This window comes from Macaca nemestrina, chromosome 11 (assembly GCF_043159975.1).
Source record: "Macaca nemestrina isolate mMacNem1 chromosome 11, mMacNem.hap1, whole genome shotgun sequence".
Lineage (NCBI taxonomy): Eukaryota > Metazoa > Chordata > Mammalia > Primates > Cercopithecidae > Macaca > Macaca nemestrina.
This window is the reverse complement of record NC_092135.1, coordinates 119,876,866-120,021,044: the sequence shown is the minus strand read 5'-3', so window position 1 is coordinate 120,021,044 and position 144,179 is coordinate 119,876,866. Positions and strand designations below refer to the sequence as shown.

General features: G+C 38.6%; 1 long non-coding RNA gene across 2 annotated transcripts; it reads right to left on the bottom strand.

Annotated features, from left to right (window-relative positions):
- Positions 1–40,881: 40,881 nt before the first annotated feature.
- Positions 40,882–106,371, bottom strand: LOC105481293 (uncharacterized). Of its 2 annotated transcripts, XR_986881.3 has the most exons (5): positions 106,315–106,371; positions 106,121–106,226; positions 104,224–104,314; positions 76,225–76,285; positions 41,228–41,954 (listed from the first exon to the last, which is right to left on the bottom strand). It is a non-coding gene; the product is annotated as an uncharacterized lncRNA (long non-coding RNA). The 2 variants fall into 2 exon arrangements; XR_986879.2 differs by lacking the exon at positions 106,315–106,371 and having other exon boundaries at positions 40,882–41,954; positions 106,121–106,300.
- Between the last annotated feature and the right edge of the window lie 37,808 nt (positions 106,372–144,179).

Below are 144,179 nucleotides of genomic sequence, written 5' to 3'. Positions count from 1 at the left end.
TCAAATATCTTCATCCTATAAGCCATTTTGGCAGGACAAAACGCTCACAGATCATTTATCCAACAACTTTCACTTGTCACTACAAAAGAAAAGAATAAACAAATGGGCTCATTAATGGAAAATATGTTGCTTCTTTCATTCAGATGCTAATGAGAATGATCATAAACACATTGTTCATGCATTTTATACCAGAAAGCATAGATTCCAGTATCATAAAAGGATTGATAGCAATAATTTGCATCTATGTAATGTGCCAAGTTTATAAAACAGTTGCATTTTTAAAAGTCTTATTTGACCCTCAAGAAACAGAGTATTATTTTTTCTGTTAGATGAGAAAATTGAAGCTACGTTATGAGGGAGAGAGTCAGATGAAGAATCAATCCCTGGTTTCTGTTTCTTACTTTGGTTTGCTGTGCATTATGCCATATGCCACCATAGTCTTGTAGGAGAGTATTAAAATCACCATTGATTGAGTGGCCCCAACATTATTTTGGGACATTGGGATGGACACTTAATCTTTATACTAAAAATGTTCATTTGAGAAATAAGTACTAGGAAAGGATAGTATTAATTAATAATGGAAGGATTATTGTGATAATAAAGAGCCCCTAATATTTGGGTAGAACTGTATGGTTCACTGGTACTTATTTCATGGCATTCTTACAACAAAAATCTAGCTAGGCTCTAAGACGTTTGTGGTTGCAGATGTAGAAACCTGTTTTAAGAGGCGGAGAATCTGTGCCTTAAACAAATGGTATATGGCAGAGCTTGTGGCCCCCAGTGGTGTCAGAAACTACACAGTATGAAATTACTCTGCAGCTCTGCCATATACCATATCATTTGTGTAAGACACAGATTCAGATCTCCTGGCTTCAGGCCTAGTGCTGTTTACATAATTCCATATTATGTAGTTTCAGACACCATTGGTGGACACATTTTAGTTGTCTTCTGAAAGCTCAGGTTTTTTTTTTTAAACCAGTAATCACTTTTTGATAGAAGAAAGCGTGAGTGCATAAGAGGTAGGCAATATAAAATATCAGATAAAAATATGAGTTCTAGAGTGAGAAAAAATTCTACCTCTTGTTTACCTACTAGTGTTAGGATACTGGATGAGTGTTCACCAGTACCTCTCAGGACCCCTTGCAAGGAATCGCTAGGTACAATAGGAATCCTTTTTTTTTTTTCTTTTTGTTTGCTACCCAACTGCGATGGAATTAAGTTCTGCACCTAGCAATTGACTTACTCCTTCCCTTTCCAATAAAGCTGGTTTCTCATTTATGGAGTTGCCAAAGCAAAAGTCACAACCAGTTGTCAATTAAGCAAGTATTTATTTAAATATCTGAGAAACATTAATGCCAGAAATGATAAAAATCTCAGTTTGGGGTTTGCACCCTCTTTAGCCATTGTCTGTTGTGGTTACTCAGCATTAGTTCAGAACTTAACTTTCAGGGTGCAGCTGACAGAGGAGTCAGGACTGGACTATGATGGGTTGAATATAGCTCTATAGATCCTGATAACTCTTACCACTTCAACATTCTGGGTCTTTTTTGGTATTATATTTATATAATTGAAAGGCTCTCATTCAAAATGACACCTGAATTACTCACTGGTCAGTCAAAGTAGATGGCACTCTTGTTCCTCTTACCGTGTGGACAGCAGCAAGAGTCTGGGATTGGCTGCTTCATTTACAGTATTGGTTGGCATCATGATGAATAAGGTGAGAGGGAAGTTAAGATGTGTCCAAAAGGACAGAATGGGCTTAGAAGACTGTTACATGTCTTTTGTTTGTCACTTTCTAAGGTATTCCTCAATCTTTCTTGTCTGAAAGCCAAAAGCATTTTTATGTTCTAAACACCAATCCACTAGGGTGAAGGGCAGGAAGTTAGTGATGAAAAAGTCCTAGATTTATGTGGATGGATGTGTATGCACTTGTAATACATTTGAAATGCATCACTAGACTACTACGTACATTCACATGTTCACAGGGTATGTGAGAATTCAACAAGATGTCACCTTTAAGGCACTCAATACTACATCCCATTGGGAACTGCTTCTTGTCACAATAATGATAAAAATAAAAAGCATAATAATAAGAACCATTGCTCAGAAATTGGGTCCCATAGGGCCAAAGTAGGAAAATGAATGCCTTGGAATGGAATAAACAAAAGGAGGAGAAGGGGCATTGCTTTGTCTGCTTTGAATTCTGGCCCCAATTAGGTATGAGGTCTGGGTTGTCTCCTCGACTGCCACTGTTAGGCTTTCCGATTTAATGCTTGTGTGCTTTCACGGCCTCACATTATTATGGTGATCTCACACCATAATAATATCTCCTCCCACGAAATGCCAGGAGGATCTGTTGAATGAAAAAAGTGCAGTGAGGTCAGAGCTGTACAATTGGTCAGAGTAATACAAATTGTGGTTGCTGGCATTACGAAGACTGAATATTAGATGCTTTTTGGGAACAGGAATCAAAGGCATTATTAGACTTACCATTGACTTCCACAACCTTTTCAGCTGGAGCCTCAGTGTTTAGTATCAGTGGCCTGGAGATAAATAAGTATTTTGGTCCTGGGAACCAGTGGTCCTTCTCTAATGGACCATCAGTCCAGAGGAATGCTTGTCATTTGGGGTCTACAGTAAAGGTTAACTGGCAAATGCTTTTTAATAATTCTACAGAGAGAGATATGGCAATGGAAAATGTTCATGAATGCGTCTTCCGTCTCTCAAATAACTGTTTCCACCTCAACTCATTTGTCTTAGGTACAGTAGATCGCAAGATTTCTAGTAAACTAATTTGGGTGACAGCAAAATCCATTGTTCATAACTTTTTCCCTCAGGGAAAAATGCTTTTCAAATCACCATCTGCTTATCTGCCACTTTGTGTTTGCTACTCTTCAAATCCAACAGGAGGGTAGAGGGCTCAGAGCTAGGTAGGTGTTTGACAGCTGTCACGAACCAGCACATATGAAGGTGCTCTCCAATGCTTAGAGCCAACCTGGCCCCACTTGTTCAATGTGGATCACTTGCAATAATAGCACTACTCACCCTCTACCCAAGGTGTCCAAGAATATATATAACTCTAAAAGATTATCTTTCTTTCTAAAAATATAAGCATATTTAAGATGGAAACCCTTTTTTGCCTTCCTTTTCTTCTGAGTACAACTTTATAAGTAGGATGATTCCAGAACCGCCAAGGAAAACAAATCAATTTCTTCTGGTTTTTAAAAATGAACAAGAAATGCTGAGTGAGTCAAAGGCAATGAGGCGGTGTTCACTAAATGCACCAGCATCAGGAAGGAGGTCGAGTTAAGATTCTGTTTGACTGCTGGAGTTTACTAAAAAAATTTAAGTACCATTACTGGAGACAAAGTATTGTATGTGTGCATTAGCTCTTGGCTAGATAGTCAAAACTCGTGTCCATGGTATAATTTTTATATATAAATGGATGCACTACAAATCGATGCTCTTTAATCTCAGCTGTGCCCTGAATACTGCTGAGAAGCCCTGTTATTCATCTGACTTCCTATCATACACTCCCTGTGGGCTAGTATAAACCTTTGTAACTGACTGGCTCAACACTCTAGCTGATGGCTTCTTCCCCAGAGGCTCCCTTTATTTTCCTCTTCTTCCAAGCAAGACCCTTCCTGTATGGCTTTGCTTTCATTCATTTTCCTTGTATTGTCTTAGGACCTCAAATCTTCTCGTTCAGTCCTCCAGCATTATCTTTTGAGCTTAGCAAGGTACTTGCTCTTCTTTCCTTCTTTGTTGCAAGAATTTAGGCTGGCTAAAGTTCTCTGTTTTCTGAGCTCCATAGACTCCCATGCAAAGGCCTGAGATGGACTCAGGGCAGTCCTTAAAGCTCAAGCGGGACCACTGGGTTTGATGACCACCATCATAGGGTTTGATGACCACCATCATAGGGTTTGATAACCCCCACAGTAGGATTTGACTCTGCCTCTTGCAGGAACATTTCAGAGCCTATCTTATCCCTCGTTGCAGTCCACAATCATCTCTGCATCTTCAGTACTATCTACTTCATGGAATTCTCCTTTTCCACAATACCTACTGCCAAAATACTCAGATCTGATATTTCTTCCAGCTACTGACTGTCTCTCTGTTCTTTCACTGCTAAGCTTCTGAAACACATTTTTATATGGATTGCCTCTGCTTTATCATCCCCTTACACACTGGGAAAAAAAATTCCTTTGACTTTTGAGGAACTGCTTTTTTCTGTTTTTTTCTTCCTTTCTGCTGGATACTTCTCATGTGCTTCCTCCTTCTCCCAGTCCCTAGCAGGTATTCTATATGATTAAGCGTCAGGAAATCTTGGAGATTTATTTTATTTCTTTATTTCAATGAATATCCTTATGCTAGTAACCCCCAAATCTACATCCCTATCCAATCGTTTCTCCAGGGCTCCAATTACCTTTTCACAACTCTATTGATAACTTCCACCTGTATATCCATTAATACTCTGACCTCTTGTTTTTAAACTTTGCACATTATCCCCTCTTCAACTCTCTCTTCTCATCTTTTCTAATTCTGTTAATGACATAGTAACAGAATCACCATCAAAATCTTAGTGTTATCTTCCCTTCCTCCCTTTCTCTTGTGTTACCTGCAATTGATTACCATGCTCTCAGGAGCCCAACTCCCTCTTACTGCCTTCCCATTTCTCTTCCTTCTGTCTTAGGCCAGGCATCCCCTTCTCTTACCTGTGCCCTTGGAGTTCTCCTCACTGGTTTTCTGACTATGGGCATCTCTCCCTGTAACCTGTCTTCCACATTCCTCTTGGAATTTTCTTTCTTAGACTCGGCTATCATCTCACTACGTCATGTTTAAGAATGTTCTGTGCCCTTCTGCCTAAAGAGTCAAGTTCAAAACACATTTTATATCATTTAAAGTCTTCTACACCCTGACTCTGACCTTTTTCCTTCTGTTTCCTATAACTTCCCTTTACTCATCCTATGGTCAGTGTTCCTTCTCCTTGCCATTTCTTTCTGTTGACATCAGACCCATTATTTAAGGACTGGTTCAAGACTCAGTAGACACTCCTTGTAGAAAATCTTCTCTGGATACCCTATTAATAGCTTCTTTCTTCTCCTTCTAGCTTCTTTTGCTTGTCTTCTCTAGACCTTTCCTCTGCCTTTCGTTACTGTCCGGTGAGCAACTTGAGAGTCTAGGTTTAGCTGCTGGCACCTTGAGGAAGTACTCAATGCTTCATGGATTAAACCGAAGTTAGGGCTGATTGTGATGGAAACAAGAACCGGCTGTTTATATTTTGTAATCATTTTAAAAGATAAACATTTTCAAAGATCTTTATTCGGTAAAATCCAAATAAGGCAACTGATCAGTTTTCATGGGTTCTAATTTATTCAGTCAGACAGGTGTAAAATGGCTGTAGAAAAGCCGAGATGCAAATTAATTATCCATTTAACCTCTGACAAAAGAAGAAAATCTGACACTTTTTCAAGAATCTTCCTTTTCCTCTCTCAATCAGGGCAATAATGTAAAATTTAACTGATATGTTTCAAGGAAAGTGTCACATTCATGGCCCTTTGCTACATAGTCTCCTGCCTCAGCAGCTGAGCAGACTGTGGATAGGAGATAAAAGTGGGTAAATAGAGGAAAGCAGGTTTATATGTGATGCACCTGTGATCAAGGGAAAAGCGGCTTGTACTGGTGAGACTTACATGTGCGTTAACAGAAAGCAGGATAGCAGGGTTAATGATTGCCTATGAGAAGAATGAGTAAACAGAGATTAGGATTGTATTTTTGGAATCTATAATGCAAAATTAACCAACGTAGGATTATACTGTCTGATCCCAATTCCAAGAATTTCCTTGCTGAATTTCAGAATTTTCCATCTGATAGATTTATTACAGAGAAAACTATGAAGAGTTTTCTTTCCTGGGTTCTTGGCTTCTTTGCTAAGAGAGAAGGAAACTCAATGTAAAAACACTCATTTTAAGATTGGTTTAACAATATTTAGCGTCAAATATCATTTGTTTTCTATATGGCAATATTTCTCCGGGCATTTTTTGAAGAACTGATGGGAAGAGGAAAGTGTGATTGTCTCCCATATGGGTTTTTGAAACATTATGAAAACATGACTTAGATAACTTGAAAAACTTTAAACACTTTAAAAAGCTGAGAGTGGCTGGCTTCAAACTTAGCTTCTTGATAAATAATTTCTTAAATGAGTTTATTTAAGCCTAAATTAACTTTTAAAATGGTCATTTATTCAGCAGGAAAGCATCTGTAGCCTTTCTTTTTAAAAATGACCAATTATATATAAATCACCTACTTTTTATGGTACTAATTCAACACTTTTCAAAATGGAAGTTCTATCCTATTTTCCTACTGGCTACGCACCAGAAATCAGGATATTCGCAAGTGGCTTGAATTCAAATAACAAACTGAACTGTAGGCTGATGTAGACACTTAAGGGACAGGAAGCAGGGGGTGGAAGTCTGGCTTAGACTGTACCACAGATCACATGCACACTCCAGGTGCCGGCCTTCCACCACCATTACTAACAGGGTTTTCAGAAGAAACTAAAATAACAGGAACAAGTTACGAGAAAAATGGCCCAATACCCTAGGCCCACCCCCAAAGGGACTCTGGGTCTGAGAGATGGGGAGGTCAGCCCTGGTTGCCAGCTGTAATATCCTGTGAAAACATCATTCCATTGCTTCCTTTGCCTGCCCTACTTTGAAAGGAGTTATCTTCATTGGCTGCTTGCATTTCCCCACCACAACTTGGAATCAAGCTTGGGACTTCACCAATTTACTGACTGTATTCCAGAAAGGCCTGCCAGCCTCCAAACCAAGGTCTGTTTCCTCAGTTCTCATCCTGTGCTATCTCCTGGCCATATTTGACAATATTGAGTTAGTGGCTACATTTCTGTTCTAGCCTCCCTTGATGATAAAAAAGTAATCAGTTCTTGTTTGTATATTTTAAAAAATAAAAATCATGCTATTATATCCTAATATTTATAGTATATGTAAATACATATATAGGTCTGTTTACTTCATCTATGTCTATGAAGTGTCAGAGAACAGAATTAAACAAAAAGTATAGAAAATGGCTTACTTGCTTACCACTATTTTAAACACCTTGGTTTAAGTTCCTCCTCATAGCTTTTAAACACCTTGGTGTATAGACCTCTGACTGTTAAAAATAAAGTAAATATATACACATTTGGAATCACACATTGTTCCATGACTTATAACTTCAAAAATCTTTAAGATATTTAAGTATCTCCCTATGCTAACACATACCTGCTTACCTTGGGTGGGCGGGCTGATTTTTTGGCACTCGGATCCCCGTGCTCTACCTTTGTTCTTAGGGCCAGCCCCTGTAAACTACACTTCTTTTTCACAAGAGCTTACTTTTAGTCCGGTGGGAAGCAGTGGGAGAATGAAGGCTGGGAAGGTGGAACAGCCTGGGTATTTCTCTTTGTCTCTGTTTTGGTGGAAATCTCTGGCAGGACAGGCTACATAATTTCTGGGGTCCTGTGTAAAATGAAAATGAGGGTGTCGTTCAAAAATTATTTAAAATTTCAAGATGGTGACAGGAAAGCATTAAGCCAGCACAGTTCTGTGCTTGGGGCCCTTCCGAGTGGGAAGCTCGGTGCAGCTGCACAGATTTCACTCCAAGAAGACAGCTCTGGCCTCTGGCAGGGGCTCCATCTCTTCTGTGATTCTGATTCAGGCCCAATGGCCTTGTCACAGAGCTCTCTGGGTGACAGGAGAGGCTTGGACAGCCTCTCTCCAGTTGTCTTCAGCACTGTGGGCTGGTGAGGCTTCCTGCAGCGGTAAATCTGTGGGTTATCCTACTTTCCCTGTTTTCTCTTTCAGCTTTTCCAACATGTGTGTAACTAGCTCTCTGTTAAATTTCTCCTACCGAACTCCCTGTCTTGACCCTCACTGATTGCAACATTAGGGATGGCAAGAACCTGGTCCTCAGGCTGCTATTTCCTTTATCCTGCTGTTGTTGCATCCATTACTCATTGGTCAACAGTTTTGCTTCTTTGAGACTAAACTCAACCTCAGAATTCTTCTCAACACAGTGCTTAATTTCAGTTGAAACATGACACAAAATCTGTATGGCCTCTCTACTTTACCATCCTTTTAAACAACAGCATGTTTTCGACTGTAATTACAGTGTATTTTATTTAATCTCTAAATAATGACAATTAATATGTTTAAAATTTTTCACCAATTCAGTAATGAACAGTTTTGCATATGTGTCTTTATTTCTTCAAGTGTCTTAGGACAATGTCTTTGAAGTAGAATTGCTAGGTAAAAGAATATTCACATTGTATATTTTGATACATATTGCCCTCTCAGAATGGTTGTATGAATATTAGAATGTTTAAGTAGGAAATATGTCTATAGTATGCTAAGATTGATCTTTTTCACCTTCAAAATGATTAGGGTTTTATACATTTATTTCAACAAATTATTTCTGTAGTTCTTTGAAAATTGTCTTTAGGCCGGGTGCGGTGGCTCATGCCTGTAATCCCAGCACTTTGGGAGGCCAAGGCGGGTGGATCACGAGGTCAGGAGATCGAGACCATCCTGGCTAACACGGTGAAACCCCATCTCTACTAAAAATACAAAAAATTAGCCAGGCGTGGTGGTGGGTGCCTGTAGTCCCAGCTACTTGGGAGGCTGAGGAGGAGAATGGCGTGAACCTGGGAGGCTGAGCTTGCAGTGAGGCAAGATTGCGCCACTGCACTCCAGCCTGGGTGACAGAGTGAGGCCCCGTCTCAAAAAAAAAAAAAAAAAAAAAAAGAAAATTGTCTTTAGATCCTGTTTTAAAGGGACTTAAATGTCACCCTATTACAGTCAGTACAACTTATTTTTAAGCAAAAATAGTATTGCTAAGCTTAGTTGCCTACCCCGGTCTCTGGACTTGCTTTCAATGGACTTTTGATTATTTTTCAAAAATAAAACTCTATTTTCACGCATTGAAGCTTTCTTGTTTTTGAAGATAGTCAAAACAATAGCCTGCTGTCCCTGAAGGCTTGAATTGAAGAGCTGGAAACTCTTCTAAGAAATTGCTACAGCCTTATTTAATCTTATAGCTTCCCAAGGTAACCCCTGTGGGAGAGAAAATACCCACTGAGATGTGTAAAGTTAGTATATTTGTTTACAGCCTCAGTTGCTTTATATTATCTAGGTACCTCATCTTCATTAGCAGTAAGTTAACTCTACCTATAATTCCTTTAATTAAAAACTTTTGTCAAAGGGGCTGTAAAATATTTATTTAGCTTGATTTCATTGATAAAGCAAAAGATATATCTCATTTATAAGTACCTCATCTTTCACCTGAGATTGTTCTGACTGAAAACAATGTTGTTTTTTTAAGTAGGCAATAAATTTTGCGTCTTGATTTTAAAAGATAGCCCACCCTTCAAAGAGCTTTGGGTCATTTCATTTTGCATACTCTGTCCAAGGTAATTTCTAATTTGCTCTTTTCAGAAACAGCGTGGGGGAGGTGCTCTTATAATATTTAATGTTTTCTCATTCCTTTCTTACCAAGAATATCATGCAGCTCTCAAATCATCACAGAGCAAACAAAAACACTCTCTCTCCACCCCACTGGCTAAAATCTGTGGGTTTAAAGGCAATGTCTGGTTTTAGTAATGTGGAATTCTTTGTTAGCCTTAGAGGTGAGAGATCAATGACTTATTCTTGTAATCCCTTAACTCTTAAACAGTCTACCAGAAAGCTGGTTTCAAAAAATAAGACCAGGCTTTGCATTTAGATACAGACTCAAATGAGTCACTGGGAATGTATGTGCTCCTTTTGGTGCTGTGTTTTCATCCCTTCAGACCCATAAATTATACTGGTCTCAGCTCTTTAATTCCCTTTAGGGAGGACTGGGATAAAGAACATCAGCCCATTCTAAAAAATCCTGCTGTTTTTATGACACACAGAAATAGCTACAAGAAATACCTTAATCATTTTTACTTGCAGGGTCATGTAACATTTTTTTTCCCCCTCAAAAGTTAATGATCACAAGAGGCCCGCACACATACACACACAGATCGCTAGCCCTTGGGTCTATCTAAGTCACCTTTATGGCACAGCCCCAGAATAAAACTATACTTAATTCTCTGAATTTGCACTCTTGTTATACACTTTTCAATTTATAGGTTTCCATTTCATTTCCTCTGCAAGCCATGTTGTAGCTATAATATTTCAGTTCTTGAACAAGATATTTACTTAGCAGGTCAAGACTAATAATCCAGCTTAAATTTTCATTCATGGTGTGAAATTGATTGAGGCCTGTCTCCATTAATCAGAGATACTTGGGCTTCTCATTCTTGTATTTATACTTTTATGTATTCTTGTGCCTGGAATGACTTTCCTTCTGATAGATGCAAGAGGCAGATAAGGGGGAGGGTCCCCAGAGAAACTCCTGCCCATTGGGAGGACAGGGTGGAGCCACGGAAGTTCAAGCCTTTTGCAGGGGGAGGAGCCTGGCCCCTCCTGTTCCTGTGTAGTAACTTGGGATTCAATCTTGTGAGGTGGGGGCTTGTTAACAGGAATCCCTCTCGCTTTGTTGTGTTGTTTTTCCTTTTTCCTTTTCACCCATAACCCCTCACCCTTCAAAGTGTCTGCTAGCCTAATCTTTCCTGGTCGTGTGACAAGAACCTGGGTTTTCCTACAACACTTCTCCATTCCATCTAATGAAATTCTTTCTTCCATCAAAGCTCAGATCAAGTTCTGCTTCCTTCCATGAATCTCCTCCAATTTTTAAAATTATTAGCACTACACAATTCTCTTTATTCTCTGAACTCTTACGATATGGAATATAATGTTTTGAACTTTTTGGGGGTAATTGTTTTCTAAAAGAGACTGTATACCACTTACGGACCGTTGGCATGGCATATCTCCAGAAAGCCTTCTTCCCCACCTCTTCCTATCATGGGGTCAGGGTGAGAGTCAAACCGAGGTCCTCACATTGTCTCATTTTCTTTATTGGTAAATCAATCTTCATGGAAGAAACGATGTGAAAATACAGGGATTTTACTTAATCAATTCAAAGTGGGGTCTTGATGACAATAACTGTTTTGCTCATTTTTATTGTGTTGATGTCCAAACATCAAATATATAATATATAGTTCACGAATTTTGTGTGGATCGTGTTTACCACAGTCCTACTCTCTTTCGCTGTTTTCAGTTTTCAAACATTAAACAAATCACCTATTTGGAAATTTTATGTTTCTGTTTTTCTTTTTAGCCTTTTATTCTTTTCTGAGCTCCCTCTTTAATATTTTCCATTTCTGTCATTTTCTCACTTTGTTCTAATTTTCAAGAGTCTAATGGTTTAAAAAAAGAAAATGCATTTGTACTCAAAGCATACAATACTAGAAAATATTTTTATCAAAAATGTAAATTCAAGTAAATGTCAGTTTTTTTCCAATTAAAATGATTACCTTAAAAATTTATTCTCCAAATTATTTTAAAAATCTACTAAGATTAGAAGGGTAAAAGTTAGTAATAACATAAAAATCTAAATAAAATTATGTTATGTTAAATTATGTTAAAATGAATTTTAAAAATTTACTTAAAAATCATTGTCTTTTGTAAAAACATACTATGGACAATTTCAAATATACAAAAGTAAAGAGAACAGTATAATGACCTCCACATACCTGTTGTCTGGCTTCAATAATTGATCAACTCATGGCCCATCTTGTTTTGTCTGCTCCCTGCCCACCATTATTTTGAAGCAAATCCCATCTATCATATAATTCGATCTGCAAATATGTCACTACATGTCTCTAAATGGTAAATTTTTAACATAGTCATACTATCATTAATACACCTAAAATGTGTCAATAACTTTTTTAGAGATTAGGTCTGACTCTGTCGCCCAGGCTGGAGTGCAGTGGTTCAGTCATAGCACATTAAAGCCATGAACTCCTGGGCTCAAACAATCCTCTTGCCTCAGCCTCCCCAATAGGTAGGAATACAGGTGTATACCACAACACCTGGCTAATTTGTTATGTTTTATGAATCATTTATTTATTTGAGACAGAGTCTCACTCTGTCATGCAGGTTGGAGTGCAGTGGCTCGATTTCAGCCCACTGCGAACTCCACCTCCCAGGAGGTGAAGGCCTAAATCCCATTCCACAGGCAGGAAAAAATGGAATGAGTTGTCCCAGCTCCAGCAGCTAGACAGGAAGAATAGGGCTAATTTCCCCTTCCTCTGCTTTTTTTTTCTATTCAGGCCATGAACAGATTAAATGGTGCCCACACACACTGGGGTGGAGACTATTTTACTGAATCTACTGATTCAAATGCTAATCTCATTCAGAAACACCCTCACAGACACACCCAGAAACAATGTGTAATCTGGGCACCCTGTGACCTACTCAAATTGACACATACAATTAACCACCACAAAGTCCCTTATTGCAATTTGTTGGATCATCTAAATCTCTTTTAATCTTTAGATTTTTCTCTTTGCCCTTCTCTCTATCTCTTGCTTTTCCTTGCAATTTGTTTGTTAAAGGAACCACATTGTTTATCCTATAGAATTTTCTCCAGGCTGTTTGTTTATTACATCCCTATTGTGTTATTTGACATTTTAAATATTTAATTAAACTTTGTTTAATATCTTGCAAAATTGTAAGTATTTGCACGGTTAGCAGTCAAGATCAAATTAGTTGCCAATATCAACAATTGGTGTGTATGTATACATACCTGTTTAAGAGTAAAATAAATTGCTTAATATTGCAGAATTTTCCTCAGCCACTGTGTGTAACTTTTGCATTTACCCAGTGAATTCCCTAGTATTTCCCAGAACCACAATTGGAACCTGAAGAGAAGCAAGAAAAGAGTTGCTTGACCCTACTGGGAAACTATACTTTGTTATGCAAGAAGCTATTGTATTCATGCTGAGAGGAAGATTTCACAAGTTATTTGGTTTGTCTCTTACTTAAACTCCATCTCCATACCCCAAGTCCTCCTTGCATTCCAGGGCATTGTGTGTTTCTAATGCCATGAGCAGCGTAACACACAAAGCTTTACAACCTTCATGTCTGGTTTCCAAGACTGCTATGGTCTGAATGTGTCCCCCAGAAATCTGCATGTTGCAATCTTAACCCTCAAGGTGATTGTATTGTGGAGTGGGACTTTAGGGAAGTGGTTAGGTCATGAGGGTAGAACCTTTGATGGGATCAGTGACTTATAAAAGAGGCTTTAGAGAGTTCATTCACCCTTTCTACCATATGAAATTACAGTGAGAAGACAGCCATCTACGAGGAAGCAGACACTCACCAGACACCAAATCTTGGGGCCAGCATCTTGCTCTTGGACTTCCCAGCCTCCAGAACTGTGAAAAATAAATTTTTCTTAATTATAAGCCACTTACTTTATAGTATGTTTTTTATAGCAGCCCAAATGGACTAAGACAAGGACATTGGGTGACAAACGACAGAAGCATTTCCCTGGCACCTGAATGACATTGGTCATGAAAGCAGATATTAGGACTTATAGATTGTGCATTACTAGCACTCAGTGTTGGATTCCAAATAGACGAGCTCATGTGTGTGCCCATTTTATGTGTGTGTGGATGTGGATGTGTGTATTTGTGATATTTGATACCCATTAATGTGCAGGACCCAAGGCAGGGGCTTTCCTCCATACCTGGGTCTAGTAGTTCTGTCTCCTGGGGTGGGACAGTGTTTTACAAGCCTCAGTCATTTGAGTTACCACCTTCATAATTTTTACCATTGCTCCATACCGCTTGTTCTGTTAGCTACCGTATTAGTTTTCTAATGCTGTATATAACAAATTACTACAAACTTAGCTCAGCTTAGCTGAATTCTTTGCTCAGAGTCTCACAAAGCTGAAATCAAGGAGTCACGAGATGTCAGTGTCTCATCTGGAGGCAGTTCTCTTCTAAGCTCATTTACGTTGTTGGAAGAATTCAGTTTTTTGCAGTTGTAGGACTGAGGATTCTGCTTTCTTGCTGGTGACAGCAAGTTCCCCTAATCTACTATGACACTGTTTTACATGATATAATTTAATCATGGGGTGACTATTCCAGTATATTCAGTTTCTTCCCATACTCAACGGAGGACATTTATATACCAGGGAGTAGATATCTTTGGGGCTATTTGAGAATTCTGCCTACCACATTTATGTAACATGTTTCTTTAAATCAACTCACTTTTAAAACTTAAATACATTTGTGAAAAGTATATATCATGGATTTGATGTGCTAGGAGTGTGTGTGTGTGTGTTTATATATGTCTTTTTCTTTTATTTATTTATTTATTTATTTTTAGACAGAGTCTCGTTCTGGTGCCCTGGTGGGAGTGCAGTGGTGCCATCTTGAATCACTACAACCTCTGTCTCCCAGACTCAAGAGATTCTTATGCCTCAGCCTCCTGAGTAGCTAGGATTACAGGAATGCCCCACCATATCCAGCTAATTTATTGTGTTTTTAGCAGAGACAGCGTTTTGCCATGTTGGCCAGGCTGGTCTCAAACTCCTGGCCTCAAGTGATCTGCTCGCCTCAGACTTCCGAAGTTTTGGGATTACAGGCATGAGCCACCGTGCCTGGTCATGTATTTTTTTTTTTTAATAGACACGCACAGTAAAATAAATATATAATCAATAAGATAAAAAGTATTTATCAGCATATCTCCTAAAATTATCTTGCCTCCCCAGGACTAATGTACCACACTGGGAAACAGTGTTCCTGGGAATAACATTTAAAACAATTTGTTGAATGCCTGGTGATTAAAATAGCTATAGATTAGAGGTCTTTGTTTTCATTGAAATCAAATAGTTTATGTTTCTATGACTACATTAATTTTATTTCTCTCCAAAATTATACGAATGATATATGAGCATTCATCAGAGCAAGTCATTTTCTTAACTGTGGAAGAGACTATGACTTGGAGGTAACCTGGTGCCCATCAGTACTTGGAAGGTTCTGTCTTTTATGACTTTGAGATCAAAATGAAAGAGTCTGCTAAACCAGATATTTCTTTACATGTTTTCAGTATTTACTGTAGTGTCATTTATTTCAAAAAGGCATAAACCAGTTAAGTTCCACATTACCATAAAGAGGTAAAGATAACAAAGAAATATCCATTTATTCTTCCTGAAGAGAAAGTAAAACTTCAGTGATGATAGATGTATCTCTGAGGAGTTGACTAGTTTCTTATATAATCTCTGTGGCCCTGAAACACTTCTGACCACAAGGAATCTATTGATCTGATCATTTTCATACTCCAACTCCTAGTCCCAGCCTTAGCTTTGGATTCACATAAAATCAACAGATAAACTTGTTGGAAAGAAGCCACATCTCTCTGTTTAGACAGCTCTGTAGATTACTGTGGCTCACTTATCTGATTGCTGATTGGAGAACCTCTGATTTTTAAGTGTTTGCCTGTTTGTTTACCGTGATAAACCAGATGTTGACTACTGGAGGAAAAAAATCCTCCATCTCAAACTGACCTGTTACATTCTCTTTGGCTCTGAACATTTTTCCACCCAGACATAAGTCCTCTTGGCCATGTAGTCCCACTGTCCTACCAATTGGAGGTTCACCTTTGATTTAAGCCAGTAACTGCCTGTACGTTCAACAGAGATGATAGGAAGGAGGCCAGTGTCTCAGGCCTAAGGCATCTGAAGCTGTATTGGAGAGTTATCATCCCTCTGGTGGTCTCTTTCTTGCCAGTTGGTATAGTAATCCTTCCAATCCATAACAATCTCCACATTTTCTCAACTGGTAGAATGTATATTGCCTGAAATACTCTTTCAGGGATACTGGCCTTTCTTTATTAATTAATTCTAGTAATCAGTCCTTTTTATCGCATATGCACTTTGAGTTTCTGAATAAAGTGACCATTTCTTGCATTTTTTCTAGCTTCTTTCAATGTCCAGAACAAACAGATTATGAAATATTTGTTGAGTGAATAATTGTTCAGTTTCCTCAGTAGCCAGTAGATAGCTAAGGTTGAGAGGTATGGAAGGCTCATGGCACAGTACAATCTTTGGCTCAGGAATGTTACCAAATACTCAGCACTCTTTGTACCTAGAGGTACTTAGTACCAAGCATCCTACTGTTTTCCACACTGTGCTAGCTTTGCTCTTACCTCAGGCTGGATTCCCATGGGGTTCCAGGATGACTATAGCAGTTCCACACATCATACTCAGATATCAGAAAGCCAAGAGGAGAAAAGACCATTATTGATTATGTGCCTCCCAGCGACATCCCCTGTGTTGTTGACCAACATTTCATCAGGTACCCATGTCTAAAGCAAACCCTGGAGAGGGGAATAATGCTATTAATGTCATGGCTTCAATTAATTAGGCGACATGCCTGGAGCTGAGATGGGAGGACTGTCTCTTGAATTCTTCAGGGAAGGGATTGATTGGATTCTTGATAAAGGAAGTGGAAAAATACCAAAAGTGTCTGCCACAGCCATTTCATTAAATGAGAAAAGTTAAACAAAAAAGGAGGTAATTTGCTGAAGGTCACAAGGCTGATCAATGGGATCCAAATCTAGAGTGCACAATTGCCAGAATGAATCTTAAAGGTCATTTGGTTCCTCCTCCTCAGTTCACAATTTGGGAACCTGTGGGCCAAAATGTTTTATCACTTGCTCAATATCACAGAGATCTAGTTAGTAGCAGAGGCATGACAGAACTCAGTTCAGCTGCATCTCAGTCCTGTTCTCTTTCCATTACTGCATTGTGGTTCCATTCGTGTGAATTTATATCTAGCCTATGTGTAATTATGCAAATGAAAAGCTGCTAAAGCAGTGCCTAGCACATAGCAGGTTCTAATATTTATAAATAAGTGTTCCAATTAGTTCCAGGATGCTTCCTGTAGCTGCAGTCCTATGGTCTATACATTTTCCCAGTTTTATCCCCATTCTGTTATCATTTTGAGACTTTACGTAGATATGGACTAGGCAAAGGAAAAAGGAAACAGCATGTCTTGTATAGGGAAGCACTTTATAAAGATGATATTTAAGTAATACGACATTAATTATTATGCAAAGCAGAATGCAAATTCAATGGAAGGGAGCATGATGATGGTAGTTTTTCCTAAGTTTTCACTTATGTCAGCCTGGAAAAAGTTGAGGAGTGCTGTATTAAGCTAATAGTCTGCACAAGTTTTTTTAGGATAAAGATATAATTAGCTATTAACCCATCAAAGAGTTATTTATGAAAATAAATAAAACAGCAGCAAGTCACCTGTTTTCCATTAATAATGGAGGTTTAATCATCTTAGAAATATTTTGGTAGAATTATTGAATCTTCTACATTAAAATAAATGTATTCTATTCTCTTCTGATTTCGTTACCATCCATGAAGCCATTATTCTCTTGGCTTTTGTTCTCTAGGTTTACTATGGTTTCTATTCCTGTTAATACCTTTATCTGGCTATATTAATTTTCTAAAGTCAGTTGTTTTTGATTGAAGTGAGGCATACATACATATATGTATATACAAGGGCATACATTTTGTTATATAGCTCAATAAATTTTTAAAAAAGTGAACATATGTGTAACTGCCACCCAGACTATGATGTTTAGGTCACAGCAGCCCAACTAGTACCCTTCCCATTCAGTAGACCCTGGTCAAAATTCATCACCATTCTGATGTCTAACTCCATAGATTATTTTTGACTGTTTTTGAACTCTATATAAATGGAATCATGCGTAAGCGCTCTTTCCTGCCTTGTTCCTTTGCTCATGATTATGGGTGTAAGGTCTTTCCATATTGTTGTATGTTGTCACAATTTGTTTATTTGTGTTGGTTTTATGGTGTTCCATTCTATGGCAGACACAGAGATGCAAGGGTCAACCTGAAGAGTGGGCTGACAGCCCCTAGCTACAGTGTCTTTGGGATCCTCTGAAGCAGCAAGTTGTGGACTTACTGTTTGTGGGCAGCATCCAGCCAATGAGTGGGGTACTAAGGTCTGAGTATTTCTGCTCGATGTGGAACTCCTCCATGGACATATTTGCACTGGGGCTCCCCTTTGAACTGGCTGAGACATTGTCAGAGTCACATCATCGTCTGAGGCTCCTCCCTACCCAGTCCTCCTTTCTTCCCCCTCTCTTTCACAAAAGTCAGACCTGCTTTGCAGTTTGAAGGCTTACCCTGCCCTCCCCTGCCCCATTTATTTCACAGGCATTATTCTCAATAAGTCTCTCATACTCTTAGCTCTTTCCATCATTTGCTTACAAGAGGATATGAAAAGATACACATTATACAATTGTAACATAATTTATCTGTTCTACTTTTTTTTGTTGTTGTTTTGAGACAGGGTCTCATTCTGTTGCCCAGGTTGGAGTGCAGTGGAGCTATCACAGCCCACTGCAGCTTTGATCTCCTGGGCTCAAACTATTCTCCCACCTCAGCCTCCCAAGTAGCTGGGACTACAGGTGTGAGCCACCACACCTGGCTAAATAAAAAAAAAATTTTTTTTGTAAAGACGGAGTCTTCCTATGTTTCCCAGGTTGGTCTCAAACTCCTGGGCTCAAGGAATCCTCCTGCCTCAGGCTCTCAAAGTGTTGTGATTACAAGCTTGAGCCATCACGCCCTGTTCTACTGTTGATGAGCACTTTGATGATTTCCAGTCTTGGGGCACTCTGGAAAGTACTACAATAAACATTCTTGTACATGTATGTCGGTGCACATTAGTGTGCATATCAGTTGAACTAGTGTGAAATAGTTGGTCACAGGTTATGTGTATGTTAGCTTTAGTAGATCTTGTCAGAGTTTAACTAAATGATTTTACTGGTCTACATTATCACCAAGAGGATATGAAATTTCCAGTTGCTCCACATACTTTCTTACACTTGGTGTTGTCAGTTTTAACATTTTTAGCCATTTAGTTTCTCTGATGTCTAATAATACTGAACATGTTTTAATATGTTTATTGATCATTTGTCTATTCTTTTATGTGAAATGTCTATTTATATGTGACTATTTTTCTATTTATCTGTCTATATTTTGCTTATTGATTTGCAGGAGTTCTTTATGTATTCTGGCTATGAATCCAGAGTATCTTTCCCTACTCTGTATGATGCTTTAATACCCTCTTAATAATGATTTTGATATATAGATGTTCTTAATTTTAATACAGGATGATTTATCAGTTCTTATCTCCTTTTTTAGAGCTCGTTTGAATGTTTATGAAATCTATGTTTTTTCCCAAAGGCCATAACGATTATTGTCAATATTTTCTTCTAGAAAATTTTATTGCTGTAGTTTTCACATTTTAGGTTTACAATCTACCTGGAGTTGCTTTTTGTGTCTAATGTATTGGAGGGATTATGAATTATTTAAAAAAATATTTAGACATCCATTAAATTTAGTATTATTTATTAAGAAGACCATCCTTTCTACACTGTGCTGCACTGTCAACTTTGTCATAAATCATGTGGTCTTTTCCTTTACTTTCTATTTTGTTCCGTTAACCTATTTGTGTATCCTTGCCTTAATATATCATAAAGCTAAGTGCACCTTAATATGGTGCACTCTTAATTACTTAGCTTTATGATAATTTTAGCTATCTAGTGATTAATTTTTCTGTTTTTTTCCTTTTAATTCATGATTGTCTTGGCTATTCTAGTATTTTTATACATATTTTATAATCAGATTATTAAGTTAGACAAACATATTGTTGGAATTTTTAACAAGATTGATTGAACACATAGATCGATGTGGGAAAGCTGACATCTTACCATATTACCACTGAGTTCTCCGATTCGTGAGTATAGATGACCCTTCATTAATTTAGAGACTCTTTAAGTATCTCAATAATGTTTTGTGATTTCTATTTAGACTGTTCTCACAGAATATGTTTGATTTATTCCTATATAGCTATTTTTGATAGCATTATAAGTTTTATTTGTAAGTTTTCATTTTCTAGTTACTTGCTTCTGGTGTACAGAAATGAACTTAATTTTGATGTTGATCTTGTATGCAACAAGTTTACTAAAGATACATTAAGTTAATTGGATTCTTTATGATTTTTCTATATATATATTTATGTTATCTGCAAATAATAGACCTCTTACAGTTTTATTTCAGATCTCTACACTTCTCTTCTTTTTTATTGCGTTAGCGAAAACATTCATTACAATGTTGAATAAAAGTGGTAACTGCCGGCATTCTTGTTTCCTTCTTGATCTTGGAAATGACAAGGGGAGGGTTTAATGTTTTACTACAAGCTTTTGTTTTTTAGGTAAATATTCTTTTTTAGATTAAAAATATGTATATTTGTCATTTACTAAAAGTTTTTTTATTATGAATGTATATTAAATTTTATTAAACACTTTTCTGCATCTATTGAGAGGCTTTCTTTTTTATCTTGCTAATATAGTGAATTGATTTTTTTTTTTAATGTTAACTTATCCTCCTCTTCTTTCCCTGGAATAAATCCCACTTACTAATGATAAGTTATTCATATTATATTTTTGCTGTGTACGATTGATTAGTATTTGTTTAAAATTGCTGTGTCCAAATTTGCCTACGATTTTTCTTTGTCATGATGTCCTTACCAGGTTTTTGTATTAAGGTTATTCCTACTTCATAGAATAAATCGTAAGGTTTTGTATTTGTTGGTTTATTTATTTATTCATTTATTTATTTATTTAGAGACAGAGTCTTGGCTCTGTCACCCAGGCTGGAATGCAGTGGTACGATCTCTGCTCACTGCAATGTATGCCTCCTGGGTTTAAGCAATTCTTGTGTCTCAGCCTCCCAAGTAGCTGGAATTACAAGCATGCACCACCACACCTGGCTAATTTTTGTATTTTTAGCAGAGATGAGGTTTCACCATGTTGGCCAGGCTGGTCTCAAACTCCTGGTCTCAAGCAGTCTGCCTGCTTTGACTTCCCAAAGTTCTGGGATTACAGGTGTGAGCCACCATGCCTGCCTGGCCTTATTTGTTAATCTTTTTATATTCTCTGAAAGAGTTTGTTTAATATTTGTTCTTCAACTATGTAGAAGGTTTCACCAGTGAAGCCATCAAGGCCTGTAATATGCTTTATGTATAGAATTTACATTATAAAATCAGCTTCCTTAATCAATACGGGCTATTCAGATTTTTAATTTTTTTGTGTCAGTTTCATTAAGTAAACAAAAGTTTTCACTGCATATTTACACTTTGACATCTAAGACGTCAAATTTTTGGCATGAAGTAGGTAACAGTACCCTCTTTCTGTTTTTTAAATTTCTGCAGAAACTGTAGCAATGTTCCCTTTTGTGCCCTGGTGTTATTTGTGCCTTCTGTCTCTCTCTTTTTTTTTTTTCTTGTTCTATATTGCTAGTGATTTATCAGTTTTATTAACATTTTTGAAAGAACGCTCCTCTGTTTTGTTCTATTATATGTTTGCTTTCTATTTTATTGACTTCTGGTCTTATCCTCCTTCCCTTTATTTACTTTGAGAATCTATTATGTTCATGTTCTTTTTCTTGAGTAGGAACCTTAAATCATTGTTTTCACATACATGTAAGTTTATTACATGTGAATATTTCATATATTATGTATGTAGTATGTGTATGTATTTAAACTCATTTTCTAAGAATTGTTTTTCCTTCACCTACAAATTTACATAGGTTGTGTATCATTATTCACATTAAAATGTTTTCTAGTTTACATTTGATTTCTTCTTTGGCCCGTCGGTTATTTAAAAGCATATTTTAACATTTTCAAATAGTTTGGCAGTTCTTAAATTAGCTCTTTTATATTGCTTTCTAGCTTAATTATATTGGGCTAACAATTTTTTTCCTTGCTGTATATGTATCCAATAGATTGAAATATGTTGAGACTCACTCTAAGTCCTCTAATGTAGTCAGTTTGAGTAAATAATATATGTGCATTTGAAAATGTGTTTTCTACAGTTGCTTTTTACTGTCAAATTCTTAAGTGAGCTGGCTATATCTTTTATATGTCATTGCATTTTTATTTGTTAGTTCTCTCTTTTATCAGTTACTTTAAGAGTAACTTTTAGTTACTGAGTGAGGTATGTTTAAAACCTCTATTGTGGAAGACGGTATGGTGATTCCTCAAGGATCTAGAGCCAGAAATACCATTTGACCCAGCAATCCCATTACTGGGTATATACTCAAAGGAATACAGATTATTCTACAATGAAGACACATGCACACGTATGTTTATTGCAGCACTGTTTACAATAGCGAAGACATGGAACCAACCCAAATGCCCATCTTTGATAGACTGGATAAAGAAAATGTGGTACATATACACCATGGAATACTATGCAGCCATAAAAAGGAATGAGATCATGTCCTTTGCTGGGACATGGATGAAGCTGGAAGCCATTATCCTCAGCAAACTAATACAGGAACAGAAAACCAAACTCCACATGTTCTCACTCATAAGTGGGAGTCGTGGGAGTTGAACATTGAAAACACATGGACACAGAGAGGGGAACAACACACACCAGGGCCTGTTGGGGGGTGGGAGTGAGGGGAGGGAACTTAGAGGATGGGTCAATAGGTGCAGCAAACCACCATGGCACACATATACCTATGTAACAAACCTGCACGTTCTGCACGTGTATCCCGTTTTTTTAGGAAGAAAAAAAAAAACCTGGAAAACAAAAACAAAAACAAAAACAAACTAACAAAACCCCCCAACTATAACTGTGGATTTGCCTGTTTTCTTTATAATTCTATTAATTTGGGACTTCGGAGATAGTCTTTGTTTTTAGTTTCACTAGGTTTGGGACAACACACCTAGTTGTAGTTTCCTTTGTATTTAACCTACTTGGGGTTTGTAGAGATTTGTGAGTCTGCAGCTTGGTTAATATTTCTAAATACTGATTACACCCATTTTCTCTTTTCTCTTCTCTTGGGACTCCAACTACGTGTGTGCTAGATGTTTTCTCCTCAGTCTGTATGTCTCTTACATTCTTTTTGGTGTTCTCCATCAAATCTTTTTCTCTATCTAAAATTTAGATATTTTGTACTGAACTATCTTCCAGTTTATGAATTCTCTCCTCTGTTGTGTTTAATCTGCTATTAATAATAGCCCATTTACTGAGTTATTAATTTCATTAAAAATTAACCTAATTAAAAATTTCAGCTTTATTAATTTATTATAATTGACAATAAAAATTATATTCTATTTATGGTATATGAATAATGCTTTGATATATGTCTACATTGTGAAATGATTATATCAAGCTAATGAATATACCCTTCGTAGTTGCAGTTGTATATTTTAGTTCTAGACTTCACGTTTAATTTTTAAAGGCTTGGACTATTTATAGTTTTCCAGAGAGGATTTAATTAATTGGTTAATTAATTGACTGATTGTATTTCTTGCAGGAAGTTGGTTTATTTTCAGTTTTTCCTGAGTCCTTGGGTGCTGATATTCAGGAATTTCAACTATAAACCTGGAGTGTTAACCAGGGCCCCTTGTCCTTGGCAGGTCCTGAATGGCAATTTTTGTCTCATCAGCTCTGTAGGAGAGCTGAAAACTCTACTTAGCATTTAATCTCTTAGTGTCTACGTTTGGCTTAGTTTATTAGCCTCTTGCTTCACAAATCTTGGGATTTCTCAAATGCTGAAAGGCCAGTAGCTGCACACAGTGTTAGCCCCCCTTCCCTGAGATTGTCTTTCTTTTCTGTCTCTGCTGCCTAACTCCTAGTTACCTTGGTTGTTTATGCAAAACCTGAAATAGCTGCTGTATTATCTTATTTTGTTTTCTATCATATGCAGCTTTTACAGTTTTTCTTAAAGAGAGGTTTTATATGATAGAAGCTAGTTCTCCAGTTCTCCATCCATATGACCTTTATGGAACCAACACATAATTGTTTTTATTTGAATTGAATATTTTATTGACATGTAAAGTCTACAAAGTTGTTCGGACAGAAAAAAAAAAAAAAAAGAAACTTTAATGTGGTGAATGCATCCTTTTCTCCCAGGTAGAGAACATCTACTCGTTCATTTATTTATGTACTCATTCCACAACAAATATTTATTAAGCATCCTTAATATGTTTATATGAAATATGAAATATGCTAGACTCTGAGGATATACAAATAAATTTTGCTATGCTTATTGAATCTGAGGCGTATACAGCCTAATGGATTGCATGAGTGGAGAGATTAGAAAGTAGAAAGGTAACAGGTTTTACACTCAGATGAACCAGGGTTATTTATTAGTTGTGACCTTGAACGAGTTATTCAGATATTTCTGAGCTTTAGCTGGGGAAAGTATTGAGTGCTATAAAGATTAGACACAAAGTATGTAACATGCCTATCGCTGTGCCTGCAACATCATAAATAAATAATTTATATTTCCTGTTAGTCCAGGTGGAGAGACTTATAAAGTGCAAAGTCCCTGGGACTCTGTGGAGGATAAAGAAAGATTTTACAGTGGTTAAAATATAGAAAGGATATAGGAGATCACCAACTAAAGTAGTTGGTAATAGTAGGAGTAGTGTGTGTGAGTGAGTGTGTGTGTGCGTGTGTGTGTGTGAAAGGGAGAAAGAGGCATGTTTAGGAGTCAGGAAGAAGTCACTGATACCGAGGGAACTACACAACCATCTCTTTCTTTTATATCACAAATTGAGCATTTTTATGTGTCTGGCACAATTTCATGAGGATGCAATGGTGAATAAGATAGATATGTTAGATTGACCTACTTTTAGAAAGCTTACTGATGGTGAAAGATACAGACAAATAAGTAGGCAATTACAAATAGGATGGCGCTGTACATCTTCTTGAGTAGCGTCCATTAGTTATTGCACTTTTCTCTAAAGTGGGCCCTCCATTAGAAGCCTAATTTAACTGAAGCCAATAAGATTATGGCAGAAATTTGGGAGGGTCATTCAAGGACATTTTGTTTTCCACATATGGCCAGATCTGTGGCCTGCCATATTTTTCCATATGGCTAGGGAAGCAGAGAAAGCTAGCCCACAGACTGGCGGGAAGGAAGTAGGTATGCAGAAGTTAGCAAAAGTACGAGGGAGAGAGAATCCTATCAACTTTCAATTCCTGGTTCTAGTTCTTTCCTAAGGCCCAATTTCAATCCTGCCCCTTGCATTATGTAAGGTAACACCATATTGGTATATTGCTTACATTCCCTCATGCTGACTTTCATATCTTGCAACCAAAGAGTCTCAGCTAATAGTTGATGATGAATGCTAAGATGGGGAAGGTATACTTTGACAGAGTATCACATATGAAGGTCATATAAAGCCACTTAATTAGTAGGACAGGAAAGAATCTTGGAGGAGGAGTGAGGTCTAAGCTGAGATTGGAAGGATCAGCAGGAATTACCCAGGTAAGGGGAAGAAATACGATTCTCTGAGTAGAGGGAAAGGCATCTGTGAACTGGAGAGGAGAATGGGTGTGGAGAGTCACTGCACAAATTCTGTCTATTGTGGTAGAGTGCTGAGAGGCTGCAAAGGAGGGAGTAAGAAGATATCGAGTCGGAGAGGTAAATGACTTCAGATCATCCAGGGCTTAGTTTATAGGGATGAGTTTGATGTGGATCCTCAGCTCCTCGTAATTCCATGTGGAGAAACTACCCTAGAGTCACAGTGCAGGCATACTCCATCCCTTATTCACGTCTCCATGGGGACAATTGAGTTACCTGGTGGGTGAGTGGTAACTATTTTTCCACATATCTCAATCAGCTGGAGCTCTAGGTTAAGTTCTGGCATTTGGTCTCATTCCTTCCCTCTCTGCCTTCCTTTTTAACTTGCTTTTCAGAGAATATAGTTTGTGCCAATAGAATGATGGGTAACCATTTCTAAAATGGCTAATCAAAGGAGATTTAAATACTCTTATCATGGAGTGGGAAATCCAAATGGTAAACTGGTTAAGATTCTGATAAAGGATTCTGTAAGGCCTGTGAAAACATCTAGTATTGATTTATTCTAGATACCACTAGGTAAAATCTGAGAAGTGAGTTAAAAGTTAGCAGTAAAACACTTGGGTTTATTTAAGTAAAATATTCTCTCTGGTGTTTTTTACCCTGTTTATAAACAAGTTGAGTTACTTGGAGAAATGTGTTAAATAATTATGCAGTTACCAAATACTTCATTTTTATAATTGACACTTCTCTTAGGTTGGTATTAAAGAGTGTGACTTTTATTTTAGTAATTTTGCATGTGGGAAAAGCAGACTTGCGTGGTACGTTGCTATTTCTCCTAGGCTCTATAGCAGTACTCCTTCTGGAACAGAATTGCAGTGCCAGCGAGTGTTGGAGACTGTTTCCCCATTTCTTCCTTCTTTTCTAATAAGAGGGGTCATATTTCTCCAACAATTACAGACCTTTCTCTTTATACTGCTTAATCAGAGGCAGGATAAGACTGGATCTGGTGTGTTTCCTTTCTGTCCTATCTTAGAACTCTGCATTTTGACTAGACTCACACTCAGATGATCCATCAGTCACTCCAGATGGCTTTATAGCTTGTCCCAGGGTAATACCAGTTTATTTAGAGCAGCCATGTTCTCTCCAATCAACATCTAATATTAAGTGACAGCTAGCCTGAGAAGGATTTGGATGATAAATTAAACGGCAAAATCAGTGAAGACAGGGAATAAGGAATGTATGTAATAATCTACAGGCTCATGAGAGTGGTAAGATGTATATTCAGAGCATCCCAACCATGTGAGACTAGGAGCCTATGGAAACCTGTGCATTTTGGGGTGGTGGTGGTGGTGAACTGTGCATTTGGTAGAAGGTGGGATCTGGTTGCCTTTAACACTGGGATTACAGGTGCACGTCACTTTTTAAAGTACTTGCTAATAAATGCTGGGTTAAGTATTTTTCCTGGTTTATCTTATTTAATATAGGCAAACTTATGAGCTAGATGCTACCATTGGCTCCACTCATTGATGGTTCCACAGAATAACCAATGGTGGAGGAAGACTTGTGACTAATGATCTGTGTGATTCCATGGCCCATGACCTTAACCATGATGATGCACTTCCCTGTCCCTATAGGATGACTACTTTAATATGCCTTTTTCCTTTAGCAGCTTGACTTTACCCTTCCTATCTGATGATTTGGGCTAGATGAACATTGTTTACCTTGCAACTTTCTCAAATTCCAGTCTGGTTACACTTGATAATAATATCTTCTTATTTCCTAGTATTCTCATGATCTGGATACCAGTCCTGCCCATGTAACATCGTCAGGTATGAACAAACATGGTTTGGCATGAATTCCCAGAGAGCAAGCCAGCAGAGCGCCTCAACATTGCTCTCTGTGCTCCCTGCCCGGCTGTGACTCCTGACACTTCTCTTGCTTAATAAAACAGTGTTAACATTATCCACATTTGCTTTTGGCTTCCGCTACCAAGCAGCCTGGCACCAACTCCCAGCCACACCACAGCAGACTCTCCGCCGGGCTGTTCCTAACGTCAGCTCCTCCTGCCCCTTGTGACTTCTTCCCACACCCACACCAGGGTGAGGCTTTAACACTGTAACAGACTGAAGGCCCTTCAGAAGGGCCCAGTGGTGAGGGGAGTGAAGAGCAGCTGCAAGGAATGCGTGAACTATCAGTTCTTTGTCCCTTCCTCTAGTTACCATTTCAACATCTCGGCTGAAATGAAATTTGAAATGCAAAAAGTTTAAAGAACATTTCTCAAACCCACAGTTTTCCAGCAGCTTGAAAACCTCTTAAAACATTACCTTCAGTCTGCTGCTGGTGATGAGTGGATGTTGAGTACTTATGTGAACGATGTCATGCTGCTTAGTCATGAGCCGCCTTCCACATCTCCCGGGCTCACCCACAAGCGAGCATTCAAACCAATGAGGCTCGCTTTGGTTTCTGGGAAGAACACTCCAACTCTGAGAAAGCTGATACCTGTGGTGTCTCTGCTGAGGAATAATTCCCTAAATGCATAAGGGATGCTCATCTAAATAAGGAAGTGGAGACTTGCATTAGAGGGTGCAGGAATAAAGAGAGGTTTTATCCTGGAAACAAAGGGAAGGAGACCTCTTTCCACTCTCCCTCCTTTGGGGTAGGCTTTGAGGTTGATATCTTCGTTGTGACCTACCTTTGGCAACATCGTCATTTTTATTTAGGGTGAATGAAGCTGCTGTGAGGGCTTCAGTGGGAGTCCCATTGTCAATTCTGCATTAAAATAAAGTGTTACTGTAAGAAGCTCTGTCTGCTACACAGTTCTCAGAAGAGCTTTGTGCCTCTTCTGAGAGCTGCTTGCTTTTTCTTTCCATCTTCAGGAGGGGAAAAATGTTCCTAATGAACCAAACCTTTTTAATTGATTATAAAAACAGAGGAGAACATAGCAGTGGGAATTGTTGGCAAGGCTTTATAGCATGTGGCGAATCACTGCATATTCATTTGTCTCTCATTGGCCAAGATGAATCCTCTTTTGGTATTAAAGCAAATGTGCTGTGAAGTTGCAGAGGACAGGGTTTAACAACTTTTCCTGGCTGGAGGCCTGGGTAATTTTTTTTTTTGGTGGAGTGGTAGGAGGGCCAGGAAGCGGTGGGGGCAAGGAGCCGAGTGGGGAGCAGTGAAGTGAGGGAGTGTTTTAGGGAAGGCAGGAGCTGCGTAGCGCTGAGATAGTCCTTGAAGTAGCTGTGAAGAATGGCTTCATTCGTGTGGGTGGGAGGTGGGAGAGCTGCATTACAATGTGGAAACTGCAGGAATAGTCTGACTGCAGAATGGCCATACTTGGCATAGAACACAATTACCTTGAAAGTCCAGGAAATGGGGCTGAACTAAATTCTTTTATGACAGAAGGGAGGACATAGTTCATCCGACTTCAGCTTCTTTCATCATGTCTCGAGGAGTCGGAAGGGAACATGGCTGTGTCGTATGTAAACTAAGGCAGGTTCTGCTTTCTCATCCTCCATTCCTGCTCCCTGACTCAGGCTCTTATAACCACTCATCTTCCTTTTCTTCTATCACTGTGTTCCTCATCCCCCCTGCACCATGTCTGCCTTCTGCTCCAGTCAACTTGGACTCAGGTTATTCAGTTTGTTTAAAGAGTCGGTTTCTTTCTGCCTCAGGAGCTTAGAACAAGCTATTCCTTTCACCTGAGTGCCCTTCTCCAACCTCCTGCTTCACTCCACGTGGGCGTGGCTGACTCTACGCATCCTTCAAGCCACAGCTGAACAGTATCTCATCAAGGAAGCCTTTAGGGAACACTCTGACCAGCGTGGGTTCCCCTGTTAGGGATTCTTTACAAAAGGTACTTTTCTTTTGTACCAAGTATTGCAACTGTGGTTACATAATAACTTGCAGTACTCAGCATGACATGAATGTTTCTGGCAGATCTTTAATAGGTATTAATAAAAATTAACAAATTGTATGTTTTCATTTATACCTTTCATCATGAAATATTAACAACTTTTAGAGATAACAGTGATTTCAATAATTGTGATTGTTGACACGATAGCATAGAGTACTCCCTGCCTGATTCCGGAAAGTATTAGAAAAGTTTATCAATCAGATGTTTGTCCTTGTGACAGATTCAGAAACTCATAGAGTTCTACAAACTCTTTCCTACATCGCATCAAGTTCCAAATAGATAATGCGTATTTAACAGTGCATATGGTAAACATTTTAAGAAATATTTCAAAAGGCTTAAATGAGCATGTGCTTAAAATCTTCACTAATTCTTATTTTATTTTGTCACTTGTTACTTCTAAATCAGGAGGCAAATTTCCCCCAGTCACTGAAAGTTTGTTCTTTGGATGGAGTGACCAGAGAAAAATCATGACCAGTTGAACCTCAGGGACATGTATGATAAACACTTTATCGTCAGAGGAAAAACTTTTATCTGAATAGTCTAAGACTGGCAGTTGGTTAATCAAGTCTTTTAAAGCAGTAGATTGGGAGGGGAGGGGGTGGATAAAACATATATTTAAATTTTCTATTTTAAGTCAGAACATAAATACACATCTATTTTCCAATTGTATGATGTAGACCCAGTCCCTTACTTTCTTTTTCTTTTCTTTTTTTTGAAGCAGAGTCTCACTCTGTCACCCAGGGTGGAGTGCAGTGGCGTGATCTCAGCTCACTGCAACTTCTGCCGCCTGGGTTGAAACGATTCTTGGGCCTCAGCCTCCCGAGTAGCTGGGATTACAGGTGTGTACCACCACCATGCCTGGCTAATTTTTTTTATTTTTAGTAGAGACGGGGTTTCATCATATTGGCCAGGCTGGTCTCAAACTCCTGACCTCAAGTGATCGGCCCACCTCAGCCTCCCAAAGTGCTGGGATTACAGGTATGAGCCACCACACCCAGCCCCATTCCCTTACTTTCTGTTTGATATTCACTGACTAAAGTCTTCCATCATCTTTCTTGTATCAATCACACTCAAAATGCAGTATCTACAGTTTCCAGTTTTTTAAAAGAGAACTAAAAGACATTTGAGAGTCACTCTGAAGGCAGAATCTTTTCTAGTTTGTGTTTGTCTCCCAAGTCTTTTACAGTTTCCTCGCCCACACTGAGTTTAATGGCCTCTTTTAGTCGCTTGATTGCGTCTTTCTGTAGCATTCATATAGTTTTCATGGAAACAACTCTTTTCATACTCCAATTTCATAATTTGCGTAACACGTATCTAAATTATTTAATTACAATAAATTATACAACTGGCATCGACGGGCTTGGGAGTAAACACAACTGAGTCTTGGAAAGCAGGGAAGAGGAACAGGAGTGGGGGTCTTGGCAGAGTGCTCAGTGGCTGTGAGCATCCATCAGGAAGTTTACAGAATAAAGGCGGAGTGTCGTTTAATCTCTCAAACTGTTAAGTAGCAGTTAAAAGAATTTCTTCTATGTCTGAATGTGTTTAATATTTGATCAATGTGAGTCGCCCTTGCCAGATAGAAAGTTCCATGGAGCCAAGGACAGTTCCTGTGTATAGGAGGTGTATTAGTCTGTTCTGACACTGCTATAAAGAACTACCTGAGACTGGGTAATTTATGAAGAAAAAGAGGTTTAATTGACTCACAGTTCCACAGGCTGTACAGGAAGCATGACTTGGAGGGCTCAGGAAACTTACAATCATGGCAGAAGAAAAAGGGGAAGCAAGCACCTTCTTCCCCTGGTGGCAGGAGAGACAGAGAGAAGAGGGAAGTGCCACACACTTTTAGATCGTCAGATCTCATGAGAACTCACTCACTGTCCTGAGAACAGCAAGGTGGGAACCGCCCCCATGATCCAATCACACCCCACCAGGCCCCTCCTCCAATTTGCATGAGATTTGGCAGTGACACATCCAGACCGTCGCAGGAAGTGTCCAGTAATCACTTGTTGAGTGAATGAATGGTCTCCTAAGTGCAAAGTTCACTCTCCACTTGTGCTTTTGCTGATCATTTTCATCAGGCATTTCCTGCCCTCATCAATTTTTCAAAAACCAACTTTACCATTTGATTGACTGATTCATTGATAAGATCCAGAACCATAGGGGCAGCAGTGATAGCCTCAAGTTTAGGCAAGAAACTTTAGGTTTTCTTTCTCCACTAAGAAGACTAAGTGTTACAGATGGTCTGTCAACCCCAAAATTTTCATTTTTAACAAAAGTACCAAATAGTTCCTCATACTAACAACTATAGCATAACATGACAAACAAAAATGTAATCACATTTAAAGCCACAAAAATATTGACGTGGGAGGTAGATATTTATAATAGAACTAGAAATCAAACCTGAATCAAAACTAGAGGGATTTTATAAGGCTTGATCATCTCTAAGTTCTTATGCAGCTCTAAATACTGATACCAGAGGAATAATTCCTGATGCACGTGTCTGAAAATATAAGCAGATATTTTATAAGAATCCAATGCTTGACAAATGCCTTGGCAGTTTTGAGGGGCTACGATGGCTACAGATGAATAAGGCATGATCCCTTTCTTTGAGAAAATTATCATCCAGTGGACACAACTGGTTGAAATACAATCTTTTTATAAGGCACAGTGAAAAAAATATACTGTGATGAAGGAGCACTGAAAAAAGAGAAATTCTATTCTACTGTAGAGACTAAAAAAAGAGATTTCTGAAGCTATACAATGGTTACCAACAGAAGCAGGCACGCTTAACCTGCTTTGGAATATTGCCTAGGGATGTTGACTTGGGTGGAAACAGTCGTCTAGGACATAGGAAAGAGAAAACCCAACAACTTGGAGGCTGTCTTTCTCCTTCCATCCCTGCCCTTTGTCAAGACTAGAGTCTAATTTCTCTTAGTAAAGAAAATAATAATATCAAGAAAATCAAATTCTGCTCCAAAGGTCAGCAGTTCCTCCTGATTAGTAGTAATGGCTGAAGTGTGGACAGATGGGTGGTAGGAGGCTTCTAGGCAGAAGCAGCAAATGAAAAACTGGAGGCTTCAAAATCTGCCATAACTTCATGAGTACAGTCATTTCTTGAGGCCTGTGGATTTTTCCAGGCCATCTGTGGAAATGACATTCACTCTGCCTCCTTCCCCATGGTCCGAGGGCGTATGTTGGGGACAGATAATACCAGTTTCAACCCTTCTGTGAGGTGACAAGTGTATTTTCCAGAATCCCATGAAAAATGTCAGGGAGGTGTGTGATGGAAGAAAATGAATATAGTGAGAATTCCTGTTGAACAATAGGAAAGGAAGAATTTATGCTGGATGGCAAATGGCAGAAACTGTCTTCATAATTTCAGAGTGAATGCTGGTGATGATGAAGAAGTTGGGTTGTGTGATTGAAACTAGGAGTTTGACTGTGATGTTGATTTTGATTGCAGATTATCAACAAATGTCTTCCATGGGACCTTCCAAAGATCTCTGAGTGTAGTAAGGAGACAAATTAAGACTCTCTCCTTACTATTTCCAACTCCCTTCTAAATTCTCTGCCACTCAGTTACTTACAAAATTTAGTTGGTGAACTAAGAGAGAACTTTAGCTTTTAGGGAGAATAAACATTTTTTTTTTTTTTCGAGTTGCTGATATAGACCCTATCTGTGGCTATGAGGTGTCACTTTAGAATATCTTCTAGGATCATGAAGGAATCTTCAAGAATGTAAGTGGTGTAAACTGGAGTAGAAGAGTTGAGTGCTCTGATGGGGTCGTGGTTTCCTGTAGGAATAGTGCTGCTCGGGTAGCAATGGTTCATTGTTTTGGGTCCATAGATGTTGGCCAAACACCAGCCTTTAAATAGTAAGATTTATCAAAATTCTTCAAATGTAGGTCTCATAGGTTGGTCAATTGCCAGAACATCCAGGCAAATTTACCTTGACATTTAAGAGCGATCCAATGTTTATGAAGTACCTAGAGAAAAATGTCAAGAAACCACAAACCTCAGGTTTATTAATATTTCAATTCCAGAAAACTCTGCCTATACTTGTGATTAACTAATGGCCATGTGGCCAGTGAAAAGGCCCTAATAAAATGGCATTTTCTTTTGTATAAACAGCCAAACAAATTACACATGTATCCTAAATATGCTGTGCTATCACGAAACTGGCAAGGTTCTTCTTTGGTGCCCTATGCACTTCTCTTTCAAATGTGACCCCCCTTCTCTTGCCTCTTTAGGCATTCAGAATTCTCAAGACTTGCCATCTCTGCTCCTTCTACCTACACTTCCTCCTCTCAAAGATTGCTTTTATAAAACGATCTGACATTATGTATGTTATATCCTGGTGCAAATTTGTTAGTGTGTTACCTGGAACTAGGGGACAAGAAACAAAGATGGGAGTGAGGGGAGTGCTATACATTTTAAACAACTGTGGAAACTTTTAATTTGATTTTTTGAATAGGTAATATATCCATATGGTTTAAAAATCTTTCTTGTTTTGTATCATTCAAGAATTTGTATGCGTGTAAAAGAAAAAATAAACATAAATTATACCATCTTTTCTCAAAAAGTAGCATATTAGATGAACTGTTCCCATTTTACTTTCTTTACACATCTTGAAGATCTTTATCAATACACAGAAATATATTTATACTTTTTATATTTTTACATCTACACAGAATTCCATTTTATGGATATGCATAAATTATATACTCAATTTTCTATTTAGGAACAGCTGAGTTATTTTAATCTTTGCTGTTAAAAACAAATATACAATAAAGAACATTTTCAGAAGTCATTTCGAACATATGCAAATATATGTGTAGGAAATTTCCCCAGAAGTAGTCTCACCGGGTTCAAAGGTATATGCGTATGTAATCTCAATAGATGTTGTCAAATCACCTTCAATTGGACTTGTACCCATTTACTCTCCCACTGGTGATGTAAGAGAGTGCCCATTTCCCCATAGCCTCAACAACAAAGTGTGTTATAATGAAAGGGTTTTAATCCTTATTAACCAAATGTCCAAGATTAGAGAGCTTTTGAGAAAGAAATTTGTTTTCTATTGAAAAATCTTCTCAATCTTCTCAAACCACTTCCCTTGGGCAAGAGCAACAAAGCAACACTTGCTATGTTCCAGGCACCATGCCAAGGATTAGGGATAAAAAGGTAAATGCATTTGTTTTTACATTTCTTTTTCCTTCCCTGCCTCCCTCCCTTCAAAGTTATCAAGGCCTACCGATTTTATGTTTCCAGGTAGAACGCTTATTAAGCCTATCTTCTCTCCATCCTTAATGTGTGATTGCCAGAGTTTCCTAATTGCTTGCCTGTCTGCTGTTCCTCCCAGGTCCATTCTATAGCCTCTCTTTGCTTAAGTGATCTTTCTGTGATATAAATAGAATCTTGTCACTCTTGCTCATTTCTTTATGGCTCCTGTTGACTTCTGGAACAATGTCCATTTTCCATCCAAGCTCAGCTCTGATGGTTTGTTTTAACTTCCTCTTCTGTAATTCTCTTCTTTTTCTTCTCTACTTGGATAATTCTCTCTCATCTTGTAACTTTCATGTTATGCACCATCTCCTATTTGATATTTTCCAGGACTGTGCTCCACACTCTGGAATGCCAAGTAGAATTAATTTTCATAACTTCTGATACCTGTAATATTGTTCTGTATGCTTATTACTCCTACCCAATAATGGGCTCATTGAAGAAGGAACTAATTCTTACCCATTTTTAGATATTCAATGCTCGAAACTGTCTCTGGTTGTCCCAATAACTTTAATTATGTTATAATAATAAGTTGATAAAGGTTCTGGGCCAGTTCCAAGATATTTTCTAAGGAGAAATCATCTCAGTCTTATGGCTGGTGGAAATGGAAATGAATAACCTCAAATTCAGTGAGCCATCTGTCCGAGGCTCTTTTGTCACAAATCTAGGTTGAATTTGTAAGTTTAGATAGGTGAATTTACCCAAGATCTGGGTAAGACTGTGGATAATATGGCAGACTTCACACAGTGGCAGAGAATGTCAAATGATGACCTGACCCATTCTTCTTCTCCCTACACGTAGCTGGACAGCTTCTCCCAGCTGACCTTGAAGTTACGTGAAACCATAGACTGAGTTTAGACCCAAGAAATATGAATGGAAGTGAATGTCACTTCCAGGTCTAATACCTTAAAAACTCCTATGAAATGTTGCACACTCACTCTGTTCTCTCATTCCTGCCTGGATGCAGAGGGCTTAGTGGAAAACTGGGAGTACCTAGAAAATAGTGGAGTTAGATATCAGAACCACTGCATGGAAGACCACTCACCAAGTGTCCAGTTGGATTGCAGCAGGATTAAGAAACCCTTTACTGTGTTCAGCCACCAGAGTCATAAGGTCATTATAGCAGTTAGTTTATCCTGAAAATACACACTTGCAAATATATATACACATATTCATGTTATGTAATCTAATGACCACTTGGATCCTTTACCAGAGAAAAAAGGGGGGTAAGTACATGTGCAAATAGAACCAAGTCAGAGTGAGACATCACCTGTTCCCCTCCAGAGGTAGTACTAGTAAAAAGCCTGCTGGTCTTTCTCACCACCTTGCTGTGTGACAAGCATGTGGGCAAGGTGGCTGGCAGCACTTATTCAGGTGCCAAAATGCCTGATTGTAATTTAATAAATGCTTTCTCTTCCAATCAGTAATGGATGCTTTTTATATACAGAAACCACTTTCATTCTTCTTGTCTGTAAACATCTTTGCATAACTTCTTTTTAGACCAGTCCTAATTCACAAATGAAAACCCATTGCTCTGAGTTCACTGTCACCATACAGCCTCCTTTTAGGTTCCTGAATATTAAAAAGGATTTACCAAAGTATCCCTCCGCACGGGATTTGTCTGCTTTTTCTTAGATGAAGTTGATCAGCATAAATTGACCTAGAAGTTATTTCTAGAATTGGTGTTCTTTTTTCACTAAGTACCATACTGACAGGTTTCTTTTTTCTTCTGTACATACTCATTTCCTTGGGAGCCTTATCTCAGTCTTGCAACTAAAATAATCTATGTGCTGATGACTCTTAAATACACATGACAAGCTCAGTCCTTTCTCCTGAACTCCAGATGCATATTTAAGTAGGCATATGCACTTGCCTGCTTAATAACCTTTGAATGTATAGTAGCATCTCTAATAAAACTGGGTTTCTGATCATTATTGTCTCCCAGATGTTCACATCTCAGTTAATGGCAACTCCATCTTTCTAGTTCACTTCCTCAGGTCAAAAATCTGTGTGTCTTCCCTCTCTCTCTTTCAACTTACTTTCACTCTCTGCAACGTATCTGGAATTGGACCACTTCTTATTACTGTTACTACCATCACCTTTGCCCAACCACCATTATTTTCCACTTGAACCAGTGCAATAGATTCCTACTAAGCATCTTTCCTTCTCCATTTGCCACTCCCTCGTATAGACTATCCAATGGCAGCTGGAGACAGCTGGAATCATCTTGTTAAAATGTGAGGCAGATAGGCTGGGGGTGGTGGCTCACGCCTGTAATCCCAGCACTTTGGGAGGCTGAAGCGGGCAGATCACCTGAGGTCAGGAGTTCGATACCAGCCTGGTCAGCATGGCGAAACCCCATGTCTACTAAAGATACAAAAATTAGCCAGGCATGGTGGCACATGCCTGTAGTCCCAGCTACTCAAGAGGCTGAGGCAGGATAATGGCTTGAACCCAGGAGGTGGAGGTTGCAGTGAGCCAAGTTCACACCACTGCATTCCAGCCTGGGTGATAGAGCGAGACTCCATCTCAAATAAATAAATAAATAAATAAATAAATAAATAAATAAATAAGGCAGATAACCCCACTCTGCTGTTCAAAACTCTCTTAATGGCTCCACCTCCATATTCACCAGGCAGGTCAGCTTCTGCTACAGAACCAAATGTACCCAAATAATCTCATTGGCTTAAGGCAGCAAAGCTTATATTTTTCACTCAGGTGAAATCTGATGTATACCAGATGGTTCTTATCCATTTCCATTTGGGACAGTTGCATTTGAAGGTGATGGGCAGTAGGGCAGAAAGATGTTGAGGAAGCACAAGGTCTCTTTGCTGCCTTGGCCAAGAAGCACTACATATTACTTCTGCTCACGATCCATCGCTGACAGCTAGGTATATGGCATGAACCCAGCTGCAAAGGAGACTGGGGTAAGTAGAAGAGTGCATGGTGATTCTGTGAGTACAAACTCTCCAAGTCACATTACTTCTCACAGAGGAGAGCAAAAATCTTTTTTATGAACTACAGGGCTTTCCAAGATCTTTCCTCTTTTCATATCTGCCCCCTCTACCCTGTGAGCTCCCTGACTGCATTCCCACCAGACTCCTCTTCATTCCCACTACTCCACCTCATTGACCTTTTTGCCCATATCAGGGGCACTCCTGCTACAGAGCCTCTCATCTACTTTTCACTCTACCTGGACGTTTCTTCTTCCAAACATCTGAATGCCTCAGGTGTGCCCAGCGTCTGGCCCTGCATTTCCTATTTCTCTTCCTTAATAGTATTGTGTCCCCTTAATTAGCATGGTATTATCCAGCGTATACATTTTTCTTACTTATATTGTTTATTAAGCATCTCTTCCACCAGAATATAAGTTCCATGCGGTCAGACCTTTTTGTACAATATCTAGAATGAGCCTGGTATGTAAGTGGCATGCAAATATTTGTTCAATGAATAACTAAATCACTCCTCTGTAAAGTATTGTATGATTTTTTAAAATCATCTCTTCCTTTACCCTCAAATGATACAATCCTATATCTCTAAGTTTAACTACCTTCAGGCAAGATGTGAATAAACAACCTGCAACATATGTCTGTGACAAAAACACTATAAGAAAATAAAAAAATCAATTCAGCAGACATGTCTTGTGAATGATGAAGCAATATGTTATATACAGAAGACATCATATGTAACTCCCGCTATCTATCTGTCTATCTCTGTTGAAATATAAAAACTTCAGCAGGAGTCTTTCATTCGTATATTTAATCCAAATCTAATTTAAATATTTTTCTAGTTTGTTCCAACGCAGAACAAAATCCAATCTCTCTCTCTCTCTCTCTTTCTCTCTCTCTCTCTCTCCCTTTTCTCTTCTCTCTCCTTTCTCCCCTCTTTCTCTCAACAATGGTCTAAACATTTGAAGGATAAGTCATCTTTCAACCTTGTAGCTCTATGTTATGTTGCACAACTCCTCTGACCTTCCTTATAGGTGCAATTGCACATCCCTAAAATTATTTTTAATCATTTCTACTGCTTGTTATTGGAGAATAAAAGCATACATGTGGACAGAGCCAGTTGGAGGTAGGAAGTGAAATTATGGTCTAGATTCTTCCACATAAAGGATTATTCTGCTGGGAGCTGCCCTCATTTAGTGAGGGATAGTTAGCACCTACCGTTGGTTTCCTAGCAACACAAAGCTTTCCTGCAGCTAGGACAGAGGGTCATTTTTGCATCTTCTCTTCATTTTCTCTTGGACTCTGTGAGGAGAAATTTGTCTGGAAATTTCCCAGAACAGAAGATGTACTGAAAAACATGCATGTCGGGGGGCAGTGGGGAAACTGGTGGTGGGGTTGGAATGGGGGTGCTTCTGGAGAGGGAGATGAGAAAAACAGGAGAGGAGAGAAAGAGGAATGGCATAAAGGGATTAGAGAAAGGCATCTTAACAAAAATGTCAGCGGGACCAGAAGACTTTTAGAAGTGGCTATTCTCCTTGCAACCCGAACGTTTATTCTAATAGAGGCAAAGACAAATGATGCTTGTTTGCCAACTTACAGCTTATTTTGTTGGCTGCATACATTGCATAAACAAGCACTTTAGACCTTTGCTCTCCTTTCCTTTTATGAGCAGAATCTACAGACATTCCCTGTCTAAATTCTGTAGGACTTTTATAAGATAGCTATGTTTAAATGATGTTTCCTGGTTACCTCTATTCTCCACCCACAGAGGCTGTCTTCTGAAGGTAAAACATACCAGTTTTGAGACCCCAGACAGGACTGGCTTCATTCTCTGATATCCACCTATTAGCTATGTGACATTGACAAATTATTTAACCTCCTGAAGTCTCATTCTCCTCATATGAAAATAGGGATAGTAATATCTGCATGTGCAGGCACTGCTCATCTCCTAAGCAGTATCTCTTCTCCGTCTTTCTTTATTAACAGTACCCCAATTTTGTTTGGTGGAAAAATGTGCCCAGCTTTAAAAAAAGAAAAGATTCTCAATTTTCTAGGGTCCCTGGTGGATATGGTTATAGGATAGGTCTGGACAATTAGATACAAACACAAGTCTACTTGGTGGAGCTGCCGGGAAATATGGTGTTTTTCTGATAAAAAAGAACTGATTCAGCTGAAATGAGCCTTTGATCCCTTCTCAGCTCCCGTCTTCAAAACTGGAACTCAGACAAAATACCTAGATTGTGAGACTATGAAGATGAGAGCTGTCCTTTGAGACTGGTTGAACATAAAGATAGCAAGAGCTCACATCCTTGAATTATTCCAGTGGCTATACCCACTGTCTATCTCCTGGAAGGTTGTAATATGATTGAAATAAACCCCTTATTTTGAAGCCACTGTTTTCTTAAAAACAAAACAAAAAAGCCAACAAAACACACAACTGTGATGGTTCTTTTTAGACTGATAGGAATCATTTGTAGCACAAACAATGTATTGATTCAGTAAAATCTGATTTGACTGCATTGGGCTTTCCTTAAAATGTTCAAGACCATCTTTATTCCTTTAAAAAGAACTTTGCTTTCATCGTCATTATTTTTAAAATGGCTTGTGGTAGAAATTATAAATCAGGGATTTTAACTGTTAATTACCAATCTAAATATTTTCTTTCGAAATATTTCAGGACCTTTTTCTACTTATGTACTCCCACTGTCTCATTTAATGTTGTCTGTGTGCTGAATTTTAATTTAATACCTCTATATTTGAGGTGTTAAATGTTTGAGTTCCTTTCTTCCTTTAGCCCATATTAGACAAATACAAATAATTTATGATGGCTGGAATTTCCATAAGAGCAAGAGAAACAGGTCTCAGTGGCAGGGTGATCTGTTGTAAAATATCTTGAGAAGATATTTTTGTGGAAAGAGGATGTATTCAGCTCAGTGCACGTTGGCCTGTTGTTAATCCTCAATGCTTTTCTTTTATAGGTTGAGGATTCTGTTAACATTTTTCAGAAGTCATGATATTTTTGTGTTCATGCTTGATAACTTATTTTGAGGATTATTCTTATTTATCAGAAAATTATTTCTCTACTAATGCTATTTTAAGGACTTTTATCATTCTTATTTGGTTTTATTTCATTTTGTTAATTTTACGTGTGTGTCAATATCTCCTATAACTAAAAGAAAGCTAGTAAAAAATTGGACTCATATAAAATAATTCTTTATGTAGGCAATTTGTAGTTTATTCTTTAAAAGAGATAATTCTTATATCCAACTTTATAATTACAAGCATGAAACAGATTAAAATTTAAAGAGTTTTTTAAAATTTAAGAATGCTTTTAATAAAATAAGTCATATTTAATGTTGACCAGTGCTTCTTCAACATTCTATAGTGAAGGAACATGTATGTTTTCTGAGAAAAAAATACAATCCATTACAGACAAACACTTTTGCACAACACAATAAAAATATATTACCAAAAAAAAGTTGAAAAGATATAGATGTACAAAACACAGGCTCTCATTTTTATTCTTTGAGTTAATAGAAAATTGCTTCGTCAAATTGCTAAAATAACTTTTCTAAATGCTTACTTTTACTCTCTATACTTATCTACTTACAGGCTGGTAACAGTTTGCAGATTATCACAGTCTGTGGAACATACTTTGAGTTGCATTGATACAGACTTTCAAGTATTCTCATGCCAACTTAAAGATATAAAATTCAATTAAATGAGAACTACTAATATAGTGATCATGCAAGAGTTTATTAATTTCTTGTTCAATCTAACTTTTAATATTTTCTTAGCCTTAGGAATTAAGCTTCTGGTGAACTCAACATCCAACATGGTCCCTTACACACTCAATTCACTCAATGGATATATTTTATGTTCTTATCTCAGCCAGAAGTAATCTTTCTATTGAACAAACTCTCAAAACACTTAATGATTTTGCTTGAACATATTCTGTCTGTTAACATTATTTATGTAGATTCCTCTCATTAACTAAACTGTAAGTTTTCTATTACTTAGGATTATGCTTATTTTTTTTTATTCAGACGTTACTCAGTCTCTGGTAGACACAAGAGATACCCTGACCAGATCCTCCAGATTCCTAGGAAATGATAGCAGTAGGAGTATAAAGACCAAGACATTTTGGCCCCAAATAGAGCATTTTAGTGGACGATACTATTTTCAGAGAGCCCTGTGGGTTGGTTGAGAATCTACTGTGCCTGAGTTGCAGTTCAACAACTCCTTCCACCCAATCTTGCTTCCTTCTTCTATCGAACATGTTGTACCACAAACTGCAGTTCAGCATCTGCTTCGGGTGAAGTCAGCATCCAGCACAGTTTCTTGTATACTTGATAGGTAAGTAAATAAAACTCTCATGCTCAGGTTCATCAGTCTGGTTCAAGAGAATTTCTTGGTGGAGTTGGAATGAAAGAGGAATCACCGTAGGTACGGATCTTAGGGTAAGCGGAAATAAAGATCAGATTGAAGAATTACTTGGTGATGATGATGATGATAATGATAGCAACTCTCACTATGTGATATATACACTTCTATGGCAACACTATTAGACAGTTACTAATATAGTTTGATTATTTGTCCCTGCTTGAATCTCATATTGAATTGTAAGCCCAGTGCTAGAGGTAGGGCCTGGTGGATGATGCTTGCATCATGGCGGCAGATTCCTTATGGCTTGGTGCTGTCTTTGCAGTAGTGAGTGAGATCTTGTGAGATCTGCTTGTTTAAGCGTGTGTGGCACCTTCCACCTACTCTCTTGCTTGCTTCTACTTTCACCACATCATTTATCTGCTCCCCTTTTGCTTTCTGCCATAATCGTAAGCTTCCTGAGGGCTCCCTAGAAGCTGAGCAGATTCTAGCACCATACTGCTTATAAAGCCTGCAGAATCATGAATCAACGAAACCTCTTTTTCTTATAAATTACCCGATCTCAGCTATTTCGTTTTAGCAATTCAAGAATGGCCTAACACAGGTAGTATCATTCTCAGTTTAAAAATGAGAAAACTGAAGAACAGAGAGATTCAGAAATGTGCCCCTCCCCTAGTGAGTAGCAGAGCCTAGATTTGCATCAAGTCTTTTAACCACTACTTGTTTTACTTCTCTTCAGTGAATGTTCGATTATGGCAAAGATTTCTGTCTGTTCTGTTAACTACTGCATCCCCCAGAGCTGAAACACTGCCAAGTATATAGTTAGAGCTCAGTAAATATTTATTGAAAGATCTTCTTGGTATTGATTTCTATTTTTATTATACTGTGATATGCTTGCTTAACTTTCCTTTTTTTAAAAAAATTTATTGAGGCTTGCTTTATGACCAGGCATGTGGTTGATCTTAGAATATGTTTCACGAGAAGAATGTATATTCTGTGGTTGTTGGATGAAGTGTTATATAGATGTCGATTAGGTCCAATTGGTCAAGTGTCAAGTTTAAGTCCAGAGTTTCTTTGTTAGTTTTCTATGTCAATGATCTGTCTAATTCTATCAGTGGGGTGTTGAAGTCTCCCATTATTACTGTGTGGTGGCGTAAGACTTTTTGTGGGCCAAAAAGAACTTATTTTATGAATATGAGTTTCCAATGTTTGGTGCATATATATTTAGGATAGTTAAGGCTTCTTGTTTAATTTTACCCTTTATCATTCTGTAATGCCCCTCATTGTCCTTCTTAATTTTTATTGGTTTAAAGTGTGTTTTATCTCGTATAAGAATAGTTATTCTTGCTTTTGTTTGTTTTCTGTTTGTATGGTAAATCTTACTCCATCCTTTTCTTTTGAGCCTCTGGGTATGGATACATGTGAGTTGGGTCTCTTAAAGATGGCAGATGGTTGGGTCTTATCTTTTTTTAATCCAGTCTGCCACTCTGTGTCTTTTAAATGGGATTTTTAACCCATTTACATTCAAGATTTGCATTAATATGTGTGACTTTGATCCTTTTATTGTGTTGTTAGCTGGTTGTTAGACTTGATTGCATAATTGCTTCATAGTCTTTGTTGATATGTGCTTAAGTGTGCTTTTTGAAAGCAAGGGCTATTCTTTTTAATTCATATTTGGCACTCCCTTAAGGATTTCTTATGAGCATTTGCTTGTCTAAGAATGATTTCATTTCTAATTTGCTTATGAAGCTTAGTTTGGTATAATATCTCAAAACTATACAAATACATGAAAATTAAACAACCTACTCTGAATAGCTCTTGAGTGAACATCAAAATTAAGGCAGAAATAAAAAAATTAAAATTAATGAAAATAGGAACACAATTTACCAACGTCTCTAAGATGCAGCCAAAGCAGTATTAAGAGGAAAGTTTATAGCACTAAAATGCCTTTTTCAAGAAGTTGTAAAGATTTTAAATTAACAATGTAACTTTTTACCTAAAGGAATTACAGTAAAAAGAAAAAAGCCAACCTCAAAGCTAGCAGAAGAAAAGAAATAAAATTAGAAAATAATGAAATTGAGATTAAAAAATCCATATTGAAAAAAGTATATGAAATCAACAGTTCTTCAATAAAAACAAATAAGATTGATAGGCCACTAGCTAGATTAACAAAGAAAAAGAATGATAAAATCCAAATAAGCAAAATCAGAATCAACAAAGATTGTATGACAGCTGATTCCAGAGAAATACAAAAGATCCTCAGAGACTACTATGAATAACTCTATGCACACAAATTAGAAAATTTAGGGAAAATGGAAAAATTCCTGAAAGTATACAATCTCCCAAAATTGCATCAGGAAGAGATTGAAATCCTAAGTAGACCAATACCAAGTTCTGAAATTAAATCATAATAAAGAACCTACCAAAAAAAAAAAAAAAAAAAAAAAAAGCCCTGGACCAGATGAATTCACGGTTGAATTCTACCAGATATGCAAAGAAGAACTGATACTAAGCCTACTGAAACTATTCCAAAAAAATCGAGGAGGAGGGGCTCCTCTGTAATTCATTCTATCTAGCCAGCATCAGCCTGATACCAGAATCTGGCAAAGACACAACAAAAAAATAAATCTTCAGGCCAATATCCCTTATGAACATAGACACAAAAATCCTCATCAAAATATTAGCAAAACAAATCCAACAGCACAACAAAAAGTTAATACAGTGTGATCAAATAGGTTTATTCCTGGACTGCAAGGCTGGCTGAGTATATGCACATCAATAAGTGTGATTCCACATAAACAGAATTAAAAGCAAACTGTATGATCATCTCAATAGATGCAGAAAAAGCTTCTGATAAAATCCAACATCCTTTCATGATAAAAACTCCAACAGACTAGGCGTCAAGCAACGTACTTCATAATAATAAGAGTCATTTGTAACAAACCGAAATCCAACATCATAATGAGTGGATAAAAGTTTAAACTATTCCCCTTCAGAACTGGAGCAAGACAAGGATGCTCACTCTCAACACTCCTTTTCAACATAGTGATGGAAGTCCTAGCCAGAGCAATCAGGCTAGAGAAAGAAATAAAAGGCATTTAAATAAGAAAAGAAGAAGTCAAACTATCTTCACTGATGATATAATTCTGTACTTAGAAAATCCTGGTGGCTCAGGCCTGTAATCCCAGCACTTTGGGAGGCTGAGGTGGGCGGATCACTTAGGTTGGAAGTTCAAGACCAGCCTGGCCAACATGGTAAAACCCCATTTCTACTAAAAATACAAAACTTAGGAGTGGTGCCACATGCCTGTAATCCCAGCTACTTGGGAGGCTGAAGCAGGAGAACTGTTTGAACTTAGGAGGTGGAGGTTGCGAAGAGCTGATATCATGCCACTGTACTTCAGCCTGGGCAACAGAGCGAGACTTCATCTCAAAAAAAAAAAAAAAAAAAAGAAAGAAAAAAAAAGAAAATCCTAGAAACTGCCTAGAGCCAATAAATAACTTCAGTAAAGCTTCAGGATACAAAATCAATGTACAAAATACAGTAGTGTTTCTATATACCAACAACATCCTGGCTAAGAGTGAAATCAAGAACACAATCCCACTTACAACAGCCACAAAGAAAATGAAATATCTAGGAATACAACTAACCAAGAAGGTAAAAGAGCTCTACCAGGAGAACTACAAAGCACTGCTGAAAGAAATCAGAGACCACACTAATAAATGGAAAAACATTCCATGCTCATGGATTGGAAGAATCATTATAGTAAAAATGATCATACTGCCCAAAGCAATTTACAGATTCAACGTTATTCATATCAAAAAACAAGGTCATTCTTCATATAACTAGAAAAAAAACTATTCTAAAATTAATATAGAAAGAAAAGAAACCCAAATAGCCAAAGCAATTCCAAGCAAAAAGAAAACAAAGTCAGAGGCATCACACTACCTGTCTTCAAACTATAGTATGAAGCCACAGTAATCAAAGCAGGTTGGTATTTGTACAAAAATTGACACACAGACCAATGGAACAGAATAAAAATCTCAGAAATAAAGCTGCACCTCTACAACCATCTGATCTTCAACAGCACCAACAAAAACAAGACATGGGGAAAGGACTGTCTATTCAATAAATGGTGCTGTGATAACTGGTTAGCCATGTGAAGAAAATTGAAGCTGGAATCCTACCTTTCACCATATAAAAAATTAACTTAAAATGGGTCAAATGTAATATCTCAAGCTATAAAAATCCTGAAAGATAACCTTGGAAATACTCTTCTCAACACCAGCCTTGGAAAATGATTTTTGTCTGAGTTCTCAAAAGCAATTGCAACAAAAACAAAAATTGACAAGTGGGATCTAACTAAACTAAAAAGCTTCTGCAAAGCAAAAGAAATAATAAAGCAAACAAGTGACCTATAGAATGTGAGAAAATATTTGCAAACTATGCATCAGACAAAGGTCTAGTATCTAGGATCTATAGAGAACTTAAATTGAGAAGCAAAAACCCAATAATCCCATTAAAAAATAGGTAAAGGATATGAACAAGCACTTCTCAAAAGAAGACATACAAGCAGCCAACAAACATATGAAAACATGCTCACCATCACTAATCATTAGAGAAATGCAAATCAAAACCACAATGAGATACCATCTCACACCAGTCAGAATGGCTATTATTAAAAAGTTAATAATAATAATAATAATAGATGCTGACAAAAGCTGTGGAGATAAAAGAACACTTATACTTCTAAAATATTACACTTATACTTACAAAAGGGACACTTGTACTATAAATTAGTTCAGCCACTGTGGAAAGCTGTCTGAAGATTTTTCAAGGAACTTAAAACATTTCAAGGAACTTAAGACTTGTCATTCAATCCAGCAATCTCATTACTGGGTGTATACCCAGAGGAAAATGAATCAGTCTATCAAAAAGACACATGTATTTGTATGTTCACAACACTATTCACAATAGCAAAGACATGGAATCAATTCAGATGCCCATCAGTGGTAAAGTGAATAAAGAAAATGTGGTACATACACACCATAAAATACTATGTAGCCATAAAAAAGAATGAAACTATGACCTTTGCAGCAACATGATGGAGTTGGGAGGCATAATCAGGCAAATTAACATGGGTACAGAAAACCAAATACTGCATGTTCTTACTTATAAGTGGGAGCTAAACATTGAGCACACAAGGACATAAATATGGAACAATAGGTACTGCAGACCACTAGAGGGTGAGGGAGTTGGGTTAAAAAACCACCTAAGGAGTATTATACTCACTACCTGGGTAATGGGATTCGTACCTCAAACCTCAGCATTACACAATATTCCCATGAAACAAACCTGAACATGTACCACTTGTATCTAAAACAATAGACGAAATTAAATATATATACACACACACACACACACACACACACACACACACACACATTTATGTAAAAGTGACCATTAATTAAGACTTCCTTGCCAAATTCAGAAGAAAAGCTTGCTTTGAGACAGAGGTCATTTCCTTTTTAATAGACAGACCTGTGCTATGTAACAGTGTTTTGTACATTGTAAATACTCTATGGAAGTTTGCTGAATTAAACTAAGTAGAAATAGAACTTTTATCAATTAATGTTATTAATGAGATCAACATTTACACAGCCCAATTTGCACCTGCTAACTTAGTCTTTGCAAATTCAATGTAGTGTCTCTCCTGGACTGCCCACACTTTGGGAGAGTCTCAGAACTGTGCATTGGCATAGAGCCTGTATCTATTAGACCAGCAGTCCACAACCTTTTTGGCACCAGGGACCTGTTCCATGGAAGACAATTTTTCCACAGATGGGAATAGGGGAGTAGGAGGGGTGCTGGTCCATAGCCCAGGGGTTGGGGACCCCTGTATTAGACACCTCTTAGGAAAATCCCCTGAAGTACAGCAACTTTCCCTTTTCAGGTTATAATTCACAGGACCCAAGGTTTGACACTTAGTGGCTAGGTGTGTACTGAGGGACTCTGAGCAAGATGATGGAACCCAGGGTAGTCACTTGGCTTAAGCTGCAATAATGGCATATTTTGTCCTGTAAATGTAACAGTAGAACAAAGAGACACCGAATATGAGAGTTTTTGAATCTGAGTTAGCTTAAGTATAGAACAATAATTAGAAGGTCTATAAAATCTTACAACTGGTGTCCCTGGGGCCTCCTTGTTTCCTGCCCTAGCTAAAGCTTCATCGTACCTTCACTGTGACATATACCACAATATTCACAATAAATATCCCCTTTATTTGAATCATTAGCATGGGTTTCTGTAACTGGTAACACACAGACCAATGCAAACACCCTTTGGGTCAGGAGTATCCATGCTCATGTAGCTGTGGGACATAGGATAAAGGACCAGATGTTTGCTAGTCGGGTAAACTGCCAGTGCCTGGGTTTAGCGGAGATGCACATAAGACCTTGGGTGGAGAGAGGGAAAAGGTTTGGTTACTTGGGATCTTATTTATAACTTTAGCTGGTCAATTCCAGTTCCTGTGTGTGAAAAGTCAAGAAGAGCAAAGAGTGATAGACCGAAGCATTGTTACTTGTAATTTTGGATTCGGGGAAGAGCCAAGTTTCTTACATTACTGTAGGCTTATTGGGTTTGCTTGATAGAATTTTTAAAGTCCCACCAATTTTTTTGCCTTTTGTTTTCTACTCTAGAAAGATCATGAGAGTGAGGTCTCTCTCATGCCATGCTCACATTCTCAAGAAATATTCATGATTGGATTACTTTCCTAGGCAATATAAATCAAACCTGATGGCAGGGATATGTTGATGGCTTGAAGTAAGTGAAAAATAAATTAGGAAAGGAGGAGGCCCGGAGTAGCAAAGACATAAATTTAAAATTTAAATCTCAAAAGATGAAAAACTTCAAAAAGCCATTTTGAAAACTTGACTTTAGACTCTTTTAAATGAATCAAAATGGGAAGCAAGGGGAATAATATAGGTGCATATGAATGAATTGGGTTACATATAAGTGCTTACGACTCTTAAGGGAAAAGTCCACATGTTCTAAACAATACCAAAAGGTCCTTTCAAAAGGTTTGATGGCCTCAAAAGAAGTAACTTAGAATGTTCTAAAATATTTAAATAATAAGAATAGATTACTCGCGGCATTTGAAAAGAAAAACTTATATTGATTGTATTCAGTCATCAAACTAGGCAAATCTACTAAAGATGAATTTATTATGTTCATTGGTCTTACTTTTGTTGTATTTTCTACCTTCCTTTTTCCACAAGGCTAAATGCACATAATTCAGAATTTGCATGAGCTATTGAAACCAATGGGGAAAAAATATCCTTAAGAAGGGGATAGGCTGGCACGGTGGCTCACGCCTACAATCCCAGCACTTTGGGAGGTCAAAGTGGGCAGATCACAAGATCAGGAGTTCGAGACTAGCCTGGCCAATATGGTGAAACCCTATCTCTACTAAAAATACAAAAATTAGCCGGGCGTGGTGGTGCATGCCTGTAATCCCAGCTATTTGGGAGACTGAAGCAGGAAAATCACTTGAACCCAGGAGGCGGAGGTTGCAGTGAGTTGAGATCATGCCACTGCACTCCAGCCTGGGTGACAGAGTGAGACTCTGTCTAAAAAAAAAAAGAAGGGAATAAGGGGAAGTGGATGGTGGTCAAGCAAGCCTTCACTTTGAGTCTATCTCTTAACCTGAATGATTCTGGGCAAGTCATTTGGCCCCTGCACCTAGTGTTCCCAAGTCAGAACAGCTGACGGAAATGAAGTGAAATCTGTGCTTAAACCAAATATCACACTGCCCTAGCTCACAATAGATATCTAATTATCTAATATTAGGTATCTAATAATCAGTAAATAGTTCTTCCCTCTAAAACTTAAAACTTAAAGCAAAATTTTAATTTTTGTAAATTTGTCCTAGTTTAGACAGAAACAGCTCCCTTGTGGCAGAGATAACAAGGATGATCTTAAAGTTCTACCCAATTAATAAAAAGGTACATTTCTAGTCTACAGAGGTTTTTTTCTACCAAATCTTATTCGAAGTTTCTACATCCAACTGTTTGTACACTCAATGTATACCTGCTGCTCCTGCTCACCTCCCTTTTCTAGGGGTTGGGGTATGGTGGGGTCAGGTTGTATACTATTACATCAGAATCAAAGGTGAATTGTATTCAGAATACTTTAGATTATGAAGTTTAAATACAGTTTGAATGAGTGCTTTTAAAAAATACTTTAAATATTTGACTATCCAAACTTTATTTATCGCCCCTTTTCATCTTCTCCTCTTCCTCAAACCAGCATAATATGAAGATAAAAGTATCTCTTTTACAGAACTGTAGATCCACATGTCCGTGTCAAATCTTATAGAAATGCATAACCTAAATTGACAGAGGCAAAATCTGGCTCCCAATGCTTGTGTTGCTAGTCAGTGAGTGGAGACAATTTGAATGGAGGTGGGATGGGGAGGAGGATTTGATGTAGTTTGTGTCTTAGTCTGTTCAGGTTGCTATAACAAAATACCATCTTGTGGGTGGATTATAAACAATAGAAATTAATTTCTCACAGTTCTGGAGGTTGGGAAGTCCAAGATCACAACAGTGGTGGATTCAGTGTTGGGTGAGGTTTGTTTCCTGATTCATAGATGGCATCTTTTTGCTATTCCCTCCTGTGGTGGAAAGAGCAAACAAACTCCCTCAGGTGTTCTTTTACAGCGGCACTATTCCCTTTGATGAGGGCTATGCCCTCATGACCTAATCGTGCCCCAAACGGCCCTGTGTATTAATATCATCACCTTGGGGGTTAGCATTTCAACATATGAATTTTGGGGAGACACAAACATGCGTATTTTATTTACATATAAGTATTTTTTTTTCTTCAAAAATCAAGATGGCTAAATACTTAAAATATTGTTTCTGGAAAGTGCTTGTGCTGATGGTAGTGTATTCTTACATGTTTCTCTCCTGTGCTGGGAATATTCCAGCACTCAAAGAGGGGCTTCTCTGTGGGGTCACAACTTCAATATAATGATAAGCCATTTCAGAAACAACTCTTTTTGGCCAGAAATCTTGGTTCAGGAGTTGCTAGAAGGGTTTTCAGGTCTACCCTACCTTATAGATAAAATAATAAAAAGACTTGGTTTTAAACCAGGGAGAATAAAGTTTAAGTACACTTACTTTTTTTTAAAATAATATACATGTTTGCTATATTAACAAATAGGAAATTGAAAAACTGGAAAGAATACCAATTACCAATCAAAGATAGCCACTGATGAAGTGGTCATAAATTTCCTTCCAGGAAGTTTCCCAGGTGTCCCAGTGACAGTGAAATGAGGAACACTGAGCTGTCGGAAGATCATCCCCTAATCTGACCATGTAGGAGTGATAGTCTGGAATGGGTGAGGAGGTCACAGGAGGATACCAGGACTGGTCATGGGTTGCAGGGATGTGGCTCATTTCCTTCCACGTTATCGTGGGTCCTGCAGATCTGTCACCTTGGCTCAGGTTGAGGAGTGAGTGCATCTCTTTTACTCTTACCTTATGGCCCTCATCACTTGAGCAGGTGCATCCTGCTTGTCAGCTGGTTCCTGTTTGTTTTGCGCATGGCTGTGGGAGCTTGGCATTCCCCTACGGCTTGCTAGCTCACACGTGCTCTGTATGAGTTCTTGGACAAGTCTGCAGTGAGATGGTGTGTGATGGAGTAGGAAAGAGCATTAGTAGTGCCAACAGTTCAGAAAATGTTTGTCAATCCCTTTCATATAGACTGGCTGACCTGATGTTTCTTCCAGGATATCAGAGATTTCCCAGGCAGCTAGCCATCATGAGAACTGAAGTTTGACAGGACAAGTCCCTTACACTGTATGCCAGGGAAGATACTGAACTGGTTCCTTACAATTAGGAAAAAGATAAACAGCTAGAATTTACTGACAGGGCTGTAACTAATTGTGTAGTCTTTTAAGTCGATTAATCATGCCGGGCTGGGAGCACAGGAAGATCTTAAATGAGTGCTTTTCCTGTTAAACCTTTTGCTATGGAGAAATCTGAATATGGGCAGAGGGAAGACAAACAAGAAAACAAATACATTGTAATAAAATTGTGAATGAAAACCTTAGAGCTCTCATATCCTTCTTCCTTAATTCAGAACCCTCTCAAACATCAAGCTCAGGAATAAAGTATTTGAAAATAACAATATGCTATGAATAAACAATCTGTACATCTCTTTTCTTCTCCCTGAATTCACATGCTCAAGAGTTGAGACTCTTTGAGATCACAAAAGAATATTGTGCAAGAATATTGTGACTACTCTGCAAGAATATTGTGACTGGAAATTTCCTGTGAGCCCTTCTAAATAGGCCACAAAAACAAAGGACAGAGCTGTGGGATTACTGAACAGTAAGGGGAATGACCAGATAGAGAGTAATTGAGCTCAAAGCTCAACGGTAAGCTGCAGAAAGACCTTCACTTCCCCAGATTTCATTATTTTTTTGTTTATTTTAATGTGAAGAAGCTCTTTAGTTTAATTAGATCCCACTTGTCAATTTTTGCTTTTGTTGCTATATCTTTTGGCATTTTTGTCATGAAACCTTTGCCTGTGCCTATATCCTGAATTGTATTGCTTAGATTTTCTTCTAGGGATTTTAAAGTTTTGGGTTTTACAGTTAAGTCTTTAATCCATCTTGAGTTAATTTTTGTATAAGGTGTAAGGAAGGGGACTGATTGCAGTTTTCTACACATGGCTAGCCAGTTCTCCCAGAACCATTGATTAAATAAGGAATCCTTTCCCCATTGCTTCTTTGTGTCAGGTTTATTAAGACCAGATGGTTGTAGGTGGGTGGTCTTATTTCTGAGTTCTCTATTGTATTCCGTTGGTCTATATGTCTGTTTTTGTACTAGTACTGTGCTGTTTTGCTTATTGTGGCCTTGTAGTATAGTTTGAAGTGAGGTAGTGTGATGCCTCCAGCTTCGTTCTTTTGCTTAGAATTGTCATGGCTATTTGGGTTCTTTTTTGGTTCCACGTGAATTTTAAAATAGTTTATTCTAATTCTGTGAAGAATGCCAATGATAGTTTAATGAGAATAGTACTGAATCTGTAAATTCCTTTGGGTAATATAGCCATTTTCATGATATTGATTCTTCCTGTGCATGAGAATGAAGTATTTTCCCATTTGTTTTTGTCCTCTCTGATTTCTTTGAGCAGGCGTTTGCAGTTCTCCTTGAAGAGGTCCTTCACTTGCCTTGGAATGCTCCTGTAGGAGGTGTCTAGAGACCCCTGTTGGAAGGTCTCACCCAGTCAGGAGGAATGGGATCAGGGACCCTCTTAAAGAAGCAGTCTGGCTGCCCCTTGGCAGAGCAGGTACACTGTGCTGACCACCTGATCTCTCCAGAGCTAGCAGGCAGGAAAGACTTAAGTCGACTGAAGTGCAGAGATAGTGGCTGCTCCTCCTCCTGGGGACTCCATCCCAGGCAGAGATCAGAGTACTGTCCCTATAACCTTGACTGGAGTTGCTGAAATTCCCACAGGTAGGCCCTGCCCAGTGAAGAGGGATGGATTGGGGTCCTCTTAAAGAAGGAGACTGTCAACGATCAGGCTCAGTCACTGTGCTCTGTTGTGGGGAATTCTTCCTGGTCCCTGCTGCTGGCAGGCTAGAGCGCTGACTCAAATCGTAGATATGGTGGCTGACCTTCCCACCGGGAACTTGGTCAATGTCGGGCTGTCTCCAGCCTGCTGGGGCTGCTCAGCTGGAATTCCAAGCTGGTGCATCTTAACTTGTGAGGTTCCATGGGAGTGGGGCCCACAGAATGATGCCACTTGGCTTCCTGGATTCAGCCCTCTTCCTAGGGGAATGCCCAGGATCTCCTGCTTTTCCAGAACTCCCAGGGCTGGAGTATACAAGACTCCTGGGTTTCCCTGCGTGCCCAAGTAAGCAAGTGGCTCTTCTGCTGAGACGCCATACATGTCTGTGCTTTGGACCCAAGGCCTTGGTGGTGTGGGTTCACAAGAGAAAGTCCATATCCACAGGTTGCAAAAATTCATAGAAAAAGTGGGTTTCCCAGGCAGGGTCACCCCATCACTCACTGCCTCCTTTGTCTGGGGGTGGGGGCACCCTGACTCTGCACCATTCCAAGGTGGGCTATAACCCTGTTTTTCCTTGCTCTCCGTGGGTTGAGCCCTCTGCCTAGTCAGTCCCAATGTGAGAACCCGAATATTTCTGTGCAGAATACACTCATTGTTTTGTGAGAGCCGCAGACCGCAGCTGCTTCTCATAGGCTGTCTTGGCCCCTGCCCCCAACAGAATTTTATTCTTTCATAGTTCTAGAGCCCAGAAGTCCAAAATCAAGGTGGCAGCAGTACCATACGCCCTCTGGTAATGCTAGTGAGGCCATCGTTCCTTGCCTCTTTCAATTTCTGGTGGCCCAAAGCATTCCTTGGCTTATGGCATAATAATTCCAGTGTCTGCCTCTGTTGTCATAAGGCCTTCTGCCCAGTGCATCTCTCTGTGTCTTCACATGACCTTCTTATAATGACATGAGTCTTTGATTTTAGAATCTACCCTAATCTAGTATGACCTCATTTTAATTTATCTCATTACATCTAAAAGACTGTATTTTCAAATAATGTCACATACCGGGTGACTTAAATTTGGGGACTACACTATTAAACCCAGTACAATTAATAAACCCCAATTCATTCTAACACCCTGTTTTACCTGTATTGCTTCCACACCCCTTTGCTGATCTTCCTGCCTATGGTCTTATATTCTCTACCATATATTTGTTTTTCATACAGAAACTACAAAGCTTTTTCTAAAATAAAAATCAGATCATGTTGCTCCCTGTTTAAAACACATCAACTGTCTTCCTATAAGATTCAGAATAAAGTCCAAGCTCTTTAACGGAGGCTAAAATTTCTCTAAAATGTGTATTCTCAGATCTTGTTCTGGCCACCCTGGCTCTATGCTTCTGTCATACTGAAATGTTGAGCAATTTGTCCAGTTGCTCAAGTGGTTTACTTTCTTTCTTAACTTTAAGTCTTCCCACATGCTATGTCTTCTATAAGTGATTCTAGACCATTTCACACAGTTCCATTCCACAGAACTGAATCCTAGTGAGCTTCCACATCTCAGATTAGATATTTCTTCTGCTGGGAAGCTATCCCTGATCCTCAGACTCTGCTCTAACTTGGTTAATCCATGGTCTTCAATAGTTCCTGAATTATAGCACATTTCCCCTTAATATAATGCAATTGCTGTTTTATATATCCTAATTCCCCACTCATCTCTAATGGTTGTGATGCCAGGAACCATGGTGGCTATGTTTTCAATGCATCATCAGCACCTACTGCAATGCCTGGTGCACAGAAGGCACTGATAAATATTTGTGGAATAAATGAGTTAAGAACATCAAATGCTATTACATCAAAGGAACAGAATGTTAAATTTTCTTCACAGTGATATTCTTAATAAATACTTGAAATATTTCTTCTTCCTAAAAATAACTTTAAATACAAAAATATAATAGTTATAATCTTTTTAAAACAAAGGTGGAGTGAAGATTTAAGTTACATTTTATACTTCTCATCATAGGTTCATAAATTTAAAGAGCTGCTATAGTTTTTAATTTTCAGGGTGTGTGATAATATTTCAGAACATGAAGAGGATAATCTTGATATTGTTCTTTTCTCCATGTCCAGGGGGGGAATAGTGACCTTATACACTGAAGTTGATATTGCTATCATTTGCTATAACAATATTAATTGGATGAATGTGTATTGAGTAGATATTTGGTTGCAGACCCATGACTAGGCAAAATGTATGATAAATGGTCAAGTGGGAGAGTTGTCATCAAAGGAAATTGGACTTTTCTTGAATGTCTAAATCTTGTCAGCTCCAACTTGGCAAAGAACCTCATGTACTTTTAACTCTTACCTCTTCCTTTTTCTTTCTTTATCTTGAAAACATTTGCCCCCATATTTGTAGCTCCATGTGAGAGGTTTGCTACTACAGCATTTGATTACCCAAGTCAAATCAAATATGCCTGGATATAAAATGGAAATGGGCTGTGTGCACTAAATTAACCTCTGGCTTCCTGCTTTCTCTTTTAAAATTCAGGGGTTTTAACAATAAATATGAAGTCCATAGAACTAGAAAATTTCAAGTTGGGGCAAATCAGTTGATACGCTTTTCTCATGCAAGGCACCCTCTATATAATCTGTAAACTTTACCAACCTATAAATGTTTTACAACCGAGTAAAATGTCAACTTGAAGAAATATGACAAAACACAAAAATTAGATAAGTCACTCACTGTTTTATGAGCTACAATATTTCAAAAATAGTTTCTTTGTGAATTCTTTCCTGTATCTCTGATATTTTTGTGATATAAAGGGAATGATCTAGGTGACATCAATAAAAATGGTGGAGTAGGGAACTTCAAAGCACTGACTCTCCACAAAAAGAGCAAATAATTTGGCAACAACAACAAAAACAACAAGAAAAAAAAAACACTCTGTCAAAATCAGCTTTATCACAACTCTGGAAGCCAGCTAAAGATTTGTAGTAATCAGAAAAACATTTAATCAAGAAAAAGTAACTGACTCTCAGAAGAACTTTGTAGGGTTTTAACTTGCCTTGCCCCTCTCCTCTTTCCCCAGTTTGAGAAGTCTTGAAGACAGCAGCCCACATTTCTGCTGTGGTTTTCTTGTGATGATTGAAGCAGAGCAGACCTGTTACCAAAGAACTGTGGTTGTAGTTGGGCCCCTAAATGATGGCCTTAAAGGGCTTGCCTTATGTGACCAGGGAGAGATGGCTACATAGGGAGCATTTCTAAGAAATATTTAAAAGCAACTGTACTAGCCATTGGCACTTGAGACAAGGAATAACAATTGGGGTAAATAATAGATACACTGAAAAGCAGGGGAGTGGTAAATTTTATAAACTTCCAGGAGAGTTTGAAAGTGTGCTTTTCACACACACATGGTTTATATGCAAAGACTAGAGGGGTTGGGGTTGGGGAGGAGGTTCTAGATGTATAAAAAAATATAGGTCAAACCATGAACTCAACACCAAGCTAGACAGATAGAGCCACCAGTGCACACATGACAAAAAATACAAACTTGACAAAATTAGCTTAGAAAACAAACAGCAGCCACAACAAGCACCAACAATAAACCCTGGGGTAGGGGGAGAATATGATTTCTAGAGTTGTTATGCTATGTACTCAAAGTGTTCAAAAGTTAGGAGGCATTCAAAGAAAGAAGCAAGTATGGCCCATACACTAGAAAAATAGAAAGTAAAAACTCTCCCCGAGGAAACTTAGACACTGTATTTAAAACACAAAGATTTTAAAACAAGTATTTCAAAAAGCTAAAGAAAACCATGTGAAAGGAGTCAAAGGAAAGCATGAGAATGGTATTTCACCCAATAGATAATATAAATAAAGTGATGGAAATTACAAAAAGGAACCAAATGGAAATTCTGGAGGTGAAAAGTACAATAACCAAAATAAAAAAATCCAGTAGAGGATTTCAATAGCAGATTTGAGTAGGCAGAAGAAAGAAACAGCAAACTTGAGCAAAGATTAACAAATCTGAGGAAAGGTAAGAAAAAGAATAAACACAACAAAAAAAGAACAGACTCTAGAAGACCTGTGGGACACTGTCAAGTATAGACTGACATAGGCATAATGTCAGTCCCATAAGAAGATAAGAAGGAAAAAGGGATGGAAATAATATTTTAAAAAGTAATGACTGAGAACTTTCACAATTTATTGAAAGATTTAAATCTACACATCAAGGAGCTCATATATATATGAGCTTATATATAATAGGAGCTTATATATAATATAAACTCAAAGAGATCCAAACTGATCTCAGTGTGGATCTATTTGATTATGATTATTATAATCAAATAGTCAAATGTCAGAGACAAAAAGAGACCATTGAAAGCAGAAAAAGAGCAGTTACTCTGTACAATAAAATTGAGAGCTAATTTTTTAAATCAGAAACCATGGAAGCCAGAAGGCACCTGGAATGACATGTTCAAAGGGTTGAAAACAAAACAATACAAAACAAAACTTTCAAGCAACAATACTATATCCAGCAAAATTATCCCTCAAAAATGGAGGAGAAAGTAAGACCTTTTATAATGAATAAAAACAGATACTTTGCTTCCAGTAGAGATGCCTTATAAGAAATGCTAAAGGGAATCCTTTAGGTTAAAATGATAGGGCAATAGGGGTGATTTAATATGCATAAAGAAATAAAGGACACCAATAAATGTAATTACAGAAGCAAATGTAAAATCAGTATTCATGTGCTTCTGGTTAGTAACTTCTTTTCCCCCCATATGATTTCTTAAAAACAACTACATAAAGTAATAATTACAAATTTATGTTGTTGGGAATATGTTTATAAAGATGTAATTTGTGATAACAGCAACATAAAAGGTGAGAGATAGAGCTATATAGGAGCAAAAGTTTCATATACATTTGAAATTCGGTTGATATTAATTCAAACTAGATTATTATAAATAAATATGTTAACTGAAATTCCCAGAGCAACTACTAAGAAAACAGCTAAAAATTATAGACAATAAAAATATGGAAAAAATGGTATGCTATGAAACATTTATCTATTACAAAAGAAGGCAGTAATGGAGGAATTCAGGGAAGTAAAATATAAGACATATAAATAACACATGGCAAAACAGAAGTAGTCCTTTTTATCAGTAATTGCATTACATGTAAATAAACTCTACAATTAAAAGGCAGATAATGGGAGATGAGGTAAAAAATGATCCAACTATATGCTGTTTACAAGAGACTTGCTTTAGGTCCAAAGAAACAAATAAGTTGAAAATGAAAGGATAAAAACAGTTATACTATGCAAACAGAGTTGGAGTGGCCATGATTATATCAGATGAAATTGATTTTTAAAACAAATATTTGTTACAACAGACAAAGAAGAATGTTATGTAGTAATAAAAGGTCAGCCTGGGCGTGGTGGCTCATGCCTGTAATCTCAGCACTTTGGGAGGCTGAGGTGAGTGGATCACAAGGTCAGGAGTTCAAGACCAGCCTGGCCAATATGATGAAATCCCATCTCTACTAAAAATACAAAAAAAAATTTAACTGGGTGTGGTGGCAGGCACCTGTATTCCTAGCTACTCAGGAGGCTGAGGCAGGAGAATCACTTGAACCTGGGAAGCAGAAGATGCAGTGAACCAAGATCGTGCCACTGCACTCCAGCCCGGGTGACAGGGCAGACTCTGTCTCAAAAAAAAAAAAAAAAAAAAAAGGAAATCCATAATTATATGAGATAATAATTATTTGTGACTAATAACAGAATTCTTAAAATATCTAAAGCAAAAACTGGCAGGATTCATGTGACAAATAGACAGTACACTAATAATAGATGGAAACTTTAATACCCTACTTTTAAGAATAAATAGAACAACTAGACAAAAGATTAATAGTGAAATAGAAGACTTGAACATTATGAACCCATCTGCCCTGACAGACATATTTAAAGCACTCTACCCAGTAATAGAATACACATTGTTTGCAAATGCAAATGGAATATTCTCCAAGAAAAACTATATTTATGCTACAAGACAATTATAAATAAATATCAAATGACTGAAATCATACAAAGTATCTTCTATAACCATATGGGATAAAATTAAAAATCAATAACAGAATGAAATTTGGAAAATTTGCAAATATTTGAGCATTAAACAACATACTCTTTAACAACCAATTGGTCAAAAAAGAACCTGCAGGAAAATTAGAAAATAAGCCAAGATAAGTAAAAGCAAAAGCATAACGTAGAAAATTGCACAAGCAGTGCTTAGTAAGAAATTTACAGCTGTAAATGCCTAGATTAAGAAAAGAGGAAAGATCTCAAATCAATAAGCTATCTTTTTACTTTAAAAAACTGTAAAAAGAAAAGCAAACTAAACCTAAAGCAGAGGGAAGGAAATAATAAATATTAGAGAAAAGGATAAATAAAATATTGAATATATAAACAATAGAGTCAACAAAAATTAAAAATTGGCTATGTAAAAAGATCAACAAAATTGACAAAATCTTTAGATAGAATGACCAAAAAAAAAAAAGTAAAAGAGAGAGAGAAGATTCAAATAAATTCACAAAAAATGAATCTGGAAGTATTATTACCGAACTTACAGACATACAAAGGACTATAAGATAATGCTTTGAACAGTTCCATGACAATGAATTAGAAACTCTAGAGAAATGAACAAATTCTTAGAAACATGCAAACTACAAAAATTGACTCAGGAAGAAATTTAAAAATCTGCATAGATCTAAAGCAAGTAAAGAGATCAAAACACTAATTTAAAAACTTCTAACAAAGAAAAGCCCAGAACCAGATGGTTTCATTGATAAAGTCTATCAAATGTTTAAAGAAGAATTATCATCAAGTCTTCTCAAACTCTTTTTTGAAAACTGAGGAAGAGGTCTGGCGTGGTGGCTCATGCCTGTAATCCCAGCACTTTGGGAGGCCGAGGTGGGCAGATTACAAGGTCAGGAGATCGAGACCATCCTGGCTAACGTGGTGAAACCCCGTCTACTAAAAATACAAAAATTTAGCTGGGTATGGTGGCACATGCTGGTAGTCCCAGCTACTCGGGAGGCTGAGGCAGGAGAATCGCTTGAACCCAGGAGGTGGAGCTTGCAGTGAGCTGAGATTGCACCACTGTACTACAGCCTGGGTGACAGAGCAAGACTCTGTTTCAAGAAAAAAACAAAAACAAACAAACAAAAAGCCCACATGCAAAAATACAAAACAAAACAAAAAACAAACCTGAGGAAGAGAGTACACTTCTTAACTAATTCTATGTGGCCAGTGTTACCCTGATGTCAAAGCCAGAAAAAGATTTCATAAGGAAAGAAAATTATAGGCTAGTATCCCTCATGAACAAGATGCAAAAAATCTTCAACAAAATCTTAGCAAATTGAATTTAGCAACATATTGAAAATATTATACACTATGCCTGTGATTATGTATCTCAGGAATCTAAGAATGGTTTGACATAGAAAAATTAATTAATGTAATAGAAGAAAGGATTTTAAAAAAGCACATTAAAATTTCATTCCAAGCAGAAAAAGCATTTGACAAAATCCAACAACCTTCTATGATAAGATTACTCAACAAACTTGGAATAGAAGAGAATTTCTTTAATCTGATAAAAGACATATCTGAAAAACCCACAGCTAACCTCATACTTAACAGTGAAAGACTGAAATCCATTCCCTTTAAGATCAGAATGAAGATGAGGATGTTCAGTCTCACCAACTCTGTTCCACATTGCATTGAAAGTTATGGCCAGGGCAGTTAGGCAAGAAAAAGAAATAAAATATATCCACATAGAAAAAGAAGTAAAAGTATCTCTATTGGCAACTGACATAATCTAATAGATAGAAAATCCTAAGAATCTATGAAAAAACCTTATTTGATCTAATAAACAAAGTCACTAAATTTGCAGGGTACTGCAAGTCTAACATACAAAAATCAGTTGTATTTCTATGAACTATCAATGAATTATCCTACAAAAAAAATCAGGAAAATAATTTCATTTACAATAGCATCAAAATGAATAAACTACTTGGAATTAAATTTAACCAAGGAAGTGCAAGACTTATGTTCTGAAAATGAAAAAAAAAAAGGAAAGAAATAAAAGGAAACCTAAATAAATAAATAAAAAGATATGCCGTGTCCATGGATTGGGAAATTTTGTTAAGATGGCAATGTTACCCAAAGTTATGTACAAATTTGATGCAATCTCTGCCAAAACCCCAACTGCCTTTTCTGTATAAATGGAAAAGCTGATTCTAAAATTCATATTACATTTTAAGGAACTCTGAGTAGCCAAACAATCTTGAAAAAGAAGAATAAATTTGGAAGACTTATACTTACTGAATTCAAAACTTATTACAAATGTACAGTAATCAAAACAATGTGGAACTGATATAAGGGTAGACATATAGATCAATGAAGTGAAATTGAGAGTTCAGGAATAAACCTGTACATCTATGGTAAAATCATTTTTGACAAGAGCATACCAAGACCATTCAGTGTGGAAAGAATAATCTCTTCAACAAACTGTGCTGGGACGACTGAATAACCACATGCAAAAGAGTGACACTAGACCCTTACCTCATACCACATACAAAATTTTTTTCAAAATGAATCAAAGATCTAAATGTCAAAATATGAAACTCTTAGAAAAAAAGCATAGATGTAAATGTTTATGACTTTGAATTTGGTTATGATTTCTTACATATATGACAAGCAACAAAATAAAAAATAGATAAATAGGACTTCATCAAAATTTAATGCATCAAAGGACATTGTCAAGAAAGTAAAAAGCCAGACCACAGGGCGGGGAGAAAATATTTGCAAACTATAAATCTGTTGAGACTTGTATATAGAACATATAAAGCACTTGAATAACTGAACAATAAAAATACCAAAAAAACTCAATTAAAAAATAGGTAAGGGACTTTAATAGATAGGTCTTCCAAGAGGATATACAAATGGCCAATAATCACATAAAATTATGCTGAACATCACTAGTCACTAGGGAAATGTAAATCAAAACCACAATGAGATACTACTTCATAGCCACTAGGAAGGCTACAATAATAATGATTTTGAACAAGGAAAAATAGCAAGTTTTGATAAGGATGCAGTGAAACTGAAGCCTTCATACATGGTTAGCAGGAATGTATAATGGAGCTGCCACTGTGGAAAGCAGTTTGGTGGTTCTTCAAATATTAAACGGTAATTCTGCTCTTAGGTATACACTAAAGAGAACTGAAAACAGGTGTTCAAACAAAAGCTTGTGCAGAATGTTCATATTCATAGCAACATTATTCATAGTACCTAAAAAGTGGAAACCACCCAAAGATTATCAGATGAAGAATAAACAAACGAGCTACATCCATACAATGGAATATTATTGTCAAAAAATAAAGTATTGATACATGCTACAATATAGATAGATCTTGAAAACAAAAGGAAAGAAGTAAGACACAAAAAGCCACATATTGTGTGATTCTATTTATGAGGAATGACTACTTAATGAGTATAGAGTTTCTTTTTGGGGTGATGAAAATATTCTGAAATTAGGTAGTGGTGATGGTTGTGCAATGTTGTGAATGTACTGGAAGACACTGAATTGTACATTTTAAATGGTTAAAATAGTGAATTTTATGCCATATAAATTTTTACCTCAATTAAAAAAAATCAGGAACCCATTTAAAAGGAAATGTTTCAAAATAACAATAATAAAATAGTGGTTTAAAAATGACCTAAAGTCACCTCGACTCTTTCTTCTTGAGTAATAGTATTCAACCAAAACTCTTTATTTTTCCTTAGTAATGCAGCCTTTGCAGTAGATGCATGCATCGTGTTACTGTAATTAACACAATTTCCTTGTGAAATTACCATTTGCGAAACTACAGATATGTTTTCAGTTGTCTTGCATTCCTTCCAGATAGCACACCATCATCATGTATCACGCCAGGAACTGCAATAATGTAATCAATATTATAATTAAATGGTCCCCTTGTAAGCATATATTTATATACTGTGGTGTTGACAACTGGCTTTAAAAGAGCCTAGAGTTTAATAGTTTTGCGCATCATTTACAGTTCCCTGTACTACTGACATGATTGATTAGCACTACAATTAGAAATTATGTCCTCTGCAGAATCCATCTTGTATTGGGAGAATTGATTATATTTCCCTGGGGAGGTCAGGTCTCATAATGCAAATGTTAATTAATTTTTTGCATTAAAAGCTAAATACAAAGATTGAATCACTTTTATTAGGAACTTCTTTTAATGAATTCACTGTCCTTTGAACCCAGTTTATCTTTTAGCATATGCATTCTATTAAAGAATAAAAACAATTGATTGTGGAATCATCTACGTGCAGTCTCCCAACTAAATTGCATAGGTATGTGGCAATGGCCTCTCAGTGGCTATTACATTTAATCTCAGGCTGTTAGCATGTTTCCTTCCCTTCATTTTTCTCTTTTCTCTCACATTTTCCTTGAAAAATAATTCAAAAAATAAGCCTGAAAATTAAATAGCATCATTTTATCTTTCAATGTAAGGATTTAGAGGGGAGTGAGAATATATAAGCTATTCATTTCAAATACATTGTACTAGGAAAGCATCATGTCAGAAATCTTTACGGTGATGTACATGGTAGAACAGCCTGTAAGTAAACTAAAGAACCGTTAGGATATATTTCATAGGTTTTCCAGGTAATGAAACTTCATGACTGTGATGGAAACCACCTTGTATGCATTTTCATAGACATGTTGCTGGAAATTTAAATTAAAATGTAAGCGATGATGGTTTGCAGTTGACTGATCTTTGTAATGGCCTGGTCTATCTGCAAGGCTTGTAGAGATTTCAAACTCTGTTATGATCTAACATATCTGCATTAAAAACTTTTTCTTGATTAATTTGATGAAGCATACTTTGGTTACCATATCATTTAAGACCAGAATTCTGGGACCAAAGGCATCTTATGCACTTCTCCCCAGCATGGGATCATTGTGATGGTTTGTTTTCTTAATGTTGTTCCTGTCTTCCTTCAAAAAGTTATAGTAAGCCTGCAATTAATTTGAAAAATCTCATTAGGTATCAAATAAGAAAACCATTAAATGTGCATCACTGCAGAAAGCATGCCACACTTTGAAATCTACATTACTTGGAGTGTTTCACTTCAGAGTCCAGTGCTAACTGGAGTTTGCAACAAGCAGAGCATTAGATATTTCAACAAGGGGCCATCTCTCATTTCTGAAGATATGTGGTCTTTGGCTTGTTTGTGTGCATGGATGGCAATAAACAATTTGGAAACTCAATTTGGGGTTAATTATCTCAAGGCAATTTTCCTGGGCTGTATTATTGATGGCTTATAGAGCTACTTCTCTGATATCTCCATGCCAGGGCCTAGCTGAAGCAAAATGGCAACTTGGGTGGGTTGTCCTTAGTGTTATTCTCTCTATCCACATGCTCCTCTCTTTTGCCATCTGCTCTGACTTCTTGTCTTGGTGCCTAATGTCTCCTGTTCATTTCTGACTCTCCAATATAATGCCCTACTCAGACACATTTCATCCAAAGAGCAGGAAATCTGCACCATCTAGCCTCATCCCTAATCTTACAATGCCCAAAGAAGGGGAAAAAAGTCTTAGCTTTCCAAAACGTGATACTATGTGAAATCTGCCTCATAAATTCTGAAATACGAAGCAGGGTTTTATTTACTTTCCATAGTAAAAAATTGCATATTTTCAACAACAATGGAAAAAAACAGTAATTTTAAAAGACATTCACTCATGTCTTTAAAAATCACTGAAAACATTTTCAGTTTTCTCTGGTTTTCTTGCTCTAAGGAAATAAGATTTCTGCCTGATGGGTCCACTCCTGGTGTTTGGAGGATCTGGGAATTGGGCAAAAACAGGCAGAGAACTCGGATAATTGACCTAACTCAGAAAAACCGAGGCATACCACCAACCAATGAGTGAATAAGGGAAATGTGGTACATATACACCACAGAATACTATTCAGCCATAAAAAGGAATGAAGCATTGTCTTTTGTGGAAACTTTGATGAAGCTGGAAGCCATTTTCCTAAGTAAAGTAACTCAGGAATGGAAAACCAAATGTTGTTATGTTCTCACTTATAAATGGGAGGTAAGCTATGAGCACACAGAGGCATAAGAATGATATAATGGACTTCAGGGGCTCAAAGGGGAAGGTTAGGAGGGTGATAAGGGATAAAAGACTACATGTTGGGTATAGTGTACGCTCCAAAGGGGATGGGTCCAAGAAAATACCAGAAATCACCACTATAGAACTTTAATCAGCAGCCACCAGTAGCCCAGAAACTACTGAAATTAAAAATATGAGAAAAAATTCTGAGGCGTAGAGAAGAAAGGTCAGTGATAAGAAAGCCTCCAAGAGCAGGGTTTATAAGAACATCAAGGAGCTTGGAGTTGTGGAGGTGGGGGTTGCAGTTATTGGGGCAGCTGTGGCATGTGAGTAAAATGGAGAGTGAGGAAGATGGGAATGAGGATTTTAGAGTTTTGCTTTACATTACAAATCAACTTTTCCTCTGATGCCTTAAAAAGATATTGAAGTAGGTTAATTTTTTTAAATGATTTTGGATGCTGAACTGCTGTGTCTTTGTGAATGGCACCCATCGTAGAGCTGGGACCACAGATGATTAAGTGTTACACATTCCACAGACAGACCTATGAGCACCCTCTTGTGAGAAGATGGACTGCCTTTCTAGGCATATTTTGTACCACGCTGCCACCTTACCCAAGTATTCTCTCAAGCTTTGATACTTTCAATTAGTTTCTAATGCTTTTTCTTGATCAAAATTACCTCTCTTTTGACCAGTTCTCTTGAGATGCTTTACATTACAAATCAGTTTTCCTTTGATGCCTTAAAAAGATATTGAAGCAGGTTAAATTTTTTTTTTAATGATTTTGGATGCTGAACTGCTGTGTCTTTGTGAATGGCACCCATCGTAGAGCTGGGACCACAGATGATTAAGTTTCACACATTCCACAGACAGACCTATGAGCACCCTCTTGTGAGAAGATGGACTGCCTTTCTAGGCATATTTTGCTCCATGTTGCCACCTTACCCAAGCATTCTCTCAAACTTTGATACTTTCAATAAGTTTCTAATGCTTTTTCTTGATCAAAATTACCTCTTTTGACCAGTTCTCTTGAGAATGTGTTTTCTGTTGGCTACTTGTTGAATTCATGTATACTGATGGTTCTAATTAAGGTGACATATTTTCTGCCATATTTGAGTTTCTAGAAAATGTGACACTATTCGAAGGAGGAAATTGTGGAAATTCTAGGTATTATGACATGTCAATGACACTTTTTTCTAACCATTGAAATACTTCAAATAAAAATATACATTGTATATTTGCTTCCACAGGTTTTTTCTATTTTGTCTTCAAAGAAATCTGTTCCCTTCTTTACTCAGTAATTAGAGAAGCTATTAAGTTAAAGTCAGAGTAAGAACAGAATCAAGCACGTGGCCAAAGTGTTTGCTAAACATGGAATTTTGCTAAGCACTGGGGTTACATGGAATGCAAAAAGAAAAGGTTCCTAACCTCAAAAAAATTGTGGTCAAATGGAAATGACAAGTAATAAAAACATAACCACACATATAAATGTATATTCATGTCCTATGCTGAGTGCTATGTAGAAAAGAGGGTGCTATGAGAACATATAACAAAGGATATTTCCTAGGATGGGATCAAGGAAAACTTTCTGGAAGAGGTAACAATAAAAGCAAATTATTACTTGTAGGTATTAGCTAAGCAAAGAGGATGGGGAAATAGTAGTTAACCACGCATAACAGCATGTGTAAAGGTCCTGAGGCAGGTCAGAGCATGAAACATTTGTTTAAGAAGCAGAAGGTAATCTAGGCATGGTGGCTCATCCCTATGATCTTAGCACTTTGGGAGGCTAAGGCAGGAGGATTGCTTGTGTCTAGGAGTTTGAGGCCATCCTGGCAACATAGTGAGACTCTTTTTCTACAATGAATCAAAAAATAACCAGATGTGGTGGTGTGAAACTGCAGTCCCAGCTACTCAGGAGGCTGAGGTGGGAGGATAGCTTGAACCCGGGAGATCGTGGCTATGGTGACCTGTAATTGCACCACTCCATCCAGCCTGGGTGACAAAGTCTCACACACACACACAAAAAAAAAAGAAAAAAAAAAGGAAGTCATCATAGCTAGAAGACTTGGAAGGAGGTAGAGAGGATGCAGTTTGAGCTTGAAGAGGCACAGCAGGCAAAATCAGGTTGGGTTGGTGGGCTGTATTAAATTTTTTTTTTCAGAAAGCTATGGAAAGCCATAGAGGTGTTTTAAGCAGGGAAGTAGCGTGATCAAATTTGCCTTAAGAACTTCAAATGGAGAGGAATGCATGCTGGAAGATGAGTTGTAGAATATCTCCATGGTCCAGATAAAGTACAATGGCAGTTTGATCTAATTTTGTAATGTGAGTGGCACAATTAAGGGCAGGCTTGACAGATATGTAGGAGATAAAAATTTAGACTGAATAGTGATTGCACATGGAAGTAAAGGAGAAGAAAAAGTCAAGGATAACCCTCAGGTTTTTGTTTTGTTTTTGTTTTGTTTTTGTTTTGGCTTCCGTGGTTGAACAATGAGTGAGGCCATTGATCAAAGTGGAAAACAAAGGGAAAGCCTAGACTGGGGTGGAAATGGGAGTAATGACAGGGCAAGAGCATAATGAGCTCTGTTTGTTCATGCTAGAGTTTGAATTGTTTTTGAGATACCCAAGTTGAGATGATAACATCTCTAAAGTGAACCTGATGATAACTGTCTGACAGGGTGGTTATGTGGATTACAGGAGAGCGTGTCTATAAAATATAGTTCCTGTCACATAAAAGGCCCTCAACACGGGTGAGGAGACTACTGGAGTGTGACATGTGTGTGCACAGTTACGCTTGTGTGCTTGCATGTCAATAATCAAAATAATCCTCTTCATTTATGTTTAAGCTCAGCCAATATAAAGCTATTATATGGAGGATGATTCTTGTGTTTCTTATTAACCTCTGAACTCCTAAGTAATTTAATTCCAAACACAAGATAGACGAGATTATATATAGCCAACTTGTGTTATGCTATTTTATCTCTGCATTCGTTTGAGCCTATAAGTTCACAAAGTCAGGAAAAAAAATGGCATCCTGGTTCTAAATAATTACAGCATTTTAACTTTAATTACAGTGCATTGAACAGTAGACCTTTTAAAACTACGTAGTGACTTGCCTCAGTGAGTTAGACTAATCAGTATACCTCATTATATTCAACACAAAAAAGGTTATATGTCTTCTGCTTTATAACACATTCCTTCAATGAGCTCCCACTGTGCTATCAAAACTGATGTTCAAGTGTTTGCAGAGCTAGATGGTTTTCCTTTAAAATAAAATTCCTCAAGTGTAAGGTTTTTCAGGAAAGAGCTAGGGAGAAAGAAAGTTGGTGAACTGAGAAACAAGCTGTGTCCTGGAAGCATCTATACTCTATAGGAGCCACCAAGCACTGACACCTTGTTTTTTTTCCGACGGATGACATAAATATGATCGATGAAGAACATGGATAGAGAAATAATATTAGAAAACTGCAAATGAAAATAACATTTCAGTGAATGTTCAATTGATGTTCCCTTACTTTTCCACATCAAATATTTCTACACAAAGGGATATTAGGTGTATCTCCTTTTTAAAGACCGGGACCAGCACTTTGGGAGGCTGAGGCGGGCGGATCATGAGGTCAGGAGATCAAGACCATCCTGGCTAACAGGGTGAAACCCTGTCTCTACTAAAAATATAAAAAATTAGCTGGGCGTGGTGGTGGGTGCCTGTAGTCCCAGCTACTCAGGAGCCTGAGGCAGGAGAATGGTGTGAACCTGGGAGGCGGAGCTTGCAGTGAGCCGAGATCATGCCACTGCACTCCAGCCTGGTTGACAGAGCGAGACTCCATCTCAAAAAAAAAAAAAAAAAAAACACACAAAAAAACCACAAAAGACCAGGACCAAATTTGTATTATGGGAATGTTGAGAAAACTTTACTCAGCTAAATTAAGATTTTTAAGATTAAACAGATAGTTTTAAACTGATTGCCAAAACAACAACAACAAACACAGTTTTGAGCTGGTCCTCAAATTCTCCATCTATCTAACTGATTAACTGTACAAATATTGAGTGGGGGTTGGGATGGGCAGAGGGTGAGAAGAGCTAGGGTTCAAGTTATTGAGTGAAATTTAAAGAAGATAAATTAGGTTGAGTAATTGGACAGTGAGAATGACTGGTTATACGATTTTCATCTTTATTGACTTAACTGTAGGATAGAATATGAAATATTTTGGGCAGTGAAAATGCAGGCTGTGACTTGAAAGATGGCCAAGACTTCAGACCCAAATGGCTCCAGCCCACCTACAAGATGGTGCAAAATAAACCTATAGTGTTTAAACGGATGACGTACCAGAGCAACTGGGTCATGAGTATCAAATAACAGGCCCATAATCCCCAGAATATTAAACAGCACTGTGGCTTTATTTACCAATGAATTGCAGGAGATGGTGAGGCATCTATGGTTTGGATAAAAATACACCACTTCTTTTTCTTATCCTGCTTTTAATATCCCACATCCATTAGACTTGGTTTGAGCTTAGAGTTGCTCAAGGCTTCCAAAAGCTGCCGTAGTGGAAAAAAAATAGATTCTACTTATGGAGCCACAGAGGTGGGATGGTGGTAAAACAGGCCCTGCACACTTCACAAAGAAAGCTCTCTGGCTCACTGCTACTAGATATTTTCCATGGCCACTCCTTGAGGAGTCCTTCAATAACCAGATCTTGGAAACATTTTTTGCAGAATTACAAAAATTTGCAGTGAGAATTGACTTCGTCTCTTCTCTTTTACTTTCATCTGGCTTCCTACACCTACTGGGTTTTCAGAATAACACACATAGTTAAAGAGAGCTTAGTGGGAAAAAAACCCCCATATTTTCCACATAGGGTTTGAGAGCCCATATATTGGTAAGTATATATTTAAGTATGAGTGACATTCATTCATTTGATTCACCTCAATTTTCAATGTTTCACTTCCTGCCTTCTTTTTTCCTAGCTGTGCTCCCAAGCCAGGTAGAGAGAGAATTTTCCAGAATCTCATCTCTTTCTTCCAGTCCTTGTTTTCCCCCAGCTCTCTTGGGAGGGCACTTCATTCTCTGGTGAGAAACAAAATAAATTTCTTTCTCTCTGAGTTCTCCAGCATTTTTTCTTGGTTCTGTATTATCCTTTAAGTAGTATTCTGTCTTTCCATTGACCATGTGTAAACATCTCTCTGAATTTCTTGCTGTCTTTGGACATTTTCTGTCAGCCTGGAACATTTTCCTATGTTTAAGCCTTTTCTCCTTGATTCTTGCTGAGTCTAGTGGCCAGTTAATAGATTCCTTCTGGTTGATCTTGCACCCTTTCTAATTAGATCAGATCTTATTTCTGTTTCTGACAACAGTTTTCCTGTTGCTTGTCAGTTTCCATCAACACCCTTCTTTCCTCTTCCATGCACACACACGCGTGCGTCCACACGCGTACACACACAGAGCAGTCAGCATCAGCCAGAGCATGCCCTGCCCTCAACCTGATATTTTTGAATTCCCAGGTTGAAGCTTTCATTCCCTGACCCCATTGCTCTTCATTCTGCCCTGGCATTTCTAAAACTATTTGGCATTTGATAATTTCTTACATGCACAATGAAACAAAAAGAATGTGTGGATGAAGTAGGCAGGGGTCCCACTGCTACCAATCTGGTGTGATTTGCATCTGCCCTGGAAAGCATGACCTGGTAGCTGAGAACGTGTGCTGTTTGCACCAGGTGCAGCCAGAGGCATAGAGAACAGAAGTAAGAGATCTCACTCCAAGCAGCAGGGCACCTGTCAGGGATATAAATATTGCAACACCATAGTTCCTTGATTTTTATGATTGTTTTGAATTTTTGTGGCTGTCTTTATCAAGCCAGAGTGGCAATGACTTGTTAACACCATGTGAATATATGACGAGATAAAAAAGCTAAAATGAAATTTGTCATCCTGCACAAATATAACGACACTTCCATACCAAAGTGATGACTGTCTGTGTTTTAAAAAACACCCACACAAATAGAGATAGAAGTCATTTTCTCTTTTATTTTTTCTATTCCTCACCTTAAAAATGTTCTAGTTTATGTGACAGAGAGATACTTGTTCCTATTCCAAATTTATAAATCGAGGCTCAAAGGATAAGTTTATATAACTGAAAAGAAAATTCTCCTTTTTAAGCCTGTGCCAAAGAAATAATGATATTTTTTCTGCCTCTAAAATAAAGATGTTTAAACATTGTGTAGTTGTATTACGTGCTTCAAGTGCTTACCCTGCTAGGAGATTTTCTTATTTTAGGTATAGAATTATTTATTCTATACCTAGTCTATTCTAGGTATAGTCTATTCTAGGTATAGAATATAAGGATTATTTCTTATTCTATCCATAGAATATAAGATGTAATTTATAAGAAATAATATCCCCTCCTAATGTCTCCAGTATTTATACAGAAACTCTCAATTTCTTTTAAAAAGTGCCTTAAAGGCCCAGGGGAATATTTCTTTGGTAAACATGAGCTCTGAACTGTGAGCCCCGAGACTGAAGAACTGTCCCCATAAAGGCACAGCTTCCTTTGCTCCTGTTTTGGGAACAGAGCACAGGTGCTGCTGAGGCAGGGCCAGGAAACTAGGAGATCAGCTCTCCTCAAGTGGTACTTTATTAAAGATACAGTGCATCTTAATCAATGGAACCCTGCCCTCAATCACTGGGTACCACATGGCACCTTTTGCAGAAAGAACAACCTGTTGTCTGATTGTGAACACAGAATACAAAGGGATATCCAATATTGCTCCTCTCCCATCCCAACTTGGTCTCCCTTTACTCCAAACAGAGTTGGCCTTTATGCAAGGAAAACCTGAAGTCCCCTCTGCCTTGGTCTCACTCCTACTTCCACTTTTATCTCCTACCCCCACCCCAACAAGTACCCTGGATCCAACCTTCCAAGATCCCACAGAGTTAAATCCAGAGACAACATTTTTCTGTATATCCCCATTTTAATGTGGAGCGACCAGCATCAGTGGCTCCTGGACATCTGTAACAATGACAGTCCATCTCTCACCAGCCCTATCTCCTCATGACGTACAACTTGGATGTTAAAAGTTTCCCTTTCCTCCAGGTGTGGGAATAAGAAGCAAATCACCGGGGAAGGGGAAGACAGAAACCATGATGTCACTGAAGGCATTAACTTTCATCCCAATAGCCATGAATGTGAGCTATTACCCTTAAAATTAAAAGTAATAATAAATCAATCTATTTGTGCATTTATGGGATCTTAGTTTCATAGGAAGCCTTTTCTGTGTGTCTGTTCTATTTTCATTTTTGACGGCTGCTTTTTCACCAGAAAGCTACATCCATTCCTTTGCTCATAAAGAAGTGACAGAGTTACAAGAGACTAAATCATTAGTTAAAATCCCTACCACGAGTAATTTGCAGAATTGGGGTTAGAATTTAGAATCCCTGGTGTGTACGAAGTATTAGCCCAGGCAACCCTAATTTCAGACAATTCCCTTCATGGTTAGCTAAATTTTATGCTAATTCTCATGACATCTATTTTGTGAGCAGCCCAAGAATATAAGAAAAAGTCCTTGACCCACTTAATAAGCCCAACTAACTGATGCAAATAGTGGTGGATGCCTTATAATCTGTCTTGTGTAGAACTGAATAGTTCTAAGGCGAGTAACCAAATTCAACTGAACTTTGAGTCTTAACCACAGCTCAAAAGAATAGGTTGGATCCGCTGCTGGAAAAACTGGTTTTGGGCAAGATGGATACCTGTGCCTTTGCCTGGGGAGCCACACAGAAGCAACAATAGGCAGAACAAATGTATCTGAATGTGGTTAGTTGGTCTCTGTGGGTCTAGCAACCCTTCACATGGTCTGCAAGCAGTTTGATGGTTTCAGAGGAAATGCAAAGAAACGATTTATTCACACACATTGCTGAATTTGAAAGAAACGATTAACAATTATATTCTGAAAGAATCTACTTATTCTACAAGGACCCCCATGACTCTTCCTGCAGGTTCCTTCAGTGAACAGAATTATCTTGACTAACTCATTATTGCCTCATTTGCATATGGTTATTTACATTTGTTACTTTTCACATTTCATTGTTACTTTTCTAAGGTGTTATATTCTTGATTCACAGAACTTATTCAGTAGCTCAAAAGTTGTTAACTGAAGTATGAAAGTAGTGATGAAAATAGTAAAGCAAATACCACAACTTCGAACAACATTGTAAATATAAATAGTGAACAGGGTTTGGATGTGAATATGGAATGTGATTCTGCGTATGCTGAGATAACTGATTTTCTAAATATGATGAATTTTCACAAGCTGAAAAAGAAAAGTGCAAATAAGAACAATGGGTGTCTAAAAATCTGATTTTGTTGAACCAAGCTTTTGTTTTTTCCTAAGATTTCAGTATTTTATTGGATATGAAACTTTGTCAGATAGTAGCACGGAGCCACCAATTTTCAAATCATTTTAAAGTATACTCACCACACTAGGAAGTTTATCAATTTTTTTTTTCAGAACAACAATAAAATGATGCTTTCTAGCATTCAGTGGATACATTTTCTTTTTGAAGGCTGAGAAAAGATCATACAGAATTGCTTTCTTTATAGAAAAAAAAAAAAAGCAAAATAAAACAAAAAACAAAAATCCTGTTCCAGTCATAGTATACTGACAAGCATATAAAATTTAATGACAATATTATGCTTGGAGAGAAAGTATTATGTGCTTCTGGAAAAATATTTTTATGAAAAGACACTGTTGGATGTCAACGGCATAGTATCAGATATTTTGCTTTATAGTTACTTGACACTAGTGATGTGCAGAGTGTATGAATCAACTCTTGTCTAATAAGCAAAAGATACACAAGAAAATAGAGCAAACATTTACTGAAACTTTCCACTGTACTCTGTACCTTAGGTGTTCTATCTCATTTAATCAGCCCCCAAATTCTATGAAGTAGGCACTATTCTTATCTCTACTTGACAGCTAAGAAAATCATAGCTTGGAGGAGAAAGTTAGAAGTAGAAGTGAAATGCTTGATCACCAGGGCACCAACTCCAGAGCCTATGCAATCATATTCCACTGCTTATGGGGGAGAAAACTCAATGACTTTTTGTTTGATTTATCACCAAAAAATGTGCTAAGGGGGCAAAAGTATTTAATCTGAATGACTTGCAAAGGTGCATTGGGATCAGTACTGATGAAAACTACAATTATAGAATGCATCTCAATTACTAAGTATACTTTTCCAGCTTGGGTTCCCTCGGAAGCAACCTCTGAGAAGAAAATTAGCATTCAGGCTATTAGTGAATGCTCTTGGGATCGATACCTATGACACAGAAGGGAAAAGATGGGCATGGGGCAGAGGGAGAAGCTGAACAGTGCCATTGAAGGCCTCACTGACTTCTTGGAGAGCCCTAGAGTAAGAATTGTTTTTGAAATTTTCCTATGTTTGAGCAAAGAGGCTCCCTCTTTACAGCCCTATGAGATCATGCATTGGATGTGGAGGGCCCTTGGAAGGAGGTGTCACCTTCAGCAAGGCAGAGAACTGAAAGCTGAGGGTTGTTTATTTTCCAACAGTGATCCTGGGAGGTGGATGAAGAAATAATTCCCTGTGAAGGGGCATATCGTTAGACCATCATCCACAGTGCTCTAAGCAGAAAAGGGTGGTGGGGTGAGTTCTTTCCTTTTCTACTCTGGAATGTTCTGATTGTTGGGGAGAAAGTACACAAACTTCTAAGAAAATTTATAATGCTAATGGGCCAGTTAAAATTTTAGTTTCTATAGGTCATGCATATTGTGCAGCTCAGCTACATTCAATACCTAGGACAGTGCAATCTTCAGTGCTGATATACCATCTATTTTAGCTGTATAATAAATATCAGGATTTTTCAAAAGCTACAATTGAAATAGAAAGGATATAATTACTAACAATTGGTGTCCTTTCTAGTTAAAAATGTTTGGTTTTTACTCAGCGCTAAAACACCCAGTGAGGTGTGATTTAGTACACTGTGTATGTATCCATAAACTACAACAGAAAATGAAATATGCAACCAAAGATGGAATTTAAAATTCATTTGATGGCCGGGTGCGGTGGCTCATGCCTGTAATACTAGCACTTTGGGAGGCTGAGGCAGGTGGATTACGAGGTCAGGAGATCAAGACCATCCTGGCTAATACGGTGAAACCCTGTCTCTACTAAAAATACAAAAAAATTAGCAGGGCAGGGTGGCGGGCGCCTGTAGTCCCAGCTACTTGGGAGGCTGAGGCAGGAGAATGGTGTGAACCCAGGAGGCAGAGGTTGCAGTGAGCCGAGATCGCGCCACCACACTCCAGCCTGGGCAACACAGTGAGACTCCATCTCAAATAAATAAATAAATAAATTGATATTATTTCCAAGTTGAAATATTCAACCTTCAGTTTTTTAGAGTAATATGCTTTGGGAAAAAGCAGTCTATGGTAAAAATAAATATATAAATAAATAACTCTGTAATTTCTGGATCCATGTTTTACCTGAATTTGTGGAACTATTTGAGTTTAAACAGCCCATATTTGTGAATGCAGATTATCCAGCTTAATAAAAATAAAGTGTAAGGAAGGAAACTTACCAAGAATATAAAAGTGGGCCAATGGCTGAAGATCTCTGTCGTTACACGGAAGGCACAAATACTGGAAGAAGAATTCCAACAGTGTTCACTCACTGATGAGAAATGATTATCATCATTATTCTTAATTTTGAAATATTGCATTTAGTCAAATGTCTAATTATAAAAAACATTTTTAAACATAATTAAAATGAATAGCCTGCCAACGTGTCCAAAGTTAGTTGAAGGAATCTGTAGACACAGAATTGCTGAGAAGTCCAATGTAATGGAAAGAAGACTGGATGTTGGGTTATAGTTCTGATTCTTCTATTGTAGGGCTCTGCGACTTGGCCCCATCCTTTACTTCTCTGGAAATCGGTATTGCATCTTTAAAATATAAGAGTTTGTTTACTTCAGTTTCTCAACTTCAGCAATATTGACATTTAGGGCCAGGTAATTCTTTCTTGCAGGGAGGAGGCTGTCTTGTGCATTGTAGGATATTTGGCCACATCCTGGCCTCTAACTACTAGTCAGTCACACCCATCCCTCCCTCCCTGCATCATGAAGACCAAAAGTATATTTAGACATTGCCAAATATTCTCCAGGGGCAAAATTACCCCCAGTTGAGAATCACTGGTTTAGATATTTCCAAGGTGAAATCAGCTTTAAATTTCTATGAATTTTATGAACTCTTCCTGACAAGAATGGTTTGTAACTTTAGGAAGCCAGGACTGGATGATTTGGGAAATTCTCAATCTTTCCAGATGGCAGATGATGCTAAAATGAAGAAATTGCTTCTGAAAGCACAGTATGGAGAAAAAGCCAAGGATGTGACTGCAAAACATTTTACTGAAACCTTTTACTGAAACTCTGAATGATCAAAATGTCAGAGTACTCAGTAACAGGAAGTTAAGGGTCATAGATGGTCTCAGTGAAACCAGAGGGCCCTAGGAACTGTTAAGGGCAGTGTTTCAGCTGTCTCAGCAGAAGCCAAAAATAGAAAAGAGATTATCCAGGAAAATTTGTGGATGAACCCTTTGTCTAAAAGAGTGAACACCCATGAAATTCATGCATATAAGGTTCTTGCGAATTTTATGGCAGCAGAAACACTGCTGGGTTGAACCGAAAGCACAGAGATTACAAAGGCTCTCAGACCCAACGTTCTCCGAACAGGAAACAGGCTGATAAAACTACTCAGCTGAAGTTGCATGCTACCATTTTCATGAAAAAGGAAGCACGAATCTGAGGCCAGAACCAAGAGCACGGAGGATGAAGCCTGGAGCACAGAGGTTGGAGCTGAGAACCACAGAACACTTGACATCAAAAGAAGTTTGCACAGTTGGATTTCAAAACTGCTTTGCATGTTTGACCACTTTTTAATTTCAATTTTACTGATTTCTGAATGTCAATGTGTGAACAGTTATCTTATGCCTATCATACCACTGAATGTTGGTAGCAGATAACTTGTTTCTTATTTTCTTTGCTCCACTGATGGGGAGAAATTGTGGTCAGGGGCCTCCACTGCAATTGGTTTAGGTGACTGAGACAAGGAGACTTTGGACTTTTGAGGTGATGAGATTTAGATGAGATTTGGGACTTTGAATTGATATCACAATGGAATGAGACCTTGGAAACCTTGAGCTAATGTGAATGTATTTTGCATTTAAGAGTGATGTGAATCTTTTGGCGTGGATGTGTGGACTGTGACAGGCAGAATTTCCCGAATCCCCCTCAGAACACCAGTGTGTTCCATCCCAATCTCCAGAAGCTGTGACTATGATGAAACATTACTCTCATGACTCTGCTGTGATATATAGCACAGTTAACTTTAGGATATGGGATCATCCAAGTGGGTCTGATTTCATCACACAAGCCCTTAAAACAAAAGAAAAAAGGCAGAATACCCAATGCACAAGGAAGATTCCATGCATCGTTGCTTGTTTGAAGGTGGAGGGAGCCACCTGAGAAAGGATGTTTAAGGATCTGTGAGAGGTTCCAGCCAGCAGAGAAATGAGGATCTCAGCCTTACAACTCACAAAGGAGCTGGATTCTGTCAGCTTGAATGAGCTTGGAAGTGGATTTCTTCCCAGAGCCTACATATGAGAACTCAGTCTGTCTGACACATTGATCTCAGTCTTGTTGAGCCTTTCTGGACTTCTGACTTACAGAACTGTGAGCTAATATGTGTGTGTTCTTTCACAATAAGTTTGTGGTAATTTGCTGTGCCACAATGGAAAATGAACATATATGGTAAATGTAAAGGAACTGCTGAAGAATACCATTTAAAGAAAATAATAATAATATCATATTAGAAGATGACAATGAACAAGAAAAGAAATGATTTTCTGGAACTTAAAACATGAATTTTCAAATAAACAATTTAGGGAAATTGAAATAGACCATGATCAAATATAAAATTGTGGCCTATATTATCAAAAGTGATATCCTCAAGTAAAGATAAATAAATGGAAATAGTGAAAGAAATGCAAACAAAAAGAGCAAGAGTTTGCAATCTATGTGTAAAACTAAACAGAAGTAGGACAAAAGTACTAAATGAGACAAAAAGGACACTTATAATGCTCAAGTCAGTAATGCCCAGTAAAATGAACCAATTGCTAATATCCATACATGAAATATAGCAGCAACCCTTACAAAGCAGAAACTATATGAGATAAAAGGAGAAATAATAGACACACACCAAAAGTTGGAGACTTAAAAATGTGTCTCCAGGAAGGGGAACATCACACACCGGGGCCTATTGTGGGGAGGGGGGTAGGAGGAGGGAAAGCATTAGGAGATATACCTAATGTAAATGACAAGTTAATGGGTGCAGCACACTAACATGGCACATGTATACATATGTAACAAACCTGCACGTTGTGCACATGTACCCTAGAACTTAAAGTACAATAATAAAAAAAATGTGTATCTCAGTCCTAGATAGATCAAGTAGTCAAAAATTAGTAAGAATCTAAAGAAATAAACTACATAATCAACCAGTGTGTATTCTGGATGTTAAAAAGAAAAAACTACATAATCAATGAAGCTACAAAGAAAAACAAAAATTTCAAAAACGGAAACAATACAAACACAGTTATCTGATCACAATTCAATAAAAGTAAATAACATAATGAAATCACCCTCCTCCCTTGAAATGTAAACAACTATATTAAGTAACTCTTGCATCAAAGAGAAAAACAGAATTAAATTACAGAATTTCTAGAAAATAGTATTAATGAAAAGATAATACATAAGAATTTTTGAGCATAGTTAAATAGAGGCAAATTCATAATACTAAATAATTATAACAAAAATGAAAAATAAAAGTAGGCCAGGCGCGGTGACTCACGCCTATAATCCCAGCACTTTGGGAGGTCGAGGAGGGCGGATCACGAGGTCAGGAGATTGAGACCATCCTGGCTAACATGGTGAAACCCCGTCTCTACTAAAAAAAAAAAAAAAAAAAATACAAACAATTAGCTGGGCTTGGTGGCGGGCGCCTGTAGTCCCAGCTACTTGGGAGGCTGAGGCAGGAGAATGGCGTGAACCCGGGAGGCGGAGCTTGCAGTGAGCAGAGACCGTGCGCCACTGCACTCCTGCCTGGGCAACAGAGTGAGACTCCGTCTCAAAAATAAAAAGGAAAAAGAAAAGTAAGTGAATTTAATATCCACTTTAATGAACTAGCAAAGAACAACAAAGGAGAGTGAAAGAAAAATCAGTATAAAGCAACAAATCCCCTGTTTCATTTAAAATAATCGAAAAAGTTATAAACTATTAGATGTACTAAAATAAAGGAAAAAGGAAAAACAACGAAGGAAAGTTCGGAAAGTGCAAAATAAAAAATGGCAAGGGAATGAAAGCTATGAAATCACAAGTAGAAAGAAAGAAGGGAAGAGAGAGAAAAACATGAGAAATTGTGTGTATAATTCTATGTGAATACATTTTAAAATTAGATGAATAGTAGTAAATATAATCTACGTCAAACAACTCTAGTATAGACAGAAATTCTGGAAAAATAGTTTTCTTAGGGAAAAAATATGTAACATTATAAAAGAACTCAACCATAAAAAACACCAGGCAAAGTGGTTTCAGAGAAAAAATTCTACCAAATCTTTATAGAAGAGGTAATACTAGTATTACTAAAAATCTTGTTGAATATACAGAAAAAAGAAAATCCTCCAAACTGTTTTTAAGAGACATGTACCTGTATATTAACACTTGATAAACAATGAACAAAAAAGAAAACCATACACTAATATTTTAGATGAGGATTAATGCAAAAATCTTTTAAAACCTAAACAGATAGATTCCAATAATACATTAAAAACTGCATGCATCAGTGTCAAGTGGGGTTGATTTCAAGAATGTGAGAATGCTTCAATATTAGCAAATCAATAAACAATCTATAAACAAAATGTTAAAAATGTAACCAATTCATATTAACATATCCTGGAAAAAAAATAAGAATCATTTCCAGAGGTGCCTAAAAGACATTTCAAAAAATTCAACACCCATTCCTGATAAGGTCAATAGACCAGGAATCATAGATACTTTTAGAGTACAATACATATACATATGCATAACTTCCAAATCTGACTCTTATTAATACTTAATGGGAAAACATTAGCAGCATTCTTGTTAAAGCAAGATAAGAATGCCTAATAAGCAAATGCTATTTAACATAGTTTTAGAAGTATGAGCCAAAGAAATTAGATGAGAAGGAAATTAGCTGCACAAGAATTAGGAAGAAAGACTTCTAAAATTTTATATCTAGGCTGGGTGCAGTGGCTCACACCTCTAATCCCAGCACTTTGGGAGGCAGAGGCCGGCAGATTACTTGAGGCTAGGAGTTCAAGACCATCCTGGGCAACATAGCAAAACTCCATCACTGCTAAATATACACAAAATAGCCTGTAATCCCAGCTACTCGGGAGACTGAGGTGGGAGGATCACTTGAGCCTGGGAGGCAGAGGCTGCAGTGACCCAAGATTGAGTCACTGCACTCCAGCTTGGGTGACAGAAACTCTATCTCAAAATAATAATAATTTAAAAATAAAACTGGAAAACTCAAGAGAATACTGGGGAAACTATTTCAAACAAAACGCAGTAAAAAAATCAGGGTATAAAATTAATACAAAGAAATCAATACAGCTTTGTATATCTAAAAGTTAAATGATGCAATGAAAGAAAAGACCCAATTAAAATTACAACAGACAAAATGAAATACCTGTTCACAAACTTAACAGGAAATGTGAAAAAGCTAAATAAATAATAAAAATATAACTGAAATATCCCTGCAAGGCTCCATGTTAGATCTAAACAAGTAGAAAAATCTATAATGTTCATAAATAAGAAGACTCAATGTCATGAAGACAATTCTTTCTAGAAATTTTATAAATTTAACACAATTCCAGTACAAGTACTAAGAATTTTTTTAAACTGGTGCTCCCCAAGTTGATTTTAAATTTCATGTAGAAAAGTAAACACACAAAAATAGAGAATTCTGAAAAAGAAGAGTATTGGTGGTGGGGATGATGACCAGTCCTATCAGATAGTTAGATAGACAGATACTATAAATTGTTTATGTGAGTATGCCATGAGTGCAAGAATAGATAAGTGAAACATAGCACAAAATTGATTCCAATGCACATAGACATTTGGTATATGATAAAAAAAAGGTATCTCATATCTGTAGGAAAAGTTGGACTTCTTAATTAATGATGTTGAGACATTTGAAGAAAGATACAATTAAATCTGCACTTCACTTCATCTACCAGCATAAACTCCAAATTGTTGAAGATCTGTATGTAAAAACTGAAAGCATTCAATCCTGAGAGTAGACATGGATAACTCCTTTATACATTAGAAATAAGACCTTACTATGACTCAAAATTCATAAGCAATTTAAAATAATTAAGTTCAGTTATACAAAAAATCCTTTGCTGAAAAAAATCACCATATACAAAATCAAAATATGGATTTAAAATATTAGAAATTTAGATTAGAAAAGATTGTTACCACTAAAATACAAGCAGCTACTAAAATTGAGGAAAACGCCACCAATAACCCAACAGAAAAATGAACAAAGCATATAAACAAGTAACTCACAGAAGAAAAATGGTATTTAAACATAAGAAAATCCTCAATCTCACTCATAAGATAAATAAAAATTAAATGAAATTATCATTTCTCATGTTAGTTTGATGAAAATCTAAAGATTTGGAAGCAGAGAATTTTGGCAAGTCTGTGGGGGAAATAGTCACATTCATATTTTTGGTAGAAATGCGGTGTTGTACAAACCCAATTGAAGGGCATTTGGCAATATCTTTAAAAATTATATATGCATTTATCCTTTTTATAGCAATCTCACTTCTAAGAATCTAGCCTAAAAATACACTGGAAAAATATGAAATAACTTATGCTCTAGATTATTCACTGTGACATTTTTTTTAGAATTGTAGAAGTTTGAAATCAACCTCAATGTCCATCAATTTGAGACTGGTTGAATGACATATGGTACATTCATATAATATAATATTGTGCAGCTATAAAAAATGAGGAAGACTTTTATATACTCACGTGGAGAACCAGAATGTATTTCTAAGTGACAAGAGCTAAGTACAGAAAAATATGTATGATATTATACCTTTTGTGTAAGAAAAGGGGTTAAACATATAAATGTAGATGTAATTAGTATATTTGAAAAAAGGAAACATTAAAGAACAAATTGAAGGCCGGGCGCGGTGGCTCAAGCCTGTAATCCCAGCACTTTGGGAGGCCAAGACGGGCGGATCACGAGTTCAGGAGATCGAGACCATCCTGGCTAACCCGGTGAAATCCCGTCTCTACTAAAAAATGCAAAAAACTAGCCGGGCGAGGTGGTGGGCGCCTGTAGTCCCAGCTACTCGGGAGGCTGAGGCAGGAGAATGGCGTAAACCCGGGAGGTGGAGCTTGCAGTGAGCTGAGATCTGGCCACTGCACTCCAGCCTGGGCAACAGAGCGACACTCCGTCTCAAAAAAAAAAAAAAAAAAAAAGAACAAACTGAAAATGAATAAAATCGTTACCTAAGCAGGAGGCCGGAGAGGACAGTGACAGAAATGTGGCTTCTCTGAATATTGGTTGGTTATATAGCTTTGACTTTAGAATAATGTAAATGTTTTACATACTTAAAAATTTAAATAGATTCAAAAAAAGAAAGCGATTCTTAAAGATTGTTTAAAAAAAGTATAAACATCTGTTACTGACAGAGATACAGAAAGAATATTTTCTTACACATTAGTGGTGTGAATTAAAACATTTTTTAAAGCAACCTGCCTGGCAATATCTATTAAAATGGAATGTTGTGTGTGTGTGTGTGTGTGTGTGTGTGTGTGTGTGTGCGCGCGCGCGCGCCCACGAGTGCGCGTGTGCATGTGCATGTGCATGTGCATGTGCCTGTATATGTGTGTGTGTTTGTGCATGCATGTTGAACAATCCCATTCCTGGGGCTCTATAACAGAGAAATAAAATAAAAGGATATATGAACATCAGCACTGATTGCAGCAAAAACCTGGAGGTGAAGTTCTGGGATTTTATGGCAATGGTTGACAAATTCACAGGGTGTCCACACTATGAAGTACTACATAGCCATAAAAAGAATGAGTTGGAACTCTACTGGTCGACTTAGAGAAATTTCTGTAAATACTTTTAAATAAGAAAGACAAGATACAGAAAAGTAGGCATAGGATAAATCTTATGTTTTATGTGTATGGTATTTATGCATATTTGTGTGTGTGTGTGTGTTGTTATATAATCATAAAGAAAATATGGCTGACAATACTGAACGCTGTCAATAGAAATTAACAATGGAGTTGGGACAAATGTGAAGTCATGGGAAGGCCAAGCAAAAAATGGAAGGAACAAAACTGCTTTAAAACAAATGAAAACACACACACACACACTCTCTCTCTCTTTCTCACACACACACAGAATCTGATTGCATTTCGCTTTTCTGTATAATTATATATATGTGTGTGTGTGTGTGTGTATATATAGCCTATATAACAAAACAGGTTAACAGGTAAGAAAAGGAAGACATACAGTTATAATCTTAAATATGGTATGAATAATTAACATGGGCTCAAAGCTGTTTAGAGAAAAGAGTGTGAGAAAAAGAAAAAAGGAGAAAGAATCAGGACTGGAAGACTAGAGGAAGCTGGAAAAAGAAAGATTTGGAAGAGTGTGAATGTAGGAGGCTTGAAGAACCAGTGCTCCACAGGAAAAATATAAGCTTCATCTCACAGTGTATGGCCCAGAGACTTGTTAACATCCTCTCTCAGCTGTGGCTTCCTCTATGAAGCCTTTTCTCTTGACCCAAGCAAAAATAATCTCTTTCTTCTTAATATCACCTGTGATCTACTGTGAACTTGCAAACATCCCACTGGCTGTAATCATGTATGTGTGTTTTCTCTCCTTTGATCTCCTTGTCATCTTTGTTGTTATGATTTGGTAAGCTCTGCATGTATCTCAGTGTATGCATCTAGAAGTCACTATATAATATTTACTAAATGAATTGATAAGGTTAGAATCTAAGTCTTCTTTCTTTAAGGCCACTCTGCTGCCATAAAGGGAATTCACAAATTAAAGAGTGGAGATTATATTGGAAGGTTCTGAAACACTTATTTGCAGTATCCCAAAAGAGTAGAGATCCTCTCCTGGGAAGTAAATAATGGAATTATGGCAGCAGGTTGGGAGCTAGGTGAGGGGCAAATAGAATGAGATCAGCTTTCTTTCCAGTTCTTTAGTCTATATAGCTGTGAAGCTCTATATAAATTGACATAGCATTAGCATAATTAAATGTCCATTCTCCTACTTGGGCAACTAAGATTGGGAGAAGGAGCTAGAGTGTATTATCTTTGGTTACTGCGTTTGTAAGCTTGGAAATTGGAAGTTTAAGAAATTGGGACAAAGTCAATTTCTTTCACCTTAGAGTCCCAAGAGAAGATCTGTGCTGTAGACCACCTCCACCTGAAGAAAACAAAGACCTGAGCTCTAGGAAGCTTGAAATCTCCCTTTTCTGCTCTCCACCTTTTGACTTTGCTTGTTTTCCCCATCCTTAGTTTAAATCACACGTCTGTTATACATCCTCTCTCCTTCAGAGTAAGAGCACACACTTAGCACCCAGCCAAAGCTTTTCCATCATCGCTATTTTATTCTCCTCATTCCTTATTGAAGCCACCAGCTTTGGGGCTTAAATTGCTTATGTCTGGTTTTAATTCATTTAAAAAATACTAAATCTATTCACCAGTGTTGAGTTATAGGAACAGAGCAATAAAGTGTGTGCCTTTCTATTTCAGGCATCTAGGTGCATAAATATCTCTAAGCAATAAAATCTTTGAATTTCATCCTTTTTAAATGGTAAATTCCCTATGTGAGGTTGAAAGTCTAAGAAAAATGTTATGTTTTAATAATACAGTATTACTTAACCATTTCAATCACTTCAACCACATATTATTACAATGTATGAATTTCTTTCCTGAGTATTTCTTTGCTTATGCATGTGGTTTTGAAAACAGGAAGAAATCTTCAATCCTAAAAATAGAATAGTAATGAAGGTAGTCCTGTATAAGAGCTATCTTGAAATAAACCATATGAACAAGAGCTCATTCTTTTGAAAAATATCTTTTGCAGGCATGGTTGGAGGATTTAAGGTACTTCCCTTCCCTTAAATAAAGTTCATATAAGATACTGCAAATAAGGGCTGGCAAGCCATTCTTATGGCCTAAGACTGCCATGAGCAATCAGTTGTGTGTTATAGGTAAAATTTATTTCATCTATTGTTTGGATTGGAGCTCAGTATAAATTTTAATTTGGCCCCACTGTGGTATAGTTTCGAGGCCTATTATTAGATAGATCATTCTCTTTTATTTAGAAATGTTTTATGTAACAATTTTCCAAAATAGTTTTTAATAAATTATCTCTCTGACAGGTTTTTCTCACCAAGATAATTAATTTTATATTTTTCCCCATCATTAAATATTTTAAATATGCAAGTCTGCTGGCATTTAATACTGTCTATCACAGTAGTGCCAAAAAACCCTGCAGAATCTTGTTTTTAGAGACTTTGTTCACAGGCTTTCTTAACAAGGTGTAATTTGCATAAAATAAGCTTAAATTGACTACATATTTCTGATAAGACTTTCTATTTCACAAGACTGGGTTTGGGAGAAGGCATCTGTGTGTCACCACTGGCTGGCGTTCCTCCCTCTGGTAAAATGGCTGTCTGCCACCTTGAGCCCAGAACAATGCATTGAAGTCATGAAATAATTTGTCAATGTTCCTTTTAACACTGTAGTCATACATTCCATAATTATTATACTTGTACGTACCTGATTAGCAAACTCCAACCAAAAAAAGATAAGCAAACAAAACAAAACAAACACACAAAAAAGAAAGAAAAACAAAAGAAAAGAAAAAGTTTTTATAATTAATTCTCCATATCCTAGGCTTCACGGTAGTGACACTAGAAGTGTACAAGATATGATCATGAGAAATGTTTGTTTGGCTGTTTGGGGGTGAATTACAATGGAAGTTATTTATTCAGCAACCAAGAGTCAGTTCAAAGTTCTAAAGCTCATAAAAATTTAAATGCATTTCTTCTATCTGCTCAGAAAATCACACACATTCCTTTCCTTCAATAATATTTAAATACTGTGTGTCTACTAGTAACAGGACTAGATGCTTGACCAGAGAGGCAGAAGAGAAACAAAATAAAACCTGTTTCTGGTAAGAACCTATTGTATACCAGAGGAGACACGCACTAACCACATAATCACAGGGTCAATGTAAAATTACAAATTGAGACACAATGCAAAACAAAAAATGTTGCAAACTCACCTAAGACAGTTTGGTAGTTCACAATGATAAGGTGATTTACGGTAGATAAAAGTGGGCTTCAATAATTAAGGTTGGAGAGGTTTGCAGTTCTCTGCACTTACCTTCTCACCGCCAGATGTCAGTTACAGTGACAGTAAGTCTCAGATGGAATTCTGTCACACAAATGATTATCAGCTGACTGGCATCCAAAAAGAAAAAAAAAAAAAGAGCGTCCATATAACCTGGTCTGTAAACTTGATGAAGTCCCAGCCTTCAGCTGTTAAATGTAGGCAGTGTGACTCAGATGCCACAGGAATCACTGGGGATCTTGTCAAAATGTGGTCTGTCTGGAATGGGGCCTGAGAGTTGACATTTCTGGCCACCTCCCAGGTATTGCTGATGCTACCGTCTCCACACCACATTTTGAGCAGCAAGGCTTTCAAATTTTATTTATTTATTTATTTTTATTTGAGACAGAGTCTCGCTCTATGCCCCAGGCTAGAGTGCAGTGGCGTGATCTTGGCTCACTGCAACTTCCGTCTCCCAGGTTCCAGTGATTCTCTTGCCTCAGCCTCCCAAATAGCTGAAATCACAGGTGCGTACCACCACGCCCGCTAATTTTTGAATTTTTAGTAGAGACAGGGTTTCACCATGTTAGCCATGCTTGTCTCGAACTCCTGACCTCAGGGGATTTGCCCGGCTTGGCCTCCCAAAGTTCTGGGATTATAGGCAAGAGCCACTGCGCCTGGCAGCAAGGCTTTTAAATGCTCTGACAAAGCACATGATACAAAAGATTCACTTGAAATTAATGTGGTAATATTCAGACACCAGGATTCAGGTATCAGCATCCTCTTTAAGCTTCTGCACTCAGAACCAGATGGACTTCTAAACCTAAAGCAGCCTTCTGAAGAGTTCATGCTGCTGGCCTTGCTCAATTCTTTATTTTGTTTCTGTGAAGGCAAGAGAACTTGTACAAGATTTCTAGCCAGTCCACACTGTTCAAAATGCCACTCATTAAGTTAATGAAACATTATTTTAAAAACTATAAAAAGTATGATTAATATTTTAACAATATTTTTAAAGTGCTGATTATTAAACCCTCTGGTGGAATAGAGATAGAGATCATTGAAGACTTTGTGTAGATGCCTCGAGTGTAGATTTTCTATTAGTTTTCAAATGCTCACTAATCATATCTTGAGTGTGTATTTTAGATTAAGGCCCTTCTACTATGAATTAAACATCTCCAAGATGCAGATCAAGACAAACATCACTCTATGTATGTTGAAGTATTTACAAGTATTTACAGACAACATAAATTGTCTATAACCAGCCTTCTGAGCATGCCTAAATTAAAGGAACATGGCGCAGATGGGAGTCACTTCCCTAGGGAAGAGCTGAAATCTGCAGGATGAGGAATGTGCCTTGGAGATGAGAGCATTCCAGTCAAAGGGAACAGCACATGCAAAGCAGGTGCTCTTGTAACAGGGCAGAGCCACTGCCTTACAGTATACCACCGTCACATAATTATGTAGGTCACAGCAAGTCTCCCATGGCGGACAAAATACACAGCCCTCTGTTCTTCTTTCCCTTGGGGCCTAGAGTCTCGGTCCTAGAATATGGTTGGCAGCTGCGGGGTCACAGTTCCCTCTGTGATTAAGCTGCAAAACTGACCTTCCTAATCATTTAGTTTTGTCCTCTGCCTGACTGACTGTGCCCCAGTTCACACCTGGACAGATAGACAGTCATTACCCCTGTGGCCATTAAGGAATTGCCTCCAGCTTCTGGGAGAGAAATTCATTGAGTCAGCTAAGCATGTCATCTGTTAGCAATACAAAATTTTGCATTTGGTTCAAGAGGTGCTTTTGTGGCTCATTGAAATTCACGTGATTCAAGACAAAACCTGTTGATGGATGACAGTTATTTTGGTGTATCCATAAAAACAGTACTGTTAAGTGACAACAGCATGAACACAGTTTCAAATGAATGAATTTTTAATATGGAGGAACTGCTATTATATAAGATTTGTCCTTAAAGTGAGATGTTATTAGTATTTTTATACCATACTTTTTCTGATTTAATTCAAGTTAGTTCAAAATGTGATCACACGTAATACACAAATGTTTGTTCTTTATATATGTTTCTTAGAACCCATTGTCAATATGGTATGCTCTTTGAATTTTTCTTCTTGGATGCATATTTTGCTGAACTATGCCCATAGTCGATCATTTTTATCTCCTGATAGTCCCCTCTTCCCATCCCGTCTTACTAAAGATGAGTGTTTCATGCATTAGGAAAAGGAGGGGGCAGGAAAAGGGATATAGATCAGCTTCTGTGGTAGTGTTAAAGGTTTAGTTTGTAAAACTAGCAAGCCTGTTTGAGGATGCAAGTGCATCACCTTCAGAATTATATTTAACCTCAAGAAGCAAAAGCAAAAGAAATATATACATACTTATATACACACACATAATATTCATCTCCACCTTAATGAAGATAAATATCCAGGTTAAGGTTATTGGAGATAAGGGTGGGAAGAGCTCTTACATACATGCACCTTATCTCCACAAGTCAAGTCTAGATTACACTGCGGGTTACAGCATACCTTACAGTAACTAGTTTTTCAGAAATTGACTCACCTTTGACTGTGTGAGGATTTATTGGCTTACGTGATAAGCTCTTTAATAATGAAGAAAAAGTTTGATTGGTTTAACTGCTAACTGTACTGTTGGCTTTGGGGTCTGTTTAAACCAAGAGGTGCCTGGAGGAGTGAAATGCCTGTGTACGTGTGTTCCATTATCTGCCCCGTCATCTCGTGAGGCTACTCTGTTATCTCCATGGTGTCTACCAGGCTTATTCAGAACTGGTACTGGCTAGAAATAGAAATAGCTTCAAAAATGTTTAGATAAATTCATGGATGGGCATGTAATTAATTATTAAGGGAGGCTGGCATGGTTTGTGTTACCTTGCTGGTCTTTTTGTGGTTGAGATCAGAGGCAATAAGCAGGCTCTCCTGCCAAATTGCTATCACAGGCAAAAAGGGGGATTGCAAAGACTGACCTGATGAATGACCATTTTTATGACCTTTTATATCACCTTCTATTTTTAAGAAAGGGAGCAAAAACATAATATCTTGAGGAGATTTGCTTAAGCAGTTTAAACTAAGTTGGATGGGAAGGATGGTCTATCATTACTGAGCCAGGAAAGATACAGTCTTAAAAGCCAGGGCTGGCTGGGCGCGGTGGCTCATGCCTGTAATCCCAACACTTTGGGAGACTGAGGCGGGCGGATCACAAGGTCAGAAGATCGAGACCATCCTGGCTAACATGGTGAAACCTTGTCTCTACTGAAAATACAAAAAAATTAGCTGGGCATGGTGGCGGGCGCCTGTAGTCCCAGCTACTCTGGAGGCTGAGGCAGGAGAATGGTGTGAACCCGGGAGGCAGAGCTTGCAGTGAGCCGAGATCACACCACTGAACTCCAGCCTGGGCGACAGAGCAAGATTCCATCTCGAAAAAGAAAAAAAAAAGCCAGGGCTGCCAAAATTGCCAAGTTGCAAATACAGCGTTAGTCAAAAGTGTAATTCTGAAACATTGAAGAGATTTGCTGGGTATGCAACCATTTTTAGAGTCAAAAACCTAAAAAGTAATTGTGAAGTTGTCTGAGGAGTGGATGCCAGTTCATTACTCCATTCTGCTTTTAGATGTATTTGACATTTTCCATAATAAAAATGTTAAAGTGATTGTTAGTAATGGCATCATGGAATAAGAGGGACTATAAAAAGTGGATGTTGGCGGTACCAATTAGTACCTAAACCTGTTATCATTTACTCATATTTAGCACTCATCCAGTCAATGGGCCAAGAGTCAACATAAACTTGAAAAGTTGGCATCACAGTTTCCAGGGCTATCATGGATTGTCCAAGCAGGGTTGGCAAGAGCAGTTTGCTCAGGCTGCCCAGAATGGGTTACTGCCAAGAACAGGAAAAAGTTGAGAGGCAAGAGAAATCCTCTGGCTGCCTAATATGAGCACAGTCCCTGGTAGGACTCAGGTTAGAGATTGGGAGCCTGGTTGGTATCAAAGGAAAAACAAGAGAGAAAGGACTAAGAGTAATGACAGAGGGAAGGGGTTAGATCAAAATAAGCAGAGATTACAAGGCCAATCCCCAGGTTCTCTCTCCCATGCTGGAGCTTAGTACTTTGTATTGAAGTGATCTGGTTTGGATGTGTGTCCCCTCCAAATCTCATGTTGAAATGTGATTCCCAATGTTGGAGGTGGGGCCTGGTGGGAGATGATTGGATCATGAGGTAGATCCCTCATGAATGATTTATCACCATCCCTTCGGTGATAAGTGAGTTCTGGCTCAGTGAGAGTTGAAAAAGCTTGTTTAAAAGAGTCTGGGTCCTCTCCTCCCTCTTACTCCCTCTCTTGCCATGTGATACATTTGCTCACCCTTTAACTCTCACTATAATTGGAAGCTTCCTGTGGCCTCACCAGAAATACAGGCACCATGCTTCCTGTACAGCCTCCAGAACCATAAGCCAAAATAACCTCTTTCCTTTATCAATTACCCAGCCTCAGGTAGTCCTTTGTAGCAATGCATAAATAGACTAACACATGGAATTTCCTCATTATATGAGAAGCCATAAAGCCTGCATGGAATCAAGAGCTACCTGCCCAGCCACACCAAGTCTAAAAGGAATCTTTTTCCCCCTTTGGAATCATGGATTTTGCATAGACTTTAACTCTCTCCAAGTCTCCCAGTCTGAACATCACTGGAGATTTCAAAGAGATGATGGAGTAAGGGCAAAGTACATTTTTCGAATGAATCCTAGTTCTTCTCAAAGCTCAGCACAAATTCAAGAGGTTAGCTAAAAGGAAGAGTTCCCACCTTTTGTTATCAGTCTCCCTCCAGTTCTCAGTGTTAGCCTCTCTGGTGTAAGAAAGTGAGATTTATTCCAGATCTTGTCTGGCCATAATGACAAGTACTAAAAATGCCTGCTCCTGATCAATGCTGGAGGCTATTTAGAATTTGACTGTTTTGTCACATGTGTGTCTCTCATTCATGTGTCCATTTGTCTACATTCACTGACTATTTCTTGAGTCTACACAGAGTAAAAGGCCTTAAGAATAAAATTCTAAATAAAATATAATTCTTGCCTTCAAGTGCTTAGAGATTTGTTCTGATGATGTTTTGGGTGAAGTTTCATCATGATGAAAACAGTGGATACCTCTTTGCTAAAAGATTGCTCCTGTGGTATACATGGCAGGGCTCCTCATTGCCCACCCTTCGCTTTTTCCATTACCTTCATAAGGTAACAACACAGGAGCAGATGGTCAGAAACACACAAAAATGCAGAATATTATGCTTTACCTGACTACCCCTATCAATTTTTCTATTTTTATGTGTGTGCGTGGCTCAGGTTACTGAGTAAATTTTCAAAACTTAATCCAGTTGAGAGTAGAGATAATACAAACTCATCTGCATGGGATAGCACAATGATTTGCAGCAAGGAAAGAGAGAAATACAGCACAGACCTCTCTAGATCATCTGGATCTGTAACCAGATGTTTTCTGATTCCAGAAGCCTCACAATTTGGCTGTATGAAATTTCTGCATTTTATTGGCTTACATGTCTCTGAGCCATTCTTTATACAACTCTTTTCTACAGTGAGTTATATCTTTCATAACAACAACAACAAAAAAAATCATGCCTGACAAGCTGCAAGTTGAGGCAGAGACAATTTTATCTAAAGTACTGAATGAATTCTCAGATAAATTCTCAGTAGTGTTTATCCAGAATTGTCGTTCTCTTTTCACTGCCAATCTTTTCCAGCTGTAACAGCAGTAGCATTTGCCTAGACTTCAGCAAATAGAGACACTGTACTGTCACATTGTTAGATGCTAGATTTAGAAGGCTGGAGCCATTCACTGAGACAATTTTCCTCTTTACACCAATTGTATTGGCTTCTCTTTCAAACAAGAACCAGAAATGGGAATGATATCTACCCTAATTTGACAAAACCACTCAAACATTTCACTTTCTAGGTCAGTGAGTTTTATGTGCTTTTCAATTTTTCTCTTTTTAGTAACCTCATTACCCTCCTCAGTTTAGCTCTTAGTGAATCTCAGGATTGGAGAGAAAGTGTATTCAATTGGTATTGGAAATAATAAAAACCTTTGTATCTTTTGGATCTTTCCTTTTAAGAAATAGTAAAGGCAAGGTGTTTTCATTTCACAGTCACAGCAATTTATCACAGTCAGTGACCCTGGATGTCTTTTTGCTTCTGATAATAATCTCTTTATATTCACTTGGAGCCCTGGTCTGTAGTAATAACAGTAATAATTACAACCATTTTACTTATTCCCTACTATAAGCTGGGCAGCATGTAAGGCACTTTACATCCACTTTTTCTGTTAATCCTTGCAGCCAGCCTGGGAAGGTGAATATTATTACTATGACTTTATGTACGAAGAAACTGAGGCAAAGAGTGAAGAAAACTGTTCAGGGTCATTTAGCTTCATATTACCTTGCATGACTAAGGTTCACGGTAATCAAAATCAGTTGTGGTCTGTCTCTTGAAATGTCCTCTTTGCTCAATGTATGCCCACCATCTATAGGCATATCTAGTTTTACTGTATTTCACTTTATCGTGTTTCTTAAGACATTGAAATTGCAAGTTTGTGGCAATTTATTGAACAAGACTATCAGTGCCATTTTGTAACAGCCTGTGCTCACTTTGTGTCTCTGTCTCACATTTTGGTAATTCTCACAATATTTCATACTTTTTCATTATTATTTTATTTGTTATAGTGATCTATGTATTAGTCTGTTTTCACACTGCTGATAAAGACATAATTGAGACTGGGTAATTTATAAAGAAAAAGAGATTTAATGGACTCTCAGTTCCACGTGGCTGGGGAGGCCTCCCAATCAGGGTGGAAGGCAAAGGGCACGCCTCACATGGTGGCAGGCAAGAGAGAACGAGAGCTAAGTGAAAGGAGAAATCCCTTATAAAACCATCAGATCTCATGAGACTTGTTCACTACAACGAGAATGGTACGGGGGAAACCACCTCCATGATTCAGTTATCTCCCATCAGGTCTTTCCCACAACACGTGGGAATCATGGGAACTACAATTCAAGATGAGATTCACGTGGGGACACTCAAAGCATATCAATCCATGATCAGTGATCTTTGATGTTCCTATTGTAATTGTTTTGGGGTAAAATGAACCATGCCCATGTAAGATGGCAAAGTCAATGGATAAATATGTGTGTGTTCTGACTGCTCCACCCACCTGCTGTTCCTCCATGTCTCTCAGGTTCCTCAGGCCTTCCTATTCCCTGAGACACAACAATGTTGAAGTTAGGTTAGCTAATAACCCTATAATGTCCTCTAAGTGTTCAAGTGAAAGGAAGAGTAACACATCTCTCACTTTAAATCAGAAGCTAGAATTAACTAAGCTTAGTGAGGAAGGCATGTTAAAATGTGAGATAGGCCAAAACTAGGCCCTTTATGCCAAACAGTTAGCTAAACTGCGAATGCAAAGAAAAAGCTTTTGAAGGAAATTAAATGTGCTACTCCAGGAAACACATGAATGGTAAGAATGTGAAACAGCCTTATTGCTTATTTGGTTAGAAGACCAAACCAGGCACAACATTTCATTAAGGTAAAGCCTAATCCAGAGCAAGCCGTTAACTCTCTTTAAATCTGTCAAAAGTAAGAGAGCTGAGGAAGCCACAAAAACATGCTGGAAGGTAGCAGAAGTTGGCTCATGAGGTTTAAGTAAGGATGCAATCTCCATAACATAAAGGTGCAAGGTAAAGCTGAAAGCACAGATGTAGAAGCTGCAGTAAGTTATCCAGAAGATCTAGTTAAGATCATTAATGAAGGTGGTTACACCAAACAATAGATTTTCAATGGAAACAAAACAGCTTTATATCATAAGAAGATGTCATCCAGAACTTTCAGAGCTGGAGAGAAGTCAATGCCTGGCTTTGAAATTCAAAGGACAGGCTGACTTTCTTGACCCATGGGCTGTGGAATGGATGTTATATTAGATGTGAAAACAACATTAATCTCTTTGTATATCTCCATCAGAGCTCTTAGGTGACAGGCGCCTTGTCCATAAGCATTAGGGGCTAATGCAGCTGGTGACTTTAAGTTGGGGCTAATGCTTATTTAGCATTCTGAAAATCCTAGGCTCTTAAAAATTACACTTAATGTATTCTGTCTGTGCTCTCTAAATGGAACAACAAAGCCTAGGTAACAGCACATCTATTTACAGTATGGTTTCCTGAATATTTTAAGCTGATTTTTGAGATCTACTTCTAAGAAAAAAAGAGTCCTTTCAAAATATTACTGCCCATTGACAATGTACCTGGTTACCCAAGAGGTTTGATGAAAATGTACAAGGAGATTAATGTTGTTTTCAAACCTGCTAACACAACATCCATTCAAAAGCCCATGGGTCAAGGAGTCATTTTGAGTTTAACGTCTGAGTTAAAAAATACATCTTGTGAGGCTATAGCTGCCATAGATGGTGATTCCTCTGAGGGATCTGGACAAAGTAAATTGAAAACCTTATAAAAAGGATTCACCATTCTAGATGATACTAAGAACACTCGTGATTCATGGGAGGAAATCAACAATGACATAAGTTTTGAAAAAGTTGATTCTCCTTTTATTTGTTTCTATTTTTTTTTTTTTTGAAACAGGATCTACTCCCATTGTGCAAGCTGGAGTACAGTGGCACAGTCTCCACTCACTGTGGTCTTGACCTTCCGGGCTCAAGTGATCCATCCACCTCAGACCCCCAAGTATCTGGAACTACAGGTACGTGCCACCATGCCTGGCTAATTTTTGTATTTTTTTTAGAGACAGAGTTTTGCCATTTTGCCCAGACTGATCTCGATGTCCTAAGCTCAAGCGATCCATTCTCCTCAGCCTCCCAAAGTGCTGAGATTGCAGGTGTGAGCCATCACGCCTGGCAGGAAAAAAAAAGTTGATTCTAACTCTCATGGATGACTTCAAGGGGTCCAAGACTTCAGTGCAGAAAGTCACTGAAGCTGTGGTGGAAAAGCAAGATAATTACAATTAGTAGTGAAGCCTGAATATGTGATTGAATTGCTGGAATTTCATGATAAAACTTTAATTGATAAAGAGTTTCTCCTTATGAATGAGCAAAGAAAGTGGTTTTTTGATATGGGATCTACTCCTGGTAAGGATGCTGTGAACATTGCTGATATAAATGACAATAAAGAATTTAGAATATTATCATTCCTGTGTTCCTGGGGCTGTCTTCACCCATTTTCCTCTCAAAGCTGAGTGCTTTTGTTAATCCTTTCCCTACTTCAATTATCCTACTGTAAGTGAATAAAGTATTTTTAACTACCTTTCACTCTTCTCCCGCTTTCTGAGGTTCTCTCACCTAGCCTTCTGTTATTAAGTTCAGGGTATAACTAAAAATATATGATTCTGTGGATTTTCTTCAAAATAATATAATGGTGGGAAAGTGGATGGTTAGGGTGGGATTGGTCCTTGGTTGATGGGTTTGGTGGTGAGTGATGGGTACTTGAAGGTTTATTATACTATTTTGTTTCGTTTTTGTGTGTTCTAAGTTCTTCATAATGTAAAGCTAAAAGTAGCAAACAAACATTAACAACAATAAAAACAGAGATCTGGCCATGAAAGTGAGCTTCAGGTCTCTCATAAAGATGAACATGACTTAAGAGCAGTTCCTGACAGATGGAAAAGGGAAAACTTTTTTAGGCTTGGAGGTGGAGACTAAAGGAGAGAAGAGAAAGGCAAGAGCTCAGCTGAAGATACCCAGCTCCCTGTATAAAAGAGCTTTCTCTTTTCCATCTGTCTTACTGGCTTGGAATCTGGAAGGGTTGGAGAGGGGCAAGAAAGTGGTGGAGGCTGAAGTGGGGGGTTGTCAGAAAACATATCCGAGTGAAATCATAGGGACTTCACTTCCCTGGGCTTCCAAAGAAGCCTTTCTAAGTCGGGAGGTTTTTTTGTTTGTCTTTTTGTTTTTGTTTTTGTTTGAGACAGAGTTTTGCTCTGTCGCCGAGGCTGAAGTGCAGGGGCGCGATCTCGGGTCATTGCAAGCTCCACCTCCCAGGTTCACGCCGTTCTCCTGCCTCAGCCTCCCGAGTAGCTGGGACTACAGGCACCCGCCACCACGCCCGGCTAATTTTTTTTTTTTTTTTGTATTTTTAGTAGAGACGGAGTTTCACCATGTTAGCCAGGATGGTCTTGATCTCCTGACCTCGAGATCTGGCCCTCTTCGCCTCCCAAAGTGCTGGGATTATAGGCGTGAGCCACCGTGCCCGGCCATCAGGAGTTTTTTTGTATGTTTCCATGTCTCTTCACATTCAGCCCTGGAATGGGCTTGGAAGCCATGGAGCAATGTGGTTATGGGAGGCATCTTCTTAGTCACTCATTCATTCATTCATTTGCTCATTCATTCATTTCACTAACTTATCTGATTCAGGAGACAGAAAAGACTTGCTAATGCAATGCCTGGCAAATAAGTGGTGCTCCATAAATATTTGTTGAATTAATGATTGGGTGAAGGGAAATGCTATAAAGAAAAACCTTTAATTATGGAACTCTTTTGACACTATATCAATATTCAATCTGCTACATTTAGAACCTGCCAGAGTCTATGCTGCAAATTCTATTTTGAAGGCCACAGCAACTTGGCCAGGAAAACATTACCTCCGAAATTTTGCATAGACATCCACAGCTTGAAATTTGTTCTAAGTGACAGAGCTTGAAACCCCTAAATCAAGTTTTCTAGCTTTGAGTGACAAGGATGTCAAAAAGATGGAAATTAATCTTTCAAAATATGGTTTTCGCTTGTTGAACTGAAAACTTTCTATTTTTTCTGGGTGGAGAAGTTCTTTCAATATGATGAATTCATAATGTAGAGTTAATTGTCTTAGTAATTTTAATGGCAGTTAATTTTAAAGGATGTAGCAAGCATTTGTTATAGTTAACTGATAAAAATCTAAATGGGCTCTTATATGTTTTCTCATATTAGATGTATGGACTGTTCTATGGCCATCAATGCCTCTGTTTATAACATTAATTCAAATCACAGCTATTCACACAGGACCTACTGAATACAGGGTACTATGTGCTACACAAAAGAATGAGAAGGTCTGACTTATACCTACAAGGAATTAATAAGCTAATAGGAGACAGAAACTACATAATTTTTGGCTCCTTTATAGGCAAGTCAATTGCTTTGAAAAGTAAACAAGGAAATCATCATAAATTATATGCAGCCTTTGGCAGGCATCACGCCGCTCCCCTACATTCTTCTCACCAAGCTACATCCCTGCAAGGCAACATACAACAGCAATTCCTCATTCCACTGTTTCTGTTTGTTCTCAAACATGTGAAGGTAAACATAACCAGAGCTAAGAAAAATGGGAAAACCAGTGAAGTTTGTCTAACCCAGGGTTCACAGATGTGTCTTCATGAAAGCATTGTTCCTTTTTTGAAAAAAAAAAAAAATGTTTGTAGAACAGCTTTGGATTTACAGAAAAATTTCTAAGATGGTATGTTATGTGTGCATAATTACAAAATCAATATTGGCTGGGCACGGTGGCTTATACCTGTAATCCCAGCACTTTGGGAGGCTGAGGTGGGCAGATCACTTGAGGTCAGGAGTTCAAGATTAACCTGGCCAACTGGTGGAACCTGTCTCTATCAAAAAAGTACAAAAATAAGCAGAGCGTGGTGGTGCACTCCTGTAGTCCCAGCTACTTGGGAGGCTGAGGTGGGAGAATCGCTTGAATCTGGGAGTTGGAGGTTGCAGTGAACCGAGATCTCACTACTGCACTCCAGCCTTGGTGAAAGAAAGAGACCCTGTCTCAAAAAAAAAAAAAGTCAATTCTGATAATTATTGCTAACTGAAGTCTATACTTTATTCAGATTTATTTAGTTCTAGCATTGTTCCTTTCTATCCCAACAGGGATAGTCTGAAATGGAGAGATAATAGAAGGGGATGACATATGAAAATAAATTCATAAAGGTTGCACTGATTACTGTGTGACTGGAATACACAGATGAAAACATTCCATGGGACCATGATGGTGGTGTTTCGTCCTTGGGCCCTACCCCTGCTCCATTTTGAATGGGCCAGTTGATTCCTTTCTCAGCTTTAACTTGAAGTAATCCAAGGAGCCCACTAAGATAGCTTTCCTGAAACAAAAGTACTATTTGTCTTCAAAGGTGAATTCAAGTGAATCTCTCAAGAGAAACAGGAATACTATTTTAAAATGATTCTTCCGACCCCTGCACTCCTGGACAGCATGTTAAAAACAAATACAGATATAGATTACATTTACCTTTGTTATTCTTGGTCTCTTTTTGAGATCTTTTGCCCACTGGCTGTTGACTCAGAAATGCCTCCTGATAAACAGTTTGGACATTCCAGGGTCCTGAAGCTGCCCCTCAGTCCCAAAAATATAAGAAATGTACCCAGTACGAATGTAAAGGTAGCATCCGTGGAGCACACACTGCACACCAGTTGTCAGCTCTGCTTTGGTTGGTGATGTTCTGTCGGCCCTCTCAGGAGGTTCTGTTGGCTAGAGGTTGCTTTCTCCACCTATTGAGGAAGAATCATGCAAAGACAAGAGGAGGCCACCAGAGGACAACCGGGTTGGCACCTGGGAAAACTGGCATGGAAATGCCAATTTCAGCCTTCTGTGTCTGCCTTTAGGTGCTCTGTAAGTAACCACATGCCCTTAGATCCCTGATAAGATCTTAGTCTGCCCATTGAATTAATTTTATTAATATGGGGATCCATGGATCCCCAAATGGGAAACCTTATTGTCAGTCCTGACTCTGAACTCAGATGTGGTTTATATTCTACTCTATCTTTTTTTTTTTTTTTTTTGTCTTGAGACACCTAAGAACATTTGTGATTTGTTGGGTTATTTGTTCTTGTTTTAGTTAGAATTTTAAAATATGTCATTTCCTTTCTGACATCTTACTCCTATGCCATGTAGCTTATGTTTAAGTTTGAAAATGAATTTTTAGTTCAGACTGATTTGTATTGATGACCAAGATTCTATTGAATAAAAGGAAAGCCAATATCACTGTAAATAAGGCAAATGACTTGATTAGAAGTGTGCAAAAATGTGAGCACTTATCAAAAAAAAGAATGGCAAATAAGCATATGAAAAAATGCTCAATATCATCAGTCATTAGGAAAATACAAACTAAAACCACAAAGAGATACCATTACACAATCACTAGACCAGCTAAAACCAAAAAACCCAACAATACGAAGCCTAACAAGGATGTGGAACAATTGTTAGACATTTACCCAAGAGAAATGAAAACATGTCTCCATACAAACACTTGCGCATGGAAATTCATCATGGTTTCATTGATAATAGCCAAACATTGAAACAAAATTAATGGATAAACAAATTGTGATTCACATCTACAATGAAATACTACTCAGCAATAAAATGGAACACACTGCTGGTATATAAAACAGCATTCCTGAATCTCAAAAGCATCATATTCAGTGAAAGAAACCAAACATGAATAACTACATATTGTATGATTTCCTATATGTGAAATTATAGAAAATGGAAAAATGTAGTGAATGGAAGCAGAGCAGTTCCCAGGGCCCAGGATTAGGGGAGGGGATTGATAGTAAAGAGGACTGAGGGGACTTTTTGGGATGACGGAATGTTCTATGGACTGTGATAATGGTGATAATACAAACTTTTGTCATATGCATACTTTAAATAGGTGAATTTATACTTGTATGCCTTAAAGAATTGGTAGATGTTTTTTCTCTAAATGATAGGGATTCTGTAATACATATTATCTCCATGTTTGCGCTGGCTTTTAGGAAGTTTATAGCAAAATTTAATGTTCAGTTGTAGTAAAAATGAATGCCCTTTGGATTAGCAATGCACTTTCTTTAGGTACAGTTGACATTCTTTATTTATGTTTAATAAACCAACCTTTTGTGTGTCTTTTATTGTAAGACACTTAAGAGCCTTTTTAAAAACTGGCAAAGCATAAAATCAAACCTAAAACATACATAACAGTCATAAAGATATAGAAGCCTAATTAAGGTTAGCAACTGAAAGGATAGGACAAAATCATGTGCCATTCACTCACACACACACCCCCCCCCAAACATATACACACACACACTGGTCCAAGCTTATTGCTGATTCAATTTTCCTCTCTCTACTGCCAGACAGGTCCAGGGTAGAGCAAGCTGCTGTTAGGATGAAGCTACAGATGGGCAGACCACTCAAGAGCTGGGTTCCCACTAGACACTTGTTTCTAAAGGAAGATTGCTTAACTGCATATAATCTTGACATTATAGCTTGATAAAGAACATCTTAACAGCAATGCTTTATGAGGTAAGGCATTTTAAATGTGTTACAATGTATTTTTACAGAATTGAATGATATTGTTCCTTTCACTGTGCAAAGATGGAGCTCATCCATTCGGAAAGATGCTCCAGCAGAATGCTGTTTACAAGGTTTTGCCCACTCTGTGAACTGGAATCTTTTCCGTATATATCAAGGATTCCTATATGCATTGATACCTGGAGGTTCTTTCTTTGGGAACATGTTGAAGATAACTATAGGGTTTATTGCAAATGAACTGAATCTCCACTAGGGAAGGAGAATATATATTAATAATATAATAATATATTACTAATATATTAATAGTAATGAACAAAAGAAATTACTGCTGGGATTATGAAGGCTATTGAGGAGTCTCTCAAATCAATTTCTACTTCCTTCTCATGGTGAAATGAGTGATAATTTATACAGTACAATTAAGGGAGGGGCGTCTGTTCTGGTCTTTTGCAAAGTTCTCTCCCCTCACGTTTCAAGAGTCTCTTTTTCCATCGAGCTCACCCTTGCCTGATGTAGTTTGGGATGAAATGATAACATCTTATAATTAGAATTCTCATTACAATTATCAGATTATTCTCTATCTCTGGCTACATGATTGTGCAAAGCTTAAATACAGATGCTGTCCAGTGATGCTGGTAGAGCCTTTGCTTTGGGCGATACGCTCTGTAGCACTCCGGCTGCCCTTTTCCTCAGTTACGTGGCTGCTGCACTGCTCTGTCATTGTCTATCCTGAAGACTTCTCTTCTGCCTCTTGACCTGCCTTTTTGCTGAAATAGAAAAAGTTATCATCTCTTTCTGGGCTGGGGAGGGTGTCAGGTTTTGATTAGGGTCTGTCTGGCACATCAATTTCTGCCGTTAAGTCATTGCAACATCACCGGCATGTCCCACCATTACACCACAGCAGCAGTAGCTCAGGGGACTGCCCCTTAATCATTTGTTTCCTGATGTCCTGGAGGCAACTTGAGAGCAGCCCTCAACCAGATGGTAGCAACTTTTCAGAGTCCCTTAGAAAATAAACCAAAAGGAGTTGGAAGCCAAAGTGGTCTGGAAGGCAGACCATTCCAGCCCTACCTTCAATCTTGGCCTAAATTCATTCTTTAAGAGATTACTGAGCTAGGCAGGGTCAGACATAATACATCTGTGCCTTGTAGGCAAAACTATGACTGCAGGGAGGATACAGAAGAGACTCTTCCATTTACTGTTACACCCACGTCAAATATGACTTGCTTAAAAGCAGTGGTCTTTAAATTTTAGTATGCCTAAGAATTATACAGATAGTTTGTTAAAATATATATATATATTCTCCTGTATAATTTTGGATACAGTAGGTTTCAAGTGAAGCCTGGGAATCTGAATTTTTACACTGTCCCATAGGACATTCTAATGCAACAGTCCTTTGACCAAACTTTGAAAAACACTGATTACTCTAACAGAAGAAGCAGATCTAATATATTTAACAAACTTAAGAATTTTGAAAAACCAAAGATCAAATCAGGGATTCAGTTCTTGGTGTGGGAGCTTATTGGTATGGAGTAATATTGATATCCTAGATGTTGATTCTTTTTTTTTTTTTAAAGGAAAAACAGAAATAAAAAACAAAACAAATTAGACTATGGAGCTTCCTCCAGGTCTACTGGGGAAAAGGCCCAGGAATCTGCACTTGTGCATTTCTGGTGATTCTTAGGCATGTTGAAATTTTAAGATTATAGAAAGAAGGACCTTGTAGTCAGTCAGTTTTACCCTCATTTACCGGAGTAGCCACAGAAAGCAGGTTGATGAGTAAAGAACCATGGTATGGGAGCTTCTAGCAAAATTTGGTAGCAAGCTGCAACGATTTAATTAAGATTCAAATCTCATCTCTATTCCTAAAATTCAATTCCACTGCAGCAACAAAAAACCACTTCTGCGTACAAGCAACTACTGAGACAAACTTGAGTTTGAGATTTGGCTTGTGTGGTTTTTTTTCCTTCACAGTTTTGAGGAGAGTAAATTATGCCTAGTGTTTTAACCTCAACAGTTGCTCTTTTGGTAGGAGCACAGGGCCAAAAATGCACTGTTTTCTTCTTCCACTTCGATATCTTAATGGAATGAATGTGATATTATTTATCAAGTGTAAGCTTGATGGAATATATCATATAAATCATTTCAAATGTTATTTGCCACCTGCCTGCCTGTTCTGAAATGCATGCAGGCTTAATTAATCTAATTAGTCAATGCACAGATCAGGAGCACATTTACAGCTTCTCTGTCATCATAAATAAACTAGTTTTGTTTTCATAGGCTAAACAATTCATTTTGAAGATGGATACTAGGAAGAATGTGGGAGAGCTGACCTCTATTACAGTAAAACATGGAATAACGATGACAGGGTTTTCTTTTTGTTCTGTGTGCCCTCCATTAACCTTCTATTAAAATACTCCTTTGTGGGGGAGGCAAGGGGGGACTGAAGTGGCACGTGGCAGAAATGTCATGCCCTCCCACCTGGAGAGGCATTCCTGCCATTTCCCTAGAAATAAGCTTACCCATTTTAAACCTCATGATTGAAAGACACATGGATTCTCAAGCACACACATGTGCAATGGAGAGCTGCAGACCAAAGATGCAGTAAACTCAGGAGCCTGCGCTGCTGGCTCTAGACAGACTCAAAAGGCGGAAAGGGTCAGGATCGCAGGTGAGAAATGAGGGTAAGCACAGTGAACGAATCGGCTGTTGTGAATGAATCATTGTTTCTTTTAATAGCTGTAGCTACCTGGTGCAGCCATGCTCTCTGCGCAGTCCCCAACTCTAGAAAGCACATTCGCCTGACAACGATGTGAATGAAGTCGTGCTACATGGTGGTCCTGAAATATACAATGTGAAATAGATCTAGACTTGCATCCTGCCTTCCACCATTATATGCTGTGTCTCCTTAGACTGTCTCCCTAACTTCTTTGCCCTATTGCTTCTCAGTATAATGTAGAAACCTGGCAGGATTTTTTAAAGGATTGAATCAGATAATTCAAGCACATAGCACATGACCTGCTCCTAATACATTTGTGGGGCTCAAGGGAAGATTACGAACGAGCCACCCTCTCCACTGCTTGTTGCCCTTCTTCTCCCTGCCCCTCATCATCACTTAGCAAACAGCCTCCCCTTGGATACTGTCAGTCTCAGAAGCAGGACCCTAGGGAAGAGGGCCATGCTGGAACTGAAAGTGGCTTAGGGTCATTTGGGGATAGAGTAGCAAGGTCCAGAGGATGCGCAAGAAGGCAGGGGTGGTGTTGGAGTTGAGGAGGGCTGGTGCAGGCTCTCATAGGGCACGGCCACTTGCCCCACACATGCTTTGCCCCACGGGGGTGCCTAGGTCTAAGAGTAATACTGTCAGCACAGTGTGTGGTACATAATAGGTGTTCACCAAATGTCAGCAGTTACTGTTATCATTACTTCATCAAGTCAGCAGTTTTCTATAATTCAATATCTATTTGGGAGGATTTGAAATCCCAAACCACTAACTCCTCAGGAAGCTTAGATTATTAATTAATTAATTAATTTATTTATTTATTTTTAGAGCTGGGATATCATCTCACTGTTATCTAGGGCTGCAGTGCAGTGGTATAATCTTAGCTAACTGCAGTCTCAAACTCCTGGGCTCCAGGAATCCTCCAACCTGATCCTTTGGAGTAGCTAAGACAACAGGTGTATGCCACCACACTCAGCTAATTTTTTTTTTTAATTTTGAGTAGAGACAAGGTCTCGCTATGTTGCCCAAGCTTGTCTCAAACTCTTAGCCTCAAACAATCCTCCTACCTTAGCCTCCCAAAGTGCTGAGATTATAGGCATGAGCCATTGCACTCTGCCAAGAAGTTTTTATTCTATTTCACCAGATTACTATATTGACAATGTATTAATACATAAGACTACCTGGCTCATTCTAGTAAGAAAATGAATTTCACTTTGTTACTTCTATGCTTAACAACCTTTAATATCTTACTACCAGCTACAGAAAATATCCAGGCTTTTCAGTCTGATATGCAGGCCTGAAGCCATTGATAATCCCTATGCCCCAAGTAAACTGTGCGGTGCTGTCAGTAAACTCCTTCCCTGTGTCCTTATTCTCCCAAATTATTATGCAGATTCATGTGCCAACTCTTGCTCACAGTGTGCTGTGGCTTAGCATGCCTCTCTACTTCTAGATGAATCCTACACCCGTAGGTATCTCAGAATATGACTTGGGCTCCTCCTCTCGATGACAGGACTCCAAAGCCAGGAACATGACTCATACCTCTTTGTGTTTCCCAAGGGAACATACCATAGTACCCTACACGAAGTGAGCTTTCTATTTTATTTTATTTTATTTTTTTGAGATGGAGTCTCACTCTGTTGCCAGGCTGCAGTGCAGTGTCACAGTCTAGGCTCACTGCCACCCCCACCTCCCAGGGTCAAGCAATTCTCCTGCCTCAGGCTCCCGAGTAGCTGGGACTACAGGCATGCACAACCACGCCCAGCTGATTTTTGTACTTTTTAAAAAAGTAAACATGGTTTTCACCATGCTGGCCAGGATGGTTTCGATCTCCTGACCTTGTGATCTGCCCGCCTTGGACTCCCAAAGTGCTGGGATTACAGGCATGAGCCACAGTGCCCAGCCAAAATGAACTTTCAATAAATACCTGCTGACTAATACAAGCTGAAGGAGAAGGCTTCATGGAGGAGATGATGTCTGAATAGTCTCTGGAGAGATGAGATGATTCAGGGCCCTTCAGGCAGAGGTCTCAGCTTTTCAGGGACAGGGAGGTATGAAACAGCATAAGTTAAAAAAATGGATGAGACACAGAGCAAGATAACATAGAGGAGTTAAACACACCTGGAGGAGACAGCTCAACATACACAGCATCTGGAGATGTTTTATGATGTGTCAGTTTATGGGGAGTGACCTCATAGTGGGTTGATAAACACAAAATGGAAATTTGCTACAGTAACCTTCTATATTAGTCCATTCTCACACTGCTATAAAGACACACCAGAGATTGGGTAATTTATGAAGAAAAGAGGTTTAATCGACTCACAGTTCCACAGGCTGTATAGGCAGCATGACTGGGAAGGCCTCAAGAAACTTACAATCATGGCAGAAAGCAAAGGGGCAGCAGGCATGGTCTTCACATGGCTGGCAGGAGAGAGAAAAAGAGGAGGGGGAAGGTGCTACACACTTTTAAGCAACCAGATCTTGTGAGAATTCTATCACAAGACAGCACTAGGGTGATGGTGCTAAACCATTAGAAACCACTCCCATGATCGAATCACCTCCCACCAGGTCTCTCCTCCAACACTGGGAATTAAAATTTGACATGAAATTTGGGTGGGAACATGGAGCCAAACCATATCATTCTGCCCCAGTCCCTCTCAAATCTCATGTCCTTCTCACATTCAAAATACAATAATTCCTTCTTAAGAATCCCCCAAAGTCCTAATTCATTCCAGCATTAATTCAAAAGTCCACAGTCTAAGGCCTCATCTGAGACAAGGCAAGTCCCTTTTGCCTATGAACCTGTAAAATGAAAAATATGTTAGTTACTTCCAAGATACAATGGGGGTACAGGCATTGGGTAAATGCTCTTATTCAAAAAGGGATAAATTGACAAAACAAAGGGGTCACAGGCCCCATGCAAGTCCAAAACCTGGCTGTGGAGTCATTTAATCTTAAAGTGCCAAAGTAACCTCCTTTGACTCCGTGTCTCACATTCAGGCCACAGTGATGCAAGGGGCAGGCTTCCAAGGCCTTGGGCAGCTTTACCTCTTTAGCTCTGCAGGGCTCAGCTCCCAAGGCTGCTCTCAAGGGCTGGAATTGAGTGCCTGAAGCTTTTCAAGGCACATGGTGCAAGTCGTAGGTGGATTTACCATTCTGGGCTCTGGCGGATAGCGGCCCTCTTCTCACAGCTCCACTATGCCACAGTGGGGACTGTGTGTGGGGTATCCAACCCCACAATTTCATTCCATACTGCCCTAGTAGAGGTTCTCCATGAGGGCTCCACCCCTGCAGCAGATTCCTGCTGGGACATACAGGCATTTCCATACATCCTCTGAAATCTAGGTGGAGGCTCCCAAACCTCAGCTCTTGCCCTCTGCACACCTGCAGGCTAAACAGCACATGGAAGCCTTGGTGGTTTCTGGTTTACACACTCTGGAACAGTGGCCTGAGCTGTCCCTTGGCACCTTTTAGCTATGGCTGGAGCTGGAGCAGCTGGAACACAGGCTGCCATGTCTCAAGGCCGCACAGAGCAGCAGGACCCTAGGTCTGGCCTACAAAGTCATTTTTCCCTTCTAGGCCTCAGCTGCAAATGTATCTGAAATACCCTGGGTGCATTTTTCCTATTGTCTAGGCTATTAACATTCAATTCCCCTTTCCTTATGTAAATTTCTGCAGCTGGCTTGAATTCTTCCCCAGAAAATGGAATTTTTCTTTTTTACCATATGGCCAGTCTACAAATTTTCCAAACTTTTATGTTCCACCTCCCTTTTAAGTGTAAGTTGTAGTTTCAGGTCATTTCTTTGTTTATACAGATGAGCATAGGCTTTTGGAAGCAGCCAGGCTACTCTTGAAAGCTTTGATGCTTAGAAACTTCTTCCACCAGCCAGGCACGATGGCTCATGCCTATAATCTCAGCACTTTAGAAGGCTGAGGTGGGCAGATCACTTGAGGTCAGGAGTTCAAGAGCAGCCCAGCCAACATGGTGAAACCTTGTCTCTACTAAAAAAAAAATATATATATATATATATATACACACACACACACACACACACACACACACACACACACACACAAATTAGTTGGGTGTGGTGGAATGTGCTTGCAGTCCCAGCTACTTGGGAGGCTGATGCAGAAGAATCACTTGAACCTGGGAGGTAGAGGTTGAGATCGTGCCATTGCACTCTAGCTCAGAGCGAGACTCCATCTCAAAATCAATCAATTAATAAATAAGAAATTTCTTCCACCAGATACCCTAAATCAGGGGTGTTCAATCTTTCGGCTTCCCTGGGCCACGCTGGAAATAGAAGAATTGTCTTGGGCCAAAATACAGCAATGCTAACAATAACTGAAAAAAGAGTCCATGCATAAGTCTCATAATGTTTATGAAAGTTTACAAATTTGTTTTGGGCAGCATTCCAAGCTGTCCTGGGCCGCATGCTGCCCACGCGCCACAAGTTGGACAAGCTTGCCCTAAATCATCTCTCTCAAATTCAAGGTTCAACAGATCCCTAGAGCAGGGTCACAAGGCCTCCAGTCTCTTTGCTAAAGCACCGCAAGAGTGACCTTTGCTCCAGTTCCCAACAAGTGTCTCATCTCCATCTGAGACCTCATCAGCCTGGCCTGCACTGTCCATATCTCTATCAGCACTCTGGTCACAACCACTCAACAAGTCTCTAGGAGGTTCCAAACTTTCCTTCATCTTCCTTATTCTGAGCCCTCCAAACTGTTCCAACCTCTGTCTATTACCCAGTACAAAAGTCAATTCCACATTTTTAGGTATCTTTATAGCAATACTCCATTCTCTGTACCAATTTCCTGTATTAGTCCATTCTCAAACCACTATAAAGTCATCCCAAGACTGGGTGATATATGAAGACAAGAGGTTTAATTGACTCACAGTTCCACAGGCTGTACAGGCAGCACTGCTGGGGAGGCCTCAGGAAACTTAAAATCATGACGGAAGACTAAGGGGAAGCAGGCATGGTCTTCACATGGCCGGCAGGAGAGAGAGAAAGAGGAGGCAGGAGGTAATACACACTTTTAAACAACCAGATCTTGTGAGAACTCTGTCACAAGACAGCACTTAGGGGGATGGTGCTAAACCATTAGAAATCACTCCTGTGCTCTAATTACCTCACACCAGCCACTTTGTCCAAAACCGCAAATTACAATTTGATATGAGATTTGAATGCAGATACACAGCCAAACCATATCACCTTTATGCTCTGTGCCCCTTCCATTGACATATGATTCTTACACAATGAGTAATTTAATGTACCTTTAGGATTTGACCTAAGCTCCTTACTTTTGTTCAGTATTTTTAACTAATACTCTCTCCTCCCCCTTGAGTGATATGGTCAATGTGAATGTATATTTTCATGGCACTCCTGGACTGAAGGTTGAGTCATTACAAGTACTCCTTGGTGATAAATGGTAAAGGAAGACCTCCAACAAGGAAGGATTTTCATAAAAACTCACCACTTTTGCACTGGCTCACTTTAGAAGCCTGGATCTGTTTTGGGGGTTTTTGTTTTTTTTAAATAAAAGAATATCTCAAAGCAAGAGAAATGTGTATCACAAATTCATGTCACAGAACTTTAATGTTTGAAAACTAAAACAACAACAAGATGCTATGCAAACAATGACATATGAATCTAATTGTGTCACAGATGTATGAAAAAACTTTACAGAAGAGGTAGGGGGTAAAGAAGCTGACCTAAATAACTCTGGAAAATCATGTTTTGTCTGGGACCTGTAAGGATAAACATTGGACTGTAGCTGGTAAATTTGTTTCTTCTGGAGGTATGGCTTAAACAATTGTGAAACAGCATTATATGTGTACTGGGGCTGAACTCATAAATGCATGATGGATGATGGGAGTCAGGTTTCTCACTGCTGGAGTGGGAAGTGAGAGATAAGCAAGAAGGGATGGTCAGAAAGAACGTGGTAATGGATTCGAGTCTGAGACATCAGTATGAATTCACATTTAACTTACTAAACACAGAGATGGATAGATGTGGGAATAATCACAGAGATGTGCATAGGTAGGCATGTAAAGACATGCATGGCTATAATTGTGTATCTTAGTATACACATATATACTACCTAGCTCTGTTAGCTGAGGGGGCCTGGAAACAATGACACCCCAGTAACCATGAGCACATTCAGCACTGAGACTTTGATTTCAAAATACTATCCTCCAGTAAATAGAAACAAAGCTCCTTGGAGAAATGGCTGGCTATAGGACCAGGGAAGGAAAAACATAAGATGAGCCTGAAGCATCTTGTAGTACAAGAAAGTAGTGAAGTGCTCAGAAAATTAAAGAATGGGGCCATGCCAAAGGGACACAGGAGCCAACTGGGAGAGCTCTTAATGGTCAAAGCTGGAATTTGAGTGAAAAAATAAATATTATAATATTGCATTGAATTATAACTCATAGTGCAAAATAAATATACAAGAGTCAAAATATACACCAATATATAAAATAAATATGCATGAGTCTACAGAGACATAAATGATTGAATAAATAAACAAGAGAGAAAAGACAAATCTTCCTTACAGAAGAATTTGAAATAATATACATAGATACTTGCCACTCCAAGAGGTATAAGTTTATTCTTGCTCCACCCTCTCCCCTATCAATTTGTGCTGGATTTAAAGACTTCTTTCCAAAGACTAGATATCAGAAAACTGAGAAGTGACACAGACCAAAGGACATTAAAGAGACATGAACAATAAATGGAATAAAATATCCCAGATGGGAGTCTGGAACAAAAAATGACATTAGTGGAAAACCCAAATAAATTTGGAGTCTAGTTAATAATAACAAACCAGTGTTGGTTTTTTGTTTTGTTTTGTTTTGTTTTTGTTTTTTGACAAATGCACCATGGTAATGTAAAATGAACTAGATGAAAGCTATACAGGATCTCTACTGGTTTTGCAACTTTTCTGTTAAGATGCAGTTTTTCAAAAATAAAAAGTTTCTTGAAAAGAGGATTATACACATGGTATTGCTTGGTGCAGTTTACCTACAACTGTTACATCTCATCCATATCCCAAACAGATTGGAATCTATCTCAAGAATGATTTTAGAAAGCTGAATGGAATTAGAAGGCAGACCCAGGATGGACTGCCTTCTTATCATTTCTGTCCCAAATCAGGTCTTCATGGATGGGAAAAAGATTTCCTGAAAGCTTGACAGTCAGTCCAAAATTGCAGGTGGTGGACTGGGCTGAAACCCTCTCAGCTTACTGTCTTTCTGCATTCACTACACCTGCTACATTTAGATGGTCTGGGGGAAGTTCTTCAGTGTTCTTTTCAATAAGACAATCATTGCCTGCAGTGTAGAATAAAGACCTCTGAATTCTAAGAGTTCTAAAGAGTTTTCAAGGAGTGTTTTTACAGGGAAACTATGAATGAGTGTCCCATAAAACTGGCCCACATCATTCCAGTTACGTGACAGGCTTTCGTGTTCCTCAGAGCCAAACCCCAAAATCATCAGTAGAAACAACAAGCACTTTGCAAAACAAAGTTTAAATATGATTCTTGACCTTTATAAGATTAAATCACGTCAAGTGGCTACTGAATTTGCTGCTCAGGACGCTGATGGTATTTTACCCCTTGACTAACATCACCTAGTCTTCAGACAAGGAAGTTCCTAATCATCTAATCTTGAACAAAGGGACAATTGTGTTGACTTTTTAGACCTCTCCTTCTTAAGTAGTTCTGTACCAGGTCTTCAGGTTCCTGTGTCTTTTCTTATATACATATAATGGGCAATAAATTAGAATATTTCAACCATTCATGAATCTGGGACTTGGATATTTCCTTCCAATTGGCATCTTTCATTTGACTTACAGTCAACACAATGGCATATTTACATTTTGTGTTAGGCGAAGAGTAAACTCTGGGGGGTGAAGCTAAGAAACAACTTTTCTCCATCCCAGTATGCAGATTTGCAACAGAGCTGTCTGCCAAATTAAGGTTGAGGCAGAGACAAACTGTTGAATTGGCACTTTGGAGTCTCAGGAGCTATTTATTGTGAATAGCTTCAGAGACAACAGGAGTCCTCTGGTTATGTTCCAAAGATCCCAGCTTTATTTAAACATTTCTCTTGTAGAGTAACACTGATAATTTTGTATGCCACATTTATTTTCAGTTTAACCTGTTTCTTACTCTCAATTATTTATAAAGACCCTCCACAGAATCCTGAAATAAGCCTTCCCCTGCCCCTGCAGCTGTTATTGCCTTTTCTATTTCATCCCCCGAATTTTTTCCGGTGATAATCACAGAGGGACTCCACTCCGTTTCCTTGCTTGTGCAGCAATGCTAATGGTGAGGCCAGAGAAGAGGTTAAATTAAAAAAACAGATTTATAGCAACTTGGCAGCAGGCCACTTTCTCGGATGGCCCTGGGCGGGAGATGAAGGCCCTGCATTCTTTGGGAGGCACTTTGATGCAGCAGGAGTTAGGAAGGCAACGCTCCTCTTGTCAGTCTCTGTCAATATCTCTTACAGTGATCCCCTCTGGCAGTTTTGTCTCCTTCCAGGTGATTCTAGCAAACAATTGAGATATCAAACTGCTATAGATTTCTTTCTTTGACTGCCTTGCTAAAATGGTTGGTGCAACTTCCAGATCTTAAGGTACACATGGGTGTTCTTTTATTCATTGATCCTTTATTCATTCACTTCATCAAGAGGCAGTTTTTGTGTTTACTCACAACAGGGGAATACCGCTTGCTCTCAAGTGAGACAGATTGGTTTTTGGGGTTTTGGTCAGGGACCCACCTGTTCTCACTGGGCTGCTTTGGGCAAGTGACTTAACCTAGAGGAGCCTCAGTCATCCTCTCAGCAGAATGGGGGTTCTACTATTTCTAAGATTATAAAGATTGAATATTCACTCTCAGCAGCTAACACAATGCTAAGCCTTTGTGCCAGGTGTTGAGGATACAAAATTATCATCAGACTCTATTCAAAAGCTGGTAGAATAGGATGTGAAGGTATCTCAGGCAAAGCCTTTTCTTATGCTTGATGAAATTAAAATATTTGAGAAGAAGTAAAAGATGCAGAGGCCGATGAGGCTCTATTGTTATTATCTCTCAAAGGGAAAAGTAAAGCACAGTGATGTGAAAATAATTTATTTTGACCATGTAGGTAAAAAGAAAAATAACTGATTGGTTTGCTATTGAGAGGCCAGAATGATTATGCTAATGTTCCAATAATAAAAGAAAATCTTTAGCTTATTTAAAATATTATTTTTCTTATTATATCAACTGGAACATCTGGACTCAAGTTCTAAGTAAGCAACAGTGGAACCTCGGACAAATCACTGCTCCCTTCTGCAGGCCACCATCATCCATCTTCCATTTCCTCATCATGAAAGGTGATGGTTGAAACAAGTCACCTCTCAGGTCTTCTCTAGGTTTCTAAACATTTTATATTTTTAGGACTTTGACTCCCCTCATCAATGGAAGCTGTAATTATGATAACAACAACAGCAGCAATGCAACAGCGAATGTACATCTAAATACTTCCTCACATAGTCCTTTTTCCCCTCTTCAAGCGAAATCCTGAATTACAACTGTGAGGATGTTAATCTGGAAACCAGTTAAGATAAAGCACCAAGTTTTGGAATAAGCAGCCTTACATTGCCTGAAATCACAAGCTGTTGTAGACATGAGATTTTGGAAAATATACTTTGATTTTTTGTGAGTCATAATTTTAGCTAAAATGTGCATACTTAATCGAAATATTTAACATTTCAATTCTCTATTTTTATGTAATTAGTAATTAGAGTAATAAGGGATATTTTATATCAAGTAAACAATAACAAGATGTGGGACCACATTGCAAAAGATTAATGAAGAAAGCAAGAAGGATAAATGTCTAGTCAAAATGTTAGAAAATTGCAATTAAAAATTAGCAGTTTTCTTTCTATCCTTCCTTTTGTCCTCCCTCTCTTCCTTCCTTTATTTCTCTTCCTGTCTTCTTTTGTTCTCTCCTTCCCACTTCCCCCCCATTCCTTTATTTTTTTGTTGTCCAGTAGAAAACATGTTCACTGCCCATCGACCTAGTTACGAGGACTGGCTTCCCTACTTACTAATTTTGTCACCTTGGGCAATTCCATTCATTTCCCAGAGTCTTATTTTCTTTATCTATAAAATGATGCAATCAATAAAAATATCTGCCATGAGATATCTGTACAATTCAGATAAGATAAAGTGTGTACAAACATTCTATCAGCCACAAAAGGCTGGACTGTATTAATATCATTCTGCCTATGTCTGCAGAGACAGACACTGCTGTCCCCTTACCCTTCCCTTCATCATCCATATTTAGAAACCCCTTTTCCTTCTCTACTCTACCCACTCCTTCTAAAACATACACCAATCTGGGAAAACTAAAGAATCCTGCCTCATTTCCTATTTTGTGGACTTCATTTTATCATGCAATAAGGATAAATATTTCACACACCATATAAAAATCGAGGGTCAAAGGTGTTGATGCTATCATAAGAAAGTGTCTTGCTGGTTTTCAGGGAAGAGAAAGGTGATGATTTTCTGTTTCGTTGGTACATTGCATCCCTGGTACCAGTGGTTCCAATCACTTCCAGAGGACCAGCATGGATAGGTCTGCTATTCTGTTCACTTATACCACTTGTCATTGAATGGTTAGTGGGTCAAATACTTGACCAATACTTTTATGCCACCACATTTTTTGGACAGGTGAATAAATGTTAGTGTTTCTCTCTGCTCTTTACAGGCTACAGTTGACTAATTTTCACATCTTCTCTCCACATGACTGCTGAAATTTATGCCCACCCTAAAAGACCTCAGTTTAGTCCTTGATGGTCTAAGGCAGTGCTTCTCAAACCTCAGTGTGTATACATATGAATCATCTTGGGATCTCACCAAATAAAGATTCAGACTCAGTAGATTTGGGTTGGAGCCCAGGATTCTGTATTTCTTGCAACTCCCAAGTAAGAGGTGGTACTCAGGATGCTGGTCTGCAGTCCTCCTTTGCAGAGCAGGACTAAGAGTGCTGAGGAAGGGGGATGAGCTAGTCCCAAAAGCCGTGGTTTCTGGTTCAGTTGATAGAAAAGAGTGAATGATGGAGAATGTGACAGGATGTGTGGTATTTCCCAAATCATAGCTGTGCAAATGAAGACTGAACGGTGCCCATACTCCATCGCCCAGTGGGAGTGCCCAATGGACCTGCTGATGAAGATGCACACCCACCACGTCCAACTGGCATGTTTCTAGCTGCATGCCCAAAGAGGCCATGCAACAAGTCAAACGTTTTTTGTGTCTTCTTAAAAATCACTTTCTTTGTTTTTTCTTTCTTCCTTTCTTTTTTTCTTTTTCTTTTCTTTTTTTAATGGAGTTTCGCTCTTGTGCCCAGGCTGGCTGGAGTGCAATGGCGTCATCGCAGCTCACTGCAACCTCCACCTCCTGGGTTCAAGCGATTCTCCTGCCTCAGCCTCCCAAAGTCCTGGGATTACAGGTATGAGCCACTGGACCCAGCAAAAATCACTTTCTTCCAGTTTTTTTCCCTGACCTTCAGAAGTGGAAGATATTAATCTTGTCCTCTAGCTCCAGATTCAACCAAACATTCTCTAGACATAAAGTCTCTTCAGTTCCTTTAGGGCCATAGTTAGGCCTCGTCTCTGTCATGTCAGGTAAGAGCTTTTTGTGGAGGGAAGTAGGAAGTACGCACTGAGGAGTGGCAAACCACTGAGTCAGGTGATTTAGGGAAGCCTGAGTCTTACCACACTCCTCCCGTGCAACTATTAATACTCCCATACTCCCCAAAGTGACATCTGGACCCCGCCAATTGGGCTGAGTGTTCATTTGAGTGTGTGTGTGAGGGGTGGAGGTGTGATCTGATGGTTTGTTTTCTTTGTGGTGGTTATTTGGGAAGGAGGGAGAGGAAGGGCAAAGAGCCAAGCTGTGAAAGAGAGAAGTAAACGTCTGCCCAAGGTTTATGGCAGCTGCTCCCACCAGAGAGGTGCAGAGTCAGGGGTTGCATTTCATGTTCTCAATCCTTATGCATGGGAAAAAACACAAACAGAGGAAGGGTTTTTCCTTCCTGGTAATGAGGTTTATGGACTGTCTTTACGTAATTCTCATTCTCTTCCAACTCAATACACCAAGCATGGGTTTTTAAATAGAAGTGCAACTTTTTCACTTACTGGCATGAGATCTTGGGCGTACTTAACTACTCTGAGTCTTTTTCTCTAATCTCTAATATAGGAATAGTATATATCCCATTGGGTCTTTACTTGTATTAAATTAGACTAAGTGATACACTCTATATGAAAAGACCAGTATGTGCATTATATGTTATAGATATTTAACTTTACTATCATTATCCTAGGTAATTTTATATTTTAATCAGAATGGATATTGAAGAACAAAGGGATTTTCCTGATTCCTTGAGAACTTGCTTACGTGTGTGTGTGTGTGTGTGTGTGTGTGTGTGTGTGTGTGAGTTTCTGACGTCTGAGCCGTTTATTTCTGGGATGATAGGACTCAGAATATGTTTGCCTGCACTGTTCCCATAAGCCTCAGTCTATTTAATCTGGGTTCATAATCAATCCAGAGCATAAGTCTATTACTTTTGTGTAGTATTTGGGTTTTGATTCTAAGTCTGACTGGCTTTGTATTTTTATCCATTATAATAGTGATGATGACAAAAAGAAGAATATCAATTCTAGTAACAACTAAGACATATATGATCCTCACTACATGCCTAGCACCGTTCCAAGCCCTGTATGTGTATTAATCCATTACCACAAAGGACAGTTCCTATTATCATCCTCATTCGGCAGATGAGGAAGCTGAGGCACAAGTATCATCCAAAGCACTTGACTGTGGGCTTTTTGATTACCTTTAGATCACTTTGGTATTAATAAACACAAATTTTACTTTTGTTTTCTTTAATGTACACACAATAGCTATAGATTCTTCTGGGCCACAGTCATGACCTAATTATCTCCTCTGTTTATGTAGTTTTGTGCAGAAGCAAATCTTTGTTTTTCAAATTTGAAAATAAATGCAAAATCTAAGGTTGGTTCTGTCAACACCCACTCCTGAATGTTTCCTGAATCTGATGACTTCTGCCCAATGAATTTCCTTAAACCTACATTTAACATGCCACCACCTCTTGCCTGGAGGCTTGCAGCACTGCCCCTATGGTCTCCATGCTTGCACATTTGCCTCTCAATCCATTCTCCACACAGCAGCCTGAGTGAGCCTAATGTAAGCCAGATGTTAATATTACCCTGTGACAAACCCTTCAACACCTACATATTAAAGTACAAACTACCAACCAGGTCCAAAAAGAAAAAAATCCCACCCACCACTGCCTCTGCCTACCTCTCTACCTTTTTTTAAAATTTTTCTCTGTTACTGGGCAGAGTTCTTCGGAAAAACAGAATCAGTAGAACGTGTGTGTGTATCTATCTATCTATCTATCTATCTATCTATCTATCTATCTATCTATCTATCTATCTTTCTATCTATGAATGATGGTTAATATTTGGTGTTAACTTGACTGGGTTGAGGGATGCCTAGATGGCGGGTGAAACATTGTTTCTGGGTGTGTCTGTGAGTACATTGCCAGAGGAGACTGATATTTGAGTCAGTGGACTGGGAGGGGAAAACCCACCCACAATGTGGGTAGGGCAACATCCAATCTACTGCCAGCATGGCTAGAACAAAGCAGGCAGAACAAGGGGGATAAGCAGCTTGCTTACTGAGTCTTCTGGCTTGCTCTCTCTTTTTGCACCATGTGAACAGTTGGCTTCCTCTCCTCCTGCCCTTGGACATCAGACTCGAGGTTCCTCACCCTTTGGACTCAGAGATTTGCACCAGTGGCCACCCAGGGGCTCTTGGGCCTTTGGCCTCTGACTGAGGGCTTCCCCGTTGGCTTCCCTGGTTTTGAGGCTTTCAAACTTGTACTGTCTCATGCTATGGGCTTCATCTATTTCCCCAGTTTGCAGACAGTCTATCATGGGACTTGGCCTGGGAATTGTATCCTATTCATTCTCCCCTTTGGAGAACCATGACTAATACAATATATAAAGATATTATAAGAAATTGGCTCACACAATTATGGAGGCTGGTAAATCCAAAATCTGCAAGGTGGCCTTTAGGCTGAAGACCCAGGGAAGAGCTGATGTTGCACTTTGAGTCCAAAGACCTTTGCTGCAGAACCAGAAAGTGTCAATGCTGCAGATGAAGTCCAAAGGCAGTCTGTTGGAGAATTTCCTCTTGCTCAAGGGAGCTGGACCTTTATTCTACTCAGGGCTTCAAGAGATTAGATGAGACCCACCCACTTTATGGAGGGTAATCTGCTTCACCCAAAGACCACCAATCTAAATGATAACCTCACCCAAAAACACTCTCAGAGAAACACCCAGAATAATGTTGGGCGAAAAATCTGGGCACCCTGTGGTCCAGCTAGGTTGACATGTAAAATTAACCTTCTCACTCTCTGTGTTCATTAAATCACAGCTAGGTTTGTCTCGGAATCTCTGTCCTGCTCTTTCTCCTAGTTGGAATGGTTTCTACCCTTTCTAAAATGTGAATTCCTTCTGGGAAAAGATTCCGTCCTGTCTTGTTCTCTGATGTAATCTAGTGCCTGCAAACATGCCTGCCACCTGGGCATGCCCCCAAAATGTATATTTACAAAGTAGATGATTAAAGTAATTAATTAATCTGTTCAAAGAAGATAGTACACCTGGACCTAAAAACCCAAGAGGTCATTTATGTTGTGTGATATTGGAAACGCAATGAAATTCAGTCTTTCTCAAAGCATCTCTCTCCTGAACGTCAGACAAACATCCTCATCTGTTACCTCAAATCTGTACCCTTCAAGTTGCCCCTGATTAGATAATATAGCCTGAAACATGATGGCCCAATGATCTCCACTAAGTGCTTATGTTACCTGAAGCTTTTGCTCCATTTCTTTTACATAATCATATTGATTCAAATTAAGTTGTCATGGAACGTTTTTGGCATTACCTCCAAAGACCCTGAGACTCTGACCCTGAAGGAATATTCAGAGACGATCAGAGGTGAAAGACCAATATTACAATAGCCAACTTTTCTTTTTTATAGATGAAAAAAACTGAGGCCAGCTCAAGGAAATTGTCTTGTTCAAGGCCAGACAACCAATTAAGAAAAAAGTTTAGTACAGGACTTAGATCCCCTTAGTCTGGTACTCTGCATAACAGACAAATTTCAGCAAAAGAAATATACTCACAGTACTGAGTGACATGTCTGCACAAAGCAATGTTATAAGGGTTTGAGGGTGGGAGAATGTGCGTATGAGGCTGTATGTGTATTTGAGAAAAGGGAATTATTGTTGGGGTTTGGGAAGGAAAAGCATATTATCCTTTCTTCCTCTCAAGTCCAAGAGCGATCCGTAAGTAAATTATAATGACCAAGAGATGAACATCTTTAAAAACTGCTTTATTATTATTATTAGGTTGGTGCAAATGTAATTGTGTAATTGCAGTTTTTGCCATTAAAAGTAATGGCATTACAAGTAGCGGCAAAATCCACAATTACATTTGCACGAACCTAATATTATTATTAGGACAAGGTATCATTCTGTAGCCCAGCCTAGAATGTGGTGGTGAGATCATAGCTCACTACAGCCTTGACCTCCTGGCCTCAAGCGATTCCCCCACCTTAACCTTCCAAGTAGCTGGAACCACAAGCATGTGCCATCACACCTGGCTAATTTTTGAAAAATTTGTTTTGTAGAGACAGAGTCTTGCTATGTTGCCCAGGCTGAAATTGCTTTATCATTACCACTAATTGGAAAACACTGTTTTATATGTGCAGCCACACAGCTTGCTAACTCTATTCTTCATCCAATTCTTCACTCTTCTTTGAGTGAAGTTCACGAAAAATTTCACTCAAAGGAGAGTTTTAACCTGAAGAGCAGAAATGAATATCCAAGATCATTGTTTTTACTGATCCAGGGCAGGCGTAGAACAAAGACACTAAATCTCCACTGGCTGCAGGTTTTTTTTTTTTTTTTTTTTTTTTTTTAAGAGATCTGTCACCCAAGCTGGAGTGCAATGGCACCATCTCGGCTCACTGCAACCTCTTCCTCCCAGATTCCCAGATTCAAGCAGCTGTCCTGCCTCAGCCTCCTGAGTAGCTGGGATTACAGGCACAACCACCACGCAGGCTAATTTTTGTATTTTAGTAGAGGCAGGGTTTCACCATGTTGGCCAGACTGGCCTCAAACTCCTGACCTCAGGTGGTCTGCCTGCCTCAGCCTCCTAAAGTATTAGGATTACAGGCATGAGCCACCGCACCCAGCCTAGTTGCAGCATTTTGATAAATTCACTACACAGCCCCAAATGTGGACTGATGTTTGCCACATCTTTAACACAAATCCAATTCAACTCAATCCAATGAGTTGCTTTCTATCTCCAGGAAGAAAAGGAGGGTTAGAGGTCTGACTGGAGTGACACTTATAACTAGCCAAATCTCTCCAAGGGGAGAAAGGTGGGCAGAAGGACTGGCATGAAAACATTCTGCTGTTGCCCAGCTGGGGAGAGCAAGTCTGGGTCATGGGATTAGTAGGAAGGACTTTGACCTTCCCTGAATAGCAGGATTCTTAACAGACCAACTACATTGTTCTGAGTGATTGAGACATCATCATTCTGCTAGATCCTCTTCTCACTGTATTGCATAGGCCTAAAAAGCAGGGGCTAGTATTCTAGTATTCTTATTTTCCTTTGACTCCCTAGAACTTCACAGCGTCTCATATGCTGCATATAGAGTAACTGCTTGCTCAAACTTGGAATAGAGTGATGGTCTCAGCTGCTGGCATTGTCTCTATGGTCTTTTATCTTTTCCCTAATTCCCTATAGGGAGGAGCACTGGCCTAAAGTATGGATTTTGTTTTAGAGGGAGTCTCACTCTGTCACCCAGTCTGGAGTGCAGTAGCATGATCTCAGCTCACTGCAACCTCCACTTCCTGGGTTGAAACGATTCTCCTGCCTCAGCTTCCCAAGCAGCTGGGACTACAGGCACGCACCACCACATCTGGCTAATTTTGTATTTTTAGTAGAGACGAGGTTTCTCCATGTTGGTCAGGCTGGTCTCGAACTCCCAACCTCAGGTGATCCGGCTGCTTCGGCCTCCCGAAGTGCTGGGATTACAGGCGTGAGCCACCATGCCCGGCCAAGTATGGATTCTACTCCTGCAACTCTAAACACCATGTGTGTGACTTTTGAAAATGATGTCTCCCCCATGTCTCAAAATTCTGACAAAGTTAGGGTGAAAATATTGCAGGGAGTATTAAATGGGATCCTGCATGTGAAGCAGTTTGCCCAGTTCCTGGCATACAGGAGGCACTCAACAAATGACAATTAAATGTGGACTGGCTTCATGGGCACACATCCAGTGCACATGGAAGGGACCTGCTGTTGGTTTAGTACCTTGTTGCTGCCATCTTGAAATTCTTAACATTCTTTCAACAAGGGGGCCCATATTTTCATTTTGTGCTGAGCTCTGCAAATTATGTCGTTAGTTTTGATGATATAGTGATCTTGGAGGAATATGGACACAACTTAAAGGGAAAGAAGCAGAAGCAGAGAAAGAAAGATAAGAGAAAAGAAGCAAGAGGGAGTAGGGGAAGCTCTATTTTTATTACTCAATTTTTCCTAGAAAATTAAAATACTAAAAATAAAAAATAAATTTCTTTTTTCTATGGGAATGTTTCTGGGAAAATTGGAATAGGGTTGGAGAAAAAGAGAGGTTAGTGTGTGGGCCAAAAATGGATGAGTTTCCAAATCAAATTTTAGCCTATCTTATCATGATGCCTACAGATTGCCCAGAAAAGGATCAAAAATCAAGAAATCCTTTTGAATAGACAAATCAAAAACACAATACCAAGAAAATTGACATAATACCATAAAAGGTCTCTGACTGAAATACTTATGTAATCTTTTTTTAAATGGTGAATAATATATAACTTGCCCAGGCACATAGAAAAGCGGTCTTCATAACATAGTGCATTCAGTTGCCCAGAACTTTGGAGAATAAAGTACAACCACACCTCATGTAAAATCTTAAGATAATGGGAGATTCATTATAGATGTTTATTGACAAGTAATTATTTGCTTCTCTCTTCAGCTGAAGGGATTCTCTCACAGAGCCCACACCTGCCGGAGAGTAACTTTTTCTATTGTTTCATGTTCTACCTACTGCAACAACACAGAATAGTTCACACCCTCATGCCAGTCCTCTGTCATCAAGGACAGCTGTCCTTAATTCCTAAGACATTCTTCCTCCAATTAAACCTCCCCAGTGCTGCCCTCAGTGGTTCACACCTGTAATCCCAGCACTTTGGGAGGCCAAGGCAAGAGGATTACTTGAGCCTAGGAGTTCAAGACCAGCCTGAGCAACATAGGGAGACCTTGTCTCTACAAAATATTCAAAAATAAATAAATTAGTTGGGTATGGTGGCATGTACCTGTCATCCCAGCTACTTCGAAGGCTGAGGTTGAAGGATTGCTTGAGCTCAGGAGGTTGAAGCTGTAGTTAGCTACGATCACACCACTGCACTCCAGCCTGGGCAATAGAGAAAGACCCTGTCTCAAGAAAAAAAAAAATTAAAAACCACCTCCCGCACCATTGGTTACATGGCATAGTCTTTACATCCCGCATTATCCTAGCCATTCCTTCTAAATAGGTTCTAGTTTTTTAATATGCCTCCTAAAATATGGTGCTTGAAATTCAAACAATCCTCTGGATATATAGTCAGATGAGATTAGAATAAAATGGATGACTCATTTCTACTTCTATGGTCTTAAATCATATATATTTTATCTGATGGCTAACCTGAAATTCTAGCATATATTAGTCTATCCATTAAGTAAAACTTAGAGATAGGTCATGTATTAGTCTGTTCTCTGTTCTCACACTGGTAAAAACACATAGCCAAGACTGGTTAATTTATAAAGGAGAGAGGTTTAATTGACTCACAGTTCCACATGGCTGGGGAGGCCTCATGAAACTTACAATCATGGCTGAAGGCGAGAGAGAAACAAAGGCACATCTTACATGGTGGCAGGCCAGAGAGAGCAAATGAGCAAAGGGGGAAGAGCCCCTTATAAAACCATTAGATCTCATAAGAATTCACTCACTATCATGAGAACAGCATGATGGAGACCATTCCCATGATCCAATCACCTCCCACTGGGTCCTGCCCTCAACTTTTGGGATTATGGGGATTAAAATTCTAGAAGAGATTTAGGTGAGGATACAGAGCAAAACCATATCAGGAGGTTTCCATGAACTCAGTCAAAGATGGACTTCCTGGCTTTTGGGAGGTTTGAGTCATGTGTATGTGCACTTTCAGAGAGGAGGGCTTCCACAGGTTTCACTGGATTCCCAGAGGTTTCCGACCCCAACAAGTCCAAAGAGCTTTTAAATAAGAACTACAGTAGAAGTTATCTGGTGTAGAAGAATATTTTTAAAAAGGTAAATTAAAGAAGGAAATTATTTTTAAATGACACATAAAGGCTTTAAACATTTTGTTTGACTTAAAACATACACATATGCAAATTTTGCCATTTTTTGAAGGAGTAAAACCTTTTTTCTGTTTGGGTAAGCTAATTAGAATTTTGTGTTTGCCTTATAAAAAGCATACTATTAAAAGCATCATATAAGAGTGCCATTTGGAGTATGTTTCAAATGAAGGGAGAATTTTAGGACACGGGAGAAGTAACATGAATGCAGAATTCTAGATTTCTAGATTTTTATAATTTTTTGATGAATGTTTACAGTTACCATGCTCACATTTAATAGCATTTATTAAATTGTTTGCCTTGTCAACTGTTTTAAAAAATATTCGACTTAGTTGAATCAACAACTCTAATTATATTTTATCAATTTAAGTAATGTTGAATTAAATAATGCAATTAATATTGTTAGGGTCTACAAAAGTGTACTCAAGAAATAGAATTCTTTTTCCTATCCAGGTTCTGAACAAGTTGAAAATAAAACACAGAGCAAATATTGAGGTCAGAATATCACTTTTACAATTACAGAGCCCAAACTGAAGGGCTTGACTTTAGTTTTTAGCCAAGATGATAGTGCCATAGGAATTAGGCCAAGACTTAATCACCCAATCCAAAGAAGCAATGGGCTTGAGCCTGCCTTCCCCTACAGGGACAAAGTTCCCTGGAAGCAGAACGTGGTATGTTTATCCGAAAGAGAAAAGCAACGCTTAGCAAACCATATCATTTGTCTCACCTTTACCATTGGTAAATCACTGTATCTTCCCAGGGACAGAAGGCGACAAAGAGGTTTGGAGCGTGCTTGGGGAAAATCCCTCATTATGGTATCAAGGAGTAGGGAAAAGGACTTTTCCTCTCAGAGTAATACCAAGTGAAATTGGCTTCAATAGGTTCAGGAGCACACCTATCTGGCACTGGATAAGCACACAACTCACACATGACAATAGTGCATGGTTCTGCTGAAGAATAGCCTGCTAGCTGGATGTGTTCAGTCAGCATGCTTTTCAGAAGCAATGGCAAGTGTCAGTTAATCCTTCTGTTTGATAGACGTCAGTGAAGCGAATTCAATTATCTACTGAGCCCAAGCCTGCTCCATCCTGTCCGTAAGTTTATATGGGAATTAAATGTGTAATTTTTTATATTTCATCTTATTTGTTTCAAGATATGATTTTAGGATGTTACTCAATTCTAAGAAACATCAGGAAAACAACTTTCCTGAGGGCAAAACTGAAAGCTTCTTACTTTCCTAAAAACTTTAGAATTTTCAAGATGCCTTATAACAAAGCAAATATTTTATAATTAATAAAATGATAATGAAAGGAGTACAAAGCTATTAGCACAAAGTTTGTACCCATCAAACTCTATGATAAGATAATGACAAATATTATTTGCAAGGATTAAAAACTAGAACGCATTGACCCTAAACACAATCTTTGCCAAAATTTTATCTTAAGTAAACTTAATAAAACATAGATATTTGCTTACAATATTTTTCTCCACATGGAGCATTTGGAAGGTTTTTAATGTGACCTAGGTGTGCAACAGCTTAAAAAAAAGATCTAATTGTCTATGTTTGCAGAATTCTTATTAGGGAGCAAAACAATTATTTTAAAATGTAGTTTTTAGTTTAAATATTTCAAACCTTGAGATAGAAAACATGCATATGCATTACAAAAATGTGTTAAACATGTTCTGATTCTTATCCTAGGTGAGCCAATTTTGGAATATTATCTGAACTCTATTCCTTTCTAAAAAGAAGGAAAATTTCTCATGACCTTCTTTGAAAAGTGAGAATTGTTTTGTTCTTGTTTTTCATTATTTAAAATGAAGTCTTTCAATTTAGACCCACTCCTCCCTCTGCCTCCACAATCCCACAAAATATTTGTGACTGGATAGTGCTTTTGTGCTTTTAAAGACAGATAGTTTCATAAAGCAATTTTACAATTACCAGTAGAATTTTTTTTTTTTTTTTTTTTTTGAGACAGAGTCTTGCACTGTCACCAGGCTGAAGTGCAGTGGTACGACCTTGGCTCACTGCAACCTTTGCCTCCCAGGTTCAAGTGATTCTGCTGCCTCAGCCTCCCGAGTAGCTGGGATTACAGGCACCTACCACCATGCCCAGCTAATTTTTGTATTTTTAGTAGAGATGGAGTTTCATCATGTTGGCCAGAATGGTCTCGTCCTCTTGACCTTGTGATCTTCCTGCCTCGGCCTCGCAAAGTGTTGGGATTACAGGCGTGAACCACCGCACCCGGCCAAGAATGGTTTTTATTTTTTAGTAGAGACGGGGTTTCACCGTGTTAGCTGGGATGGTCTCGATCTCCTGACCTCCTGATCCGCCGGTCTCGACCTCCCAAAGTGCTGGGATTACAGGCTTGAGCCACCGCCCCCAGCCATGAATGGTTTTTAAAACACATTTCTAGAAAACGTCTGAGAGCCTGGAGACTAAACTGAATTGAATTCTTACTTTAACATGTTTAAATACACATACAAAGGTTACAGTTTTGGCTTTGCAAAGCACATGAAATTTATTAAAATAGACACACACAACAGAGAAAAAAGTGCTATCGTTAGTCATGGGAGAACCTGTACTGGTTGCCATATTATTTATCCTAATATAGTTGCATGGTCATCTCATGCAGTAATTTTCAAATTGTTGGTTACCAGCTGTGGCTGGGTGTGAAATCAGTGTAGTAGATCTCATAAATTTAAAAAGTAAGCAAACAGAATAGAATGGAGAAGAAAAAATGACAGAGTATATTGTGCGTGATAACTGTATATATAATTTTGTGAACATTTTGTTAGATTTGTGTGTTATATGCTTGCTGTGTTGCCATGTGAAATGTATATCTTATTGTAGGATCGCGGTACCCAAAAGGCTGCAAAAAAAACCCCCAAGAAACCAAGATCACAGACCTCTTAACTACCAGATATTAACTTTACACTGATTACTGTCATATTTGACCGAAGTGGGGCATTTGGCACTGTTGATTACAACTTCAGCTCTGTGTTGAAAGTCAACCCTCCTTTGACTTCTGCAATGTTTCCTTCATATTTTCTGACTCTCCTGGTCACTCTTTATTATCTCTTATCCATCCTGTTTACAACTCCTCCAGCATAAAGGACACGTTTCGTAACAGAGTAGAATATCCTTTGTGGCTCCCCTAACGGCTCCTGGTGCCTCATCTCCCATCTCTTTCTCTCAGACACCCAATCCTGTAGCCACACCAAATTCCTTGCAGATCACTTGATTGGGCCATTCCATCTTTCCTGCCTATGTTTAAACTGTTCCTTCTTTTCTGACTGCCAACCTAACATAATCAAAAGAGTTAAAATCTAGTTTAAAGACAGCTTAGTCAAGTGCAAAGTTTGAGGACTCCAGCCAGGGACACACTTCCAAGTTGCCCTGGGGAGTGCTCCAAAGAACAAAAGTTTTTAAATAAAAAAAAGGACAAGTCAGAAGAGGGGACGGTTACAAAAGTTTTTGTCAAAAATTCTCTTTGGTTTAGAGAAATAACATCATTTAGTGATTGGCTGTACATTGTTAAACTATAGAGCACATGGCATTTTATGGCCAGGTGTTGTCAGTCTAGAGCCTGTGTGACAAGTGGCTTCAAGAAATAATTATTTAGCTCAAGGAAGAGTGAGATCTGACTGTTGTTACATTTTAAATGCCTTTCTGGGACTGATAATTTAAAGGGGCTTGCATTCTTCAGATAAAAGCCTTTTTTTCTTTCTCATGACCAATCATCAAGTTTCCTTCTAGAGAAATACTGTTCAAAATATTTTGGTTATCACTAACATTGCAACTCATTACATGTATTTAATGCATATATATGTATCTATATACATATATATAATGTCTATACTTAATATAACATATACTTAGGTAATCAGATATAAATATTTAGAGAAAAAAGACTTACCTTTCTACCTAGGGTACATTCACATTTCCCTCCCTTCCTTTCCATTTTCAAAAACGCTGATTCCGAACCAATAAATTAATTTTACTAATTAGTAGTGGGTTTCAATCCAAAATAGGTCATAACCCTTTCATGGGAAAACACCTTGGAGTGAACTAAAGCCTTCTTTCTTTCCTTGCTTCCTTCCTTCCTTCCTTCCTTCCTTCCTTCCTTCCTTCCTTCCTTCCTTCCTTCCTTCCTTCCTTCCTTCCTTCCTCTCTCTCCTTCCTTCCTTCCCTTCTCTCTCTCCTTCCTTCCTTCCTCTGTTTCTTTCCTTCCTTCCTTCCTTCCTTCCTTCCTTCCTTCCTTCCTTCCTTCCTTCCTTCCTTCCTTCCCTTTCTCATTCCTTCATTCCTTTCTCTCTCTCCTTCCTTCCTTCCTTCCTTCCTTCCTTCCTTCCTTCCTTCCTTCCTTCCTTCCTTCCTTCCTTCCTTCCATCCTTCCTTCCTTCCTTCCTTTCTTCCTTCTTTCTCTCTCTCTCTCTCTTTCTCGCTCTCTTTCTTTTTTTTTTTTTCTTTGGGGACAGAATTTCTCTTCAACACCAGGCTGGAGTGCAGTGGCACAATCTCAGCTCACTGCAACCTCTGCCTCCTGGCTTCAAATGATTCTCCTGCCTTAGCCCTGCCGTCCCCCACCCCGCTGCACCCGCCCCCCCCCCCCCCACCCAGCTGAGTAGCTGGGACTACAGGAGTGCGCTACCACGCCCAGCTAATTTTTGTATTTTTAGTAGAGATGGGGTTTCACTATGTTGGCCAGAATGGTCTTGATCTCTTGACCCACCTCGGTCTCCTAAAGCCCCTTCTTTAACCAAGTCTCCCTCCTTTGTGTGTCTTCTCCAGGGCAATTCTGATAATGTTACATGCTTCTTTGCTGTGCCTCCCAGGATTCAACACAGTGAAATATTCTGAGCACTTCTCACTCATAGGTTCATAGCTTGGGCAGGTAATGTCAACTATGGCAAAAACACTGTGCCGAGCACTGGAGATAGTGAACCTAGATGGAGTAGCTAGACACATTCCATCTCTGGTCTCACACAGCTTGGAATCTTATCAATACTCTGGAATGTAGACCTTCCTGTTTAACCTAGTTAAAGTTAACCTTATTAGGTTTGGCTCATTATTACAACCTGTGGTATCTTTCTGCAGCTTAATTCTACCATCATTTCCAAATGAAAAGTCAAGTCATATTTAGAACTAAATATTCCTAAATATGGGGAGTTTTAGTCTCTATAACTACTTGCAAATGATGAGCATGTGTTCAAGTCATGGTGGGGGTCAAAGGTAAAAATTATTCTCTGGACAAAGCCAGAGTTAAATTCCACAGTTTCCTAAGTACCTCTGATTAAAATTTGCATACTCCCATCCATCATCCCAAGTAGATTATAATCTTCCTAAGGAGATACATGATCAGATTTTATAATTTTTGTGTATTGTCCACAATTTGAGCATTAAAGGTGCTCAATAAGTATTTCACTAATTAATTGTTTGGAGGATAGAATTAACAAAATATGCTCCACATTTTAAAATATGAATGTGGAAACAGGAGAAACAACTTTCAGGCATGCAGAATGCATAGAAAGTTCCTGTAAAGATGGGTTTTTAATTCCCAATTTTAACGTGTATGTAACATGGACAATTATGTCATTGGTTAAAAATATTTCTGATTTCACCATATTCACCTATGTTTAGTTTAAATAATATACTTGAAACTAACAAAACCCACGATTGCCTTTTGAGATTGCCTTTATCAGCATTTAATACTCATCCTGTTTTAAGATAATTACATGAGATAGTCACAGCTAATTAACACTGTTTCCTTAAATAAAGATTAAGTGGAAAGAATTTATCAGTGACTTTAAAATCAGATCGTTTTCTCCACTGGGTGATTCCTGGGCAGATTTTCAGCCTTTTCTTGAGTCAACAAGCATTACCTTCTCTCCCCTTAGCTGCCTTCAGCCAGAGACAGTCGGTGCAGCCAGTATTGACTTGATGTCTCCAACTATATTGTTTGATTTTAAAGCTTTTGGCCACTGAGTGGAACGTAGTGACAGAATAAAACACCCGACTGGCTTTGTTCTTCCCACAGGTCCTCCCTGTCGCCATGGTTACCCAGCCATGTTGGGTAAAGATAAGGGAAGAACTCCAGGGAGGAGAGCCCCTCCTTCAGTGGCTGGGCCTGAGGTTCACAAAGCAGAGGAAGGTTATAAAGGTTCCAGAAGGCTGTATGAGACTTCAGGCTCCATTCCCCACCAATCCCTCCAGCAGCATTCAGCCAGACAAAGGGGTTCCTCTCAAGGAATTCAACTTGCAAATTTTGCACCTTGCAGAGTTTGCATTGTAATTTAAGTTTCTTGTCACTGGAAGTTAATAGTTTACCATTCCCTGCAGCCTACACCGACAGAAAGCCCAGAGAAGGTGTCTAATGAATAACGTGGCACCACCCAAGGGGAGCATGAGCCTGCGCTTCCACAGAGCACTGAGAAGATTCAGACTTTTTGCTTTTTTAATAATGTCAAAAAAACAAAAAACTCCTTCACTTATTCAGTAAGTGTTATATTTCCACCAAAAACTGTTTCTACAAAGTGCCTGAAAAGTTTTCAAACACACATGGCAAGTACAACATCTACCCTTTGTGAAGGAGCTGGTAAATCTAATTGTATCCACATAAATAGGTTCCAATGAGGCCGCTATGTGTATAAACCCATATTATCGTGTGTGTGTGCGTGTGTGTGTTTTCAGAAAAATAACTGGCTGGGGATATGAGATATCCAGTTAGTACTTTCCCCGTTCCACCTTTGAATGTGTAGATGGAACCACTATAAGACATTTTAATTTTATTCAAAAAGGAGAAAAGCAAAGAGGTGGCCAAGTGTATTAGTCCATTCTCACTCTGCTGTAAAGAACTACCTGAGACTGGGTAATTTATAAAGAAAAGAGGTTTAATTGACTCCCAGTTCCGTAAGCTTAAAAGGAAGCATGACTGGGAAGCCTCAGGAAACTTACAATCATGGCGGAAGGCGAAAGGGAAGAGGAAGGGGAAGACTTCTTCACAATGGCAAAGCAGGAGAGAGAGAGAGAGAGTGAAGAGGGTAGTGCCACACACCTTCAAACCACCAAATCTTGTGATAACTCACTCACTATCATGAGAAAAGCAAAAATCACCTTCCACCAGGTACCCCCCCCAACACAATTCAACATGATGGGTATGGACAAAGAGCCAAAACATATCACCAAGTATTGTAGAAGAAAAAGGCATTGAACACAAGGCACACAAATTAGCCTAGAGTAGGCACTGAATTAATTCTTGTTGAGTGAAAACAAAAATGAGTCAGATGGACCTTGATGCAAATCCTGATTCAGACCTTTGTTTTCTTTGCGGCCTGTGTGAGTTTCTTAGCATCCCTGAGCCTCACTTTCTCATCTTCATGTGAGGATGACATCTACTATAATAGAACTGTGATGAAGATTAAATACAGTGAGATAATGTATGTAACATGTCTGGTTCTTATGTAGGACTAAGTTCACTCAATATGTGGTTGCTATTATTTTGTTATCCCTTTTTAAAATTGATACATAGTTGGACATATTTATGGGGTACATGTGATATTTTGATTCATGCACACAATGTGGAATGATCAAATCCAGTATTTAGGATATCCATCATTTCAAACATTTCTTTGTATTAGGAATCTTCTCTTCTAGCTATTTTGAAATATGTGATAAATTATTGTTAACTATAGTCACCCTATTGTGCTATTGAACACTAGAACTTATTCCTTCTCTCTAACTGTATGTTTGTACTCATTAACCAACTTCTCTTTACCACCCTGCACCTTTCTCAGCCTTTGGTAATCATCATCCTACTCTCTAGCTCCATGACTTCGACTGTTTTAGCTCGTACATAGGCATGAGAACAGGTAATATTTGTCTTTCTGTGCCTGGCTTATTTCACTTAACATAACGACCTCTAGTTCCATCCATGTTGCAGCAAATTACAGATTTTCATTCTTTTTTATGACTGAATAGTATTTCATTAAGTATATATATCTTATTTCCTTTATCTGTGCATCCGTTGATGGACACATAAGTTAGTTCCATGTCTTGGTTATTGTGAATAGTGCTTCAATAAACATGGGTGTGTAGGTATCCCTTTGATATACTGAGTTCTTTTCCTTTTGACCAATACCCAGTAGTGGGATTTCTGGATTGCATGGTGTGTGTGTTTTGAGTTTTTTGAGAAAACCTCTATGCAGTTTTTCATAGTGACTGAACTAATTTACATTCCCACCAACAGCGTATAGAAGTTTCCTTTTCTTCACATCCCGGCCAGCATTTGTTAATTTTTGTCTTTTTTGTAATAGCCATTCTAACTGGGGTGAGATGATATCTCATTGTGTTTTGATTTGCCTTTCCCTGATGGTTAGTAATGTTGAGCATCTTTTTCATATACCTGTTGGAGTTTGTGTTAGAGTCTTCTCTGTCAGCTGCATGAGGCCAAGGCCCCATCTATTTATCTGTGTACTCAGAGGAGCTCAGAGGCACAGAGAGGTGCCCAGTCTATGCTTTTCCAGGCAACACTTCCCAATTGTTTTGCCTTTCCTTCTCCCAAGGACTCTGATTGAGGTTGATTGCCATGAATTACCTCATGGGCTTAGATCCTCAGTGGTTTATTGAGCTGGCTGGTACTTAAGAGAGATATTCATAGCCAAATGGTACTCTACATTAGAAGAGCTATAGCTCAGAGATTCTGGACTCTGAGCACAGGTGCTAGAATCTTCTTTCTTGCTGCCTCTGCTATGCACAGTTAAGAGTGAAGATTGCAGATCTTTCCCAGGTTCCACATATTTTCGCTTAACTATGCAACAATGCCACTTATCATTTGGCAAACATTTGTGTGCCAGGCACCGTGGAAGGCCGGGCATAGAGATACGCATAACACAGTCTGAGTCCTAGAGAATGTTAGGATTTGTTTAGCAGAAAGACTGTGATGCCATCAATAAAAGGTTTCCAATTCTGAGGAAAGAAAACAAGCACACAGGACAGCTTGATTCTAATAGCTTTGGATTCAGGCAGACTGTGATGAACAATTACTTTCTACTGACTAGCCACATGGCACCTTCATCTGTTTATGTGCTGCCTAGTCTACTAACACCTCTGTTATCTACCTTTTCTCCACTTTACGTGGGGATTACTGGATCAGCATCATCTGCACCCCAGGAGCTTACTAGAAATGCAGAATCTTAGGCACACATTCTGACCTACTGAATTGGAATCTGCATTTTAACTAGCGCCTCAGCTGCTTCTTAGGCACAGGAGCATTTGTTACCTTGATCTCTCTCAAGGTTTTAGGTAAGAGAGATGACAGAGGCACAGCAGTGAGCATATAACATTAGTTTTCTTCTTTATGATATATTTCTAATTACTGATACGTTATGTGCCATTAAAGTCATATCAGAGCCTTTAGGACACTAGTAAGAGACATGGCTGTAAGTAAATAATGTCTTACAGCTGCTGCTTTTGGGGATCATCCATAATGATGCTGAGATCAGAAGGAGAAATAGTTTTAGGATAGGCTCCAGTCATACAGCTAGTCCTCATGACAAAGAGGATAAACTCCTCAGCTTTGCCCATGGGCACCAGAGAAAAGGCCCATAGTAATAGGCAGAAAGTGCAAATGCATAGACAAGTAAGAATCTTACCCCTTGGAAAGTATGCCCACTGTAAACATAAAGAGAAGTGTAGACAGCCATGGTGAGCTGGAGATACCGGAAAGAGAATCAGAAATATCAAAAACAGATTCGTAATCCAAAAAGGCTCCCGGTAAGAAGCCAGTGGCCAGTGGGTTAGAAAACCCAGATATCTCCCCAAATAGCCAAGAAATGTAGGAAAATACATTCAAGTTCAGTAACGATTAGGAATATACAAGTTGGAATAACAATGAGGCATCACTTTACCTTCAAACTAGAAAGAATTTAAAAGTTTATAGTAAACATTTATGAAGTAAAAGAGGCAAAAAGGGTACTCCTCTACTTTGTCAATGTGAAAAGTTAGAGTATTATGGAAAACAATTTGGCAAAACTTATTAGAATAAAAAGTATATACTTAAAAGTACCAGCATACACACATACACACACACACATATATACATACAAACATACATAGACATGCAGGTACATTCCAACATTGTTCAACAGCAAAAAAGTGAATAAATTTTGGAACTTTCCACACCATGAATTTTTATGCTGCCATTAAAAATAATAAATAAGAGCTATGCCAGTTACTTTTTAAGGATATCCACCAGGAATTAAAGAAAAAACAGATGTAGCAAAACTGAATAATATAATCGCATTTTTAGAAAATAAGTAACAACAAAAATATTCATAGTTGATGTCTTTATTGCTCCCCTGCAGATCCACTTTTCACCCTCTCCACCCTGCTCTGTGCCCTGGGATACTGACCTGGGTGGCACACTCTTAAGTCTCTGACTTCCCATCAGCTTTAGCCAATCAGAGCCCTGGCAGATGATTGGAGAGAGGCTGGAAAATGAGGTCAGTGTTGGTTGAGTCTCTGAACATTATGACTTCCCTCTAAATAGCCCTTTCTATATGACTTTCCTTCAGGTTCTGGTAACCACTCCCCTGGCCCCTTTTCCTTTTATCCTTAGAAATATTAACAGCACTGGGATATAGCTACACTCCTTCTGGTTTTCAGTAACTTCTCTGCACTTTCATAAACAATCCCATTATTAGGTTCTTTTTGAATGATCTTCATTGGAACTTGCCATCTGTTTCCCGCTGAAACCTTGGCTAACACAACCTCTATTTCTGTATATTTATATATGTACATTCATGTTTGTATGCTATTACATAAACATGGGGAAATATAGAAGGATATATACTATGTTGCTGAAAGAGCTATGCAGAAGCTGGGTGAAGGGGGATAATGTGGCAGAAACAATGGTATGTAGAACAAGGGAGAGGGGAGCTGAGCAAAACAGAAAAAGAACAAGAAATCTGCACACAATCAAAAGTAACAACATAAAAACATGATATCACATTTAACATTTTATATATATATGTAAATTTAATCTAAAAAATTCAATGGGCAATATGAAAAAAGGCACTAAACAATACAGATTTTTTAGCTCACAGGGTAGTGGGGGAAGTGGAGTGAGATACCAAACATCTTGATCTATAACCCAGACTGAAATACTCCTAATGTGAAGCAGGATGTCCCAGTGGAAGCTGAGATTCTTAAGCAAATTGATGGGCTTATAGAGAATATGAATTATTCTCTTAGTGATTGAACATGTTCAAAAAGAACAAAGAGCCACACATCTCAAAAAATCACTTTTATAGAACCTACCTTAGCTGTAGAAAAGTAAAAAGAAACAAAATCATAGTTGAGAAAATGGCCCAGTCTTATGTTGGAAGAGGTTTGTAATTGTAGGACAGAGTAACACACATACACAGACACACAAACACACACACAAAATTAGTCAAACAGTACTGTGCTTTATTCAGTGACAAAAGGAAAACATGATGAGATGGGACACCCAGGATTTGAGGGAATGGTTGACTTGGCGCAAGACCAATTTTATTAGCTGAGAATGACAAGACATATTGAACAGAGGTGTCAGAGCTGTGAGAAGTGTATGAAGCACAAGTCTGGAGCCGAGAGGGCAGCCAGACTAATGAAGCCAGTGGCTCCTGGTCTAGAAAAATGCTTTTGCACTTAGTTTCTGTCCCTGGAATCAGACTCGCTGGGAATCAGAAACATTTCCCTAATAAGACAAAGTAATCACATCACAATGACCAAGAGAGAGGCTAGCACGTTATGGAACTATTTTATAAACCATTATAGGTTTTTCTAAAGGTCCCTAGTGATCAGAGGGTCAACTCTGAATCTGAGTTAATCAGAGAACTAAAAGAGAAGATTGAATTCCAGGAGGACAGTAGCCCACTCCAGGAGAAGACTTGGGAAGAGATCCAACAGTGCTCTCTCCCGCAAATGTGTGGCGTATTCCAGGTGAACAAACAGCCACAGACTGGAGAAAGCATGTGAGACTCTGTGTCATGCCTTTAGCTCCACCTTTGGCAGAAGAGTTACCTTGATACCTTCTGCTTGACCAGCAAGCTTTACTGCCAATTGATGTGGTGTTAGATCCCAGCCAGATATACAGAGAAGTAAGCAATAAGCAATGTGAAACATCCTTTTATTTCTCCCTCATAGAATATTATTACAAAACAAATGAGTCCCCAGATGTCAAATGTATTGCAAATGCTAGCTATTTATAATAGCAACAAGTACTTATTGATCATCTCAGATTCTGGAACTGTAAAGCTATAAGAGAGCATGAAGACAGTTTACCTCAAGACATTTATTTCACAGATGAGGAAGCTGAGCGACTAAAGAAGATATGATATTTGTGCTCTGTAATTTTTACAAGGAATATAGCATCAGAAATAGACTCACAACTGATAAGCTTAATGGAATATTTCTAATATTAAAAAGGAACAGTCCGTATAAATACAATAGCCCAGTTACCAAGTTAAAGAATCTCTTAATTACGGAAATCTGCAGTCTCCTTCAAACACAACACCAATGCATCCACACACACATACAACATGGCATTCATCACCCTAACAACCCATGGAGACATATCCACCCTGCATTTGTAAGTGGGGAAATGGCCTTGTTTCTCAAACTAAAGACACCATCGGGGCATGTGGCAGCACATGATTAAAACAGGAAGGCATTGTTCCCCAAGCTCTCTGTTTTCTGTGATCTTAATTCCTGCTTCACGTATCTACCCCTGGTGCCAACTGATGTCACAAGTGCAGAAACCCAGAGTCCGTCCCTGCTGCCAGAAGTCCAGCCAATGCAACTTTACTGCTCCCTTCTTACATGCTAACAATTGTGTCACGAGCTTGGACTGACCACTGAAAGAGTGATAGGTTGGAGTGACAGCCTTTCAGCTCTGCAGAAACTACAAAAGTCATGCAGACAAAGAAATGGGCAGGAGTTCCTAGAGTCAGGATACATGGATCCACTCACTCTCTGACATCCCATCTTAGCCTGATCCTGGTAGAGAGATGCAGAATCATTATTGATAATACAGGTATGGCACAACAAGATGATTGTTTGGGGACCCTGATGCTTAACCAGGGACACCATAGGGTGGAAGCTGATCTTTCCTGATGTCATAGTATTCCACTTTAAACTAGTTAATTAAGTTAAAAATAATATAAATCTTCTTGTTTAAGTGAGAGTAGTTGGAACTGCTAATTAGACTTTTGGCAAACTCATTGGAGGGCAGTTACCCTTCCATGGGCTACTGTAGATGGATCTGATCAAAGATCCAGATCTCATCTGTTATCACTTGGGTGAATACTTTAACTAGACTGAATACAGTTGTCTCTCTTTATCCATGGGGTCCTCATACATGGGTTCAACAAATCTCAGATCAAAAATAGTTGAAAAAGAAAAGGCATGGTTGCATTTGTGGTGAACATGGATAGCCTTTTACTCTGATTATTTCCTAAACAGTACAGTATAGCAACTACTTTCATAGCATTTACATTAAACTAGGTATTATAGGTAATCTAGAGATTATTTAAATATATGGGTAGATGTGCATAGCTTATATGCAAATACTACACCATTTTATATAACGGACGTGAGCATCATGGATTTTAGTATCTGCGGGGTTCCTGAAACAAATTCTCCACCGACACTGAGGGGCAATTCTATGTTAATTCAGATAGGAACACAGAGAGTAAATAATATGAATAAATATCCTCATAAAAAGGTGACAGTCACCTCATGGATAAAGAATCCTAGAGTCTCAGCCCTCAGAAGCTTCTTTTCTTCCTGGATTCCCCATCCAGTCTTTCTCTCTGCTCTGTCCTTTTCTCTGTTTCTTTGTTTGTTGCTCCTTGGGCCCATCACACAATAGAGCACTGTCTCTAGAAGGTAAGCTGCATATAGTTAGAGGCATGGGTAAGTTACATAATCCTCGTGAACTTTGGATTCCTCCTCTTTATTTTTTATTTATTTGTTTTCCGAGACAGAGTCTCGCTCTGTCTCCCAGGCTGGAGTGTGGTGGTGTCATCTCAGTTCACAGCAGCCTCCAAGTCCTAGGTTCAAGCAATTCTCCTGTCTCAGCCTCTTGAGTAGCTGGGACTGCAGGCACACGCCACCATCCCTGGATAATTTTTATATTTTTAGTGGACGTGAGGTTTTGTCATGTTGGCCAGGCTGGTCTCGAAAGCCTGACCTCAAGAGATCTGCCCACCTCGGCCTCCCAAAGTGCTGGGATTACAGGCATGAGTGAATCACTGTGCCTAGCCAGATTCCTTCTCTCTCTCTCTCTCTCTTTCTTTTTTTTTTTTTTTTGTATGAAGTCTCGCTCTGTCGCCAGGCTGGAGTGCAGTGGCATGATCTTGGCTCGCTGCAACCCTCACCTCCCGGGTTCAAGCAATTCTCCTGCCTCAGCCTCCCGAGTAGCTGGGACTAGAGGCACATGCCAGCATGCCCGGCTAATTTTGTATTTTTAGGAGAGATGAGGTTTCACCATATTGGCCAGGATGGTGTCGATTTCTTGACCTCGTGATCCACCTGCCTTGGCCTCCCAAAGTGCTGGGATTACAGGCATGAGCCACCCTGCCTGACCTGGATTCCTCCTCTTTGAAAGGAGGACAATACTAGAACCTAGATAATGGATTTTTATAAGGAACTAAGTTACTAAGATAACTAACAGATATTGAATAATCTCTGGCACTGGCACATGAAAAACATTATTTAAGTGTTTGCTGTATTTTTCCTTTTTTTTCTAGAGACAGAGTCTTGTTCTGTTGCCCAGGCTGGAGTGCAGTGGTGTGATCATAGCTCACTGCAGCCTCGAACTCCTGAGCTCAAGCAATTCTCCCGCCTCAGCTTCCTGAATAACTGAGATCACAGGTGTGTGTCACCATGCCTGGCTAATTAAAAAATAATAATAATTATATATATAATTATATTTATATATATTTATATATAAGGAGAATATATATATATGTATGGGGAGAGAGAGAGAGAGAGAGGAGAGAAAGGTCTCACTGTGTTGCACAGGCTGGTCTCAAACTCCTGACCTCAAGGGATTCTCCTGTCTCAGCCTCCCAAAGTGCCAGATTACAGGCATGAGCCACTGTGCCCAGCTGTGTTCGCTATTATTATTATTATCCTTATTTAGATGAAACTTAAGAGGCCTTAAATATTCCATGCTCCCACATTTGCCTGTGCCTATTAAGTGTTTTAAGATTTCTTCTAGTTCTTAGGTCACTGATTGATTTAACTATGATTTCTAAAATCTCATTCTCTCTCTATCTCCCCAACCCTGAACACATACACACTCATCAGTTTTCATTGTGCACCATAATATATATTAATTGCTCCTACATTTCACAGTTACATTTGTTACAGAGGCCTCACATGGAGGTCCCTACTGAGATTGTCTATGGACCAGGTACCATGGATGGTGTTAGGGCTATAAAGAAAAGTGGCACACCCTGCCTTCGAAGAACTGATGGTCTACTAGTAAGTGGATATGCTGATAAATAATTGTCAAACATTGTGATGAGTGCTTGATAGAGTCACAGAGGTGCTATAGAGCCCCAGAGGAGGACACGACTGAACAAATGAGGGAGGTGTTGAGGGAAGGAGATCCTCGGAGGAGTTCCTGAAGTATGAATGGGAGTTTAGTGAGCAAAGAAAACAGGAAAGGGCATTGAAGGCAGAAGGACTGGCATGTATAAAGAAGGGAAAGTGGAAAAGCTCATAGCATATATAGTGCTCCATAAATCATTGCTTCTATCCATCAGAGGTATCAAAATATAAGAAATATGAGGAGATGAGGCTGAAAGGGGTCTGGCAGCCACATCATGAGAGACCTTTTGAATGGTGTAAAGATCCTGGTCATGATTCCTAATATAATTTAAATGTGTGTCCCCACCCAAATCTCAGATTGAAATGTGATCCCCAGTGTCAGAGTTGGGGCCTGGTGGGAAGTGACCGAATCATGAGGGTGGATTTCTTATAAATGGCTTAGCACCATCCCCTTGGTGCTATCCTTGAGATAGTGAGTGACTTCTGGTGACATCTGGCTGTTTAAAAGTGTGGCATCTCGCCCTCGCCCTGTCTTGCTCCTGCTCTGGCCATGCGATGTGTCTGCTCCCCCTTCACCTTCCACCATGATTGTAAGTTTCCTGAGGCCTCCCCAGAAGCTAAGCAGATGCCAGCATCTTACTTCCTGTATAGTTTGCAGGACCATGAGCCAGTTAAACCTTTTTAAAAAATAAATTACCCAGTCCCAGGTATTTATAGCAATGCAAGAATGGAGTAGTATAATCCCACATTGTAGACAATGAAGGTCTCTCAAAGGATTTTAATGAGAACATAGTATTAGCCTGTTCTCATGCTGCTAATAAAGACATGCTCGAGACTGGATAATTCATAAAGGAAAGAGATTTAATTGACTCACAGTTCTGTAGGGCTGGGGAGGGCCTCAGGAAACTTACAATCATGGTGGAAGGGAAAACAAACACGTCCTTCCTCGCATGGTGGCAGCAAGGAAAAGTGCTGAGCAGAACAGGGAAAGCCCCTTTTAAAACCATCAGATCTCATGAGAACTCACTCATTGTCATGAGAATCTCAGCATGGGAGTAACTGGCTCCATGATTCAATTACCTCCCACCAGGTCCCTCCCATGACACACAGGGATTATGAGAACTACAATTCAAGATGAAATTCGGGTGGGGACACAGCCAAACCATATCAAACATTCATAGTCAGATTTACATCTGAGAAAAATCTTACTGGCCACAGAGTGGAGATGGACTGGGAAGGGGCATGTGGTGTGGGTGGAGTGGGAACTATTGCCAGTAGCTGCTTGTTATTCTCCTATCAGTGACTTCATTGTTTCTCTCTTTTTTCTCTACCCTGTTTGTGGACCCATGGTCAAAAGGTACAGTAACCAGAAGTTCAGCTCACTTGGCCCAGCAGGTGGGCATGTGACCAAAATACCTAGAATCCTTCTACTCTCTGTTTTTAAAATGGCCTTGGCAGATGTAGTCCATGGGGCAGGTTGCATAGAAATCAAACACTAAATAGATTAAACTGAATCCAGTCAAGTGCAGGAGAAATCTAGATGAGAAGTCACTAAACTCATGAACTCAAAACGGGCAATGATTGGTAAAAGACGTTTCAAATAAATTAGATAACAGTTTTGCTTTAACTTAGGAGATTCAGTTCAGCTAGATGGGCCCCATTTTTAGGACATGGGGTGAACATTCCCCAACTGTTGATTGTTTTAAAAAGGGCTTTCAGCTGGGCCTGGTGGCTCACACATGTAATTCCAGCACTTTGAGAGGCCATGGTGGGAGGATTGCTTGAGACCAGGAGTTAGAGCCTGGCCTGGGCAACATAATGAGAACCTCACCCTGCACCCTGATCTCTACAATTAATTAATTAATTAATTAATACATAAATACATACATACATAAAAGGACTTCATCCTGCCTGTCAGGAAAGTGAAGGCTATCAAGTTGAAGGGTTTTAGTCCCTAGTGTCTCTGTCTAAATTTCTGGTTAATGAGAAAAACCAATCAGTGGGAAGGTAACTCCAGTTATCTGGGAATTATAAAACTCTTTCCTTATCAGGTGTTTTCCAACCTTGGAAGATTTTAGAGTTAACCACAAGGAGGATGAAGTAAACAAAACCCATACTCTTCAACGTTTTTCTGTTGAATTTAAGACAACCACTGTATGTCTGATACTTAAAGTGTTTGTAACGTTGGTAAAGGGTTTTTAATGTTTAAGGATTCTGGCATAGTCATCCTTGTAATTAGCCATGTGATACTAGTTTAAATGTCTAATTTAGTGGTTGATTTTAGACGAAAGCTTTAGAGTAGAAAGTTCCAGGAGAAGTTGGCTAAGTTTGTAAACAGCATTGAAAGATTTAAGAGAACTTAAGGGTCATGATATTTAAAAGTTTAATTTATTAGATTTATAAGAATTGCTTAGGTTCTTGGAAAAGTTTTGCTTGTTAGTCAAGTATTTGAAGTACTTAAAAAGAAAATCATATATATTACATTTATAAATGTGGTTTAGACTGTTTAACTGAACTTAATTGCCAAAATTGTAAAGTACCCCTTAAAAATTTATTAGATTTATAGATAGAATAATAAGATTTGTAGTTTGAACTTAAAAGCTGGAAGAAAAAAACTCCATTACATTAGTATATTGAATATTTATCTTAGAAACCAAGTTGCTGCACACAGTCTTTTATGTGTACAAAGCTTGTCCTCAAGGACCTCAGAAAACGCCTAGTGATTATTTTTCTGGGATTTTTTGCATTGAGGCGAGGTGAGAGGAGACTTTTTCTCTCTGGGCTTGAACTGAAAGGCTGGTGACCTGTGGGCTGCAGTGAGAAGCAGCCTGTCTGCACTGAGAGAATGAAGCTGACAGGCAAGATATTTCTGAAGGGATGTCAATTCCCCGTTTCAGTCAACCCTAGGGCCAGCTCCCGTGCTACCTTTATGGTGAGTGGATTATGTGAACCAAAGCATTTTTAAAATTTTCTTTTGCTGGTTGGAGTTGAGTCTCTAGGGAGGAGTGCATATTAATGGCCCCTGTGGGTAGGATGAGACTGTATAATTTGAAAAGCAAAACAATATAAAGAGATTTAATGTTTTGGTTCTTATGTAGCTGCGTTCTGAGCAACATTTTCCTGCTATCTTCTTGTTGTTTGAAAAGTCCTGTCTGTTGAACCCTGCCCTCTCCAGGGGCCCCTTCCCTCACCAAGGCTGGAGAGCTGGGCAGATCCAGGATGAACCAGTTATCAGGGTAAGAATACTATCCTTCTCCTCTCCCCTTCCCTTTTATCCTTACATCTGAAGATATGGGAGTAGGAGGAGGAACAGTGATATGAATAAACCTGAAAGCATTGTGTATTTTTTTTTCTTAATTCATTATGTGACCAATCTCCAGGTTAAAAAAAAAAACAAAAAACAAACAAAAAAAACCACAAAACTCTAGTACAGAGACAGTTGTGGATCTGTCATTAGGACTTTGAAATGGTGCAAGCTCAACAGAGGTCCATTGGGTGGGGCCTATATCCTCACTTCAACAGTTAGAGGACTGTGATCCTATCCATTTAAATTAAGAATTCAAATCGCAGGAGCAGAATTAGGGGGGGAAAGAGGGGTTCAGTTTAGTAAAAGAGGAGTTTGAGGTACGGTGAGTTATCCAGTTGGGAATACCCTTTAGGCCATAGGACACATGGTTCTAAAATTTAGAAAGCAGACTGGGATTGGAGAAGCAGATTTTAGAATGGTGGCTATTGAGATGGTTATTAAAGCCTGATCTCCTGTGTTTTCCCTCCCTCTTGCTGGTTGAAAGTCATTTTGCTAGGCACTAGGCAGGGCAACGTATCAGTTAGGAATATGTTTGACTCAAGCAACAGCAAATCCATCATAGAGTAGTTCAAATAGATAAATTCCTTTCATTATTAACTAATACATTCCCTGGAAGGAGGCCGCTGCTGGCTTTCATTCCATGACTCAATGATGCCAGGTCCAAGGGTCCTGCCATTGTCTTGGCATTTCCCTCATGTTCTCTAGATGGTTGCTGTGGTCTCCAGGCACAGAATCTGCATTCAAGGCAGGGCCAAAAGGCAGATGCAAGTTATATTGTTTGTTTAAAATAAGAAAGCCTTTCTTACTCAGCCCAGCAGACTCCTGCTGAAGTTCCATTGCCTAGCACAGTGTCACATGGCTACCTTTAGCTTCAAGGAAAGCTAGGACAGGACGCAAATGAAAAGGGAGTTCAGAGTAATGGCAGAGTCAGCCTATGAATTATGATTCCTCCCACTAGGAGTTTACAATGTCATGATTATTATTCCCTGACCCAGGAACCTCGGATCCAGACCTGGTCCATGATGGATGCCTTCATTGGTCTGATCCTGTGATTTATTTTCTTCCTTCCTTGAAACTTTCTCTGTCTTCTGGAACTCAAGCAGTCCCTTTCCAAAGTCTGCAGAAGAAAAAAATTATTTAAGCACCCAAAAGTGTAGAGGAAAAAAAAAAAAAAAGAAAGGAAAGGAAAAAAATGTTGCCATCTGACAATTCTGGATCTTCTCAAATGTGCAAAGTATGTGGATAGTCATAACAGTCTCCAAACTATCCTTCTAAAATTTAAAGGAAGAAACAACTTTAATCTGATGGAGAATCTGCGTAAACAGCAGAGAAGCTCTGGCTTTGGAGTAAGATTCTGGCAAATACTGTCTAGCTGCACAGCTCTGAATTTGCCAGAAGCTTCAGGCTCTGTCTTGTCCTCCTCGAACCACTGAGATATCCCCTCCCAAAACGACAGTATTGCAGCAATTAAGTGTCCTATCATGGCCAAAAAGGAATAAAGGAAAAAAAAACACACACA